This window comes from Bombina bombina, chromosome 5 (genome assembly GCF_027579735.1).
Source record: "Bombina bombina isolate aBomBom1 chromosome 5, aBomBom1.pri, whole genome shotgun sequence".
Taxonomy (NCBI): domain Eukaryota; kingdom Metazoa; phylum Chordata; class Amphibia; order Anura; family Bombinatoridae; genus Bombina; species Bombina bombina.
In genome coordinates, this window is record NC_069503.1 from 206,306,997 (window position 1) to 206,451,175 (window position 144,179).

The 144,179-nt window shown below is 37.6% G+C and overlaps 2 protein-coding genes across 2 annotated transcripts; one reads left to right on the forward strand and one right to left on the reverse strand.

The window, feature by feature from the left end:
* The first annotated feature begins 25,048 nt into the window (after window positions 1-25,048).
* GTPBP4 (GTP binding protein 4) lies at window positions 25,049-45,784 on the forward strand. The gene is made up of 17 exons (XM_053713840.1): window positions 25,049-25,199; window positions 31,874-32,044; window positions 34,157-34,260; window positions 34,339-34,475; window positions 35,917-36,017; window positions 37,082-37,174; window positions 37,981-38,172; window positions 38,265-38,330; window positions 38,630-38,719; window positions 39,070-39,180; window positions 39,999-40,076; window positions 41,263-41,314; window positions 41,876-41,976; window positions 43,297-43,494; window positions 44,003-44,068; window positions 44,259-44,399; window positions 45,214-45,784. The coding sequence occupies exons 1-17, from the start codon at window positions 25,152-25,154 to the stop codon at window positions 45,364-45,366; spliced, it is 1,902 nt and encodes a 633-aa protein (XP_053569815.1). The 5' UTR covers window positions 25,049-25,151; the 3' UTR covers window positions 45,367-45,784.
* Window positions 45,785-72,237: 26,453 nt separating this feature from the next.
* On the reverse strand, window positions 72,238-79,674 carry IDI1 (isopentenyl-diphosphate delta isomerase 1). Its single transcript, XM_053712955.1, has 5 exons — window positions 79,287-79,674; window positions 78,406-78,566; window positions 76,914-77,006; window positions 75,426-75,556; window positions 72,238-73,338 (listed from the first exon to the last, which is right to left on the reverse strand). Exons 1-5 carry the CDS (start codon window positions 79,445-79,447, stop codon window positions 73,021-73,023), a joined length of 864 nt encoding a protein of 287 aa, XP_053568930.1. The 5' UTR covers window positions 79,448-79,674; the 3' UTR covers window positions 72,238-73,020.
* Window positions 79,675-144,179: the final 64,505 nt, after the last annotated feature.

Consider the following 144,179-nt stretch of genomic DNA (forward strand, 5'->3'; position numbering starts at 1 on the left):
TCATTAATTATTTCTTTCCAGGTCCACAAATATTTATTTAAAAACACAGAGGCTAAGTAAGATCTTTTATGTTTTCAAAACATACATATATATATATATAGAATAAAGTAGAAAAAAAGTTGCTAGCAGCGGTCTTAAAAGCAATAAGTCTTTATTGAAACATCAAAGGTAAAAAACACTCCAGGAGAGCCACAAATGTGCACACAACATTAGTCCGCTAACATGTTTCGGCCAAGGGCCGTAATCATAGCTACTGGACCTTGCACCTGCGTACCTTAAAAAGGACCAGGATCACCCTGATAGGATAAAAACAAAGTTACACGTTGTGTTGCTGTTTTAACTCATTGAGTACTTTAACATAGAAATACTATATATCAATTAGAAATTATCCATTACACAGAACCAGTCACAGTTTCATATCAAATAGAAGTGGACACAAGCATATAAGACAGAAAATGATTTGATGGAAACTAATTATAAGGTCTTAAAACTTATTACAATATTACATAGAACATGCAAAGAGTCACATATATGCATACTACGTGGATTAACTGACATCCGGCCAACTTTTCTAAACCATTTAAATGCGATACAATACAAAATAATTTACTTATTTAAAGTCACTAAAACAGTTTACATGACACATTATTTCACTGTAAATAACAGTTGTACCGCATTGATACAAATAGTGGCAAAAAACGATACAGTTTAATATGTGAAAAATCTATGGAAAATATTACCTATTCTGCCTCATAAACAAAATCTATCAAATGCAAGATGGGGGATACGCTAATACATTGAAATGAAATACTAACCTAGAAAGAGAGGAAGCCTAATATTTATTTACATTACTTACTATAATAATTAAATGATCCAGTATGTATTATATGGGCAACACACAAATATTTATGGCATTTATATAAAGCATTAATGAGAATGGATTCAAAGGACATTTAACTTCCAATACTTTAGAATCTCTTATGGAGAACACATTATATTGCCAATTGATACCTTGCCCACCAAAGCAATATGGACTACGAAAAGGCTCTATATATTACAGTATATGGAAGGGAATGGCTTGAGAAACAAATACACAATATTATAGTGTTACAAAGATTGCAAAATTGTAGATTAACAAAAACCACAAAATTTCAGAATTACAAAATGACTGGGAGGGAGGTAATTGAGTCGGTCGCTGCAGGAAAGGGAATGAGGGCCCTGGTCAAAAAATCACTGCCAGTAGTTAATTAGGTCATACTCAGAGTTTAGGCCCGTAGGCACACGTGTCTGGAGTCTGAAGATCCAAAACATTTCCCTTTTCTGCAGCAACCTATCCCTATCTCCTCCCCTAGGAGGACAGGTAACTCTTTCAATAGCCTGCCACTTCAGTGTATTAACGCTACTACGATGATGTTTTGCAAAATGCTGCACCAAAGGTGTAGATGCAGTTCCTGCCTGTATGGTAGACAAATGATTACGTATGCGGACCTTCACCTCTGTTGTAGTGAGCCCCACATACTGTAAATGACAAGTGGTGCAGCTGAGGACATAGACCACATATGTGGAAGTACACTTTAAACATGTTTGTATGGGAAACCTTTCACCTGTCACTTCAGACTTGATGTGATCGGCAGGGAGAACAAATTCACATACCCTACATTTATTGTGGCATTTGAAGATACCCCTATGTGTAAGCCAGGAGCTCTGTCGTATATCAGTTTTGGGCAAGACTGATGGTGACAACACATTCCCCAAAGTGCTGGTTTTTCTATAGGAGCACCGCAGACCTTGGGAGACACAATTCTCTAATTTGTCATCTGCAGCAAGAAAGGAAAAATGTTTTTTCACTATTTTGCAAATGTCCTGATATTCCTGACTATATTCTGTGACAAAGGTTACTCCTTTGTGTTGTCCCTCAGATGTTCTATGAACATTACTAGGTGTATCCAAAGTTTGCATCCTATCCAGCGCATCAACCTGATTTCTTGCTTTTTTTATGACGTGGGAGGTGTATCCCCTACTCTTAAGTCTGTGTGTCAATTCCTTAGATTGTTCTGCATATTTAAAGGGCAATGTGCAATTGCGTTTAACCCTGGTAAACTGTCCCTTGGCTACCGCATACGGTACATGCCTCGGGTGACAACTACTCGCATGGAGAAGAGTGTTCCCAGCAATGGGTTTCCTAAAAATCTCAGTAAGCACTTTGCCATCATCTGTACCTTTAATAGTGATGTCTAAAAAGTTTATTTTACTTTCACTTAGTTCGTGGGTGAACTTGATACCAATATTATTGGAGTTCAAATACGCCACAAAGGATGTAAACTGCAGTGTACTTCCTTCCCATACTAGTAATAGATCGTCTATGAAACGAACATAAAAACAAATCAAATGTCTGTAGGGGTTTCCATCTCCAAAGACGTGGGACAGCTCCCACCAACCCATGAAAAGGTTGGCATAGGAGGGGGCAAACTTGGCCCCCATAGCTGTCCCACGCCTTTGGAGATAGAACCTATCCTCAAATGAAAAATAGTTATGAGTAAGCAAAAACTTGAGTACTCTGAGTACAAAGCACCGAAAATCCAAAGAGAAATCAGAATAGCGCTCCAGAAAAAAACCAACTGCAGTTAGACCCTCTTTGTGAGGGATCGAGGAATACAATGCTACTACATCAATAGTAGCCCATTTATGACAGGCACTATTCCACTTTAATTTGTCTAGAATCGTTATTACATCTTTTGTGTCCCTGATGTAACTATGTAAACTCTGTACGAGTGGTTGTAGGATACTATCAACCCATTGTGACACATGTTCCAACAGAGAGTTAATACCACTGACTATTGGACGACCCCTGACTTCTGTCAGGGATTTGTGGACTTTGGGCAAGTGATGGAAAATGGGCACAACTGGATGGTCAACTACCAAAAACTCAAAGGTTTTTAGGTCGTAGTGCCCATTCTCCAGCCCATCGTCCAAAATGTCCAATAGTTCTTTCTTAAATACCGTGGTAGGATCCCTATCTAGAGGGATATAGTCCTCAATGTTGGTAAGCTGGCGCAGTGCCTCATTTACATAGTCAGTCTTGTCCAAAACTACGACAGAGCCCCCCTTATCGGCTGTACGTATAACAATATCTTTGTTCTCTTGGAGCTCCTTAAGGGCCGCTCTCTCAGACCTAGACAGGTTAGGAGTCTGATAGACTGCTGAGTTTTTAAGTTTAACCAAGTCACGTTCCACCCGTTTAAAGAAGGTCTCTAGGGTGGAACCCCTGTTGTGAATGGGGTAAAACTCAGATTTATTTTGAAAACCACTTACTGCATTAATACTCTGTTTATTGGTCAGTGATAATGAATCATGCGACAAGCTCTCCAAATTAATTAAATCACACGTTTCGCCAAAATTAAGTCTACTTTGTTTAGGGGCATATGTGAGCTGTACTGCCTGTGGATTAGGGCTATCCCCTTGTGTAGAGTACTGGGATTCTGTGAAAAAATGTCTCTGAAGGGTCATATTGCGTATAAGTTTATTCACATCAAGGATAGTGTTAAATACATTGAAGTGATTAGTCGGAGCAAAATTTAGGCCATGACTAAGAAGAGAGATTTGTGGATCTGTTAAAGTAAATCCTGATAAATTGATCACATTATTTACATTAGTTATTTGTACTTCTTCCTTCCTCTCTGACCTCTCAACTGGTAGTGGTCTTGACCTGTTTGTCCTATCCCTGTACGCTGTGGGGGAAGACGAAAAACCTGCTCTATCTGGCGCTGATCATCATCAGATATACCTGTTTGTGAAACAGTTGTATTATTGTCAACATACTTAGTGGAAGAACCCTTAGGTTCAGCATGTTTATTCTTAGGTATCACTACTTGTAACTGATGCTGATCAGAGCCAGACGCCTCACCAGCCACTTGCAATGATGAATTCTGCTGGGCTTTTTTAAGTATGCTTCGTGGTGGTTCGTCACCACTTGAAGCCCCATTATCATCCCCTGATTCAAAATCAGTGTCTGAATATGTGACTCGCTTGACCTCTGTATTGTGTGTAGCCCCTTGATCATTGTTGGTGTTCCTATTCCTGCTACCATTACGTCTATTTCTAGATCTGCCTCTAGATTGCCTTCTTGGTTTATTATCTGCCCTTTTCCATATATATACAGAGTTACTATTGTAGTCTGTCTGGTCCCTTATAAACTTAGTTTGTTTTGTTTCAAGGACTGCTTTTTTCACCTGTGCAACTGTTATTTTAAGAATACCATCAAATTTGGCAAAGCTGGTTTCTAGCTGTCTTGAATTCATTTCTGTCTGTAAAAGCCCTATCTCTCCTCTAATGGCCTTCAAAAGATTAGACTTATATGAAATTAATAACAGCATTAGGCGTGCAGAACAATCAGACAAAATATCTGCATGTAACCGCTTGTTGTGCTCCTAAGCCTCCGGTTTTCTGAAGTACACTCTGTCTCTGATACATTCATTTACATCACAGGCGTATATAGGGGGTTTGTCAAGCTGTTTTCCAGTAGCTCTGAGCATGTTAAACATAATACATATTTCTTACGGCTCATTGCTCTGAACGGAGTATACACATTCACCGGACTTTGTTTATGTCGACAAGACAACTAATTACTTAAAGGGACGGCAACAGTGACTTTTACTTTTGATTTGTTTATTCAGGTGCTTTGCCTGGTTGCACCTTACTGTTTCAGTCCGACCAATAGAGCTGTCCTGTTTTCTCCATGGAGGTCACTAATTTTTATTCATTATTACCTGTCACTGAAAGAGACTATCCGACACTAGAAATTGAGAGGATTTTTTCAACTGATAAGTCTAATTATTCACTGTCCACTTTGTTTGAGGATATGGAAAAGCTCTTAATAAGGGAACACAAATTACAGTGGGACATTTGGACTTTGGAAACATACATCAAATTAAAGATTATACCACGTGGTTTGAGATTGAATAAATTTCCCACATTTGATGTTACTGATGTAGAATTTATTAGTACATGGAATGATATTTTGTCTGATTGTTCTGCACGCCTAATGCTGTTATTAATTTCATATAAGTCTAATCTTTTGAAGGCCATTAGAGGAGAGATAGGGCTTTTACAGACAGAAATGAATTCAAGACAGCTAGAAACCAGCTTTGCCAAATTTGATGGTATTCTTAAAATAACAGTTGCACAGGTGAAAAAAGCAGTCCTTGAAACAAAACAAACTAAGTTTATAAGGGACCAGACAGACTACAATAGTAACTCTGTATATATATGGAAAAGGGCAGATAATAAACCAAGAAGGCAATCTAGAGGCAGATCTAGAAATAGACGTAATGGTAGCAGGAATAGGAACACCAACAATGATCAAGGGGCTACACACAATACAGAGGTCAAGCGAGTCACATATTCAGACACTGATTTTGAATCAGGGGATGATAATGGGGCTTCAAGTGGTGACGAACCACCACGAAGCATACTTAAAAAAGCCCAGCAGAATTCATCATTGCAAGTGGCTGGTGAGGCGTCTGGCTCTGATCAGCATCAGTTACAAGTAGTGATACCTAAGAATAAACATGCTGAACCTAAGGGTTCTTCCACTAAGTATGTTGACAATAATACAACTGTTTCACAAACAGGTATATCTGATGATGATCAGCGCCAGATAGAGCAGGTTTTTCGTCTTCCCCCACAGCGTACAGGGATAGGACAAACAGGTCAAGACCACTACCAGTTGAGAGGTCAGAGAGGAAGGAAGAAGTACAAATAACTAATGTAAATAATGTGATCAATTTATCAGGATTTACTTTAACAGATCCACAAATCTCTCTTCTTAGTCATGGCCTAAATTTTGCTCCGACTAATCACTTCAATGTATTTAACACTATCCTTGATGTGAATAAACTTATACGCAATATGACCCTTCAGAGACATTTTTTCACAGAATCCCAGTACTCTACACAAGGGGATAGCCCTAATCCACAGGCAGTACAGCTCACATATGCCCCTAAACAAAGTAGACTTAATTTTGGCGAAACGTGTGATTTAATTAATTTGGAGAGCTTGTCGCATGATTCATTATCACTGACCAATAAACAGAGTATTAATGCAGTAAGTGGTTTTCAAAATAAATCTGAGTTTTACCCCATTCACAACAGGGGTTCCACCCTAGAGACCTTCTTTAAACGGGTGGAACGTGACTTGGTTAAACTTAAAAACTCAGCAGTCTATCAGACTCCTAACCTGTCTAGGTCTGAGAGAGCGGCCCTTAAGGAGCTCCAAGAGAACAAAGATATTGTTATACGTACAGCCGATAAGGGGGGCTCTGTCGTAGTTTTGGACAAGACTGACTATGTAAATGAGGCACTGCGCCAGCTTACCAACATTGAGGACTATATCCCTCTAGATAGGGATCCTACCACGGTATTTAAGAAAGAACTATTGGACATTTTGGACGATGGGCTGGAGAATGGGCACTACGACCTAAAAACCTTTGAGTTTTTGGTAGTTGACCATCCAGTTGTGCCCATTTTCCATCACTTGCCCAAAGTCCACAAATCCCTGACAGAAGTCAGGGGTCGTCCAATAGTCAGTGGTATTAACTCTCTGTTGGAACATGTGTCACAATGGGTTGATAGTATCCTACAACCACTCGTACAGAGTTTACATAGTTACATCAGGGACACAAAAGATGTAATAACGATTCTAGACAAATTAAAGTGGAATAGTGCCTGTCATAAATGGGCTACTATTGATGTAGTAGCATTGTATTCCTCGATCCCTCACAAAGAGGGTCTAACTACAGTTGGTTTTTTTCTGGAGCGCTATTCTGATTTCTCTTTGGATTTTCGGTGCTTTGTACTCAGAGTACTCAAGTTTTTGCTTACTCATAACTATTTTTCATTTGAGGATAGGTTCTATCTCCAAAGGCGTGGGACAGCTATGGGGGCCAAGTTTGCCCCCTCCTATGCCAACCTTTTCATGGGTTGGTGGGAGCTGTCCCACGTCTTTGGAGATGGAAACCCCTACAGACATTTGATTTGTTTTTATGTTCGTTTCATAGACGATCTATTACTAGTATGGGAAGGAAGTACACTGCAGTTTACATCCTTTGTGGCGTATTTGAACTCCAATAATATTGGTATCAAGTTCACCCACGAACTAAGTGAAAGTAAAATAAACTTTTTAGACATCACTATTAAAGGTACAGATGATGGCAAAGTGCTTACTGAGATTTTTAGGAAACCCATTGCTGGGAACACTCTTCTCCATGCGAGTAGTTGTCACCCGAGGCATGTACCGTATGCGGTAGCCAAGGGACAGTTTACCAGGGTTAAACGCAATTGCACATTGCCCTTTAAATATGCAGAACAATCTAAGGAATTGACACACAGACTTAAGAGTAGGGGATACACCTCCCACGTCATAAAAAAAGCAAGAAATCAGGTTGATGCGCTGGATAGGATGCAAACTTTGGATACACCTAGTAATGTTCATAGAACATCTGAGGGACAACACAAAGGAGTAACCTTTGTCACAGAATATAGTCAGGAATATCAGGACATTTGCAAAATAGTGAAAAAACATTTTTCCTTTCTTGCTGCAGATGACAAATTAGAGAATTGTGTCTCCCAAGGTCTGCGGTGCTCCTATAGAAAAACCAGCACTTTGGGGAATGTGTTGTCACCATCAGTCTTGCCCAAAACTGATATACGACAGAGCTCCTGGCTTACACATAGGGGTATCTTCAAATGCCACAATAAATGTAGGGTATGTGAATTTGTTCTCCCTGCCGATCACATCAAGTCTGAAGTGACAGGTGAAAGGTTTCCCATACAAACATGTTTAAAGTGTACTTCCACATATGTGGTCTATGTCCTCAGCTGCACCACTTGTCATTTACAGTATGTGGGGCTCACTACAACAGAGGTGAAGGTCCGCATACGTAATCATTTGTCTACCATACAGGCAGGAACTGCATCTACACCTTTGGTGCAGCATTTTGCAAAACATCATCGTAGTAGCGTTAATACACTGAAGTGGCAGGCTATTGAAAGAGTTACCTGTCCTCCTAGGGGAGGAGATAGGGATAGGTTGCTGCAGAAAAGGGAAATGTTTTGGATCTTCAGACTCCAGACACGTGTGCCTACGGGCCTAAACTCTGAGTATGACCTAATTAACTACTGGCAGTGATTTTTTGACCAGGGCCCTCATTCCCTTTCCTGCAGCGACCGACTCAATTACCTCCCTCCCAGTCATTTTGTAATTCTGAAATTTTGTGGTTTTTGTTAATCTACAATTTTGCAATCTTTGTAACACTATAATATTGTGTATTTGTTTCTCAAGCCATTCCCTTCCATATACTGTAATATATAGAGCCTTTTCGTAGTCCATATTGCTTTGGTGGGCAAGGTATCAATTGGCAATATAATGTGTTCTCCATAAGAGATTCTAAAGTATTGGAAGTTAAATGTCCTTTGAATCCATTCTCATTAATGCTTTATATAAATGCCATAAATATTTGTGTGTTGCCCATATAATACATACTGGATCATTTAATTATTATAGTAAGTAATGTAAATAAATATTAGGCTTCCTCTCTTTCTAGGTTAGTATTTCATTTCAATGTATTAGCGTATCCCCCATCTTGCATTTGATAGATTTTGTTTATGAGGCAGAATAGGTAATATTTTCCATAGATTTTTCACATATTAAACTGTATCGTTTTTTGCCACTATTTGTATCAATGCGGTACAACTGTTATTTACAGTGAAATAATGTGTCATGTAAACTGTTTTAGTGACTTTAAATAAGTAAATTATTTTGTATTGTATCGCATTTAAATGGTTTAGAAAAGTTGGCCGGATGTCAGTTAATCCACGTAGTATGCATATATGTGACTCTTTGCATGTTCTATGTAATATTGTAATAAGTTTTAAGACCTTATAATTAGTTTCCATCAAATCATTTTCTGTCTTATATGCTTGTGTCCACTTCTATTTGATATGAAACTGTGACTGGTTCTGTGTAATGGATAATTTCTAATTGATATATAGTATTTCTATGTTAAAGTACTCAATGAGTTAAAACAGCAACACAACGTGTAACTTTGTTTTTATCCTATCAGGGTGATCCTGGTCCTTTTTAAGGTACGCAGGTGCAAGGTCCAGTAGCTATGATTACGGCCCTTGGCCGAAACATGTTAGCGGACTAATGTTGTGTGCACATTTGTGGCTCTCCTGGAGTGTTTTTTACCTTTGATGTTTCAATAAAGACTTATTGCTTTTAAGACCGCTGCTAGCAACTTTTTTTCTACTTTATTCTAATTATTCCGGGCAGCAGCAGCTGGTCTGGGACTTACAGCTCCAAAGCCGGTCTATGGGAACTCTGTTTTCTACATTAAAAGGATCAGCGCATGGATTCACCGCGCTGCAGCACGTACGTCACGCCCCCTCCTGCACAGTAGGACGCCTTTTCGAAGAAACGCGGAGGAGACTATTGAGTGCAGATACAGTGAATTCCGGAGGTCTTTAATCAAAAACAGAGACTGAGTCATTTGGGGTCAGCGGTCTAGAGGAGTGGTGAGTAAAGGCGTTCTCGCCACCTGGATTATAAGTCCTGGTCTTCTCTCTTTATGTTAGAGATTTGAAGGTACCACTCACTCTGCATGTAACCGCTTGTTGTGCTCCTAAGCCTCCGGTTTTCTGAAGTACACTCTGTCTCTGATACATTCATTTACATCACAGGCGTATATAGGGGGTTTGTCAAGCTGTTTTCCAGTAGCTCTGAGCATGTTAAACATAATACATATTTCTTACGGCTCATTGCTCTGAACGGAGTATACACATTCACCGGACTTTGTTTATGTCGACAAGACAACTAATTACTTAAAGGGACGGCAACAGTGACTTTTACTTTTGATTTATATATATATATATATATATATATATATATATATACACACACATATATATGCACATTCATTTCTATGTAGATTTGAGATTATCTGTCTGAAAAATATAAACAAAACAGAGGTTATTACACATTTTTGACTGACTAAAACAGTTACCTCCCAAGCTTAGCAAATACCCATGTAATAATAATATAGAATTAGACAATTTCCCAAATTTCTATATTTAATACATTCTGGGGCATGTATTTAAACAGAGAGAGAAAAAAAAATGTTTATTTGCTGTCTGCTTACATGAACTTCCAGAGTCATACCTCAGCATCTGTCTTTGTTTTCTCTGTGTTATCTTAATCACCACATCTGGTATTTCCCAGGGTTAGTACTCACACAGTATGATCCACTCAAATAAATTTGTGCTAATTATCAGTTCTTTGAAGAATGTTTGTATCTCTCACATTTCTTCAGACGGATCAGCATTTCTCTTGGAGGAAATCCATATATTTGCCTGTATCCTGAAACTGTGTTATATTTTAGTTCCTTGCTAAATTATACAATTGCATAATTTAACATATTGAGTGTGTGAGATCTCCCAGAGATAATCCTTTTTTCTCCTTTCAGCCAAGAATGTCTCCTGTGCAATTGGAGTGGGGGAGATCTCTTAGAAATAATCCTTTGTCCTACAGACCATGTGCACATCCACAGATTTATTAAATAAAGATAAATATACTTCTATAAATTATTTAATAATATTTCAAATACCTTGACATAAATCCCCCTTTCTAATTCAAAAATATGTAGGACACATGTATTTGAATTGGATCAAAGTTAGTGGTATTTGGTGAGGATGTTGACCGTACACATCATGGACAGTTTTCTATGTAGATAGTCTGTCAATTTTGAGCCTTCATGTTCATCAGCTGGTCCTCTTTAAACTACAGTCGGTCTTTAGTTCATTGGGGGATATGACACTTCATTCTCCCTCTATGACTTGTAGTTGGGATCTGGGATGACATGCTCGCAGTTGATTTATATGGACCCATTTATCTATGAAACTTTCATTTTTGGGGATCCGTATTTTATAGGCCACTGGAGATATTTTTTCAGTAATGACAAAAGGACCTTTCCATGAGGGAAGAAATTTCTTCTCCCTAACCTGATCTCTTCCAAAGTTATAAAGATAAACTTTATCATTTATTTCATATTCCTTTTTGGATGTTTTGAGATCATAATAGGTTTTAGTGGCAGTTGCGGCTCTTTCTAAATTCCTTTGAGCAAATACAAAGGCATATTGCAGGTGTTTTCTTAAGTTCTCCACATATTGATGTGTATTGGCCGCGTTTATCAAGTTTTGGTCTGATGTACGGTATAGCAGATGCTGAGGTAGAACCATTCTTCTACCAGTCATCAGCTCAAAAGGTGACATCTTGGTAGCACTACTTGGAGTTGCTCTTAATGCCATTAAAACTAGAGGTAGTTTTACATCCCAGTCTTTACCCGTTTCACTCACAAACTTTTTGAGGATTTTAACAATAGACTGGTTGTAACGCTCTACACCCCCACTTGAGGCAGCTCTATAAGCAATATGGAGCTTTCTTTTAACCCCTAGTATTTTCCACATTTTTGTCATCACTTCGCTAGTGAAGTGGGTCCCCCGATCTGATTCGATTCTTTGGGGCAAACCAAATCTGGAAAATACATGGTTGATGAGCAATGCTGCACATGTTTCAGCACTATTGTTAGGTGCACTAATGCACTCTACCCATTTAGTGAACAGGCATGTCACTGTTAACATGTACTTGTTACCTCTTGATGACCTTGTTACCGGGCCAATGAAATCAATTTGTATATCTGACCATGGCATTACCATCCCCCTTTTCTGCAATGGTGCTCTATGCGTTGGTGCAGTGGGTTGGAACTGTGGACAGATTAAACAACCTTGACACTAGGTTTGAACATCTTTCAACATGTGTGGCCAAAAAGCATAATCACGTAATATTTCATACGTGAGTTTGGCACCACGATGACCAGATGTGGGAGCATCATGGGCATGTTGAAGCATTAGACCTCGGAACTTGGTGGGTACTACCCACTGCTGGATGCCAGTTTTGGAGGTTCTAATTAACAAACCATCCTGTAATTTGAATTGTGATCTAGATTTTATTAAGATTCTAAGATCTTCTTTGCCGATGCAATCATCTTTTGAGATGGGGTTGCTTTCAGGATCTTCTATGTGTTTATAGAAGATGCCTACAATGGGGTCTTCTTTTTGACTAGTGATCAGGTCCTCACTAGGAGAATCCTGACTCCATTGTACCAAGTTAGGCTCACTCTGTTGTTTTGCCTGGTTTCTGGTAAGGGCTTCTACCTGAATTGCACCCATTAAGTGGTCAATATTAAGGAGTTCTACAGTTATGGCTCCTTGTTTGGCTAATGAGTCCGCAAGGTCATTGCCTTCCTTATCAGGACCTAGAACTCTGGAATGACCCTTGGTCTTTTTCCAGTGTATGGTTAAATCATTTGATACTACCAGATTATCAATCTCGCAGAACAACTTGCCATGCTTGACTGGTTTGTTATTGCTTTTCTGCATGCCATTTCTTTTCCAAGTTGGCAGGTATTCAACAAAACTGTCACGCACATAATTTGAGTCAGTTATGATCACAAATTCCTGAATACCATGTTCAATAGCCATTTCAATGGTTTTGAAAACAGCAGTTAGTTCTGCAACCTGACTGGATCTTGGTCCAATGTTGAAACCTATAGATATATTTGGGAATCCATTTGTCCCCGTTATACCAATGCCAGCGACTAATCTGCGCTCATTATCAATAATGGCATGGTAAGAACAACCATCAACATACACCCAAGGTAATGTTTGGCAATGGTCCTCATTGTACATTTTATATGGAGAAAGCAATTGTTCTTCCAGAAAATCATCTTCTGATAATTCTTCCCCAGGATCTCTAGCAGTACAGTCGTGGAGCTCAGCAAGCCCTTGTGCGACTGGATTCTTTTTATTCTGCTTGTAGCGAATTTCTAATGGCCAGCCTTGCAAGGAAAGAGTCCACGCTGTTATGCGGCTATTAGACAAACTCCCATCTCTTATTCTCTCACTTTGCAAATATAGCAAAGGCTGGTGGTCCGTTTCTACAATAATTTTCTCGCCCTGTATATAGCTGCGGAAATTTTGTAGAGCCCATACGGTAGATAAGAGGGCTTTTTCGCAATCGTTAAACTTTATTTCTACTGGGGATAGATTTTTGCTCGCATAAGCAATGGCTTTGTTCAAATTATCATGCTTTTGGTATAAAACAGCGCTCATGCTTATATCTGTGTAACCTGTCTCTAAGAAGAAAGGTTTACCACCTTCAGGGTACACTAAACAAGGTGCTTGAGTGAGTTTTCTCTTCAGCTCTCTGATGGCTGTATCTTGAGACTCACTCCAGTGCCATTTCACATCCTTCCTTAGAAGAAGTAGTAGTGGTTTAGCTAATTCCGCATAATTATCAATGAATTTGCGAGAATAATTTGTCATACCCAGGAATGATCTCAATTCCTTTAAGTTAGTTGGGTTTTTAGAATTTACTATAGCTTCCACCTTTTTCTTTTGGGGATTTAATCCTTCAGAGGTAACTTCATGTCCCAAGAAGTTTACACGAGTGCGGCACCATTGAGCTTTTTGTAGGGATAATTTGACACCTGCCCTTTTAAGTTGGCTGAGGATGTGTTTAAGCTCTGCCATGTGTTTTTCAAAGTCTGTGCTTTTGATTAAAACATCATCAACATAAGATAAGGTCCCCCTTTCCAGTGCGTCAGGCATAGCCTTATGCATGAATACAGCAAATTCATGTCCAGAATTTATGTATCCAAATGGAAGTCTCTGGAATGCATACTGAACCTTTTGGAAGGAGAATGCTAGCTTATACTGGTCCTCTTCATGTACCTTTATGGTCCAATATCCCTGTGCACAATCAATGGCAGTGAATATTTTGGATCCCTGCATTTGTGCTAGGCACTGGTCAATGTATGGTACAGGCCAGCCAGACATGTATACTCGTTTGTTTAGCTGTCTTAAGTCAGCGCACAAACGCCATTGTCCATTGGGCTTAAGGACACCTAGAATAGGATTATTATAAGAGATGTGCACCTGTCTGATAATACCTCTTTCTTCCAAATTCCTTATGATCTCTGCAAGAGAATCATATGAGGCTAAGGGAAGTCTGTATTGTTTGACAAATACAGGTGGTGCATCGGGATCTGTTTGTATCCTTGCAATGTGCAAGTCTGTAGTACCACAGTCATAAGAATCCTTAGCAAAAATATCCTTGTACTCCATCAGGAGTTCTCGCAGCTGTTGGTGTTCATCATCACTGGAACAGCCATTAGCTAAGGATATTTGCTCTTCGACTATTTGCTGAAATCCTGGAAAGATTTCAGGCTGTCCTATTTCATAGGCTTCTTCCAACCTAGAGGTGAGATCCCCTTGATTATAATTTACATTGCTCCCATGACTCTGGGTATTGGGGTAATCTTGCTGTTTGATTGGCTGATCAAACACTAGAGAGGCTTCTTCAATTTTACAGATGCCTTCCTCTGAGCTGAAGGGATAAATAAACTGAATATTAAATAGACCCTCTGGCATAGATGCAACGGATTGTTCTATTAATTGTTCTTCAGTTAAGTATCCTTCAGGTATTAGCCCAATTACATTATTCTGGAATCCAAAAGTGTAATAACTTGATTCCAGTGCATATCCTATGGTAGTTCCCTTGGATAATGTTATATCCTGTGGGGTCATGTTATGCACAACAATATGTATTGGAACAGTTCCAATATTCACCATAGGAGTGTAGGTTACTGTGACACCCAGATTTTGTATTCTATGAGAGAGGCAAATCAGTGTTTCAGAAGTTTTTAATTTCTGACCTCTCTTTACCTGTAAGGGTAAAAGAAATTTATCAGCCCCAGCAGGAATTATAACATCGCTAGATACCTGCATATTCACAGCATATGGCAATTGCTGGTTTGATTTCAGGGCTGCATTTTCATCCTGAAATACTTCAGGGTCCCCCTTTAACCTGCTCCAAAGGCAAGAATTAATCAAATCTATTTGTATGGCATATCTATGTAAGATATCATTTCCAATGTATATTTGATTATGGGGAGTATTTAAAACTAAAAACAGGTGCTTCACTGACTTATTTCCTATAGAGATAGATAATAAGCATTTAGCTGTGATGTTATAGCTTTCAGACCTGTCATCCAGGCCGTTGACACAGTGGTCTTGGGGAGAAAGATATTTAATCACTTTAGGTTCAGCTATTTGCGCTAATAAACCTTCGCTTATATAGCTAGCTTCCTGTTTTAAGTTTATTTTAGCATACTTGGTTTTACCAAGGTCATGTACTTGTATAGGGATAAATAGATCCTCTTTAACTCTCTCAATCCCTGTGAGGTATTGAGCGTGGCCTCCCCCCTTAGGGATTTTATGATCCCCCTTGTGGAGTGATATGGTTAATACATCGCCATCTAGGGAAATATTCGCTATCTTTCCAGGTGATATTTTAAAAGTATTACCATCAGAGCCACTAAAAGGAGTCTGATCATCTATTTGTAGGATAGTGATTTCAGGTACAGAGTTATTCCTGAAATGAATCTCCACAGCATCTGGTTTCTCTTCCACCACATGACAGCTATGTCGGGCGTGAGATATACCAGATTTTTCATAATTGATAGGCCGTTTAACTTGTGACCAAATTACATTATTTATGCAATCAATTATGGTGCTTAATCGCTTCAGGAGATCACTACCAATAATTAAACGATCAGTTGGCAGATCCACTATAATGACAGGGTGTCTTATGACCCTGTTCCCCAATTTAAATTTTAACCAGGCAGTACCGTAGACTTTTAGGGAGTAACCCCCAACACCTATTAGAGAACCGTCAAATTCTTTTATTTTAGGTTTGTGGGGTGTTAGCTCATTTAGCTGTGTGTAGTACCTGTGGGATAAGATAGTTGCCTGTGACCCAGTGTCAATTAATCCCCTGATAGGGTTGGAGACTGAATCTTGCAGCTCAACTAATACATAATATCTTCCTGCAGTTTCTACCATTTCACACATAAAGTTGGCGTTAGCATACATTTGTGGGCTTCGCCACGTGTTACCTGAGTTTGCCATGCTTTCTGATGCAGAAGAATCTTCATACCTACCTGTTTCCTCTATGACAGGTTCGGCTGGATTCTTGTGTACTGCATCTGTGGAGATAAGGTAAAGAGAGTGCTGCAAAGGAAGAGATTTGTTAACTTTTCCCGGATGAGGTTGCTTGTCATCACGGCCAAATCGTCCGTTTCCGGTCTGTGGGGAGATAACATGATTAGTATCATTGATATTTATTATTACATTTTGTATATCTCTCCCCTCCCCTTCAGGTGATACTGCAGTATTTATGACTGTGCCTGTGGTCCACTGCTGACCACTGGCTGTACCCCTAAAAAAGTATTGTTCGGTTGCTGAGCCGTAGATTTTTGACTCATATTAGCGATTTGTTCGCTCAACCGATTTATCTGGGTAAACAGCATATCTACCTGATTGTACAAGTTACCTCTACCCCTGGGCCTATCTCCTGGTGCCCCATTGTACTGATTCCTGGACCATTGGGTTCCCTCAGAATCAGGGCCGTTATTTCTATTCTGGTGTGGTTGCCCCTGGGGTTCAGCTTGTTCAGCATTAGTACTTTGGGGAGCATTATATACCTGGGGTGTCTGGTTACCCTGAGAATATCTTCGCCGCCTATTGTATCTACCCTTGCGCGGATACCAATTATTTGGCGAGTATTCTCTTTGTGAGTAATTATTCACCTGATTATGTCCCCCACTTTGGTTATAGTCTCCCTGCGCCTCAACCTGTGTAGGGGGAGGGGCAGAATTAAACCTCTGTGGAGATGGCCTGTTTTGACTGGCCACCTCTGCATAAGTCCTCTTGTTAGACTCCAAATTGAGGGGGCTAGGTGACACCCTAGTTTCTGCCACAATTTTGGGTTTTGACTCCTTTTTAACCCCCTGCTCACTGGACTGCTGAATAGAGTATAACTTCGTACTCTCTTTGATCAGCCATTTCAATGAGCAGTCCTCATCAAAATCTCTAGCTTAGTTGATTTTGATGGGTGTAGGCAGTGCTTCAAAAAATAAATTTACAAATTCTGAGCCATCAAATTTGGGATTATCTTCAGCCATACTGTACGCATTTTTCAATACAGAAAGGAATTCGATTGGACTCTGATTCGCACGACACTTTAAACCATATACCGCTATTTTCGCAGCAGTTTTAGTGCGATATTGCCCGAATTCTTTTCTGCATTGTCGTTTTACCCCATTCCAGGAATGAATATTCATATCCTTTAGTGAAGCAAAGAATTTGTGATGCTTACTGTCAAATACCCAAGGCAGAAATTCAATTTTCAATTTCTCACTTGTAACATTCATTATAGCTAACGCATTTTCAAAAGCCTGTAAATGATCAATTACAGATGTTGTTCCCTTATTGGAGAATATGGGTACTGCGCGTTGTACGAAGGTGATTATTTTATGGGAATCATAGACTTTATCAGATTTATTTTGGGATTCTCTGTTAGAGTTTCCCTCCCCCGTGCCAGCTGCGCTACAGCAATCCTCTGGATTTACATCCTGAGGGGATTGTCTATTTGGGAAATCTACTTCTGACCCATTAGGGGTCGTTTGTCTATATTGTTCTATATATTTTTGTACCTTGTCCCTGACGCGTTCGCTAAAGGAGTTAGCATTATCTGCATTATTCTCACTGCTAATATAGGGGTTTTCATTATGGCGATATGACCTTTTTAAATCGCTTAATTCTCTCTGGCTTTGCGCAAGCTGTTTATTTAAATCTTGTATCTGCGCGATTAAGTCTGTATTATGCTTATCTAAGGCGGTTAGGTTTTGGGCAAATTCATCCATTTTATTTTTGGCTATTTTTAAACCCTCTTCGCGTCTGCGCGAGGAACGATTACTATTTTCTAGCTCCTGTATTTGCAATAGTTTGTCTGTGACACAAAACAACATTTCATCAATAATGCATAGTAAGAGGGGCCAGCATTTTAGTATTAGTTTGTCTCGCTTTTTGAGAGCCTTGCATTGATTAATCATTAATAATTCCTGGAAGAATTAATTCTCTTCATTCCACATATTATTATTAACGGTAATATTTTTAGCCCTAGTTTCAAGCATATCCACAAAATCATTTAATTCACCAGCAATATTTAACTTCCCTTTAAGGTAACTTAAGATATCTTTCTTAAGGACCTGACCTTTAGTAATAGGTATGGTTATGGGACCAATTTCATTGCTATGTATAGAATTAAATGAGTCACTTCTGGCTACAGACATTATTATATTGGTTTAGTACTTAGTTAAACTAAAACGCTAATACAATTTTTGCCAATAAAAAGAGAGAAGGAAAAATTTTATATTTAAAAAAAAATATATTATTAATTTTGAAATATGAAAAATTAATATTTCGAAATATGAAAAATTTATATTTTTGATTAACTTTGAAAATATGAAAAATTAATATTTTTGATTAATTTTTAAATATGAAAAATTTATATTTTTATTAATCTTTCAAAAATTAATCTTTAATAATATTTCAAGATATTAATATCAATCTCGAAATATGAAAATCAATATTTCAACCTTTCAAAAATTATATCTTCAAAATATTAATATCGAAATGATTTTTTTTTTCTCTTTTATAATAATTTCTGTCTACTACAAATATATAATATCAAATATGATGGATATTATTAAATCTCAGCGGTGCCTCCAATTATTATGTCAGTATATTTATGAGAATCTTAGTAGTGCTATCCAAATAATATATCAGTTTATGGCAGGGTTATAAACACAATACAAAAAAATAGGAACCCTAATTAACCATGCATCTACTAGACCATACAATTAATATAAATACCTGAATTATTTTATTTAGTTAATATCCATGAACATATTGAAATATATTCGCAATAAAAGGATTATGAAATAAATTTATATGCGTTTGAAAACCGACTATTAAGATATGCTATCCTTCTTACAAAACCCAGAAAAATATACCTTCACAATTCAGCCTTTTATTTATTTAACACAATGGGACTAAAAACCTTTAACATCCAAGCAATATAATTCTAAACAGTGTTTATAAAACAATAGGATAATATATATATTCTGCTATTTAACTGCAATTTATCCTAATACAAAATTAACTGACAATATCAGAACTTGCATAGATGAGTTACTTAGCCAATCAGACACAGATTTAAACAACAATACAATATATAGGCTGTGACTAGCAATTTGAAATACAATATACACTTCTGAATTATTAGTATATATTTGCATAGATAAACAATTTAGGATTGGGATTAGTATAACAATACATAGGCTATGAAATGCTAACTTGAAATATTTCCTTAACTCTGCTACATACAGCAATAATAAATGTTTACTTTAAATGCTTGCATACAAACAGGCAGGCTAAGAGCTATTTAAGGTTATATAATACAATCTAAAAGCCCAATTTGTTCTTTCCAATTCAAAAACTGTAATTTTACTGTAGTGGCTATGCTTATAACTTATCTTACAAAAAAAAAAACTTGTATACATCACCCAAATAAACAGCAATCCAGTTTCCAATATTTCTTAACAGGTCCAATTCACCTCAGAAATTCAAAATTGGGGTAAAGCATATGGAGTCCAATTGTAGGTGTGTGCTTTTGATTAATAACTGCAGCAGTTACTCCTTTCTGGATCAATCAACACAACCTCCTTTTTTAGTCTCTATGCTGGGGTTTAAATCATCTGACCTCACCCCTCCCCTTTTTGATTATTTATCAGTCATTGGTGAATATTGGAAACGCCCACGGCCTTGTCCCTTTTCATTGGATTATCTTATATTTAACAGCCAAAAGGCTTTCTGGCTGTAGTTCTCTCAACATAACACCGGGTGGCAGCATTACAATTAGACAGTACAAATAAATGCAGCATGACAAAGAAATACAGTTATATATTAAAACATCTTTCTTTAAAATGTATAATAGCTGCCATAATTTCTTGCACCAGTCTCTCCCAATATCAATTATAGGTGAAGCGGCATCAGATTAATTTCCTGATCGTTTTGATATGAAACATCAAATACATCTAGCATTATATTTTAAAAGATGTATTTGAAACGTTATAAACATTTATTGCACATTCATATGATATGATATTTCATTTCATGCCGGCATTCCATCTGAAATAAAGTAATAAGTGTCATTAATTATTTCTTTCCAGGTCCACAAATATTTATTTAAAAACACAGAGGCTAAGTAAGATCTTTTATGTTTTCAAAACATACATACATATATATATATATATATATATATATATATATATATATATACACATATATATGCACATTCATTTCTATGTAGATTTGAGATTATCTGTCTGAAAAATATAAACAAAACAGAGGTTATTACACATTTTTGACTGACTAAAACAGTTACCTCCCAAGCTTAGCAAATACCCATGTAATAATAATATAGAATTAGACAATTTCCCAAATTTCTATATTTAATACATTCTGGGGCATGTATTTAAACAGAGAGAGAAAAAAAAATGTTTATTTGCTGTCTGCTTACGTGAACTTCCAGAGTCATACCTCAGCATCTATCTTTGTTTTCTCTGTGTTATCTTAATCACCACATCTGGTATTTCCCAGGGTTAGTACTCACACAGTATGATCCACTCAAATAAATTTGTGCTAATTATCAGTTCTTTGAAGAATGTTTGTATCTCTGTATCCTGAAACTGTGTTATATTTTAGTTCCTTGCTAAATTATACAATTGCATAATTTAACATATTGAGTGTGTGAGATCTCCCAGAGATAATCCTTTGTTCTCCTTTCAGCCAAGAATGTCTCCGGTGCAATTGGAGTGGGGGAGATCTCTTAGAAATAATCCTTTGTCCTACAGACCATGTGCACATCCACAGATTTATTAAATAAAGATAAATATACTTCTATATATTATTTAATAATATTTCAAATACCTTGACAGGCCAACCTGGACTGTGATCACTACAGACGCAAGTCTTTCAGGTTGGGGAGCTGTTTGGGGATCTCTGACAGCACAAGGGGTTTGGAAATCTCAAGAGGCGAGATTACCAATCAATATTTTAGAACTCTGTGCAATTCTCAGAGCTCTTCAGTTTTGGCCTCTATTGAAGAGAGAACCATTCATTTGCTTTCAGACAGACAATATCACAACTGTGGCATATGTCAATCATCAGGGTGGGACTCACAGTCCCCAAGCTATGAAAGAAGTATCTCGGATACTTGCTTGGGCGGAATCCAGCTCCTGTCTATTGTCTGCGGTGCATATCCCAGGTGTAGACAATTGGGAGGCGGATTATCTCAGCCGTCAGACTTTACATCCAGGGGAGTGGTCTCTCCATCCAGATGTGTTTTCTCAGATTGTTCAGATGTGGAGTCTTCCAGAGATAGATCTCATGGCCTCTCATCTAAACAAGAAACTTCCCAGATACCTGTCCAGGTCCAGGGATGTTCAGGCGGAAGCAGTGGATGCGCTGACACTTCCTTGGTGTTATCATCCTGCTTACATTTTCCCACCTCTAGTTCTTCTTCCAAGAGTGATATCCAAAATCATCATGGAACAATCGTTTGTATTGCTGGTGGCTCCAGCATGGTCACACAGGTTTTGGTATGCGGATCTAGTTCGGATGTCCAGTTGCCAACCTTGGCCACTTCCGTTAAGGCCGGACCTACTGTCTCAAGGTTCGTTTTTCCATCAGGATCTCAAATCATTAAATTTGAAGGTATGGAAATTGAACGCTTAGTACTAAGTCATAGAGGTTTCTCTGACTCAGTGATTGATACTATGTTACAAGCTCGTAAATCTGTCTCTAGAAAGATTTATTATCGAGTTTGGAAGACCTACATTTCATGGTGTTCTTTTCATAAATTCTCTTGGCATTCTTTTAGAATTCCTAGAATTTTACAGTTTCTTCAGGATGTTTTGGATAAGGGTTTGCCTGCAAGTTCCTTGAATGGACAAATCTCTGCTCTTTCAGTTTTATTTCATAGAAAGATTGCTAAACTTCCTGATATTCACTGTTTTGTACAGGCTTTAGTTCGTATTAAGCCCGTCATTAAATCAATTTCTCCTCCTTGGAGTCTTAATTTGGTTTTGAAGGAGTTACAGGCTCCTCCGTTTGAGCCTATGCATTCTTTGGACATTCAACTACTTTCTTGGAAAGTGTTGTTCCTTTTGGTCATCTCTTCTGCTAGAAGATTTTCTAAGCTATCTGCTCTTTCTTGTGAATCTCCTTTTCTGATTTTTCATCAGAATAAGGGGGTTTTGCGGACTTCATTTAAATTTTTACCTAAAGTCGTGAATTCTAACTACATTAGTAGAGAAATTGTTGTCCCATTCCTTGTGTCCTAATCCTAAGAATTCTTTGGAAAGATCTTTACATTCTTTGGATGTGGTGAGAGCTTTGAAATATTATGCTGAAGCTACTAAAGATTTCAGGAAGACTTCTAGTCTATTTGTTATATTTTCTGGTCCTAGGAAAGGTCAGAAGGCCTCTGCTATTTCCTTGTTTTCTTGGTTAAAGCTTTTGATTCATCAAGCTTATTTGGAGTTGGGTCAGGCACCGCCTCAGAGAATTACAGCTCATTCTACTAGATCAGTCAACACTTTGTGGGCTTTTAAGAATGAAGCGTCAGTTGATCAGATTTGCAAAGCAGCAACTTGGTGCTCTTTGCATACATTTACTAAATTCTACCATTTTTATGTGTTTGCTACTTCTGAAGCAGTCTTTGGTAGAAAAGTTATTCAGGCAGCTGTTTCAGTTTGATTCTTCTGCTGATGTTTTAAGTTTTTCTTTTCATTATGAGAATAACTTTTATTTTGGGTTGTGGATTATTTTTTCAGCGGAAAATGGCTGTTATTTATTTTTATCCCTCCCTCTCTAGTGACTCTTGAGTGGAGTTCCACATCTTGGGTATTGATATCCCATACATCACTAGCTCATGGACTCTTGCCAATTACATGAAAGAAAACATAATTTATGTAAGAATTTACCTGATAAATTCATTTCTTTCCTATTGGCAAGAGTCCATGAGGCCCACCCTTTTTATGGGGGTTATGATTTTTTTGTATAAAGCACAATTATTTCCAAATTCCTTTATTGATGCTTTTTACTCCTTTCTTTATCACCCCACTTCTTGGCTATTCGTTAAACTGAATTGTGGGTGTGGTGAGGAGTGTATTTATAGGCATTTTGAGGTTTGGGAAACTTTGCCCCTCCTGGTAGGATTGTATATCCCATACGTCACTAGCTCATGGACTCTTGCCAATATGAAAGAAATTAATTTATCAGGTAAATTCTTACATAAATTATGTTTTTTTCTACTTACAATTCAACCCATTTTTTAAATTAACTTTTACTTCCTGATCACGTTATTTGATTTACTAATTGACTTTCTGGCCGTTAGGCGGCCGTGAAGCGACGTCATCCGCCTATTTATTGATTTATGCATGCAGCAAATATTTTTTCGGCACCATTATGTTGTTAGTGCGTTTCTGATGCGCGCATGCGCATACCTTTTTTTAGTAACTGCCGCCAGGAATGTCATCTGTTTTGGCTGCGGCTCCACAACATGGAAGCACACCGCATTACTAGCGATCACTAAGTATACGTTAGCTTATATACTTAGCGATCACTAAGTATACGTTATATATAAGATTGACGCTGAGTGATCACAGAATTGCATGCGCATTGAAGGAACGATCGACAATTTGCGCATGCGCTCTGTGCTTGTGAACGCGCATTTGTGATACGTATAGAGCGGGTGGGTCCGCTCTATACGTCAACACACACAAATATAGGAAGTGGAAGATGGGAGGAGCATGCATGATAACGGTATGAAAATTATATGTTAAAAAAAAAAGTAAAATTAAAAGAATTCTAAAAAAAAAAATAGCGATCTTAATATGTTAATGTTATACAATACATTGATGTGTTGTAAAGCTACACAATTTACTTTCACTTTAAAAGTGTCTTAAAATGGCATGCTCTATCTGAATCAGGCAGGATTAAAGGGATATTTCCAATCAAAATATAAATGCACGTAGATGTATTGCATTTTTTAATAGAAACATATTTGCAATATACATGTATTGGCAAAAATGCTTCTTTTAAGAGCTATAACTGTTTTAGTGTTAACATTTTTCTCTGCAAGTGCATGTGAAGCATAGCTATATATTCTCACTGCATCCACATTTTAAATACTGCAGCTGCTCAGAGCGCCAGTGGGGCTTGTATCATGTCAGCAATTAACAAATTGAGTCATTACCAGATTTGGTACAAGCACCTTAAACTCTCCTAACAAGTGTTGTGTTTAAAATGCTGGTGCACGGTGCATACTTAAATACACTTTTGAAAAAGCTATAGCTTTTATTAGAAGCATTTTGGCTAATGCATGTATATTACAAAATTGCTTCTGTTTAATACTGAAAATGCACTCATGTCATGTGGTTTCCAATTTTGGCTGGAATATCCCTATATTTTGATTTTCCAATCCCTTTAATAATTACCCAGGATCTAGGGAAAGACATTTAGAAGGGGTAGCTAAACAAAGAAATGGCTGCAGAGGTTTCATTATTTATTCTGTCCCCTTTTCCTGAAAACTGACGTTCTTTTGTTGGCGTTTCTGTAAAGCAATGGACTCTCACTATTCTGCTGCAAACAATTAGGGATAGACTATCTAAACAATGTTGTGAGATAATTATAAATGTAGCTCAACATGGCAGCACCCACATACCCCATTACTTTATAACCTAATTTCATATTTTACCCGATTTTAGAAATTAATCGTTTGCATTTTTTTTTTAGATTGTTACTGTATTACTTTGATAACGGTATTAAAAAGCCATAGAAAAATAAATCATGGGTAACTGTACAACAAGACCGATCCCAAAGTAAAAAATATTTTGGAAATCGGAATCACTGAAGTAAGGTTGCGTTGCCCAAATCAGTGATGGCCGCTCTGTAACACCAGCGCTTCATTTGGCTGCTTAGTTACTTCCTTTCAGCTGCTGACTCCTTCCTGTTCCCTCACGCTTCCTCTGAACTTCTACGGGGCCTGGGAGAATAGCGGCCGCAAACATGGCCCTCTATAACTTCAAGAAGATTATGGTGGTCCCGCCAGCCAAGGTCGGTTTATGCTCAAAATTATAACTAGTGTAATAGCGCACGGCGTGTTTATCAGGTAGCTGTGCGGCTTACTGCGCGAGCACGTGTTTAAAGAGCTATATAGGCAACACGTGGATGTAATAAGTGTGATCAGTACCTAGAACTAATAAGTATCGAAATCTAGAAAAAATAACTGGGATTCGATACTGATTATGTTCAACATATTGTTTTACATAGAATAATGTGATTGTCTATTTAAACAATTCCCTACAATTTACAGACGTTTTAATTATAGTTTATAGGGTCGTGGAGTACAAGAATACTCTTTAGTTTAGCTCTAACTAGTGGAGTACGAAATCTATAGCTTGTGCCAGCAACTGTCAAAAGCCACATAAAAGGCATAAGTATATTGGGAATATAAAGGTGCAGCAATACTATTGTAAAATACATACAATATGTAAATTAAATTAGAAATAAAAAAGACTGCACAGAGATTTACAGCAAGGTAAATCTCATATCATACCTAGTTCCTGATTGGCACATACACTAAGTCATACACAATGTTGATTCAGGGGTAAGCAAGTTTGCTGTCAGACCAATACTCCTCAATTAAAACCTCAGCTCAGAGTTTGGCTCCAAAGAGACTTTATTTAACAAAATCTGCTTTTAAAAATACTGTATTTGTAAATCTAAAGTTATATCTGTATGAAAAGCAGTAACTACATTTTTGAAATTTCTGAAAAAAATTAAAGCTGTTTAAAGGGAACTAAACACTAAAATGTACATAACTGTTTCATTTGTGTAAATTAGTATCTTTCCAATATACACTTCATAGGAGTATTTTTCTAATACAGCTGCATATTCCCAAAGCCAGAATTCTCAAATTTAAACTTTTTCACTATTTTTTTTTAAATAAAATTATCAAAATTGTCACTAAAGTATTAAAAATGATATAAACTAGCTTTGGTTACGTATAAGCTGTATTGTGAAATGTAAATATTGCTTAAATCAGTGTTTCTCAACTGTGGTCCTCAGATACCCCCAACAGGCCAGGTTTTCTTTATAGCTGAACCAGAGCACAGGTGAAATAATCAGCTGATGGATGAGAGTAGGTTAGTAACCATGGTTACTGATCAGCTGATTAATTTACCTGTGCACTGGTTCAGCTATAATGAAAACCTGGTCTGTTAGGGGTACTTGAGGGCCGCGGTTGAGAAACACTGGCCTAAATGACATATTATTGTTTACACTTGGTTCCATGCCCTCTCCCAACTGTCTCATTTTAAAGATGCATCTAAACATTTTCTGGCCCCAAAGCAGTTTGGATAAAGGGTTTTCTACCTGTATTATTGTTTCAGGTCAAAATGGTTTTTCGTGCTGTCTTTGTCTTAGCTTTGTTTTGTTTGTTTTTTTAATATGTTTAAAGGGACATAAAAGTGTAAATAGAAAATTGACTGTTAAATCATTGAATCATTTCACTATTAGTTGCATATAACTATGTTTAACCCCAGCAACTGGGTTAGATGCAGAGCAACAATGCGTTACAGTATTAAGATCCTAGTTGAACATATCTGGTGAGCCAGTGATAAGAGGCATATGTGAAAGAGTGCACCAAGCACCAGCCAAATCTCAGTTGTGCATTGCTACTTGCATGTAACAGAGTATGTTACAGATGTTGCTGAAAGTGTTGGTTCTCTTGCACTTTAAAGTATTGGTACATTAATAAGGCGATCACACCTTGCAGTCTGCATTGTATGTGTTTGCTAATTGCTCTGTTTCACTGCTAGGCCACTCACAAAGCTGACCTTAGAGGGAACACTGATTGTTACTATTGCATTTTAAGAGCGACTCAAAAAAGCCTGACTGGAGTCTGCCAAAATACGTGATGACAAGCCACAGTCTTGGAGAATGTTCTTTTGAACAGATGAAACAAAGGTGTTTTTTTTGTTTGTTTGTTTTTTTGCAAATCACAACTCCATATTTACAGAAGGAAAAAAGCTTTTAAAGTTATGGTAAATCTGAGTGTATAAAAAAAAAAAGCTAGGATTTACCATCAATAAAAATAGGTTTTAAGTCATTAGTTTTTAATAAAAGGTACTAAACTTACCTTTCTGTGTTAACTTTTTGACTGAAAGTTCTATTTATTTTTAGTGTTGGTAAATTCTAGCTTTTTTAAACTTTGATTTACCAACACTACCATGAAACATGCAGGAGGCTCAGTGATGTTTTGGGATTGCTTTGCCACTGGGTGCCTATAATCTGCACAGGGCACAATGAAATCAGAAGACTATCAAGACATTCTGAAGCGAAACATAGTGCCAGAAAGTGCGTCTCCGTTACATACCTCGAAAAGCACCCAAGAATGGATGAGAAGAAAACATTGGACTGTTTTGAAGTGATCTTCAGTCCAAATCTGAATCCCATCTAACACTGTGGAAAGAGCTGAAACTCACAGTTGGGAAAAGGCACCTATCAAACCTTAGAGAATTGGAGCAGTTTTCTCAAGAGTGGGACAAAATCTCAGTTGAAAAGTGTAGAAATCTTATTCAGAGCTGCAGAAAACGCTTTATTGTAGTCATTGTCTCCAAAGGCTTTGCTACAAAATATTAGGTTAAGAGTACCAATATACTGCTCACTTGTTTTACTGTTTTTAACCCCTTAATGACAAGTGACGTACCAGGTACGTCCTTCAAAAACTTGCAGTTAGTGACAATGGACGTACCTGGTACGTCACTTGTCTAAGAGAGTGCTGGAAGCGATCGCAATCGCTTCCAGCAGCTCTCAGGGTATTGCAGTGATGCCTCGATATTGAGGCATCCTGCAATACCCTTTAGAAAGCATCCGATGCAGAGAGAGCCACTCTGTGGCCCTCTCTGCACCGGTAGCGATGCGGCCGTTCGTTGGTGGGTGGGAGCTTACAGGGAGGAGGGTGGGCGGCCCATCGCTACCCGGCATCCGGTTCCTTCAAGTGTATTGAGCATGCCGGATGCCGGGAGCGTGCGGGGGCTGCGTGCACGCGCGCGCGTGTGCGCAGCAATCACTGGCACTGCCACCAATGAATTTAGGTAAGAGGGAGGGGGGCAGAATTTTGATCAGGATCTGGATCTGGGGTGGGGGGGGGGGTGGGGGGGGTGGTTGGGGCAGCTACACTACAGAAAAAATAAAACATGTAACAAAACAAAACACTTTTTTTGGGGGGGAAAACTGGGTACTGGCAGACAGCTGCCAGTACCCAAGATGGTGGCAATTAGGTAGGTGGGGAGGGTTAGAGAGGTGTTTGGGGGGGATCAGGGAGGTTGGGGGTTAAGGCAGGGGTCCATCACAGCTGAATAATTAAAAAAAAAAAAAAACAAAAAAAAAAACACCTTTTATTTTAGTACTGGCAGACTTTCTGCCAGTACTTAAGATGGCGGGGACAATTGTGGGGTGGGGGAGGGAAGAGAGCTGTCTGGGAGGGATCAGGGGGTGGGATGTGTCAGGTGGGAGGTTGATCTCTACACTAAAGCTAAAATTAACCCTGCAAGCTCTCTACAAGCTACCTAATTAACCCCTTCACTGCTGGGCTTAATACAAGTGTGGTGCGCAGCAGCATTTAGCGGCCTCCTAATTGCCAAAAAGCAACGCCAAAGCCATATATGTCTGCTATTTATGAACAAAGGAGATCCCAGAGAAGCATTTACAACCATTTGTGCCATAATTGCACAAGCTGTTTGTAAATAATTTAAGTGAGAAACCTAAAATTGTGAAAAATGTCACTTTTTTTTTTATTTGCTCGCATTTGGCGGTGAAATGGTGGCATGAAATATACCAAAATGGGCCTAGATCAATACTTTGGGTTGTCTACTACACTACACTAAAGCTAAAATTAACCCTTCAAGGTCCCTACAAGATCCCTAATTAACCCCTTCACTGCTGGGCATAATACACGTGTGGTGCGCAGCTGCATTTAGCGGCCTTCTAATTACCAAAAAGCAACGCCAAAGCCATATATGTCTGCTATTTCTGAACAAAGGGGATCCCAGAGAAGCATTTACAACCATTTGTGCCATAATTGCACAAACTGTTTGTAAATAATTTCAGTGAGAAACCTAAAGTTTGTGACAAAATTTGTGAAAAAGTGAACAATTTTTTTTATTTGCTCGCATTTGGCAGTGAAATGGTGGCATGAAATATACCAAAATGGGCATAAATCAATACTTTGGGTTGTCTTCTAAAAAAAAATATATACATGTCAAGGGATATTCAGGGATTCCGGACAGATATCAGTGTTCCAATGTAACTAGCGCTAATTTTGAAAAAAAGTGGTTTAGAAATAGCAAAGTTCTACTTGTACTTATTGCCCTATAACTTGCAAAAAAGCAAACATGTAACCATTGGGTATTTCTAAACTCAGGACAAAATTTAGAAACTATTTAGCATGGGTGTTTTTTGGTGGTTGTAGATGTGTAACATATTTTGGAGGTCAAAGTTAGAAAAAGTGTGTTTTTTTTCCATTTTTTCCTCATATTTTATATATTTTTTTATATTAAATTATAAGATGTGATGAAAAAAATGGTATCTTTAGAAAGTCCATTTAATGGCGAGAAAAACGGTATATAATATGTGTGGGTACAGTAAATGAGTAAGAGGAAAATTACAGCTAAACACAAACACTGCAGAAATGTAAAAATAGCCATTGTCATTAAGGGTAAGAAAACTGAAAAATGGTCCGGTCATTAAGGGGTTAAAGTAATATGTAAAATCATAAATCAAAAGTGAAGTTTCTGTTCTATTACATTTTAAATAAAGAAAGGTGGATACCATTTACTTTTTTTGAACTTTTACTTTGTTCAGAGAAAATTGTGTGTTCTCCTAAAAAGTGGAAGGGTACCAATACATTCAGCCACATCTTTACTCTTGCATTTTTGCCTGCATATAATACATGAAGAATTTTCCTTTTGCAATTCTATATTTAATTTACTTGTGGGTCCTCTTTCTGGTAATATGATGTATCAGCTATTCAAATGTTGAGTGTAGAGAGTTGTAATTATGACCAATTTAGCTGTACACAATTTAAAGATTGGTACAAATTGACTGATCCCAGGAGACAAGGGACTCATGGCTCCTAAAAATCTATTTCTGGCCCCTTTTTTTGAGTATTTTACATGTATCTATATTTGTATAATTTTTGATCAGATCCTTGAAACGTGGAAGCGTGCTTTGTATTTTTATCTATGTAAACCCCTACAGTAAAATGAGCATAAGTAGAGTTTTAATTCCTTGGTTTCCTGTAGCATACACATCAGTGATTTATAGGGGGCATAATGAAAGATTTCTTTTTAAAGATACATTGTACTGTAAAATAGCAATTTTTGCTCACTAGAAACACAGCTTATCAGTAACCATGGTTACTAACATGCTCTCATCCTTTAGATGATTATTTCACCTGTGCTCTAGTTAAGATATAATGAAAATCTTTCCTGTTAAGGGTCCTGAGGACTGGAGTTGAGAAACCCTGCTCTAAAGAAAAGCTATTCACATTTTCCATATTTCTGTATTGAACAGAAGAAATTTTGTAATATACATACATTAGCAAAAATGCTTCTAATAAAAGCTATATCTGTTTCAAAAGTGTATTTAAGTATGCACCGTGCACCAGCATTTTAAACACAGCACTTACCCAGAGAGCCTAAAGTGCTTGTACCATTTAGTAATGACTCAATTTGTTAATTGCTGACATGATACAAGCCCGACTGGTGATCTGAGCAGCTGCATTATTTTAAATGTGGATACAATGATAATATCTAGCTATGCTTCACATGCACAGATGTAATAAATCTATGTGCATTTACATTTTGACTGGAATGTCCCTTTAAAGGTAAAGGAGCTAATTGTAAACTATTTAAAGAGATTTTTTTTTCGTAAGGTTCAAACATGCAGTTTTAAATAACTTTCTATTTATATTATCTAGTTTTTCATTTTCTTTGAATCCTTTGTTGGTAAATATACCAAAGTAGGCTCAGAAGCTACTAATTGGTGGCTGCACTTATATGCCTTTTTTGTCATTGGCTTTCAGCCAGCTCCCAGGAGTGAAGTACGGCTCCTTAAACAAAGGATACCAAAGGAATGAAGCAAATTGGATAATAGAAGTTGTTCAAAATTCTATGTTCTATCTGAATCACAAAATTAAAAAATGAGGCTTCATGTCCCTTTTTATTACACTACTCAGGTAAAATGGATCAGTGGGACCCCCCCGCACACACATTATTACCCACAAAGCAACACACTCAACAACCACCAGTGTCAGGGCAATGTACTAAGTAACACTTGTGAGGAATCTCTTGCTGTAGATCAAATGCCACAAAACCTCTGTTATGTAATGGGGAAGGACTATGACAACTACACTACTACGCAGGCTGCTGAGGGGGAATAAAGACCACAAATGTAGTCTTAATAAAACATTATAAAAACATGACTGAATTCCAACATATTAATTTCTAAAAGGATGTCCACAATATTATCAGTAATTTACTAGGTACCAGATGCTATTTTCTATATGGCCTGACACTGCCAAGCTTGCATCAGAAGTGCCAGATTTGTTTTAATCAAATGTGAGCAAATTTAGTTTTTTCAAATGGATTTAAAATGTTTTAATGTATTTTTTTAACCTCTGTCTGTTTTGTGAGTATAACTTCCTTTTTTTTTTTTATTTGCAGGACTTCATAGACCTAACATTATCAAAGACCCAAAGAAAGACACCAACTGTTGTTCACAAACATTATCAAATCCATCGTATTCGCCATTTTTATATGAGGAAAGTCAAATACACGCAGCAAAATTACCATGACAGATTATCTCAAATTCTAACTGATTTCCCCAAACTGGATGTGAGTAGCATTTTCTGTTTTATGAAATGCAAGCTGCTGTCATTACCTGATCATTTTAATTTAAAGGAACATTCCTTACTTTAGTAAGTGAGAAGTAACCTATTTAAAATAACACATGACTATATTAAAACTAGTGATATTAATACAAATTGCCTTTATTTGTAGATTCAAGGAATGGCAAATATTGCACAGAATAATACATTGTAAATTATGGAAAAATGGTGATCATCATTATCTCCATGTCTGCTGCACTTATCTGACAAATCCATTTGTTATGAAAGCCCAAAATTCTCTTTACTGGCGATTTTAAAATATAATTTACCTGGCTTCTGAAGAGACATTTTAGTTCAAATGAAAGAGTTGTTAGGCAGAGATTTCACAAACTTATGAGTGCAAGTTTAAAATGTAACTTCTTAAGGACCCGTTGCTGGTCTTTCTATGGGGTTTGCATTACTAATGGGACTTTTTCCGGTGACCAGAAGGGAGGACAGAGGGTAATACAGGGTATAATAGCGTGGAGTTGCTGCTTAGAGCGGGACCTGCGCTATTATAAACAGGGAAACCTTTTATGACGTAGACGTGCATAGTACAGCTGGGCTTTAGTCTATGGACAATCAGGGTAGCCACTGTCTTAATGTTAGTATAAAGTACATTGTTTTGCAGTTGTTATCATTTAAAGCCAATAAGGAAAATATATGTAGCAGAGTTAGCCTTCAGTCAGCAGGGTGCAGTTCATGTTCTGAGAATTAAAACCTCTCAATTTTCAAAACTAAATTGCATGAAAACAAGGCCAAATAAATAATGAAAATGTTTTGCAAGTTTGTTTTATTACACATAACTAAACATTTTACCTAAAATCTCAAGGGGTTTGCTGTTCCTTTTAAGAATGTTAATGAAGCATATTAAATTGGAAATGTGGATGATCATAGTGCAGCTGTTTTATATCCTGCAGCCTGGAGAGGATATTGAGCTACACCTCCTTTTTTTTTTTTTTTTTTTTTTTTTTTTTTTTTATATAAATCTTTTGAATAAAAGATGGCTATGGTGGTCACCATCCTATAGGGCAACCTACTACAGCTCTGTCCATTCCCAGTTGAGCACTTTAGTTTTTCTGGTGTTGTGGAGACAAAACGATGTATACCACTTACCCATTGTGCCTTAAAGGGACATGAGTGCCTTCATTTTACTTTCATGATTTCAATAGAACATACAATTTTCAACAATGTTGTAATTTACTTCTATTATTATTAGTTTTGCTTTGTTCTCTTGGTTTCCTTTGTTGAAGGAGTAGCAGTGTATTTAAACCATTAGGTTAGTCAATAAGATGCATATGTGTGCATCCACCAATTAGCCACTTTCTCCCATCTCTCTCCAAACTGTCCCTTTTTAAAGATAGAAATATTCAGAAATCCAAACCTTTTCCGATCCCAAGCAGTTTGGATAAAGGGTTTTGTAGCTGTAGTACATATTCTGCATTTAGAGGAGAATTCCCTGTTACTTCTGGTCTATGCTGTCCTGGATAGGATCTTTCCTGAGTTACATGAAGCTGGACCCTGGAGCAAGCAGCTGTGGCTCAGTTTGTTCCCTTTTTTTTTGAGGCCATGTATTTATATAATTTCTACAACAATTTGAATCTGACATTAAAAGGACATAAACCCCCCCAAAAAAAATATTTCATGATTCAGACAGAGCATACAATTTTAAACAACTTTCCAATATACTTCTATCATCATTTGCTTCATTCTTTTGGTATCCTTTTATTGAAGGAACAGCAATGCACTACTGGGAGCTAACACACTGATAAGCCAATCACAAGAGGTATATATGTGCAAGCTCCCAGCTCCTTAGCCTACCCTAGGTGTGCTTTTCAACAATGGATACCAAGAGAACAAAGCTAATTATATAAGAGAAGGAAATTGGAAAGGTGTTTAAAATATCCATGCAGCAATATGGTGCTTCAAAACCATCAATTTTATATTTTTTCTTTTGTTATAAGGAACTCTAAATGTTAAAGCACAAACACTTCACAATAATCTTGTCGTTACATTTGAATGAAAATATAAGGTTTCGGTCCTTTGGAAATAAGTTATTTGTCTTTGAATTTGTTTGCAGGATGTTCATCCTTTTTATGCGGATTTAATGAATGTCCTTTATGACAAAGACCACTACAAACTGGCCCTGGGACAAATCAATATTGCTAAGAATCTCATTGACAAGTAAGAGACTGCTCTCTTTTTAGTTTTCATCCATCTGCTATGAATTTCTGCTTCACTTCCCTCCTCTTATTATTACAGCGTGGCCAAGGATTACGTGAGACTGATGAAATACGGGGATTCCTTGTATCGATGTAAGCAGTTAAAGCGAGCAGCTCTGGGGCGCATGTGCACCATCATCAAAAAACAGAAGCAGAGTCTGGAATATCTAGAACAAGGTGTGTAAGGCACGATTTAAAGGGATAGTTTCATTTTTTACTGTCTTTTGTCAAATTTAAAGGGACCTAATACCCCAAATTATTTTTTATGATTCAGATAGAGCATGCATTAACAAAACAACTTTCTGATTTACTTCTATTTGCAATTTGTCTTCGTTCTCTTGGTAACTCAGGAGCGTGCTTGTGTCTGGACTCCTACCTAGGTATCTTCAACAAAGAATATCATGGGGGGGGAAAGCAAATTTGATAATAGAAGCAAATTAGATTTTTTATTTTTATTGTATGTTCTGTCTGCATCACAAAAGAAATATTTGGGATTTCATATCCCTTTAAAGGGACATTAAACTTTCCATCTGTCCTTGGCTCACTTGTTGGGATTTTTTTCATACATGCTCTGCATTTGAGTCTTTAATTCAGGATCTATAGCCTGAAATGCAGAGCCGCCTGAGGACGCGGTTACTGAAGTTTTATAGAGCAGACAGAAAGGCTTTTAATGTATCTTTTACCAAAAGTCAGCAAGAAGAAAGTGTAAATGCTAACTTTATTTTTTTTATTTTTTTACTGGACAGATGTTTTTCAAACATGTTCTCTGGGGAAAGAAACTCTTTTTTTTTTTTTAATGCTCGCCTACAAATAAAGCTGTGTCCGTCAGTAAGCAGTCAGTGCTGCGATCCCAGTTGTACATAAAAATGCACTTCCTGGTAGCATAAAGATAAACAGCCTTAAAAGGAACCGTGCATTCAACATTCATGATTTAGATAGACAATGCCGTTTTTTAAACATCTTTCCAATTTACTTGTATTATCTAATTATTTTGTTATCTTGGTATCCTTTGTTGAGGAGTAAACCTATGTATGCCTCAAGGAACTCAGGAGTGTGCACGTGTCTAGCAGTCTATGCCAACATTGCTTGCAACTATGTTTAACATTGCTAGAAATATTGTTGCAAACAATGCTGCTAGATAGCTAAAGAAACGTGCACGCTCCTGAGCTCATCTAGGATTACTCTTTAACAAAGGATACCAACTTGGCAAAATTAATACGTCAATTTGAAAGTTGTTTAAAATGTCATGCTCTACCCAATTTATTTGTTTAATTTTAACTGTCTCTCTAACATACGCTTTTTTCATATTTATGAAATATTTTATATATTGCTCTTTCATATAGATGCTATACTTTTACTGCTATTTTGGTGGTTAATGTTATATAAGGTTGTTTCTAATGCATGTTTCATACATAACCTTTAGACATCTTTATTCATTGCCCTGTGAAGTGACCACAATGTATATTGTACAGCTTTTTACAATCTGTCTGCAGTTGCTAAGTATATTATCAATCTGTATTGCACTATATTAGTTTATACAATTGTTTAGAATGTTGGCTAATACACTTCTAGCCCTATATCTCATTTTTGTGAAATGGTTGCTTGCCTTCCTTCATAGTACGACAGCATCTGTCCCGTCTACCATCCATTGATCCCAATACAAGGACTTTACTTCTGTGTGGGTATCCTAATGTCGGCAAGTCAAGCTTTATAAACAAGGTGCGTTTTACTGTTTTATTTTTACTTGTCCTGCTGTCCAGTCTAACAAAGTTGGCAACAATTCTAGACTAGGATTTGGCAGGTCTTAGGTGAAAGGAAATCTAAAAACTTCTGTAACTGCGGACACTGACAATTGATTTTAGAAAGTGTTTACTCTGCTCTGTGGATTGTTCTCCTATCATGTGTTAAAGTGATGGTAAACCCAAGCGTATAACAAACGCTAAGATTTACCATCACTAAAAATAAACATTAGTTTCTGTTATCGTTTCCTAAAAAAACGCTGTTAAACTCACCCTATCTGTAAGGCAAGTCTATCTCTAACTCTGCACCTCCAGCCACCCCCGGCACATCGTTTTCTTCAATGAGGTGATGTTTCTACCTCTAAACCAATAGCCATGCGTGTCAGCTGACATCCTAGCACAGCTATAGGTCTAGAGCTGTAAACGTCACCTCATTGGAGAAGAGCGCTGAGTTAGTGATATACTTGCCTTACAGATAGGGTGAGTTTAGGAAACAATGACAGAAACTGTGTATTTTTAGTGGTGGTAAATACTAGCGTTTGTTTGATGCTTGGAGTATAAACTTGAAGGGATATGATTCAGAGCACACCATTTTTAAAAAGTTTCTAATTAACTTCTTTTATCAAATGTGCTTTGTTCCCATGATATTCTCTTTTGAAGAGATACCTAGGTAGGCATCTGGAGCACTACATGTCAGGAAATAGTGCTGCCCTCTAGTGCTCTTGCCAGCCTGCTGCCACATAGTGCTCCAGAAATGGGCAGGCTCCTTAGCATACATCCCTGCAAAACAATACTGCATATTTCAAAATATAATGGTCAATTTGGCCTCCCCATTAATATATGAAATAATATATTGGCTTTTGCCAATGTGAATAATTTCTGACTATTCATGTGATGTCCTTTTTTATGTATATGTTTGGCAATCAGAACATTAAGTACATTTTCATTCTATCTAAGGGCAGTAATGTATAGGGAATAGAACACAATGTGGTCTGACAATGATCCGTAGAGCAAGTGCTTCAGGAATGTTTTTATTTTATCTAGGTAACCCGTGCAGATGTAGAAGTTCAGCCTTATGCATTTACCACCAAATCCTTGTTCGTGGGACATATGGATTACAAATACCTACGATGGCAGGTTAGTTACTGCAAAAGGCCAGTAAACGCTTTGTGTTTAGTTATGCAGTAGTTTTTCTGGCTCTAATGGAAAACCTGTGTAGAAATGTACAGAGGAGCGGTACAATCATCTGTTGTATATAAGAAACTGACTATCACAGAACTACTCATACTAAGGTGTTTTCAGCAGGTTGGGTTAAAGGGATAGTCTACACCAGACGTTGTTGTTTTTTTAAAGATAGACAACGCCTTTACTACCTATTCCCCAGCTTTGCACAACCAACATTTGTTATATTAATGTCTGCTTGTTTCTAAGCCGCTACAGACAGCCTCTTATCACATGCATTTTTATTAGGTTTTCACAAGACGCTGCTAATGCATGTGTGCCATGTAGATAATATTGTGCTCACTAGCGTGGAGTTGTGCAGGACACATCACTAATTGGGTAAAATCAGTCAGTAGATAATAAATATCCCTGAGATAAGTGGGCTGTCTGCAGAGGCTTAGATACAAGGTAATCACAGAGGTAAAAAGTATATTAATATAACCATGTTGGCTGTGCCAAACTGGTGAATGGGTAATAAAGGGATTATCTATACATTTTTTTTTTTTTTTTTTTTTTTACAATTTTGGAGTAGACTGTTTAAGTCTAAAGCACCCGGTTCATATTATGGTTATGTAGTTTTGGTATTATTGGTTACTTTTTTGAGGAAGGTTGTGTTTTTGGAATCCATTCCTAAAATGGGTCTTTAATTTCAGTCTATATGTTATAGTCTATGTATTATAGTATGTTTTCAGCTGTGATCAGGTGGTTTTTGTGTGGTGCAGGTAGTGGACACACCTGGTATATTAGATCATCCCCTTGAAGAGAGGAACACCATAGAGATGCAGGCTATCACAGCCTTGGCTCACTTACGTTCTGCAGTCTTGTATGTGATGGATGTCTCTGAACAGTGCGGGCACTCCTTAGAGGAACAGCTGGAGCTCTTCAACAACATTCGTCCTCTGTTTGCTAACAAAGTAAGTGGTTGCTTAAATGTGAGATAAATTTGTATTACAACAAAGAAAAGTGCTTCTCAAATCTTATTTATTTTTTCCCCTCCTCAAAATAGCCTTTGATTTTGATCCTAAACAAATGTGATGTCAAGAGAGTTTCTGAACTTTCTGAAGAACAGCAGGTAGGTCTGTTATGTCTATAAATCATATAGAACCTCAGTCTTCCATAAGTTGTGAGATGTAGACTTTAGAACAGGAAATGAATGTATTCCATTACTATACACTCTTCTGATTTTACCTAACATAACAGTTAAAACACAATATTTGGAGAACTATTTGTATGTAAGAGTTTTGATGAATCTGCAGATGTTCTGTAATGTATTGCAGACTCCTGGGCCAGTGCTGTGTTGAGTGCGATGTTCACTATTCAGTGTGATACAAGGGTTTTTTTGTGGTGAAAAGAACTTATTTTGCATTTCAGAAAATATTCAAAGATTTTGAAGATGAAGGAATACCTGTAATTGAGACCAGCACACTCACAGAGGAAGGCGTGATTCAAGTCAAAACAGAGGTTTGTTGACTTGAGGACATTGTCTTTTATACACCAAAGCCCAACACAAGCTTCTAAAGATCTAGGCCTTGGCTTTGTCCTTGCATTGTAATTGTTTTTTAAAATGAACAAACCGCATTAACTCATCCAACACACAATATAGTCATTAACTGTAGGTTTTTAATCCGCAACCTTTTCTGTATGAGCATTTTAGATATAATTGATAAATATTTTGTCTCCACAAAAGCTAAAAAAAAATATCTGGCTTCTAAGTTGTTGTTTTGTTACTGTTTGTTTGTCTTTTTGAATTGACTGCATTTTATTGACTGAAATTTAATATTTAAATGAGCCCTTTATATTTTTGTTTGTAGGCCTGTGATCGACTTTTGGCTCATAGAGTGGAAACCAAAATGAAAGGCAACAAGGTTAATGATGTACTAAACAGGCTGCATTTAGCTGTGCCAAGCAAACGGGACAACAGGGTGAGCAACTATATGTATATTATATCATCTCATTTGCCCATTGTGTTATAGTATTGTGAATTTCTATGTTTTTACAGAGTTGTGTTTTTTTTTGTTCCATTTTCCAGCATGTAGTAAAGATGTATAGTGGAATATAAAATCTAGCTTTAATTAGGAACGTTTTTGTATCGATAATTACATGCAAATCATGCAGGACTTCAAGGGACAGAAATCAATCAAGTCTGAAATGTACAGTAGTGCACTACAAATATGACTAAGCATTTTTTGCAAGACTTTTCTTTCTTTTACAAAACGAATTCTGAGAAAAAGGATCATTATGAAGAAGCATTCCTAGAGCATACATTGGTATGTTCATGCGACTCACTTGCTTATTTTACGTGAGCCATGTGCGTGACTATTTAATGACAAATATCTCTCTTTAAATGGCTACTCTAGAAGTAAAGAGGTAGAACTTTTTTGTTCCTTCGCAAGTAAAAATAGTGAAGGTTATGAATATTTTTTGTTTTCTTTGATTAAAGTATTTAATTTTAATATTCCTGGGCACCAGCAATGGTGATGGATATTTTGTTTTTTACATCATTTCTGTTTCCAGACTAATTATTATTCCTATGGTGCGAATGGTTAATGTTACTTATATTTAAATATTCCTTTTGGATGGGACCAGACTTATAATTCAGAAAAGAAAGTAGTAAGCATAGTATTTCCAATTGAGCTCCTCATTTTTTTTAAAAGGCTTTAAATAAAAAACAGTTTGTTTTTTTGCATGGTGACATCTAGACAGCAGGTTAAAATGTATCATTGTGCTTTGTTTGTTTCAGGAGAGGCCACCATTTATTCCTGATGGAGCGCTGGTGCGAAGGAAACGCATGGAAACAGATGCACCTAAAAAGAGATTGGTGAGTAATCTCTTGTGAAGCTTTTTAAAGTGATGTGAACATTCAAATAAACCTTTTTCATTTAACACTTAAAAAGCATTCTGCAAAAATACTTCTAAGAAAAGTTACTTAAGTTTGAGGTGACTTTTCTTGTGTAGGTTGTCTTGTGAGTATACCCTAGCAGGCCCTGTGCAAGCATATCTGATATTGGTGTACCATGTGCTCCCGACACACCTTGAGTATCCTGAATATGAAAGTGTACTGAAAATGCTCCGTAGCAGCATTTTGTAAAATAATCTCCTCTTTAGTGCTAATTTACATTCAAACTTCATATTATGTCCTCTTTAAGAAAGGGGGAAAAATACAAGAATGTATTGCATAAGAATGTGGCTGTCCTAAAGGCTTCGTTAAAGGGACAGTATACAGCAATTTTCCCATATCTGCAAGTAAGACACTACTATAAAGAAGAATATGCACAGATACGGATATCAAAATCCAGTATAAAACTTTTTTAAAAACTCTTCAAAAGCTCCCAGTTTAGTACTGCTGATAAAGTTAGGCTGGGAAAACAGAAAAAGCAGATTAATCTCTATTCTGCACTCTGTTTAATTGTAAGTATTTATTTATATGTGCAGGCAATACCTCGCGATATTGCTCTTTATACACACTCCACCAGCAAGCATATTATGGCTCACTAAAGGCTCAGATGATGGTTAGGATTTTTTTAGCAATAAAGTATTTTTTGAATTAAGTTGTGTACATTGTTTTTTAGACATAATGTTATTGCACGCTTAATAGGCTACTTTATAGTTTAATATAACTAACTTATATGCACTGGGAAACAAAAAATGAGTGTGACTCACTTTATTGCTATATTCGCTTTATTGTGGTGGTCTGGAACCAAACTCGCAATATCTGAGGTATGCCTGTACTCCAGGTGCTTATATTTTATGTTGCATCCATATCTTTGTGGTTCACACACCATACGTGTTTATGAAAAGCAGCTTACTGCCTGTGAGTTATTGTGCAAGTACATATTATTGCCTTCTGACTACATTTAAATGCAGAAAATGTTTCTGTAGATATTTTATTTAAAATTTTAGATTTAGTGTTGTGTATCTGTTTGAGCATCCTCTTGGGTAAGGGTTAGATATAAATGGCATTTAATCCATTTGTATTCCGATTTGTAATGTATCTCCCTTCACAGGAGAAGGATATTGAGATGGAAATGGGAGATGATTATATCTTGGATCTGCAGAGTAAGTATGAAGTCTCACTGCAAGTTATTGTTTGATACTCTTTAAATTAATTCCTCATTAGATTTTTCAAGTGATATTCTTCAAATGTGAGTTCATAATGACAGGATTCAGTGTTATCCTAAAATGTGTTTTATTTAGATAAAACCAGCTGTATAAAAAATGTAAGCACACACACACACACACACACATAGAGAGAGATAAATATAAATATATATATATATATATATATATATATATATATATACATACACACACACACACACACACACACACACCTTCTAAAAGTATATTTAACTGCTCACCAAGGACAAAAACCATCTACATGACATGCATCTTCTTATAAGCATCAGACATTTAATACCTGTTCATGAATGTGTGTTTAACTAGTTGCTAACCTTTTTAGACACATTTTTATGTCACAATTTACTGGCCTTTAAAAGGACCCTGTTGGCGGGAATACACATCCAGATGGTTTAATACAGCACATCAAAATCCAAAGTAAAATTAAGATGCATAATTCTCCTTGCTGCTAAGGGGTTAAATACATATCCTCTTTCTTAGAATATTGGGATATAATGAATCCAACTGAGAAGTATGACAAGATACCAGAAGTCTGGGAGGGACACAATATTGCTGACTACATTGACCCTGAAATAATGAAGGTAAGTTTTGTTTTGTTTCTGGGCACTGCTCTTTGTGGGCACCGTAATAAACAATGTTGAGCAGTTTGGATAAAGCGTTTATGGAAGTCAGTATGATGATAGTGACATTGAACTTGAAACTGAATTGCCTATAAAATGTGTGTTTTTTTGTTGTTGTTTTTTTTAATAATTTTTATTGAGGTTAAAGTCACAACACAACTGTGATACATCAAAATATACATGAATACAGGAGAAAAGAATCACAATATGCACATTGTTGAGAGCATAGTCGTTTCTGTTGCATCACAGAAAAATCAAACCATGTAAAAAATAAACTTAGCCTCACTCTTTAAAGGGCCATAATACCCAAATGTTTAAACACTTGAAAGTGATGCAGCATAGTTGTAAAAAGCTGAGCTGATTAGAAAATATCACCTGAACATCTCTATGTAAAAAAGAAAGATATTTTACCTCAAAAGTTCCTCAGTAGCCACCTCCCATTTTAAAGGATTTCTAAGCAGCATTTTAGTGTGTCTGTCCTGGGACATCTTAGGGGATGAGCATCGTGAACTCTCATATTTCACCAATCAGGTAAAGGAAGCTTACTATGAAATCTCATGAGAGTTAAGTCAAATCTCATGAGATCACAGTAAGAGTTCATGACCTCAGCAATGCTGATGCTAATTGGCCGCTGTTCATTTCTTCATTTTTTTATTTTTTATTTTTACCTGCAGCTGAGAGCAGCTGAGTATAACTTTTTACACAGAACTTACTCTGCTGAGCTGAGGAGATTGTGAGGTAAAATATCTTCCTTTTTTACATAGAGATGCTCAGGTGATATTTTCCTGTCAGCTTTTTACAGTTATACTGCATCAGTTTCAAGTGATTTAGCATATGAGTATTATGTCCCTTTAAGAGAAAACAAATAGTTTACTTTCATTATTTGTGTATATGTCCTGTAATTGAAACTGTTTTTCCCATCGCTAAAGTGACTGACATGCATCCTGCAACTTTCTACACAGGGATTTCTTGATCAGTGTTTTAAAGGATTTTTTTTCTTTTGTGATTCAATTTTAAGCAACTTTCTAATTTACTCCTATTATCAAATTGTATCTTTATTTGAAAAAGAAATTTAAGCTCAGGAGCCAGCCCATTTTTGGTTCAGCACCCTGGGTAGTGCTTGCTGATTGGTGGCTAAATTTAGCCATCAATCAGCAAGCGCTACCCAGGTGCTGAACCAAAACCACTTTAATTTTGTAGACCTTTTTATAATGCTTATGTAGTGATTATAAAAAGTAATATAAATACTGCGAATAACTAGTTAATTTCATTTTGTCAAAGAAACTGGAAGAATTGGAAAAAGAGGAGGAATTAAAGCAGGCAGCAGGAGAATATGATAGTGACCCTGAGAGTGAGGATGAGGAAATGACAAATATTCGAGAACTTGCTCAGCAGATCCGTGAAAAGAAAAAGTTCAAGTTCCTTGAGTCCAAGGAGAAAGATAAACATGGGCCAAGGCTGCCCAGAACTGTCAAGAAGGTGAGTGATGTACAACACTTTTTATATGGCAATATAGATGCTAAGTAACAACCTTTATTAACCTTCAAATAAAAACCATGATCTCTTACTAGTGTTCTTTCTCTTTAAATCTTTGTTTTATACATTAACTCTCACAACATTTCCCGAAAAAGTTTGTATGTGCATGTTAAAGGGACATAAACACCTCTTGCGTTAGTGTAAATTGTGCTTGTCCTATACTCCCTAGAGGGGTCAAAAATAAAATTCTGTAACCTGCAAATCAAATAGCTAGTTGAGAGAGAGAGCTTTACAGTTCAGAAACTAAAAAGAAAGGGTTAATGGCGAGGTACTGCAGTATTAATTTGCGGGTAAAGTAATTAAAGTACATATTATATTTTGTGTCTATCCCAACTTGTTTTATGTCCCTTTAAGGCCATTTACACCATTATAAAAGCCTAGGTTACCGATTTTTGTTTCTTGGCTGCTCTAGCGTGGTACAAAACACCTATTATTTATGTTTGTTCTACAGGTTGAGCGTAAGACTCTAGAAAAAGAGATGAGTTCCCTTGGGCTGGATATGACTGAAAAGAATGAGGTAAGGAACTTGGCAGTAAAAACGCTTAAAGATTATTATTATTGTCTGAAAGTAAGTTCTTGTGCAGAGAAGTTTTTGATTTTTTTGCAAGATATATACAAATCTTTTGGAAAGATTAAACAAATGTTTTATGTTTGCAAGTTACTGGTTTGGCATATGTGTGATTTATAACCTGATTTGTGGTCACCAGGCTCATTATGCTGTACAAGCAAGATCACGTAGCTTGCAAAGAAAACGTAAGCGTGATGAATCTGAAACACCAACTTCAGTTACTCGCAGCAGAAGTAACTCAAGGACCCCACGAGACCAGTCTGGAATGCGGGATGTTAAGGTAAGGTTATACTGATTCATTAAAAGAGCTTTGTTTTTTCTTGAGTAATTTCTAATTATATTAAAGTATTTATTATTATAATGTTCGCTTTTATTTTTAGCCCTTATTTATTAAAGGGTTAAATTAAGTGTCAAAATGCTTCTAGGTAAATACCCTTGGGTATCTAGTTTTGACAAATACATACATTTGTATAGTGGTTTTGGATTGGGTGGCCATCATTAAGCTTCACAGTCCAAGTATAGCAAATTTTATTGTTATACCAATAAGTAAATGGCCTATATTTGCTATATAAATTACTAGGAAACCTAGACATACAGGGTAAAATGTGAAAGCAATAAAATGTTAATCCCTCCCCCCCCCCCCATATTTTCTACTATTACATTTTTATTTTCTATACCCATATTGGGCATCACAAGAAAGCCCTGTTTGTCTTTAAAAAAAATTATGGTGAAACCAATAAAGAGTAAATGCCAAAATTGCCTGTCATTTAAGCATGGAAACTGGTAAAAACCTTCATCCACAGCGGGTTAAAAATATGTTTAGCAAAAGCCAAGTTTGTACAGATGAGAACCACTTTGTGTAATGAGCTTTCACTTATAGGTAGAAAGCAAAAGGACCGTTTACGCATCTTTTTGAAATCTTATTAAAATGTTACAAAAAAAATTACATTTAGAACACCGGAGCATACAAGTTTGTGTAGCTACAATACTGGAATTATGTCGCTTAATCTTTAGTAATAGTCTTCCCTTTTATAGCAGAGCCCAGCCCTAAATGCGTAGGAATATATTCACTGAACTTTTTGTTTATTTAACAGATGGTAAAGAAGGCCAAAACAATCATGAAGAAATCTCAGGTGAAAATGAATCGTTTTGGCAGGAAAGGAGAATCTGACAGACATGTATTTGATTTGAAGCCTAAACATTTACTGGCTGGGAAAAGAAAATCTGGCAAGACTGACCGAAGATAACTTTTATACAAGCAAAACAAATCAGTGTGTTAAAATGAAACATCAAAAGGTGTTAACAAATACTTAAATTCATTACAATGGTGCCATGCACTGAACTGGACAGTCTTTCAGCTGAATAATATCTTGTTCATTTTCTCTTTGCATTGTTGATGCCAAAAAACAGTTACAAAATTGTGATTTGTCCAAATATTAGCTAATATTGCATTTGTCTCTTGTAACTGTATGTATTTAAAGGTGCATACAAAGTCCCTCTTGTAAGTGTCTGTATTTAAAGGTAAATACATAGAGCTTTTTAAGACATTTAATTGACCTTTTAAAGAACAGATGTTAATACTGCAATGTAAAACATGTTAAATGTAAAGATACATCAGTTATTTTTGTGATGGCCAAGAAAATAAATCTGTTCATATTTATTAAATGCCTATTTCCTCTTTACACTTTATTTTTTTTTTATTTAATCTTTTATTTATATCAAAGTTTTCATTACAACAAAAACTGATTTTCAACAAACACTTTGTATTTTTTATATATATAAAAAAAAATACAGCACACCGAAAACCTGGCACTCACTAGCAGCCACACAGTAATATTTAATAGCAAAATGGTAGAGTTGGTTGCATTTGGTGCCAGGTGTTTTAAGCCCAGAACCACGTCAAGATCTCTCCCCTCCTGGGACCCTAATCAAGCAGCCACACAATACAATGCATGCTTTCAAACAAACAAACTGGAAACCGCCCAGGGTGACACAGGCATTTGTAATTTCCCGAAGTACGTACAAAACACAGAAATGGACCGCACACTCTAACTGGAATAGATGATATAGATAGAGAACCTATTCTTTAGGTAATGCTTATAAATAAAACAGCAATGGCGGTGAGTTATGCACAAAATTAGTCACTGTTCATACTAGAACCATTTTCGAATTGTCCAGGACGATTAAGAAATTACAGCAGATGCATACAAAAATTTTACATTTTGTTATCATTAACATTGAGTGGACTAGTAACTTTTTTTCTCTATGGGCTAGTAGCTTTTTTTTTTTTTATTATTGTAGTTTTGAGGTCATACATACATGGTTACAAACATGAGATGCACATTGCAGACAAATAAGAAGAATTTATATATAATATATAAAGTGTGCTAAGGAGTAACAACATAGACCAGAATGGAAATCTAAATGAATAATTTATTAAGGACAATATAGTAGTATGCAGTATAATCCAGTCGTAGCAAATACAATCACACTAATCCATTAATACAGAAAAAAGATTAATAAAAATGTAGACCACCGGTGGTATAAAGATACTAAAAAATGTAAAATATGGACTCAGTCCAAAAAGGTAAAACGGCAATCTCCCAGGGAATATAACCTCTAAACAATAAGCAGCGTATATATTGCAGTCTTTAAGTGTATCTCTGTGGATCACAGTAAATATATATCTCGGCTTTAATGTCACTTGTTTCAAATGTCCAAAAAAGTAGAGTTGATATTTTCGACCGTGGATTTATTTGCGTAATAGTGCAACGCAGAAAGATCTGGATTTTCCCAGAGTATACAACTAGATCTATAAACTTTAAAAGATCGGAGGAACCACCTACAGTTATCTCTTCCTGAGTCAAAATAACATGAGACAGAATCCCATTTATTTTTGCATTCTAATTTGAGCTAAGTCCTGATGCTGTTAGGATCTTCTAAATTCTTGGCTTTTGTGAATATGTAGAACAGGGTTTAATCTATTAACAAATAATTTAGTGAAACGCTTATTTAGATAAATGTAAAATTACAGCAATATATATTATATATTATATATATATATATATTATATATATATACTGCTGCTATGCTTGCAGCTTCCATTACTGATGGAGTACTACAGCTATCCAAGATCGGAATCAATGCATTTTTAAACTATGTTGCTTATTTTTTAGATTATTTTTATTAGCACATCAATTGATACGACAGGATCCAGTTTTGTGACCATCCTGATTAGTGAGAACTTTAAAGGGGACAGTAAACGTAATGATACAAAGTGCAGAATTATGTAACAATTTCTGAGCATGTGCATTTGTGTAGAAACAAATGGCAAAGATGCGGCCGCCAGTGGCATTCGGCTTTTTTCAGATCAGGATTTAATCTTGTGAAAATGCAACAAACTGAGATCTGTGCAAATTCAGTTCTTTGTGTGTTGCACTTTCACAAGAAGAAAAGGTTTTCCAAGCTCCTGACAAAGTTCAATAAAAAAAATTGGCTAAGACATTCAGGCTTGCAGAATAAAAGCATATCCTTGCTTACAACTCACTACGGTTTCTCTTTGGTTCTATATTTAGGCTATCGTTAAAGGGACAGTCACAATTAAACTTTCAATATTATGTGTGCCCCCATGTTGAAAACCAGCTTTCACTGCATTGCGGACATGTTTGTGCATGTGCAGCAACTCTTCTTCAGACCATCTGATACCTGCAACATAACCTTGGTTCCAAAATGACAGCATTCATAATTACTGTTTAACATCCCTTTTCAAAGGCCCATCTTTTGTGGGATTCATCAATCTCCATTAACCCCTTGAGTGCTAACGACGGCTCTGAGCCATCGCAAAGTTTCCCTCTCAGGTGCTAAAGACGGCTCTGAGCCGTCACTAGCACTCCCCCACCTTCGTGAAGTTCTGGGGACCTCCATCCCCCTTCCACCCTGGTGATCTGGCCTGTATAGTGACAGGCATCGTCGGGGATTCACGTTTTGCGCAATGACATGACAGTGCAACTTTATTTAAAACTGACAATTGTCAGTTATAGGGAGATGCCTATATCTCTACCCTTTCCAATTGTATAAGTCTCGGGGGTGTAGAGTAAAAAAAAAAAGTAGTGGAAAAATAAAAGGATTTTGGGGTCTCTAAAGGCACATAAATAAAGATCAAAATTGTCTAGAGACCCCCAAAATACATGTTCTAAAAATAAACTTGTTTATTTTAGAAAAATAAATATCAGTTTAAGTATTATAGCTAAATGATCGCCGTGGTAACCAGCGTTACCGCAGTGATCACCTAGCTGAGAAATGTCGCATTCCCTTTTACCATACGGACCGATATTATATTTGTAATCCTGGATAATGTGGTTACAAATTAATAAATAGTAGAGGAATGCTATTTAAAAAAATATACATATATTTTTATAATCGGTCTTTTAGCGTGCATGGAAGATGAGTAAAACACCCTCTTTACGCAGCTCTCATCTTTCAAAACTTCAGTTTTTTTGTTTCTTTTCAAATAAGCTTATTTTTTGCAATAAAAATTATATATTTTCTAGCTACAATTCTATTTATTTTGTAAAGAGAATTAAAAAAAAATGAACCCGGTAAAGTTTAAAGACTTTTTTTTTGTGTGTGTCTGCAATCAGACAACTGTAGCCACCTGGGAAATTAAGATACATTAAATAAAGTCAGGTAGCCCTCAGTTTATGCCGGGGTTAGGTTCCAGAAGGAATGGTTGTAAATCGAAACCGTTGTAAATTGAAACCCAGTTTATAATGTAAGTCAATGGGAAGTGAGGGAGTTATGTTCCAGGCCCCCTCTCAAAATTGTCATAAGTAACACCTAATACATTATTTTTAAACTTTGAAATGAAGACTTTAAATGCTAAACAGCATTATAAACCTAATAAAATAATCACATAAAACAGAATATATAATTAAAACGAAGTTAAATGAACAAAAACATTTGATAAAAAGCATTATAAACCTAATAAAATCACACAACACAGACTTTACTTGCATATTTCTGCAAACAGTTCTTTCTATACATTCCAATCGGGACTGATTTATAGACAGGAAGATCTTGTTCCTTTGAAATCTGCTCGATAGCTCAGGTCTGGTTAAACTGATTAATTTCAGCTTGCATATCTTTGCTGCAACAGAAGCGGACAGCTCCACCTACTGGCTATTTTAATCAATGCACTGCTTCTCAATGCTTTTCAATAGCAGTCACATGACTGAAAAAAAGGTTGTTATTCTGAAACGGTGCAAATTGAACCATTGTAAACCGAGGGCCACCTGTACTCATTTTTGGAAAGTAAACCCTTTGGCGCATCAATGTAATAATAAGTAGAATATGGCTCTCTGCTAAAAATAAAATTTGTTATGCAAAACACCATATTCCATTAATTGTTGCGCACCTCAATTATGTGTTAGAGATACATGTAGCCCCTCACTTGATGCGCCAAAGGGTGTACTTTCTACAAATGTGTGCTTTGTGTACCATATTTTAATTTTCCAAGTGGCTAGAACTGTTTAATTGCAGGCATGGCAATCCTTGAAATCATCTAAACAAATAGCCTTTCAACTTTTCTGGTTTATGTCTGCAATCAGACAGCTGTAGAAACCTGGGAAACTAAGATACATTAAATAATGTACACATTTCTTAAAATTACACCTTTTAGCGCATCGAATGAGGTGCTACATGTATTGCTAGCACAAAAATAGACACTGTAATAATAAGTGGAATAAGGCTCTTTGCTTAGAATTTTTTTTTTTTTTAGCAATGCAACTTATTCCATGAATTGCTGCGCACCCCAAATTCATGCTAGAAATACTTGTAGCCCCTCATTTCATGCACCAGGAGGTGTGTTTTCTGCAAATGTGTGCTTTGTGTACCCCATTTTAATTTCTCAGGTGGCTAGAACTGTTTAATTGCTGAAAACAGTACAGCAAATTCTAAGATGCTGTTTTTGATAATTTATCAAATTGACATGCCTGCAATAAAACAGTGGGGAAAAAACTGTGAAATGTTCTTAATTTCTTCTTATTTCATACAGGTTACCTACTACAAATATTTATTCACACAGGTTTTGATGATAGAGCTTAGAACAATAAAATGACATACTATTATTTATTGACTCAGGAGTAAAAAAAAATAATACTTTCTTCTGTTAAGTGTGATCAGTCCACGGGTCATCATTACTTCTGGGATATTACTCCTCCCCAACAGGAAGTGCAAGAGGATTCACCCAGCAGAGCTGCATATAGCTCCTCCCCTCTACGTCACTCCCAGTCATTCTCTTGCACCCAACGACTAGATAGGATGTGTGAGAGGACTATGGTGATTATACTTAGTTTTATATCTTCAATCAAAAGTTTGTTATTTTAAAATAGCACCGGAGTGTGTTATTACCTCTCTGGCAGAGTTTGAAGAAGAATCTACCAGAGTTTTACTATGATTTTAGCCGGAGTAGTTAAGATCATATTGCTGTTTCTCGGCCATCTGAGGAGAGGTAAACTTCAGATCAGGGGACAGCGGGCAGATGAATCTGCATAGAGGTATGTAGCAGCTTTTATTTTCTGACAATGGAATTGATGAGAAAATCCTGCCATACCGATATAATGTCATGTATGTATACTTTACACTTCAGTATTCTGGGGAATGGTACTTCACTGGAATTACACTGTAAGAAATACATAAAACTTTTTAATAACTAAGAAATTATGTTTAACGTTTTTGCTGGAATGTAAAATCGTTTTCATTTGCTGAGGTACTGAGTGAATAAATGTTTGGGCACTATTTTTCCACTTGGCAGTTGCTTGATCTTTTTTCTGACAGTTTCTGTTCTCTCTCACTGCTGTGTGTGAGGGGGAGGGGCCGTTTTTTGGCGCTTTTGCTACGCATCAGAAATTTCAGTCAGCAGCTCATTGTATTTCCTGCATGATCCGGTTCATCTCTACAGAGCTCAGGGGTCTTCAAAACTTGTTTTGAGGGAGGTAATTTCTCTCAGCAGAGCTGTGAGATTATAGTTGACTGAGATAAAAAACGTTTATTCTGTAATTTTTTTCTGCTTTCAGAATTAGTTGTCTTTTGCTAATGGGATCAAACCTTTGCTAAAGTTGTGTTGTTTACAAGGATTGAGGCTATAACTGTTTCAATTTATTAATTTTCAACTGTCATAAATCTTCTGTGCTTCTTAAAGGCACAGTACGTTTTTAATAATATTCTAATAGAATTGTATTCCAAGTTGCAAGTTTATTTGCTAGTGTGTTAAACATGTCTGATTCAGAGGAAGATACCTGTGTCATTTGTTGCAATGCCAAAGTGGAGCCCAATAGAAATTTATGTACTAACTGTATTGATGCTACTTTAAATAAAAGTCAATCTGTACAAATTGAACAAATTTCACCAAACAACGAGGGGAGAGTTATGCCGACTAACTCGCCTCACGTGTCAGTACCTGCATCTCCCGCTCGGGAGGTGCGCGATATGGTGGCGCCCAGTACAGCTGGGCGGCCATTACAGATAACTTTACAAGATATGGCCACTGTTATGACTGAAGTTTTGGCTAAATTACCAGAATTAAGAGGCAAGCGTGATCACTCTGGGGTGAGAACAGAGTGCGCTGATAATATTAGGGCCATGTCAGACACTGCGTCACAGGTGGCAGAACATGAGGACGGAGAACTTCATTCTGTGGGTGATGGTTCTGATCCAAACAGACTGGATTCAGATATTTCAAATTTTAAATTTAAGCTGGAAAACCTCCGTGTATTACTAGGGGAGGTGTTAGCGGCTCTGAATGATTGTAACACAGTTGCAATACCAGAGAAAATGTGTAGGTTGGATAAATATTTTGCGGTACCTGCGAGTACTGATGTTTTTCCTATACCTAAGAGACTTACTGAAATTGTTACTAAGGAGTGGGATAGACCCGGTGTGCCGTTCTCACCCCCTCCGATATTTAGAAAAATGTTTCCAATAGACGCCACCACACGGGACTTGTGGCAAACGGTCCCTAAGGTGGAGGGAGCAGTTTCTACTTTAGCTAAGCGTACCACTATCCCGGTGGAGGATAGCTGTGCTTTTTCAGATCCAATGGATAAAAAATTAGAGGGTTACCTTAAGAAAATGTTTGTTCAACAAGGTTTTATATTGCAACCCCTTGCATGCATTGCGCCGGTCACGGCTGCAGCGGCATTCTGGATTGAGTCTCTGGAAGAGAACATTAGTTCAGCTACTCTGGACGACATTACGGACAGGCTTAGAGTCCTTAAACTAGCTAATTCATTCATTTCGGAGGCCGTAGTACATTTAACTAAACTTACGGCTAAGAATTCAGGATTCGCCATTCAGGCACGCAGGGCGCTGTGGCTAAAATCCTGGTCAGCTGATGTTACTTCTAAGTCTAAATTGCTTAATATAGCTTTTAAAGGGCAGTCCTTATTTGGGCCTGGTTTGAAAGAAATTATCGCTGACATTACAGGAGGTAAAGGCCACGCCCTGCCTCAAGACAGGGCCAAACCTAAGGCCAAACAGTCTAATTTTCGTTCCTTTCGGAATTTCAAAGCAGGAGCAGCATCAACTTCCTCTGCCCCAAAGCAAGAAGGATCTGTTGCTCGCTACAGACAAAACTGGAGACCTAACCAGTCTTGGAACAAGGGCAAGCAGGCCAGAAAACCTGCTGCTGCCCCTAAAACAGCATGAATTGAGGGCCCCCGATCCGGGATCGGATCTAGTGGGGGGCAGACTTTCTCTCTTCGCCCAGGCTTGGGCAAGAGATGTCCAGGATCCCTGGGCGCTAGAGATAATATCTCAGGGATACCTTCTGGACTTCAAATACTCTCCTCCAAGAGAGAGATTTCATCTGTCAAGGTTGTCAACAATCCAGACAAAGAAAGAGGCGTTTCTACGCTGCGTACAAGAGCTCTTGTTAATGGGAGTAATCCATCCAGTTCCACGGTCGGAACAGGGACAAGGGTTTTACTCAAATCTGTTTGTGGTTCCCAAAAAAGAGGGAACTTTCAGACCAATCCTGGACTTAAAGATCCTAAACAAATTCCTAAGAGTTCCATCGTTCAAGATGGAGACTATTCGGACAATTTTACCTATGATCCAAGAGGGTCAGTACATGACCACTGTAGATTTAAAAGATGCTTACCTTCACATACCGATTCACAAAGATCATTACCGGTACCTAAGGTTTGCCTTCCTAGACAGGCATTTCCAGTTTGTGGCTCTTCCATTCGGATTGGCTACAGCTCCAAGAATCTTCACAAAGGTTCTGGGTGCTCTTCTGGCGGTACTAAGACCGCGGGGAATCTCGGTAGCTCCATACCTAGACGACATTCTGATACAAGCTTCAAGCTTTCAAACTGCCAAGTTTCATACAGAGTTAGTACTGGCATTTCTAAGGTCACATGGATGGAAGGTGAACGAAAAGAAAAGTTCACTCGTTCGACTCACAAGAGTTCCCTTCCTGGGGACTCTTATAGATTCTGTAGAAATGAAGATTTACCTGACAGAGGACAGGCTAACAAGACTTCAAAGTGCTTGCCGCACCCTTCATTCCATTCAACACCCGTCAGTGGCTCAATGCATGGAGGTAATCGGCTTAATGGTAGCGGCAATGGACATAGTACCCTTTGCACGCTTACACCTCAGACCACTGCAACTGTGCATGCTAAGTCAGTGGAATGGGGATTACTCAGACTTGTCCCCTTCTCTGAATCTGGATCAAGAGACCAGAAATTCTCTTCTATGGTGGCTTTCTCGGCCACATCTGTCCAGGGGGATGCCATTCAGCAGACCAGACTGGACAATTGTAACAACAGACGCCAGCCTTCTAGGTTGGGGTGCCGTCTGGAATTCTCTGAAGGCTCAGGGACAATGGAGTCAGGAGGAGAGTCTCCTGCCAATAAACATTCTGGAATTGAGAGCAGTTCTCAATGCACTCCTGGCTTGGCCCCAGTTGACAACTCGGGGGTTCATCAGGTTTCAGTCGGACAACATCACGACTGTAGCTTACATCAACCATCAGGGAGGGACAAGAAGCTCCCTAGCAATGATGGAAGTATCAAAGATAATTCGCTGGGCAGAGTCTCACTCTTGCCACCTGTCAGCAATCCACATCCCGGGAGTGGAGAACTGGGAGGCGGATTTCTTAAGTCGTCAGACTTTTCATCCGGGGGAGTGGGAACTTCATCCGGAGGTCTTTGCCCAAATACTTCGACGTTGGGGCAAACCAGAGATAGATCTCATGGCGTCTCGACAGAACGCCAAGCTTCCTCGTTACGGGTCCAGATCCAGGGATCCAGGAGCAGTCCTGATAGATGCCCTGACAGCACCTTGGGATTTCAGGATGGCTTACGTGTTTCCACCCTTCCCGATGCTTCCTCGATTGATTGCCAGAATCAAACAGGAGAGAGCATCAGTGATTCTAATAGCACCTGCATGGCCACGCAGGACTTGGTATGCAGACCTAGTGGACATGTCATCCTGTCCACCTTGGTCTCTACCTCTGAAACAGGACCTTCTGATACAGGGTCCTTTCAAACATAAAAATCTAACTTCTCTGAAGCTGACTGCTTGGAAATTGAACGCTTGATTTTATCAAGACGTGGGTTTTCTGAGTCAGTTATTGATACCTTAATACAGGCTAGGAAGCCTGTTACCAGAAGGATTTACCATAAGATATGGCGTAAATACCTATATTGGTGTGAATCCAAAGGTTACTCTTGGAGTAAGGTTAGGATTCCTAGGATATTGTCTTTTCTACAAGAAGGTTTAGAAAAGGGTTTATCTGCTAGTTCTTTAAAGGGACAGATCTCAGCTCTGTCCATTCTGTTACACAAACGTCTGTCAGAAGTTCCTGACGTCCAGGCTTTTTGTCAGGCTTTGGCCAGGATTAAGCCTGTGTTTAAAACTGTTGCTCCACCATGGAGTTTAAACCTTGTTCTTAATGTTTTACAGGGCGTTCCGTTTGAACCCCTTCATTCCATTGATATAAAGTTGTTATCTTGGAAAGTTCTATTTTTAATGGCTATTTCCTCGGCTCGAAGAGTCTCTGAATTATCAGCCTTACATTGTGATTCTCCTTATTTGATTTTTCATTCGGATAAGGTAGTTCTGCGTACTAAACCTGGGTTCTTACCTAAGGTAGTCACTAACAGGAATATCAATCAAGAGATTGTTGTTCCTTCTTTGTGCCCAAATCCTTCTTCGAAGAAGGAACGTCTACTGCACAACCTGGACGTAGTCCGTGCTCTAAAATTTTACTTACAGGCAACTAAGGAATTTCGACAAACGTTTTCTCTGTTTGTCGTTTACTCTGGTCAGAGGAGAGGTCAAAAGGCTTCTGCTACCTCTCTTTCTTTTTGGCTTCATAGCATAATTCGTTTAGCTTATGAGACTGCTGGACAGCAGCCTCCTGGAAGAATTACAGCTCATTCTACTAGAGCTGTGGCTTCCACTTGGGCCTTCAAGAATGAGGCCTCTGTTGAGCAGATTTGCAAGGCTGCAACTTGGTCTTCGCTTCATACTTTTTCCAAATTTTACAAATTTGACACTTTTGCTTCCTCTGAGGCTATTTTTGGGAGAAAGGTTCTTCAGGCAGTGGTTCCTTCTGTATAAAGAGCCTGCCTATCCCTCCCGTCATCCGTGTACTTTTGCTTTGGTATTGGTATCCCAGAAGTAATGATGACCCGTGGACTGATCACACTTAACAGAAGAAAACATAATTTATGCTTACCTGATAAATTCCTTTCTTCTGTAGTGTGATCAGTCCACGGCCCGCCCTGTTTTTAAGGCAGGTAAATATTTTTTAAGTTATACTCCAGTCACCACTACACCCTTGGCTTCTCCTTTCTCGTTGGTCCTTGGTCGAATGACTGGGAGTGACGTAGAGGGGAGGAGCTATATGCAGCTCTGCTGGGTGAATCCTCTTGCACTTCCTGTTGGGGAGGAGTAATATCCCAGAAGTAATGATGACCCGTGGACTGATCACACTACAGAAGAAAGGAATTTATCAGGTAAGCATAAATTATGTTTTTTTCACATTCTACATGCTATTTTTTTTAAACCTGATGATACAAACACATATAATAATGGTATATTTTGAATTTGCTGAAAAAAAACTATATAGTTTGTATAGTTTATTCGCACAAACTTCTAAAAGTGTTAAAATGTGAACTGCAACAAAAAGCTCAAAACCAGTTTAGCACACAGGGTTAAGGCTAACTAGATCTACAACTTCAAAAAGTTCTCAAAGCAAATGTAAAAAGGTCTTTATTTTTTTCATTTTATAGAACCACGTGTCGAATGTACAGATACATATTAGTGACACATATTTACCCAACTAAGGGATGGTAAAGTTACATATTTATTCTTACCTAATAAATTATTTTCTTTCTTAGTTAAAGTCCACAAATTCCTATTCTTACAAATGGGAAAATACATCAACTGGCCACCAGGAGGAGGCAAAGACCACCCCAAACAGAGCATTGAAATATCCCTTCCACTTCTCAGAGCAATCAGAAGGAAAATGTTCTTGAGCTGGCCATAGGAGTTGAAGAAGGGCATTGGACAATGCACAGATGATGCAACCTTTCCGGAATAATAAAAGAAGGCTGTTCAGGAGTAATCTCCTCAAGATCATGTTGGCCTGCCTGGAGTTTAGTCGTCTAGCAGATTGCAAGTACAAAAAATTCTTATGATCTGAAAGGGTCCTAAAATGTTCCTGGGTACCCTCCAATAGGTGGCGCCACTCTGAAAATGCCATCTTGATTGCAACCAGTTCTTTGTTAGTGACATCATAGTTGAACTCTGCAGTAGAGACATTTCTTTCATGTAATTAGCAAGAGTCCATGAGCTAGTGACGTATGGGATATACATTCCTACCAGGAGGGGCAAAGTTTCCCAAACCTCAAAATGCCTATAAATACACCCCTCACCACACCCACAAATCAGTTTTACAAACTTTGCCTCCTATGGAGGTGGTGAAGTAAGTTTGTGCTAGATTCTACGTTGATATGCGCTCCGCAGCAGGTTGGAGCCCGGTTTTCCTCTCAGCGTGCAGTGAATGTCAGAGGGATGTGAGGAGAGTATTGCCTATTTGAATGCAGTGATCTCCTTCTACGGGGTCTATTTCATAGGTTCTCTGTTATCGGTCGTAGAGATTCATCTCTTACCTCCCTTTTCAGATCAACGATATACTCTTATATATACCATTTCCTCTACTGATTCTCGTTTCAGTACTGGTTTGGCTTTCTACTACATGTAGATGAGTGTCCTGGGGTAAGTAAGTCTTATTTTCTGTGACACTCTAAGCTATGGTTGGGCACTTTTATATAAAGTTCTAAATATATGTATTCAAACATTTATTTGCCTTGACTCTTGGATGTTCAACGTTCCTTATTTCAGACAGTCATTTTCATATTTGGGATAATGCATATGAATAATTCATTTTTTTCTTACCTTAAAAATTTGACTTTTCCCTGTGGGCTGTTAGGCTCGCGGGGGCTGAAAATGCTTCATTTTATTGCGTCATTCTTGGCGCGGACTTTTTTGCCGCAAAAATTATTTTCTGTTTCTGGCGTCATACGTGTCGCCGTAAGTTGCGTCATTTTTTACGCTCTTTTGCGCCAAAAGTGTCGGCGTTCCGGATGTGGCGTCATTTTTGCCGCCAAAAGCATTTAGGCGCCAAATAATGTGGGCGTCTTTTTTGGCGCTAAAAAATAGTCAGTCTCAGAGGCCAAGGTTGAAAGTCAATAGCATATTAAGACACAGAAGAGGATCCTTGTTGGAGGTCAAGCAGAGAAACCTTGGCTACAGCAGCTCAACCTGGCTTATCAAAAATGGTTTGAAGAGTAGAGAGAATCTTGTAGGATAGCATCTTCCTTTACTTACAAAGGAGAAACCCAGTCGAGAGATTTGGCCTTGAGAAGTGGCTGTAGCAAAAGTGACGGGCTCATTGCGAAAGTGTAAACTACACTGGTTCAAAAAGCCCCCGCATTCAGAAGAATCTGCTCCAAACTTTTCATGTAAGGGCCATCTGGGAGTTGATGAGGCACCAACAGGAGTCATCGTCATCACCACAGAAAGTGGAGCACCTTGTTCAGGAACTGGAGCAACAGCCATAGGAGCAGGGACAGGTTCAGGCATGACAGAATTTAACATCTCTTAAAGCATGTCCAATTTTGCATCCATGTTTTGTAGATGAGCTGTATGCATGCCAAGGAACTGACCCTGCTGGGAGACAGCTTTTACCACTTCTGTGGGATCCATAATATTATGGCCCATATATTATGTCACGGTTGATAAATGTCCATCCAGGTATGGACTCAGAGGTGGAGAAGTGGTGAATCCAGTCTCAACACAATGGATAAGACCCAGGATGAGACCACTAGGTGATATGAAGGTCTTGTCACAGTTCAGGAAATTACAGATGAATATTCAGAAATAGCCTGAGGTAAAACCTACTTGCAGATTAAATCCAAATCAGGATTCAGGGAGAGAAGTCAGGCAGGCCAGAGGTCAGCAGAAAACAGGCAGACAAAAAAAAATCAGAAACATTAGGCAAAAGCCTAGTCTCAGGAATTGGCAAAGGTCAGTAACAGCAAAAATCAGAGCAAAGGGATAATACAAGGAAAGGTCAAGTAACAAACCCAAGGTCAAAGTTCAGCAGAAAATATAGCCACAGTTTGCACACTCAAGAACACAGTTCAATTTACAGGCACTGGAAGGAAGCAGGAAGGAGCCTTTTAAAGGCAGTTGATTAGGCAATTGCCTGCAGCTGACAGACAGGTGGAACCAAAGAGCCAGCCAGCCAGTGCAGACAGCAAACAAAGCATTCAGCAACAGACAGATATTGAATCCTCCAGTGACTCAGGAGGTAAAGAGAGAAAAGCAGCAACCAGAGGCTTCAAGTTCAAATCCAGACACAGGCATGAAAACTGGTTTGGCTGTCTGCTACTTGATGATAGTGGACAAGTGTCTATGGTTAAGTATAAATATAGACACTCACAACTATGTTTATGGGCACTAAAAAGTAAATTCAAACTCTTCCAAAACAAGAGAAGAAAATACAATACTGCAGCGCCTTGTATATACTGTCTTTTTCTAGAAATCAAAGATATGCAGAAAATCTGATGGCAGTGTAAATACTCAGAAAAGTATTGCACTATTTGTGAGTGCTAATAAAGCAAGCTGGGCCTCTGTCTCCAGCTGTGCAAGGAAAAATCTTCCAAGGGTTTAAACACAAGAGTATTGATAGGTTATTTACATTTTTTTAAATTAAATAAAAAAAAAAAAAGAGTGCCCAGTGGTGCAGATAAACTTCTTAATACCAAAAGGATATAAAGTATAAATGTGGTACGCACATGTGAGAAAGCACTGTCAGGTAGTGCTGTAAAGGCAAGCTGGATATTGTAGTCACCAGCTGACTAGACTTGTTTGGTCTCCCAGGATGGTATGTTGTGATTCCTAGGTTCAAATGTTTCCAATAGCAATGTAGAAACCAAAATAGTACAAGGCAGATACTACTAGAATAAATTTAATAAAATACAAAGTATAACAATAAAAACTGTTTAAAATATGCAACGCGTTTCTCAGCTTCAAACTGTTTTCCTGATGCTGTCTCTGATATGATTGCTAAGGAATTGTCTAAGCCATGTGTGCTTTAGTCCTTCTACAAGGTTTAAAACATTGTACCCTTCACCTGCTGCTAATTTAGAGTCATGGGAAACGGTTCCCAAAGTGGTTAGGGCCATTTCTACTCTAGCTAAACGTACTGCTATTCCTTTAGAAGACAGTAATTCTTTAAAAAACCCTTTAGACAGGAAACTGGAATCGTTCCTAAGAAGGGCACTTCTACACACTGGATATGTAAATAATTTTATTTGTGATGCAGTATTTGGTATTATGAAAATCAATATCAAAAGCATGTCTTTAGCTATTCTCACCAGAGGAGCCCTGTGAATTGAATCCTGAAAAGCTGATATGGTGTCTAAATCTTGATTATTTTCTCTTTCTTTTCAAGGAAAGTAATTATATGGGTTGAGTTGGATTCTATTATTTCAACTGTTACTGGAAGTAAAGGTGTTGTTTTTCCTCAAGACAAGAAATCAAATGGAAAATGTAAAGCTCCTAATAGTTTTCGTTCCTTTCATCAGAATAGGATCTCAAAAATGCTTCTCAAAGATCTTTGCATCTTTTGGATGTTGTTAGAGCATTGAAATATTATGTTGATGCTACTAGGTCCCAATAAAGGCCACTGCTATTTCTTTAGCCTCTTGGTTCAAACGTTTGATTCACAGCGCTTATTTGGAGGCGGGTCAGCCTCCGCCACAGAGAATTACAGTTTGAATTAAGAATTTGCAAGTTGATCAAATTTGCAAGGTGGCCATTTGATCTTTTTTGCATACCTCTACTAAATTTTAACCGTAATATAAGAGGAAACAAAAGGAACAGAGGGGGCACTCAAGGAAATACAGTAAAAATGCAGGTACTAATATGAATATGCACATTTACAAAACATAGTACAATGATCCTGAACTGGGACAGGTGCTTTGCACCAGCAGGAAAGTCATATAAATCTTCCTCAGGGGTTAAGATGATGGTGGCCGCTCTCCTCCTCACAGGAATGTCCAGATGATAATAGAACGCAGAAAACAGAGGGGAGCCTCATGTGTAGATCAACCAAAACAGATCCAAGCAGTAATAATGATACAGCCAAATGGGTACTCCCATTTAAAGATAGCACCTTGATGTGAGTGATAACTCTGGGTGTATCAGCTCACCCTCTCCTGGTTTCCCGGGTCAAAAGCAGGATCCACAGGAATCGATGTATTGCTCCTCATTGAGCAAAAAAAAGGTCCAATTACTTTGCTTTGGTTAAAAACCAGTTTATAAAAATCATATTAAAAACAATAAGCAATCAGTAATTAGGGGCATGTAAGCAGGCATGTAAGAATTGCTGATTCCCCTCTCCTGTTTGAGACATGCAATTACATGTGGAAGGACTACAATTGTGGAAAATAGATAAACCAGCTGATAACTCGTAGGAACTGCCAAGGCGTCCACAAACTCCGCCTGAGAGTCCCTCAATCTGTATATCAGAAGCTTAAAATTGAGATGAGATGCCATGTGATCTAATTCTGGAGACCCCCAATATGTCATGATCTCATAGAACACCTCCTGGTTCAGAGACCACTTACGGGAGTGAAGAGTCTGTTTTCTCAAAAAAAAATCTGCCTCCCCGTTTTCCACACCTGGAATGTGAATAGCTAAGATCAGACACTGATAACGTTCCACCCACTGAAGTATGCATGTTACCTCCTGCATCATTAGAGAACTGCACGTTCCCCCCTGATGATTGACATACGCTACCGTAGTGATGTCTGATTGAAATCGAATAGCATGGACGGAACACAACTGGGGCCATGTAACTAGGGCATTGAAGATGGCCCTCAGTTCTAGGACATTTATATGGCGAGAGGTCTTCTTTACTGACCATACTCCGAGCTCTTCGAGGTCCCCATACAGCTCCCCAACCTGACAGACTTGTGTCTGTAGTTATAATCTCCCAGGCTGGTTGTAAAAATCATTCTATCAGGAAAGAGAACTCCTAGTACTCAGGTCCAGAGCGATTACTTGCGATAGATCCGAGTGATCCCCATTCTATTGTCTGAGCATGCACAAATGTTGAGGTCGCAGATGAAAATTTGCAAAGGGTATAGCGTCCAAGGCCACTACCATAAGACCCACTACTTCCATGCATTGTGCTACAGAAGGGCGAATAGTAGACTGGAGTATGGAACAGGCTAACTGAAGCTTCCCCCTGCGTTGATCTGATCTCACTATCGCACGAGGAACAAGAGAACTCTTTTCTAGATTTACCTTCCAACCAAGAGTCTGAAGATACCAAAGTAACTTCTCCATCACCAACTGTAAATATGGAGCTTGAACCAATATGTCGTCCAAGAAAGGAGGCACCGCAATGCCCTGTAATCTGACCACAGCAAGAAGAGGCCCCAGTACATTTGTAAATATTCTGGGTGCTGTGGCCAAACCAAAGGAGAATGCTATGAACTGGTAATCTCTGTCCAGGAAGGCAAATCTGAGATACTAATAGTGATCTTGATGAATCTAAATGTGAAGGTACGCATCCTTCAGGTCTATGGTAGTCATGAATTGTCCTTGGAGAACAAGAGGAAGAAAATATCTGATGGTTTCCATCTTGAATGATGGAACCCTTACAAAGTTGTTGAGACATTACAGATATAAATAGGATAAAAAGTTTTCAATTTTTGGAACAATGAAGACGTTTGATTAAAACCCTCTTCCTCTCTCCCTGAGAGGAACGAGAACAATAACCCCCATGGATTCTAGATCCTCTACACAATGTTGGAAGGCCAATTTCTTGGCAGAAGAAACCAGCCCCTTCGGGGGATGAGATGGAAACCGATCCTGTACTTATGAGGCACCATGTGCAAAACCCAAGGATCCTGAACAGACCATGTCCAAGCCTCTTGAAACATGCATAATCTGCACTCTACCTGATATAATTTGCACTCTACCCTTCATGCTGTCTTGGTGTCGGAGACTGACTTCTTGGCTTGTTTGTTCTTTTTCCAGATTGGTTTAGGCTTCCAGGTACCTCTGGTCATCTCTGGCTTATTCTGGGGAGAACCTCTCTGTGACTTGTTCTGACGAAAGGAGTGAAACCGCCCTGTTACTTGTTCTTTTTGTTTTGGGTTTCTTGTCCTGGGGAAGGAAAGCTCCCTTCCCACCTGTGATAGTGGAAATAATAGAATCCAGACCAGGCCCAAATAGGATCTTTCCCTTGAAAGCCAGAAAAAGAAGTCTACATTTAGAAACCGTATCCTCAGACAATGATTTCAACCAAAGAGCCCGTTTGGCTAATACAGCAAAACTAGTATTCTTCGCATTAATGCAAACTATCTGAATAATTGCATCACAAATGAATGAATTTGCCGTTTTAAGAGCTTGAATACAGTCCCAAATCTCCTATAATGGAGATTCAACCGTAATTGGCTCAGATAATGAGACGCACCAGAAAGCCACGGCTCCTGCCACAGCAGCAATACTTACTGCCAGTTGGAAAAGTAAATCTTCTTGTAAGAAAATCTTCCTAAGGTATCCCTCCAATTTCCTGTCCATTGGATCTTTAAAATGATGTACTGTCCTTCCCCAGGAATGGTAGTACGTTTAGCCAGTGTGGAAATAGCAACGTCCACCATAGGAACGGTGTTCCACATTTCCAAATGAGATTAAGAAACGGGTAATAGTTTTTTCAAATTTGGTGAAGGAAAAATGGAATCCAAGGCTTATCCAATTCCTTTGAAATTAAATCAGCAAACAATGAAGGAACCAGGAAGACTTCAGGAGTCTTTACTTTGGGCTTAAAAATATCTAATTTCTGTACCTGTTTCTCTTCCACAGGATTTGTCTGGGCCACCCCTAAGGTATTGAGCCCTCCCTGAGTAAATATCTTAGGTGATCTACCTTAAATCTGAAGGCAAGATCCTCTGTGTTCTTAAATGAATCAGAGGATGAAAGCTCACCACCTTATGCAAAATGTGATAAAGTAATGATATCCTATTATACCTACAAGCTCAACCCATTTTATTAGGTTGTGGCTTCAAAACACAAAATCAGCCAATTCATATACACAAATAAACCTTAAAAAGCAAATCTCATACATTTTATACTCAGCAGCTGGTATAAAAAGTAATTGGAAACACATTAAGGGAAAAACTATTTTATAGTATACTGTCCCTTTAAGTTTCTCTACATTTTTGGGAAATCTTCACTTCGTTTATCTACTGCTTTAGCTTTTACTTCCTTGCCTGGTGTTTATATGTGCCATATTCTCAGGCAGTAGATAATTTTGAAGAACTTTGTTCACAAGTAATACAGACGGTAAAGTAGTACGTTGTATTTTTGGTTTTCCAACCCGAGAACAATAATAAAAGACAATGATCATGGAGTTGAAAAATGATTTGCGAGAGTGAAGCGCGATTATCAAAGCCCAGAATCCTGTTTAACCAAAGCAAACTGATAGGTATTTGCCACATTAAACCCAAATCTTTTATTTCATGATTCAGATAGAGCATGTGATTTTAATCAAATTTCTAATTTACTTCTATTACCTCATTTGTTTAGTTGTCTTGGTATCCCTTATTGAAAATTGGTGGAGTATACCTCATGTTATTGGCTGACCCAGTGCGTTAACTATTTTCCAGTAGTGCATTGCTGCTTTTTCAACAAAAAATACTAAGAAAAAAATAGATATTAGAAGTACATTGGAAAGATGTTTAAAAGCGCATGCTATCTGAATCAAGAAAGAAATGTTAGGTTTCATGTCCTTTTAAGACAATTCCTGAGCAAGTTTCTCCCATGGATGAGGGGTAAATCCAGATTATTATTTTTTTTTTATTCTAGTCTAAGAATGCCACCCTAATGTATTTTTGTTTAGTTTGGTATATTTATTCGTTTATAAAACACAACAAAGATTAGGAGTGCTCGGTCTTAACCCACTATCTCTTATAAGTATACAATAGAGATGAATGCAAGGGTTAATAAAAGTCCCAATTATTATAGTAATCTTGGTTGAACAGTCAATCTGTATGATAAGAATGTCTTATGCTCTCCCCCTTCGAGGTCTCCGATTCTGCCTCAGTCACCCCAAATAAATGAACGTTCTGTCCGATGCCTAACGGACCTTCAATGTCAGTAGCTCTTACCACTTCCACTGTGTCAGATGGGGTGCCTAGACTCACTCCGGACTTCCTCCGAAACAGGCAATGAGACCCCTCTGGAACGGGTCCAGTCTGTGTGTCCTCCTCTGCGTGCTTGTGAGCTGCAGGCGTATGGCGTGTGACGTTACAGCAGTAGATGCTTCCTAGAATGTCACCAGTAACAAAGCGAGGCTATTGGTAGGAGAAAGCGGGGGGAGGAGGCTCCTTAACAGGAACAAATTCAACTTGCGTTCAGCGAGTCCAATAGCGGTATTCTCAACCGCAAAGTTACAAACTTGAAAAGAAAGAGGTCACGCTGGAACATGAAGTAAAAAAACAACAACTTGGTTTATTGGGTTAATCCAACAGTATACATGCACAGGTCACAGTGTATGCCTGACGCATTTCGCGCATGCATACATGCTCTTCTTCGGAGGCTGATGAGACTGACATTGCTGACTAAGGAGCTTCCTCCCCCCACTTTCTCCTACCAATAGCCTCGCTTTGTTACCGGTGACTACTAGGAAGCATCTACTGCTGTAACATCACACGCCATACGCCTGCAGCTCACAAGCACGCCAAGGACACACAGACTGGACCCGTTCCAGAGAGGTCTCATCGCCCGTTTGGGAGGAAGTCCGGAGTGAGTCCAGGCACCCCAACTGGTACAGTGGAAGTGGTAAGAGCTGCTGAGACTTAGGGTCCGTTAGGCATCGGACAGAACTTTCATTTATTTGAGGTGACTGAGGCAGAAGCGGAGATCTCGAGGGGGGAGAGCATAAGACATTCTTATCATACAGATTGACTGTTCAACCAAGATTACTATAATAATTGGGACTTTTATTAACCCTCGCATTCATCTCTATTGTATACTTATAAGAGATAGTGGGTTAAGACCGAACAAATATTCTTTGTTGTGTTTAATAACACTTTTTATTCCCAGTGACTTGGTTATTATATCAGCTTGAAGTATTTTGATTGTTATACATTTTGACATTGATATTGTTCATTTCTACTAATAGGGCATACTCCTATAGTTTCCAATATGGCCACTAGTATTTGTAAACAGTTACAAGGGAAACTACACAAAAGGCATACGGTATATTTTTGTGAAATTTTGTTCAATCCTGCAATCTAGCAATCAAACAGTCCCAGTTCTCAGGGCAGTACACATAAATGAACAACAACAGATGACGTGGTTGGAGTCTGTCTTACCGCGTCCGGTCCACGGGTGTGACTGTGGTTCCCCGTCGTCAGGCTTGTATCTGAATTCCTTTACGCCTGAGACCTCCTCCGGTCAGACGGTATCTAGGGTCTCTGGGCTTCCGCGTAACAAACACACCCTCCTCAGACGCGTGCAGTTGCTCACGCCCTGCTCAACGTAGGACCTATCCGGATTGAAGAAGGGAGGAGACACACAACTCAATTGGTGTCTGCGTCCGTGCTCACTGTGGGGAATCCTGTAATAGCTGCACAAATGAAGAGTCAGGAGCACCAGTAGATGAAAAAAGTAGCTTTTATTCACTCATAAATAGCTACAAAATAAAAGTTCCAATGCTTGCTTGCTTACTTATTTTGATATATTCTTTGATATATTCTGTATATTCAGAATATTTGGGCTTGACAGCAGCTGGTTGGTAAGATGGAGAAAGAAAAAACAGCTGACATGTTTCGGCTTTGCAGCCGTACTCTTAGCTGATAAAAGTTTTAAAACCAAGCGCCCTTTTTCTAGGGCGTACCTTTCTCCAATTGGCCAAACAGTACACCTATCAAATAACATTTTAGCTCATGAACGAATCTATGCATAAATGTGTCAAATAACAAATTTACAAATTAAAAATTTACAGGCACTGATCTTTTGACATTTGATTTCACTGTTGCTTGCTGCTAATCTTATACATAAACAATAGTAAATGAAATTTAGAATTATACTCTGTCGCTTGATTAGGAAAAACATAACCCTTATCCTTTTGAACTGAGTCTAAATTTTATTAGCTAAGAGTGTTTTTACTATATCTGCCTCTGACTTATTGCAACTAAATATTTACTTATAAAAAGGCACAAAACAGTTTGATGTAAACAAATATGCACCCTTACACGTAGGCAAATAGACAATGTTTAAGGGTTAATGTTAGCACATGTATCTCTCATTGCCACCAAAGAATCCTGTATAGTTAATTTAATTTCATTTAAGGATCTAAACAGTAAGTGTATTTTTTATAAGTAAATATTTAGTTGCAATAAGTCAGAGGCAGATATAGCAAAAACACTGTTAGCTAATAAAATTTAGACTCAGTTCAAAAGGATAAGGGTTATGTTTTTCCTAATCAAGCGACAGAGTATAATTCTAAATTTCATTTACTATTGTTTATGTATAAGATTAGCAGCAAGCAACAGTGAAATCAAATGTCAAAAGATCAGTGCCTGTAAATTTGTAATTTGTAAATTTGTTATTTGACACATTTATGCATAGATTCGTTCATGAGCTAAAATGTTATTTGATAGGTGTACTGTTTGGCCAATTGGAGAAAGGTACGCCCTAGAAAAAGGGCGCTTGGTTTTAAAACTTTTATCAGCTAAGAGTACGGCTGCAAAGCCGAAACATGTCAGCTGTTTTTTCTTTCTCCATCTTACCAACCAGCTGCTGTCAAGCCCAAATATTCTGAATATACAGAATATATCAAAGAATATATCAAAATAAGTAAGCAAGCAAGCATTGGAACTTTTATTTTGTAGCTATTTATGAGTGAATAAAAGCTACTTTTTTCATCTACTGGTGCTCCTGACTCTTCATTTGTGCACTAGTATTTGTCCCACAGGGGTAATAGATGAAGGCAAAAGGAAACAAATTATGGAGATAGCCCTTAAAGGTCATAGCCATGTTCCAGAATCTGTAATGGGAAGAGAATTTAGACACAGTCTTTACTAATTTAGAAAAACTCAGATATAAGGAGACAAATCTATGGTGGGATATTGAATTTCTGGAACTTTACATTACTGAGAATAGGGTCCCTTGAGGACTGCACATGAAAAAAATATCCCTCCTTTGCTTTGGATAACCCAGTGTTTATGGAAGCATGGAATGTTAACCTCACCAACTGCTCCATCATATGCATGAAGCAGCTCCTAAAACACAAAAAGCAAGAAAGGGATATGATTATGCTGGATATTGACAATACTTTTGAAACCCTTTGCAACTACACAAAAATATACAGATTATAAACAACAACTAGATAACACCATTGAAAAATTGTATTTAACACTATCAGATAGAAAGGTCCAAAAATATCATAGAGACAAAAAAAAAAACAAAAAAAAAAAAGGATTATGATCTTGATATTGTATACTCCTGGCAAAAATCTAGACCTTTAGGGAAGAAAGGACCAAATAAGAAAAATTACAATAAAAGGTGGTAAAGGCAAACATAAAAAAAATCACACTCCCAGGAAAGTAACCTTTTCTAGTATAGACACAGATTATCAAGAAGGAGAAACAGCAGAGACAACTAATGAGGAGGTTGGAGGTTATTACAACAGGATCAGGTGACAACACTAGATATAACCAACCAGACGCACACAATCCCCAACCTACACTTTTCACTCCACATACAAATTCAGACACAATAGGTCTTTTATATACTAATCTTCAAGACCTTACCACTTTGACATATTTGCAACAATACACTACCAGATCTTCTAACTGGTAGTGTATTGTTGCAAAGATGTTAAAGTGGTTAGGTCTTTAAGATCAGTATATAAAAGACCTATTGTGTCTGAATTTGTATGTGGAGTGAAAAGTGTAGGTTGTACAAGTTTCTTTAAGTGTGTTAGACTTAAAGACACTTGCACAACATTTAAATCAATGCTCGTGATCACCTGATTGATTTGTTCCAGAGAACTGTTGGAAAAGAATTAACTGAGCTCAACAAAACCTTGGAAACCCCAACTAAAAGAATAGTCAGAGATAATTAACCTTCCAGGAAAGAAAGGCGCTTAAAGACTATAATCATAAACCAGATATAATCATTACCAAGGCAGACAAAGGCGGAGCTATAGTTCTGCTAAACACCAAAGATTATTTGGATGAAATAAAAACCCAGCTTATTGATATTGATCAATATACCAAATTAACATTCAATCCCACAATATCTTTTAAAACTAGACTGAGCAGTCTCTTAGACAGCGAAAGAAAAAAGGATATATGTCCATAGAACTTACAATTTTTCTCTTGATAGAAGCACCTACAATACCCAGCTTCAGAGTAGTACCTAAAATACATAAAAGTTTAACTAGACCCCCGGGAAGACCCATAGTGGCCAGCCAAGGCTCACTATGTGAAAGACTAGGTGGTTGGCTTGATCACATTTTACAACCCATAGTACAAGCCCTACCTGGATACATTAAAGACAGTGTACACTTGATCCAACAATTAAAGAACGTAAAATGGGAAACAGGATATATATGGCTTACTATTGATGTAGCTGCCTTATATTCAAACATACCCCATACCTCAGGACTCAAAGCATTATTTTAAATGCTACTGAGACACACAGATTATGACAAGGATTTTGTCACTTTTATTGTTGAAACTGCTGAGTTTTTGCTCAATCGTAATTATTTTGTACACGAAGGTGAGTACTACCTGCAGAGACGTGGCACAGCCATGAGCGCTAAGTTCGCCTCGGCCTATGCCAGCATCTACATGGGCTGAATGGAGCTGTGCCATGTCTTTTACGATAGTTTCCCCTTCAAAAACAATATAATATTATACGGTCGTTTAATCGACGATCTGATTATCATTTGGGATAAATCAGAAAATAATACAATTGAAAAATTCATGACATACATCAATGACAAGGAGTTACATTTAACTTTCACTAGTAACAACAATAAACATACTATTGATTATTTAGATTTAAAATTAACTGTGGACCAATCAAATAACGATATTACTACATCAACATTTAGAAAACAAACTTCTAAAAATACCATTTTAAGAGCAGATTCATGTCATGTGTCACACCTTAAAAAAGGCATACCCAAGGGCCAATACTTGAGGCTCCGTAGAAATTATACCAACTTAGAGACATATAAATTAGAAGCAAATAACTTAACAGAGAGACCTACCTAAAGGGGTTATAATAAATATCAACTTACAGAAATCAGTAAAGTAGAAGAAAGCATCCATAGAAATACATTGTTTCTAAAAAAACAAAAACCACTGATGGATAACATTGTTTTCCCCACAAAATTCAGCAGACAGTATTACAAAATTTGTAATGTCATCAAGAATAACCTTGTCATATTGAAAAATGATTTGCTTAAAAAAATTGTCTCTAAAGGGGTCAAATATGTAGCTAAAAAAGCTCCCTCACTAGGTGACTTAAATAAGAACTTAAATAAGCCTCAATCCAGGTTCTTATAGATGTGGTCACAGACCATGTAAAAGCTGTTAATTCACAGAAAAAAAAACTTTTACCTTTACCTCAACCACTACTAAGGAGAGCTTTAATATTAAACAAAGAATTGATTGTTCTTCTCAGTACGTGATTTATCTTATCACGTGTAAATGTTGTTACCGCTCACTCAAAGATAGAATAAAAGAGCATCTCCTATCATTGACAGACACTGAACCCAAGACACCTGTTGCAAAACACTTCTGCCAACATGGAATAGGTACACAATATTTTTCCTTTGTAGGCATTGAGAGAATACAGGACTACGGCATAACTGTCGAAACGCGTCAGCTGATCTCACAGTCACAGCCTACACATATGTGTTCTGCTATCCTGTATATGTGTATCGTGACTTTTAGCTGTCTCATCAAATAAAGGACTACCTTTTTAAACTGAACGCTCCCGGACCGGATCTTCTCTTTTTTTCTTGTTTAATACATAAAAATGCCAGAGGGGGTGATAAGAGTAGCACGGCTCCTCAAAAGGGAAGTGTTTTGGATATTAAAGCTTAACACTAGGTACCCCGATGTGTATCAATAGACATTTAGACGTAGAAATCTGTTTTTAACATACTTATCAGCCAGCTATACATTTCCTATTCTCACCTATATATAATGGTCTTTGTACCTCATCTTTTAGTAATGACACCTTTCCTTAGACATCCCTTCCCTCGTACAATTACTGACAACAAAATTCTCATATGTTCCCTTTCTTCACCACTATAGTAAATAATCTTATGACATTCTTTTGTTGATATTTTTATTCAAAATGATTATATTTATTTATAGATTTTCTTATATAGTGGTCCAGAAAGTTTAATATGATTATAACATATCGAGCCAATTTTATAAATGTATCATTCATATATATTTATTATTTTTCCTTATTAGTTATTGTATGAAGCCATTGATTTATTTAGCAAGTTAACATATATGGCATTATTTAATTTACTTCTATTTTTTTAACGTTTCTCCTATTTTCCTCATTTGTGCTTAATGCCTATACTATAGATCAAAAGTTGAAGTCAACTTATATCTTATTCTTTACTTGCTAATAATATGTTCATTATTATTTATTATTGTTTGCATGTATACCTGTTAATATTTAATGTATTAATAAGTGCTAGATAACCCCCTTATATGAAGCACATTGTAGTCTCAATATTGATCGATATATTTAATGGAGAAAAGTTTTCGCTTTCTATTTGTGCCCCATAGCCAAGAAGGTTACCTAGATTGGATGATTGTAACATTGTTACTGATTGCCGACTTATATACTTCTGTCAAACCAATGTCAGATTCTCATCAGCCTCCAAAGACTGACCTGTGCATGTATACTGTTGGATTAACCCAATAAACCAAGTGGAGGTTTTTTTTTACTTCAAGTTCCAGCGTGACCTCTTTCTTTTTAAGTTTCTTTGTTTAACCTATAGATCAGTGTTAGTGTTCTCCTACTTGTTACCGAGCATGTGGAATTTGGAGGTTATTTGCAATTAAATAATAAATAGAAAAGCAGCCTTTTACACAAATAAGCTTTCTAAGAAAATTAAATAAAAATCAGTAGAGGTGGAAAAGTCTTGTTCAAAGAGCGATTTTTTTTCCAATCCAATAACAAAGCTTCTTGTGCAATCAGGAAAGAGTAATGTTTAGCTGGACAAGCTCGGTTCTGGCTTGCCAAAGTGCCTAGTAGCATGGAGACAAAATATAAGAGGCTATGTTTGATATAAACACAAAGCACTAAAAACTTCAATGCTCGCTTTTGTATATTGGATTTTGTTTAGACATTAAGGGATGTAATTCAATGATTGATATGTTTAGCTGAATATTACATATTTGCTAACCATTTGGTAAAACTAGGGGATGGAGGTTTTCTACACAAAAAGGTAAAAACACATGCACCAACAAATAATCAGTATAATTACTATATTTATTTTAGCAAATAGAAAACCAAATTGCAGTAGTAAAGTACACAATGCATACATATATTCAAACATTTTTATAAATTATTAGTTCCAAGTACGGACCATACAGTAATCAGGTGTTATTAGAAACCCCCCCCCCACAAACAAATTTTAATATATATATATATATTAATGAGAAGATTATTTCTCTGCAGGCTAGAGGTTTCCATTACTGTATTTCACAGTTCTAAATAACGGCAATACAAATTAAGAATGTATAAAATTGTCAAACCAGGTATGTCATAGCACCCAATTATCAACAGCACTGTCTCACTATAAAGTTTGAAATCACCAACTTATTGTTAAAATTACATACTAAAATTGGATACTTAGTTTTCCTAATGAAATTTATAAAACAAAATAATGTTATGGATCTATCCTTAGTATTAACTTGCTTTTCCTTTTTGTAGAAATATAATTTAAGAATCCGAAAGGTCCATTTTTTGCAGACTGGAAGTTTTTGATCACCACAAAGCAGATGAAAGAAAAAAAATCAAGCATGTAGTTTACAGGCTCAGGATAAACAAATGTTTAAACATAATAGGGGAAAAAGTAATCAGGTTTTTAAAAAATCCTTTAGTGCAAAGGAATCTATACCTAACTATATTGTAATTGTCCCATTGGATCTGCAACATTTTGTTGAATATTTTAATTTTAATTATCTAATTTCATGCATTGTTCTGAATGCCACTTATTTTTCACACAGGTTGCTTTAGTTCCTACACGAATCTTACATCCTATGAATTGTATCATGATCCTGAAATTCCTTCAGATTCTGAAGATTATCCCACCACTTATAAAGGAAAGTGTCTGCAATTAGCTGGAACCATGGTGTGATTTTAATTTCTCCGTGCTTAGCTTTTTCCAACAACTGCTTAAGTTCTTCCTTAGAAACATAACAGTGGCTTTTGATCTCATTGGGGTCAGGATCAAGTGTAATATTCTTCTGCACAAACAGGATGTAATCAATTTCATGTTCTCCCCATATTCCATCAGACTGTGCTTTGTAGTGAATCCGGGTGAGATAAGTAAGTTCATCTGGGGTAACCTAAAAGGGTAAAAGATGCTTTATAGACCATAATTAAAATTAAAAAAAAAAAAGCACACCCTTGTAACAAAATATTATATATTAAGCTTGACAGTAACTAACCTAAGGTGGTAAATTTCCACAAGACAGTTGGTTCCCTATGGCGGCGCCCATTGTTTTATGGGCAACTAAACCTTTAAAACTTTATTTCTTGTCAATATTTAAAATAATGAATTTACATAATATTATCAGACTAATCTTTGCTTTGAATATATTTGCTTTGAATTACATACATCTAGCTTGTATTACATGTTTTATGTCCCTTTAAGATTTCTTCCAACAGGGTCTATATACATAAGGAAAGTTTCTGTCTTCAATAACTTTTATTATAATTAGAAAGTTGTTGTTTAAAATTTGTTTTCTATCTGAATTATGAAAGAAAAATATTGGGTTTCATGTCCCTTTAAATATAGTTTTAAACACCTTTGTAAAGAATTATATTGATGGACATATATAATTCTAATGGATTTTGAAGTCAGGTATTATGTGCATTGGTAATTAACGACATCACATCCTGCTTGAAAGGCCCAGTAAAAAAGGTTCTATACTGCAACAAAATGGGACACAAAACATCTGAGGGGATAAAACGCAGAGGTGCATGGTCGCTAGATGACGCGCTCCTAGAATTAAAGCATGTCATTTTCAGAAAGATAAAAAAAAATGAAAGTGCATTTACATTTTTAATAAATCATTTTTTAATGGCAATGGTAATGGCAAAACTGCTTCTAGTAAACGTTAACCCTTTGCTCTGGACAGTAAGAACTACGTGCCAGCTCAGAGAACATATGTTGATGATGACTGTTTGCACTACCACTGATGAATACAGGCAACCAAAAGCTCTCTAAAGGAGGCACAGCGTTTGAAAAGTTGTACATAGGGCAGATCTACATAGTAAAAGTGCTTACAGAACCAGTGGTAACTCACTAGAAACAGTTTTGTGTATGCATGTGTACAGCAAAAGTGCTTCTATTCACAATTGTAAATGATTCATGTGCATTTTAATTTTGAGTGTTCTGTCCCTTTAGCAACATTGATGTGAAAGTGATATTTAAAAAAGGGACAGTCTAGTCAAAATTAAACTTTCATGATTTAGATAGGGCATGCAATTTTAAACCACTTTCCAATTTACTTTTATCATCAAATTTGCTTTGTTTTATTGATATTCTTTGATGAAAGTTAAAACTTAGGAAGGCTCATATGCTAATTGCTAAGCCCTTGAAGATTGCCTTTTATCTCAGTGCATTTTAAAAGTTTTCCACAGCTAGACAGTGCTAGTTTGTGTGTGCCACATAGATAACATTGTGCTCACTCCCGTGGAGTTATTTATTTATTAATCAGCACTGATTGGCTAAAATGCAAGTCTGTCAAGAGAACTGAGATAAGGGGGCAGACGGCAGAGGCTTAGATACAAGGCAATTACAGAGGTAAAAAGTATATTAATATAACCGTGTTAGACTTAGTTCCACTCTGGTGGGAAATAAAAATTAGGAGAGGAATCACATTGATCTGTACACAAGAATTTTAAAGTGAAGGTCCATTTTGATGAATTAGTGCCCGGTTTTTAATAAACCTATTAAAAAACGAGGGCACTTTAATTCATCAAAATTGACATTTCACTGTTTTCTTCAAAAACTTACTTTTTAATCCTGAATGCCGCTCCAGCGGTTCCCCCGGCCGTCGGAAGCCTCTGCAAACGTCAGAAATGACGAATCACAGCTTCCCCCGGGGGAATCTTGGCCTGATGCAACGCTGTGATTGGAGGAAGCCGGATTCATCATTTTGGACCCGAGAAGACGGCTTGCGACAGGTGGAGGAAGTGCTGGAGCGGCTGCCAGGATTAAAAGATACGTTTTTGAAGAAAAAAACTGTGAAATGTCAATTGTGATGAATTAAAGTGCCCTTGTTTTTAATAGGTTTATTAAAAAACAGACACTAATTCCTCAAAATGGACCTTCACTTTAAGCAGTACCAAAAAAGACATTCATTTCAATTTAGATCTGATCAAGCCTTATACATTTTTGAAGGTTAAAAATGGTTTAAACGTTTACCTGCTCCATTGGAATCCCCAGCTCTGCTTTCAAACGCCTCTGAGCTGCTCGCCTTACTCCTATGGCATCTAGTTCTTCTGTTTCTACAGGCGTGTTTAGCGGATGACTACAACAGGTGTTTGTATAGCAACCTTAATAATAAAATAAACATATAAGAACCCAAGTGCATTTTTTGCATATTTAATCAAATATTTGCTGTAGATTTTTCTCCCCACCCCCCCTCTTTCCTTCCCCTTATTGTTTATGTAAGTAAGCTTTGTCATACACTGCAGGAAAATATTTGTTTCAAATCACCAACACCTAAAACAGATAACTACGAGGGACTAAATACATACAGAGAGAGAAGCACACTCACAGGAACGAACAACCAGCTCAATACCATTCTTAGCCTGGGTGCAGCTTCTTTTTAGCCCAGTAATGCTTTTCACAGAGTAGAACTTTCCTGTAGTATATCAGTCTGATCCTGCCTATTACGGTCAGTCCAGCGCCAAAATACCAGGAAATTCCTGTCTGAACAAGGAACACAGCAACCCCAGATGATCGTTTTGGCCTTTATTGGGCCTCGTCAGTGAGGTGTAGCTATATTCTTCTAAGCACACTGAGCAAGGAGTCCAAGTCTGGTTGCCCCTTTTTCCCTTAGGGAGACTAAATACATAAAGAGCACACTCACAGGAACGAACAACCAGCTCAATACCATTCTTAGCCTGTTCTATGCCGATTTACCACCTGGGTGCAGCTTCTTTTTAGCCCAGTAATGCTTTTCATCAGACTGATATGCTACAGGAAAGTTCTTCTCTGTGAAAAGCACATGTTAAGCAAAAAGAGGTTGCTTCTTGGGTGGTAACTAGCCATAGAACAAGCTATTAAGCCATTGTTCGTTCCCAGGTTGAGCACTTCTCTCTTTTTATTTATACCGATAAGGGTGAATTAACCTTTTACCGCCGTTATATTCCGTCCAAAAGGCGCTGGGCTTTAGAGCCGTTAGGACAAAATACAACGTCATAGCCGTTGGATGTCCTGAAGTCAACTGCGCTTCCTGGATTTGATTGCGGTCTAGAGGGTGTTCCTAGCGTCTAAGGGGCGCCCCCCAGACCCGATCCCATAATTGAAATCTCGTGATCGCGGGATTTCAATTTGTCTACATCGGAACGTTGTTCAGATGTAGACATTATGACCCTGTCATGAAAGGGTTAAAAAAAAAAACCAACAACAATGTATCATCTTGTAACGTTTCCAAGGATGCAAGAAAAACACAGGATATGTAATCTTGTTAAAACAGTAACAAACTTTTTTTTCTTAAGTGTGACAAAAATATCGTCAAATGACAATGCTGTTTTTAGTATATTTTGAAAACTAAAATTGTTGTTATTCTCCTTGGTCTTCAAAAAGGAAGAACTTTTTTTTTTTTTTTTGCAATTCAATATGTATTTTACGGTTTACATCATACACTTTATAGCACCATTATAAAATGCAGTATCTAACACAAACCTGGAAAAGTGATTTTTGCATCGGATCTTTGTTGTAATAGCAGTTTGTTTTCCGTATTAAACAAGAAGACACTGAAAGCTCTATGTAATAAACCTGTTAAAAAAAAAAATTATAATCAAAAGACAGTGTGTACTTGGTGTATTATGTCAATGAACATAGATTTTGCTTTAAGAGAGGACTTTAAACTATGCAAAAGCCATTCAATTAACACAACTTAAAAAAAAATCTAACCTGCCTTAAAGTAAACTGATAAGATATACAAATTAATGGTAAATATGCAGTATTTACTGTATTTTACTTCTAAGTGCCCCCATGGCCAACTCTCCACACAGTGTATGGGGCAGCCAATAGGAGAGGCACCACCGTATGTATTTCTACAGCAGCGCCCGCCCTCGCTGCGGTTAGCAGATAGGATTGAACATCACTAACAACTTGCATTTGCAAGTGTCTTCCGATAGCAATCTAATGTAAACAGTTAAATTGACAGGCTACTTGGCTAGCTTTACTACTCAATCTCCAGCTGTGCACAACCAACATTGTTATATTGATATAAAGCCCTAGCAGGTCACCCCTTATCTCAGTGCTTTTTAAATCTTGCACAACAGCTAGACAGTGCTAGTTCATGTGTGCCACACAGATAACATTGTTCTCACTCCTGTGGAGAATGATAATGATTATGCAAGAACCAGCACTGATTGGCTAAAATGCAAGATTGTAAGAAGCACTGAGAAAAGGGGCAGTCTGCACTGGCTTAGATACCGTTAATCATAGATTTATAAAAGTATATTAAAATAAAAGTGCTGGTTATGAAAAACTGGGGAATGAGTAATAAAAGCATTATCTGTCTTTTTAGACAAAACTTTTTTTTTCAAGTAGACTGTCCCTTTAATATGCTTATAGGGATTCACTATTTGTATAAGACTGTCACTGTAACACAAGAAATATGTTTGATATAAATAGGCCAGATTATTTATGATAGTATGCTAAATATAACATCTTACTATTTATGTTTATGATGCTCTAAAAGTAAATTTACTGCGTTTACCATCACTTTAACCTGTACTATATTTATGCATTGCATATAATTGCTAAGACATGGAGAGCAATAAATTAAAACAAACATTGGAGTAACCGTAAAATCACAGCAAGGTCCAGGGCATGTGTTATATCCTGGTTATTTCTACATTTATGTTTAATGATCTCAACCAAATTCAACTTTTATATAATGCAATTAATTCCAAATCATTCCATTCTGCTTTTTTTATTTTGTGCTACTGAAGTCTTCTAATGAGTTCAAAAATAATCTCCCCCTTGATATACATTCTCTTGCATTGATTCTCACATAAACATTGCAACAGACAATTAGGTGAACAAAGTGTCAACAATTAATGATCTGCTTACATTTCTACGTGCACAAACTTAGGGGGACAGTATTTTGTTTAGAACATTACTTTAATGGTTTGTGTTTTTATAATTGCTCTGTAAATCCTACCTTTATCAATGTTTTCATTCAGATGGCAGTTTTTCTTTGTATCTGCTCCAATCTTTTTGTCATCTTCATTGATAAGAATGCACATTTCTGCCAGCAGCTGCACTTGCTGCTGGTCTAAAGAATCTGTATTTATCTCAGGCATTGTTGTAAGATTTCTCCAGCTAAAAGAAAACAGATTCATTTCCATCATGCAGGTAGACAGTATATATATATATATATATATATATATATATATATATATCAAATAATTTTTGTGTTTAAAAGTCACACATTTATATGTGGTCGTTAAGGATTCTAATAAATGAAATTAAACATACCCATAATTCTAATAGCCCTGGGCTACTGAGATGTGTAAGCAATAAGGCTTATGCCTATTTTAAAGCAATGAAGAACGATAACGTGCTTCTCCCAGCTAGTATATTGTAGTAATATGAATGAATAAGACATTATATACAAACACACCATTAGCTTTATATATTTTGGTCTACTATTGACCTTCAGGTTGCTAATATTTTGTTGCAATGGTGTATAAGGATTCCCCTTTAACACGAATCCCACAAAGGTGTGGACATTATTCTGCTGTCACCCATAAAACACAGCTTCAGTTTAGGAATAAAGCAAAAAATAAAAAAAAGTTTGATTGTTTTAGGAGAGGTTAGAATCCATCCACCCTTTAGAATGCTGCATCTCTTGCATACACTATATTGTATTTGGCACCAGCACCAAACTATAAATAACTTTGTGTGGCACCTGCATGTACACGATACAAGTGCTGTCACTAGTGTACAGAAAGTGTCTGGCACACGTTTATAAACAATAAAATGCATAAACAGCTCCTCCGTGACAAGCAGAACACGGGGAAGTAACTAAAATACACGCACCTCTGCGTGTCACGTTGAGGGTCCCGCTTACTCCACCCGTCCAGCCGATTCCCAGTGCTGCAACACAATGTGTGACACTGCCTCCTCGCACCGCTCGCCAAGTGGCCAGTCCAGCGCGTGCCACCTCCCATCAGTAACGCACTCGTCACCAACCGCAACATTTCTAAACCAATCAGAGGACGTTTCGAAGGCTTCTGACTATCTGCCGATCCTGAACATGCCACTACTAGTATCTCCCCTGTGCTCAGTCAGACAGGGGTAGCGAAGGTGACAAGATTATGGTAGCAGCTATTTTTATCTGGATGACATTTAGAATAACAAGGAACCGAAGAGAGGAAGAAGAAATAAACACTTCTTGTGTCCGAATACAGTGTCTCCTATAATCTACGTAATTACACGCGTCCTCAAACCCCGCCCACACATCTGTAAATCAAGCAGTACTAGGAACGCCTTAGCACGTGGCCTGTCAAAAACAGTAAACCCCGCCTCCTAAGAGTATGTACCTATCATAGTCTGACTTCCTCTTGTGAACCACACCTACATTTTATTATAGTCAAGGAAGCCAATCTATGTAATTTTATGTTCTAGACACGCTCTCTGTTTTTCCTTGGTGCTTTCCTTCCTTATTTCATAGTAGCCAACATTTGAAAAAAAATAATCCAGGGACTATTTGCAGCAGGGCCACTCCCATTTACAGTTTGCATAGCCCCGCCTATTTAGATCAACCCCCAAAACAGTAGTAATTTAGCCAATAGCCATACTGATTGCTTAAAAGGACATAATACCTATTTGTTAATTCACTTGAAAGTGATACAGCATATCTGTAAAAAGCTGACAAGAAAATATCACCTGAATATCTCTATGTAAAAACAAGATATTTTACCTCACAATTTCTTCAGCTCACAAGAGTAAGTGCTCTATGAAAGTAATCCTTTTCCTTCAGATACAGTCCAGCTGCAGGTTGGAAAAAAAACCCAATAACCAATCAGCTTCAGCAGTGCAGAGGTCATGCTTTTCTTTACTGTGTGTCATGAGATGCAGGACACAGCATAGAAGGTACAACACTATTTTATTGCAGAGCATAGAAGTATACAGCTTGTACATAGGGTTGCCAGTTGTCCTTCAAAAAAATACTGGACAGTCAGCAGAAAATGGGGGGGGGGTGCATTGGAAAGAAGCGTGGTAGACGGTCTTGTGGCCGAACCCATGATTTCACACACCATTGTTTTTATATATATATAATGTAATATATGCACACACCTATATATTGCATTATGTGCGAGTGTGTGTATATATATATATATATATATATATATATATATATATATATATATTATTATACATACACATAATGCAATATATAGGTGTGTACATATATTATGTATGTGTGTATATATATATATATATATATATATATATATATACTCAGACAATATATAAGCATTATTTAATAATATAAGTATAATATAATAATTTTGAGACTTGAGAGATTTAAATAAAGATATACAAAGTGTATATATATATATATATATATAGTATATACACAGTATACACATATATATTAAAATACACTAATTATTTAAACAAAATGAGAGACATACCTTATTGTTTGTATTGTAAGGTAATTGTACTAGGTAGTAGCTAGTGATCATCTCACACACTGACTGACTGACAGCAAGAGACAAAGTGAATGGCTGGCGCTGCAAAGTAATCTCTTACTTGCTGGCGCTGCTGACTGAGTGAATTCACACTCAAATTGACACAGCAGCATATGTAGTACAGTGCAGCCGCCGGATGGTCTTGCTGTTGTGACGTCACGCGCGTTATCACGTGACGTCCGACAGTCTCACAAGGCCACACACTGCAGCGCACATTAGGAAGCAAGCTGTGCCCACGCTAGTAGTCCTGCTCCAGCCTCCAGCTGAGCGAGTAGCAGGCTACTCTAGAAGGGGTGCCTGTGTACTGGAACTTCACATGGGCTGGGGCTGGGTATTAGTAGGTTGAGTACAGCGGACTCCAGCCACAGATGTAAAAAACATTAAAAACACAGCTTAGCTATGTCCGGTTTTTTGAAAGTAATATTACCGGGCAGTGGCCTAATTTACCGGACTGTCCGGTCAAATAACGGACACCTGGCAACCCTACTTGTACAACACAACTAACTTGGTAACTGCGACATAGTCAATAATAACCCTAAACCACGCCCCCATCCAGTGACGTCACTTCCCACTCTCATCACATCTTCCCCTTTTTCAAAGGACAAAGCATACTTTTTTTTTTCTTTGAATACATCAAATGACAAGGTATACAAAAAGCATACAGAAATAGTTTTGTTTAGTATACAACGAATAACAAATTAAAGAGAATATATATATATATATATACAACATGAAATACAATCCTGACTTGAACACAGTGACCATGGGATTATTCTGCCCATACTTCCGGTCACTGCTCTAACTAGTGCTAATCCTGATATCGGACTGGAAGTTTCACCACTCTTCCACTTTATGTCATTTTACATGAACTGTCCTCTGATACAGAAGAAGGTGACTGAGAGTCTGCTGGAAGCAAAGAAGTATCCCCACTGTGATCTTGCTGAGGGGAAGGCACCCCTCTTAAAACAGGGGATCCCACTCGCAGTGGTCCTGAGGCATCCAGTCCCAAACTCTCAGGTACTGACTGAAGAAGTTTTCGATTTCGACGTGTGATTCTCCCTCCATCAGTAAGGACTACATAAGATCTTGGTTCTGGAGAGCGTCCAATTACCGTAGCAGGCGTATTCCATTTCTTCTCATCATCCAGTTTATCTCTGACACTTTGCCCCATATTTAGCTCCTGCAAGGGCCTCACAGAGTGTTTCCTGTCGTAGAAGAATCGATAGCCCCTTTTAGCCTCTTCATCCCTTCTAAGGACCTCGTCCCGAGGAACAGAGCTAGTTGGCTGGAAGACACCCACAGAGGGTAAAGTGGTGCGAATCTGACGACCTAGGATCAGCTGTGCCGGGCTAAAACCCGTGGCTTGAATGGGAGTTGCCCTATAGGACAAGAGAGCTAGGTACGGCTCCTATTGCTTCAAAATGAACTTTGTTGTTTGAACTGCCCTTTCAGCCATTCCATTGGCCTGCGGGTAATGTGGACTCGACGTAGAATGGACAAAATCATACTCACTGCTGAAAGAACTGAACTCCGTGGAAGCAAACTGCATTCCATTATCACTCACTAACTCCATTGGTATGCCCCACCGGGTGAACAAGCTCTTGAGACGAGTGATAACGGCTTGACTTGTGATCTCGCTCAAGGGTGCAATATCCAAATACCTGGAATAATAGTCAATCACTACTAGGTACTTTTTCTGGGGCATTTCAAACAAATCAGCAGCTATTTTCTGCCACGGGCCTACAGGCAGCAGAGTAGAAATCAAGGGCTCCCTTCTCTGAAATCTCGCAATATTTCGTAGTAAATGTCCATTAACTGAGGACGGAAATAGCATGACTGTGCCCACATGCCAGATGCACGTTCCCTTGCAAGCCCTAGGACTAGCATCCCGATTGGCTGCTTATAGCCTTTACAAAGGGAAGAGGCTACTGTGGAAGTTTTTAGGTAAAAAAATGTTTCACAGAGATTTTTAGATGATATTTTACATGCTGCATTACTTTCAAGTACTTTAACATTTCAGTATCATATCCCTTTAAAGGGACAGGAAATATTAAATTAAACTTATGATTTAGAAAGAGCATGTGATTTTTAAATTCATTCTTCTCTTGGGTAACTTTGTTAAAAAGGATATGTACCAATCCTTAGCAGCAGTAATGCACTACTGGGAGCTAGCTGTTGATTGGTTAGCTAGCGCTAACTAGAGTGCATATTATAAGTTAAAAGTAAACATAGATATATACACATATAAACACATATATACACTTGTATATATACAGAAGAATGAAGTGATGCACTCACTGGTCATTTCAAGTAGTGATATTTAATGTTACATTAAATAGCACATTAAATATCACTGTTTGAAATGACCAGCGAGTGCATCACCTCATTCTTGTGAATATTAACCTTTTGGCACCCTGTCTGGCAGACGACTTATAGATGAGAGTGCACTCTATTGGACTTTTCTATACATGTGTATATATATATATATATATATATATACACACACATACACACTTTGCAGCCCTTTCTATTCATACATAGACACATATTTAAAACAAAAATCATTATATATATATATATATATATATATTTAAAAATAAGAAACATTTTCTTCTTTGTGAAGAACATTGAAATGTAAAAGATGCATAACTACCTTCGGGTTTAGGGCAGTTGGTCAAAAGCAGTGTCGGGTTAGCACACTAGCGATAAGTGTCTTTTTCTTTCCTAAGATATGGAAAGTCCACAACGTCATTCAATTACTAGTGGGAATTTCACTCCTGGTCAGTAGGAGGAGGCAAAGAGCAACACAACAAAGCTGTTAAGTGTCACTCCCCTACCCATAATCCCCAGTCATTCTCAGCCTCTGTCAATGGAGGAGGTGAAGTTTGGTGTCTGAAGAAATTAATTCCTTTTTCTGGTACTTTTCTCTACAAGCAAAGATTTGGGTTTAGCTGAGTCCACGTCAATCTCTTCAGTAGAGTAGTGGTGGCTTTTAAGCAGTTAGGAAGTTGTGAGGTAGTCTTTGTTTTGTTTCCTAACACATTGCTGCCCATGGTACAGAAAGCCAGAGTTGGTTACTCTGTTCTTTCTTTTTCTATAGGTCTCTGTAAGGAGTATGTGTCCTTTCACGCCTTGTGATCTGCCGTCCTGCCGGACAGCTAGACTGCAAGTAAGTGCTTTTGTCTTCTAGGTCTTGGAGACTTGCACTTCAGAAGAATATTTCATATGCAGTAGATGGGCACATTTTTAAAATCCTTTATACAGGATTCTCTTTGGCAGTGGGCAGGCACATTATGTATGTTGAGACTAGGGGACCAATTTATCAAGCTCCGTATGGAGCTTGATGCCCCTTGTTTCCGGCGAGCCTGCCGGAAACAGAAGTTATGAAGTAGCGGTCTAAAGACCGCTGCTCCATAACTTGTCTGCCTGCTCTGAGGCCGCAGACAGAAATCAACCTGATCGAATACGATTGGGTTGATTGATACCCCTGCTAGCGCCCGATTGGTCGCAAATCTGCAGGGGGTGGCATTGCACCAGCAGTTCACAAGAACTGCTGGTGCAATGATAAATGGTGTCAGCTTATGCTGTCGGCATTTATCAATGTGCAGCGGACATGATACGCTACATCGTATCATGTCCGCTCGCACATTAATAATTATACCCCTAGGAGTTAATCTGCCCTTTATTGGGACGTTTTTCCTCTTTGGGCTAATTTTGTTAAAATACTTTATTAGTATGTGTGTGGGACTTATGTTTTATACAGGGATTTATGTATCAGCTTAAAATTTGGCAGTTGATTTTCTTTGCTTGCTTAGCTAGAAAGGCTAACTGACAGACTGCTTGAGCATTTGTGTAAATTTAGCTCCGGTGTTGTAAGCAGAGGGAAACTTCAAAGGTCAAAAGTCTTCCTCTCCCTCTTCCAAGCAGGAGCAGTTAAAGTCTTCTTGGAAACCCAATCAGTCTTGGAATAAGGGGAAGCAATCAAAGAAACCCTCAGCTGAGTCTGTCAGCATGAAGGGTCAGCCCCTGGCCGGTATCGTATCAAGTTGGGGGCAGACTTTCCCTGTTTTGTCAAGCATGGAGACGAGATGTCCCAGATCCTTGGGCTGGGGACATAGTACCTCAGGGTTACAAAATAGAATTCAAAACTTTCCCTCCCAGGGGCAGATTCCACCTCTCAAGATTATCTGCAGACCAAGTAAAAAGAGAGGCATTCTTGAACTGAGTTCAGGACCTTTCCTCCCTGGAAGTGATTGTTCCAGTTCCAGTAAAGGAATAGGGTCTAGGATTCTATTCAAATCTGTTTGTGGTGCCCAAAAAAGAGGAAACTTTTCGACCCATTTTAGACCTAAAGTGCCTCAACAAGTTTCTCAGGGTACTGTCCTTCAAAATGGAAACCAGTTCTTCCTTTGGTCCAAGAGGGTCAGTTCATGACGATCATAGACCTTAAGGACCCGCATCTTCATGTTCCCATCCACAGGGATCATCACAATTTCCTGAGATTCACCTTTCTAGACAAACACTTTCAGTTTGTGACTCTTCCGTTTGGCCTTGCCAAAGCTCCCAGAATTTTCTCAAAGGTTCTGGGGCTCTCTTGGCAGTGATCAGCTCCCGGGGAATTGCTGTGGCGCCATTCCTGGACGACATATTGGTTCAGGTGCCATCTTTTCAACATGCAAACTCTCATACAGAGATCTTGTTGTCTTTTCTACATTCCCACGGTTGGAAAGTGAATCTGGAAAAGAGTTCCCTTGTGCCAGCTACAAGGGTGGATTTCTTAGGGACCATAATAGATTCCCTATCTATGAAAACATTTCCTGACAGAGGTCAGAAAATCCAGAATTCTCTCTTCTTGCCTCTCTCTACAGTCTACTGTTTGGCCATCAGTGGCTCAATGTATGGCGGTAATTGGTCTGATGGTCACTTCCATGGACATCATTCCCTTTGCTCGATTCCATTTGATAGCTCTTCAATTATGCATGCTCAGACAATGGAACGGAGACCATTCGGATCTAGACCAGTTGACAAAAGACTCTCTTCCGTGGTGGCTTTTTTAGGACCATCTGTCTCAGGGAACATTCTTCCAGAGACCTTCCTGGGTGATTGTGACCACGGCGCCAGCCTGCTAGGCTGGGGAGCAGTCTGGGACTCGTTAAAGACGCAGGGACTATGGACTTGAGGAGTCTGCTCTCACCATAAACATTTTGGAATTGAGAGCAATGATCTGATGACTTGGCCTCAATTGTCCTTAGCCCGGTTTATCAGGTTTCAGTCGGACAATATCACCTCAGTGCTTACATCAACCACCAGGGAGAAAGTTGGAATTCCTTAGCCATGAAGGAGATGGCGCAGATTATCCAGTGGGCGGAAGCTCACAATTGTTGTCTATCTGCCATCCACATTCCTGGAGTGGACAACTGGGAAGCGGATTTCCTGAGCAGACAGACATTTCATCCCAGGGAGTGGGCTCTCCATCTGGAGGTGTTCTCCAGGTTAACCCTCAAATGGGGGGGTGCCGGAGTTGGATCTGATGGCGTCTCAGCAGAATTCCAATCTTCCAAGGTACAGTTCAAGGTCAAGAGATCCTCAGGCTGCTCTGATAGTTGCTCTGGCGGTTGCTTCGGATTTCGGTCTAGCATTCCTGTTTCCTCCATTTGCGCTCCTTCCACAAGTTATTGCTCGTATCAAACAGGAGAGAGCATCGGTAATTCTAATAGGACCTTCTAACTCAGGGTCCATTCCTCCATCCAAATCTCGTTTCACTGAAGCTGACTGCTTGGAGATTGAATGCTTATTTCTGTCTAAGCGTGGATATTCTGAGTCGGTCATTAAGACTATGATCCAGGATTGCAAGCCTGTTACTCAAAAAATTTACCATAAGGTATGGCGTAAATACCTTTATTGGTGTGAATCTAAGGGCTACTCTTGGAGTAGTCCTGTTGTAACACTGTGTTTTATTCACTGTTTGCTTAGTTTGTAATAATGCTCACTATATTCACATTCCTTTTTGCTACCTTTTGTCTCTATAACAAACTAATTTATTCTATTACTCCTTCCCCCTCACCACCTGCACTGGTCATCAGCCCATCTCTCTTAACCTCACCTTACTTTTGTATTCATGAACTTTACACATTCCTAAAGACTCTCTCTTCCCCTTGCACTTCAGCCCGAAAACAGTCTCATTACTGCAAATCTGCATCTCACCTCACGTCACTCTCCCTCTTGCTCATACTAGCTGCTGACGACATCTCCCCTAATCCTGGTTCGATACAACTTCCTAGTCTTGCACATCCACGCGTGCCTTTCAATAGACTCCAAAAACAAAACTCTGGTAACATTAATCTCATTCCTCTTGCATCTAAAACCATCACTCCCTTCACTTGTGCACTCTGGAACTCTCGCTCTGTTTGCAACAAGCTCACTTCTATCCATGATCTCTTTATCTCCCACTCTCTTAACCTTCTGGCTCTTACAGAAACCTGGCTCTCTGCTTCAGACACAGCATCCACTGCTGCACTGTCACATGGGGGTCTCCATTTCAGCCACACTCCTAGGTCTGGCAATAGACAAGGAGGTGGTGTAGGTAGTTTACTTTCCTCTCATTGCACCTTTCAACAAATATAGCCCTTCTCTTCCCTCACATTTTTCTTCATTTGAAGCACACATGATTCGTTTATTTTCTCCCCTCTCTATACGTGTTGCAGTCATATACCGCCCCCTGGCTCCCCAACTCAATTTTTAGATCACTTTGCTTCCTGGCTTCCTTATTTCCTTTCCTCAGACACCCCTACCCTCATTCTTGGTGACTTCAACATCCCTCTTGACAATCCCACTGCCTCTGCAAAACAACTTCTGCAACTCACTTCCTATTTCGGCCTGTCACAATGGACTGACTCTCCCACTCACAAAGTTGGTCACTCCCTTGATCTGATTTTCAGCTATCAATGCAAATTTCATAAACTCTCCTTTTCCTCTTTCTGACCATCATCTCCTAACTTGCAACATCACTTCCCTCCCTACAACCCCCCTTTCTTCTACCCCTTACACCAAACTTCACAGAAGCACTAAGTCATTAGATCATCAACAGCTCGCTAGCTCTCTCGAACCTCTCCTCTCTTCCATCACTTCCTTTTCCTGCCCTGACCAATCTATCTGCCACTATAACTCCACCCTTACATTGGTCATTGACACCCTGGCCCCTCCTACCATAGCTTAGAAACCACACTCTCATCCTTAGGCTTGGCATACTCCTCTGACATGGTACCTACGCAGATGTTCCCGTACTGCTGAGCGACACTGGAGGAAATCTCAGAGTTTAGCTGACTTTCTTCACTACAAGTTCATGCTACTATTCTGCCCTTGAACTTTATAAGCAACAATACTTCTCTAATCTCATCTCTACTCTTTCCTCTAACCCAAAACATCTTTGTTCAACGTTCAACTCTCTTCTCCGCCCACCTCCACCTCATAATACAACTTCTTTCTCAGCTTAAGATTTTGCCAGCGACTTCAATAACAAAATTGACTCCATCAGAAATTAAATCACCTCTCAACTTACTACCAATCTCCCACCCCTCAAAAGCTCACAATAATTCAAAACCCAAATATCCTTAAATTTAGCTCTCTTGCCCCTGTTACCGAGGAAGAAGTTTCTTCCCTTATACTGTCCTCCCACCTCACTACCTGTCCCCTCGACCCTATCCCCTCACAGCTACTCCCCTCTCTCTTCTACCCTCACCCCCATACTCACACACATTTTTAACCTCTCCCTCAGCACTGGTATATTTCCCTTATCTCTAAAACATGCACTGGTCACATCTATCCTTAAAAAACCTTCCCTTGATCCAACCTCTCCATCCAACTACCGTCCTCTTGCCTCAAAGCTCTTTGAAAAGCTAGTATTTGCACATCTATCCCATTTCCTTACACTATACTCTTTTCTTGACCCACTGCAATCTGGATTTCGTCCCCATCACTTCACAGAGACAGCAATTGTCAAGGTAACCAATAACCTACTTACAGCAAAATCCAAAGGCCACTTCTCTCTGCTTATCCTCCTAGATCTGTCTGCAGCCTTTGACACACTGTTGACCACCCTCTTTTGCTCCAAACCCTCCAATCCTTCGGCATCTGCGACACAGCTCTCTTGTGGTTCTCTTCCTATCTATCTAACCATACCTTTAGTGTAGCCTTCTCTAGAGCATCCTCTGCCCCATTACCACTTTCTGTTGGGGTACCTCAAGGCTCTGTCCTCAGTCCACTTCTTGGGTGCCTTTTTATGAAAGGCCTGTCGGACATGATCCGACATTGCGGATCATGTCCGACAGACCTCGATGAATGCAGAGAGCAATACGCTCTCTGCATTCAGCATTACACCAGTATCTCTTGTGAACTGCTTGTGCAACACCGCCCACTGCAGATTCGCGGCCAATCAGCCACTAGCAGGGGGTGTCAATCAACCCGATTGTATTCGATCGGGTTGAATTGCAGCAATCCCTTCTCAAAGCAGGCGGACAGGTTATGGAGCAGCAGTCTTTAGACCGCTGCTTCATAACTGGTGTTTCTGGTGAGCCTGAAGGCTCGCCAGAAACACGGGGCTTCAAGCTCCATACGGAGCTTGATAGATAGGCCCCCTCTTCTCAATCTATACATCATTTCATCATTAGGTTCCTTAATAAAGTCCCACGGGTTTCAATATCATTTGTATGCCGGTGACACCCAAATCTACCTCTCTGCACCAGACCTACCTCCTTACTTACTTACCCGTGTCACTAACTGTCTTTCTCATATCTCATTTCGGATGTCCTCTCACTACCTTAAGCTAAATCTCTCCAAAACTGAACTCCTTATTTTTCCCCCTTCTTCCAAAATCTCCACCCCCCAGTTTTCTATAACTGTTGATAATTCCATCATTACCCCTACCCAGCATGCCCGATGTCTTGGGGTCACACTTGACTCACACCTTTCCTTCACTCCTCACATTCAGTCCTTGGCTAAAGCCTGTCGCTTCCACCTTAAAAACATCTCTAAAATTAGACATTTCCTTACACAAGACACAACTAAGATTTTAATCCACTCTCTCATCCTTTCCCGTTTCGACTACTGCAACTCCGTCCTCTCTGTTCTACCTAGCTGCCACCTAACTCCTTTACAATCCATAATGAATGCCTCTGCCAGGCTCATCTACCTTACACGTCGCTCTTCATCTGCTGCACCTCTCTGCCAATTCCTTCACTGGCTTCTTCTTGCCTCCAGGATTAAACACAAAATCCTCAGGCTGACATACAGTATAAAGCCCTCAACTGCACTGCTCCCCACTACATTTCAGGTTTTGTCTCCAGATACTCTCTGCTCACAATCTCCTACTCTCCTCCTCTCTTGTTACTTCCTCATATTCCTGTTTACAGAACTTCTCCAGACTGGTCCCCATCCTGTGGAACTCCCTGCCTCGCTCCACAAGACTCTCCCCTAGTTTTAACAGCTTCAAGCGCTCCCTAAAGACTCTACTATTCAGGGATGCATACAACCAACACTAACCCTTCCTAACTCCATCGCTTTCCCCTTGAACCCCTTAGAATGTAAGCCTATGAGCCCAGCTGTTTGTAGATCGCCTTCATAAGAGCCGACTACAAAAGTGCTACTCTCGGCAGGGCCCTCTACCCATTTGATCCCTATAAATGTTATCCTGTATACCAAATATATTTATAGCGCTGCGAAATCTGTTGGCGCTTTACAAATACCTGTTAATAATAATAATAATAAAAGTAGGGTCAGGATTTCTAGAATCGTGTTTTTTCTCCAGGAAGGTCTGGAGAAAGGGTTGTCAGTCAGTTCTCTGAAAGGTCAGATTTCTGCATTATCTATTTTGTTACAAAAGCGTCTGGCAGATGTGCCAGATGTTCAATCTTTTTGTCAGACCCTGGTCAGAATCACGCCTGTGTTTAAACCTGTTGCTCTTCCTTGGAGCCTTAATCCTGTTTTTAAAGTTTTGCAGCAGGCTCCGTTTGAGCCAATGCATTCTATAGATATTAAGTGGCTATCTTGGAAGGTTTTGTTTCTTATTGCTATCTCTTCTGCTCGGAGAGTTTAGGAACTCTCGGCTTTGCAGTTTGATTCACCTTACTTTATCCTTCATGCGGATAGGGTGGTTCTTCGTACTAAATTGTGGTTTCTTTCTAAAGTGGTTTCAGATAGAAATATTAATCAGGAAATTGTTGTTCCTTCTCTCTATCCCAATCCTTCTTCTCATAAAGAACATCTGTTGCACAACTTGGATGTTGTGCATGCTCTAAAATTCTACCTACAGGCGACTAAGGATTTTCGCCAGTCTTCTGCCCTGTTTGTTTGTTTCTCAGGAAAGCGTAAGGGTCAAAAGGCTACTGCTACTTCCCTCTTGTTGAGACGTATAATTCATTTTGCTTATGAGACTGCTGAACAGCAGCCTCCTAAGATAATTACAGCTCATTCCACTAGGGCTGTCTCCTCTTCTTGGGCTTTCAAAAATGAAGCTTCTATGGAACAGATTTGCAAGGCTGCAACTTGGTCCTCTCTGCATACTTTTTCCAAATTTGATACTTTTGCCTCAGCTGAGTTTTTGGGAGAAAGGTTCTTCAAGCGGTGGTGCCTTCTGTTTAGGTGTGCCTGTCTTGTTCTCCCTCCCTGTTCATTCTGTGTCCTCTAGCTTGGGTATTGGATCCCGCTAGTAATTGAATGACGTTGTGGACTCTCCATATCTTAGGAAAGAAAACAAAATGTATGCTTACCTGATAAATTTCTTTCTTTCCGGACATGGAGAGTCCACGACCCCACCCTTTATTAAGACAGTTATTTTTTTACTAAACCTCAGGTACCTCTACACCTTTGTGTTATTCCTTTTCCATTTCCCTTTGGTAGAATGACTGGGGATTATGGGTAGGGGGTGGCACTTAACAGCTTTGCTGTGGTGCTCTTTGCCTCCTCCTGCTGGCCAGGAGTTATATTCCCACTAGTAATTGAATGATGTTGTGGACTCTCCATATCCGGAAAGAAAGAAATTTAGCAGGTAAGCATAAATTTAGTTTTTTTAGAACAGCGCACCCCATTGAGGTCTATGGGAGAAGAAATTAGTGTGGTTGCAATATCTGAAGTCCTGAAGTTAAGGGGCAGTCAACAAAAAAATTGTTATTGTTTAAAAAGATAGATAATGCCTTTACTACCCATTCCCCAGCTTTACACAACCAACATGGTTCTATTAACATACTTTATAACCTTTAAACCTCTAAATTTCTGTCTGTTTCTAAGTCCCTAAAGACATCCCCATGATCTAGGGTTGCCACCTGCCCCGGTATCACCGGGACAACCCCGGCATTAGGAGAAATGTCCTGTATCCCGGGTCATCCTCTAAATGTCCCGGACTCCTCCTACATGTAGTGTATTTTAAATACCAATATTATAATAATACGCAGCAATTGGAATTAAACCCAAACAAAAAGCCAATCAGAGATTCGTAACCCATTAGAATTAGTTCTTGCTCAGGAAGCTATGACGTTCTGTTAATACTGGTTGACTAGTGGGATTTGTGTCACTGCATTCACTGACCAATAGACAGATTTCACCTTGTTTTCTACCCGAAAATGCTTTTCGACCTTTACCGGCTGCAGCATGGGGGAGAATGCATGAGAGCCGTGGTAAGGAAGGATTAATGTTGGTTTAAATCGTCGCCTCTTGTGCCGCTCAGAAAACACGCTTCAGTGTGTCTGAAAGGAGGTCGGCATTTCAGTGTGTGTGAAAACAACAGTGTAAAATTATGTTGTTATTTGGTATCCTCGACAGATGTCTCATTGAATAAAGGGTCAAGTTTTACTGAACCACTTTGTCAGTCACATACTATTGGGAATGGATATATATATATATATATATATATATATATATATATATATATATATATACACACAGTATATATATATGAAGACCTTAATCATGTATATTATTCTTGAGTGGTTACATAGTTTTCCATTTCAGGCCCTGTGATCAGAACTGTTCTGTTAGGACACCAAGAGGTAATTTTACTGTATTTTTTATTGTGTCCTTAAAAGTACATAAACGTGCTTTAACACATAACACTGTGTAAAATATCCTTTAATGGCAGAACAAAAATGGTAAAATATATTTTATAAGGCTATGGGAATCCACACCCCCAGTCACGCCTCAACCACGCCCCCAGTTACACCCCAACCACGCCAAAATGCAAAGTGCCAAGGAATTGACTGGGCAAAAGGTGGCAACCCTACCATGATCACATGCTTTTGTATTTGCTTTTCACAACAGAGGAAGCTAGTTCATGTGAGCCATATAGATAACATTGTGCTGACACCCGTGGATTCCAACAATACAGCACTGTCACGCAGCCTGCTCCGTTGTGGCCATTGCCATGGGCGCTCCTTCCGCTTCCCATTGCCGTTGCCATGAACGCAGGCGGCTCCTTCCTGTTGAAAAATGAGTTACAAAGTCTGTAACAAAAAAGAGTGCTTTACCCCTACAATTGTATAAGAGAAATTCTCCCTGAATAATACAGGAACGATTGTATAACCAGTCATACTTTATCTTGGTTTAACTATTCAATCATACACGTTTAAAAACACTTTAACTCTCTAGATACCAATATATCGCTATAGGTGTGTGAATAATTCCTCTGATAATCATGTATCTAGATGTGATACATTGTAATTGGTTTGTATAATATCAAGCAGTCAGATACAAACAATCGGCTAGATTACGAGTTTTGCCTTAGGGTAAAAAAGCAGCGTTGGCCGGTCCTAACGCTGCTTTTTAACGCCCGCTGGTATTACGAGTTTCCCTAACGCAACAAAAATATCCGTCTCTGCTGAAATCATTAACGTCAACCCAAACCCAGTAGTTAACATATACCGTGAACAAAAACATCCACGAATCACAAAAAAAACATTACACAAACTACACTTACACTCATACAAACACTACACTATATTTATTTTTAAGATTTTATATTTTCAGGTCAAAATAGAACGGATCAAAGTTACGAGATCTCGGGTGTTTGAAAAAAAAGGCACACAAAACCATTTTCCATTGACTTACATAGACAGACGGGAACAGACACTCATATAGCTACATCTAACTACAAATATTATCACATACATACACTAATCGATACATACAAACAATATACAGCACATTACATACACAAATAAGATTTTGATTAGGAATTTAACACAATGTAGCTACTTTTTCACTCACTTTATGCTCAAAACAAGTCTTGGATTTTATTTCTACACACATTTTTCTCCTCCATTGACTTCTATGGGGAAGACGTGCTCGTGCACGCGACAGGCAGATTTACCTAACGCACGGAAAAAGCGTAGACAAGAAAACTCGTAATACCAGCATTAAAATTGTGAAACTAACTCATTCTTTCTTGCGTTAGTACCGCTATGACAAATAGATCAATAAATGACTATTTCTCTATGGAGTTATGGCTTTTACTTGTGTGAAATTCACTAAAACATCAAATTGTTATAGAAATTTGCATTACATCAACTACAATAATACGAAATATATTTAATAAATTACATCATATTTAAACGGACATAAAAATAATTTGAACATTTCATTATTCACAAACAGTAGACAATTGGAAACACGTCTCATTTACCTCTATTATAGCATTTCATTTATTCAACTCATATGCTTGCATGAACAGCATATCTACATAGGCTTAACACATGATCATTAATGGATGCACATACATTACTTTTCTCATTCACTCATACATGTGCATTGATATTATGCCCAAAAAACACATTAGATTCTCTCTATGAATCATGAAACATAAAATATGGATTTACTGTCCCTTTAACATCACGATTCACTCAGAATATACTATTAGGAATTACGTACAATAAGAACATCATTAGAACAGATTACAGCTATCACTTTTTGGGAAGGAATAACAATGCTATACTGCTTTAAAATAGTCAGCATATGTGGGAGAGAATAACAATATATACGTATATGTACATAACACGCTTCACGCAACCACAAAGCACACATTTATATTTTTAATCAGCACACAATAACAATGTAGTAAAATACAACAACAGAATGAGGATTTGATAACTAGACAGGCAGGTTGATAATATGATGACGTCATTAGAAGCTTCAACCATACACATTACAGCTTTAGGACTGTACCGCCCCTTTCAGAAGTTTAGCACTCAATACTACAATACTACATATACGTAAATGAGAGTTTGGAACATCATTATTATAGCGATTTTAAAGGGACGCGTACAATATTGACATCTCGCAAATCACTTATATATACAATACTAGAGATGTCAGCCGGAAGATCTTCATTATTATTGCGATTTTCATGGGGTGCGTACAATATTGACATCTCGCAAATCACTTATATATACAATACTAGAGATGTCAGCCGGAAGATCTTCATTATTATTGCGATTTTAATGGGACGCGTACAATATTGACATCTCGCAAATCACTTATATATACAATACTAGAGATGTCAGCCGGAAGATCTTCATTATTATTGCGATTTTAAAGGGACGCGTACAATATTGACATCTCACCAATCACTTATATATACAATACTAGAGATGTCAGCCGGAAGATCTTCATTATTATTGCGATTTTAATGGGACGCGTACAATATTGACATCTCGCAAATCACTTATATATACAATATTAGAGATGTCAGCTGTTACTTATCGTTTACAAACAATATTGCAGCAACATTGATCGATCAGATTCATTCATGTTAGTGTGGACGTGTGCTTTTTACTATAACATCGTGTTTATTAAGTATTAATTACGCATATGAACAAACATTACGAAGATGCACTGTATATGTTATATTTTACACTTTCACATTGCGATTCATTGGGGGAAAACAAAATTTCAGCAAACACCTAAAAAAATGCCCACTTTGAAAGCATTTGCACCGCTCACATACAAACAAGTGTATACAATCAGCAATTATTACAAACACGCTACCATTGGACTAATTGCACTATAAATCCCCCAAACAACATGGCCAAAGCGTCCCTTGTGATCGACATTGTATCAAATCGCTTTTGTGTTTTTGCATACCTTGTTACTCCTTGTGCGTTTGCTCTGCTGTTTGGCTTTGTGCTGCTTAGCTTGGCAAATATGGATGATGCTCAGTTAGAAGCTGCTGGTGCTGCTGCACAAGTAGCATTGAATAGAATCAGGTGGGCTCGGCGGCTCCAAGAGAGACAAAGGGCTCGTTTGGTTCGAGGTCCTCCTGTTCACAGGGTGAGGCCCACCTTGGACAACATGAGTGACTTTGAGGTTTATGACAAGTATAGGCACAATCGCGAACAGCTCATTGGCCTTTACGATGTTCTTAGAACTCAAATGGAGCCACGTAGACGTATGGCAACGGCAATCCCTGGTATGACCAAGATGCTTAGTTGCATACACGTCCTGGCCTCCGGGAGTTTTCAATCTGGAGAGGGGTACATGCATGGGCTTGCTCAGGGTACTTTCTCTGTGGTTTTTGACAACTTTCTGGACGCCATGGTACGAGTCAGTAAGCGTTACATAGGATTCCCTCAAAATGATGGTGATTGGAGGCGCCTGAAGAGGGAATTCTTTGCTATCGCTCGAATGCCCAATGTCTTGGGAGCAATAGATTGCACCCACATTGCGCTGCGTGCTCCTGAACATGACCATCCCTTCCGAAATCGCAAACACTTCCATAGTCTCAACGTGCAGTTTGTTTCTTACGCACGAATGCTGATTATGCAGGTGTGTGCGAATTTCGGCGGGGCTTGTCATGATACCCGCATCCTCAGACAGTCGTCCCTGTGGCGGCAGTTTGAGGGCAGGGAGATTCCACCTGGGTGGCTCGTTGGTGAGTACTTGTGCACAACATGGTTAATTAGTTAGACAATTGCCACTGTAGTCTTAAAAAACAGTTGTTTGTGTAATGTGCAAAATGTGCAGCTATAGGATGCAATTTAACCATTTAATTGTCTTTCTGCAAATGTCTAGTTTTAGCTCCAAACAGATATGTAGCATGTCTTAGCTTAAATGGGCAGATAGAGAATGCAATTTAACCATTTTGTTTTTATTTTAGCAAATGTCTGGTTTATGCGAAATATGCATAGGTAGCATGTCTTGGCTTAAATGGGCAGATAGAGAGTGCGCTTTAACCATGTCATTGTCTCTTTCCGCAAATGTCTAGTTTTAGCTCCAAACAGATATGTAGCATGTCTTAGCTTAAATGGGCAGATAGAGAATGCAATTTATCCATGTCATTGTCTCTTTCCGCAAATGTCTAGTTTTAGATCCAAACAGATATGAAGCATGTCTTAGCTTAAATGGCCATCTCCAGGATGCAATTTAACCATTTTGTTTTTATTTTAGCAAATGTCTGGTTTATGCGAAATACGCATATGTAGCATGTCTTAGCTTAAATGGGCATTTATAGAATGCGCTTTAACCATGTCATTGTTTCTTTCCGCAAATGTCTAGTTTTAGCTCCAAACAGATATGTAGCATGTCTTAGCTTAAATGGCCAGCTCTAGGATGCAATTTAACCATTTCTTTCTCTTTTAGCAAATGTTTGGTTTATGCAAAATACGCATAGGTAGCATGGCTTGGCTTAAATGGGCAGATAGAGAATGCAATTTAACCATGTCATTGTCTCCGCAAATGTCTAGTTTTAGCTCCAAACAAATATGTAGCATGTCTTAGCTTAAATGGGCAGCTCTAGGATGCAATTTAACCATTTTTTTTTTATTTTAGCAAATGTCTGGTTTATGCGAAATATGCATATGTAGCATGTCTTAGCTTAAATGGGCAGATAAAGAATGCAATTTAACCATGTCATTGTCTCTTTCCGCAAATGTCTAGTTTAAGCTCCAAAAAAATATGTAGCATGTCTTAGCTTAAATGTGCAGATAAAGAATGTGATTTAAACATTTACGGCTAGATTACGAGTTTGGCGTTAGGGTAAAAAAGCAGCGTTGGCCAGTCCTAACTGTCAGTATATTTATGAAAATCTTAGTAGTGCTATCCAAATAATATATCAGTTTATGGCAGGGTTATAAACACAATCTTATATTAATTTTCCTTAAAAATTGAAACCCTAATCAACCATGCATCTACTAGACCATACAATTAATATAAATATCTGAATTCTTTTATTTAGTTAATATCCATAAACATATTGAAGTATATTCGCAATAAAAGGAAATGAAACAAAATTTATATGCGTTAAAACCAACTCTTAAGATATGCTATCCTTCTTACAAAACCCAGAAAAATATACCTTCACAATTCAGCCTTTTATTTATTTAACACAATGGGACTAAAAACCTTTAACATCCAAGCAATATAATTCTAAACAGTGTTTATAAAACAATAGGATAATATATATATTCTGCTATTTAACTGCAATTTATCCTAATACAAAATTAACTGACAATATCAGAACTTGCATAGATGAGTTACTTGGTCAATCAGACACAGATTTAAACAATATACATATATAGGCTGTGAAATGCTAACTTAAAAAAAAACAAAAAAAAACACACTGCTTCTTTAAATCAATTAAATACAAATTGACTATGCATATAACTTATCTTACAAAACCTTGAATACGTTACCAAAGTAAAAAGCAGTCGATATCCAATATTCCTTGGTAGGAATTATTTTACCTCAGATCACCAATAAGTGTATATCGCAATCAATGAGAAAGGTAGATTAGCTTTGCTCAAGTAAAGTGGTATCTCACGCCCAGCAGGAACCAGTTACAAGTTTTAGCTTCAGCAGAAAATCTGTCCCCTTTCTCTCTATTGCATTCACTTTTTATTTGGTTTTCCATCATTGGTAAATTGTGGGTGGCCCTGCGGGAGCTGACCTTCCCATTGGTTATCTGGGAAGTCTAAATCGGATTGGCCCTTGGAAATTTCATTTTTAACAGCCAGAAAGAACCTTCTGGCTGTAGTTCTCGCAACATAACATCGGGTGGCAGCATTACAATTAGACAGTACAAATAAATGCAGCATGACAAAGAAATACAGTTATATATTAAAACATATTTCTTTAAAATGTATAATAACTGCCATAATTTCTTGCACCAGTCTCTCCCAATATCAATTATAGGTGAAGCGGCATCAGATTAATTTCCTGATCGTTTTGATATGAAACATCAAATACATCTAGCATTATATTTTAAAAGATGTATTTGAAACGTTATAAACATTTATTGCACATTCATATGATATGATATTTCATTTCATGCCGGCATTCCATCTGAAATAAAGTAATAAGTGTCATTAATGATTTCTTTCCAGGTCCACAAATATTTATTTAAAAACACAGAGGCTAAGTAAGATCTTTAATGTTTTCAAAACATATATATCATTTCTATGTATATCTGAATTTATTTCCTATATAAATATCCCCTGCAGCAATTATCTATTTAATACAATGTGCTTAATTTCAATATACAGGTATACCTCACTTTACAGCGCTTCACTTTACAGCGTTTCGCTAATACAGCGCTTTGTGGAGCTGAAGTTCAACCTCCAAGGATTATGAAATAGTGCTGTAATCATTGTGAGTTTGCGAGAAAAGTGACTGGCATCATTTTGTTATGCGCAGTTCACTCTGTTTACAGCTTTACGGTGCAATCTGTGTCTCAGTGCTATAGTTTGGCAAATTTTACTACAGTAATTGTCACTATTTTACAAGTACAGTATTTATTGAATACTGTTCTGTGCGAGTGTTAAACTAAACTTAGCACTACTGCACCCCTAATATATGCTAGTTCAAACATGTTTTCAAGTTTTTAAACACACTGGCAAGTGGAAAGAAAGCTAAAACTGCCTTGTTTCACTTTAAGGCGGTTTTCACTTTACAGCGGGGCTCCGGTCCCTAACCCGCTGTATGAGCGGGGTATACCTGTATATATCATGAATCATTCTAAACATACATGGAAAACTGGCATTGTTCTCCTTGCAAAATGTATTTAATTTTATTTGTGTCACCTTCCCCCAAGATGGGGGTTTGCAGTACGTCTTCAAATAGAGATTCAGTGAGATAGAACTGTTGTATCACACGTGTCAAATTCCAAAGGGGTCCTTGAACACATTATTTTCTCACCTCACCAAATGTTCTAAAGTTATAAAAATCTGCATATATAGTCAAATGAATAGGGTTACTGAGCTATTTCCTTTAGAAAAGAAATGTTTGTGTGTTTTACACTACAGGGGTCGTGCTTCAAAAGGCTGTGCTGATCGTCAATCCTGATAGACGTGTATTAGAAGCTGTGTTCAACAAACTCATGTTCAATTAATCCTGAGGTCTTATCTAACATATACAGTGTATAAAATATACATATATATATATACATATATATGTACACATATGTAATATTCATCACAATATTCATATACTCTGACATAAATCCCCCTTCCAACTTCAAATAGATGTAGGACACATGTATTTGAATTGGCTTAAAGTCAGTGGTATTTGATGAAGATCAACCGTATACCTCATAGACAGTCTTCTATGTAGATAGTCTGTCGATTTTGAGTCTTCATGTTTATCAGCTAGGCATCTTTGAACTACAGTATGTCTTTAGTTCATTTGGGGATATGACACTTCATTTTTCCTCTATGACTTGTAGTTGGGATCTTGGATGACACGCTCGCAATTGATTGATATGGACCCATTTATCTATGAAACTTTCATTTTTGGGGATCCGTATTTTATAGGCCACTGGAGATCTTTTGTCAGTAATGACGAAAGGACCTTTCCATGAGGGAAGAAATTTCTTCTCCCTAACCTGATCTCTTCCAAAGTTATAAAGATAAACTTTATCATTTATTTCATATTCCTTTTTGGATGTTTTGAGATCATAATAGGTTTTAGTGGCAGTTGCGGCTCTTTCTAAATTCCTTTGAGCAAATGCAAAGGCATATTGCAGGTGCTTTCTTAGGTTTTCCACATATTGATGTGTATTGGCAGCATTTATCAAGTTTTGGTCTGATGTACGGTACAGCAGATGCTGAGGTAGAACCATTCTTCTACCAGTCATCAGTTCAAAAGGTGACATCTTGGTAGCACTACTTGGAGTTGCTCTCAATGCCATTAAGACTAGAGGTAGTTTTACATCCCTGTCTTTACCTGTTTCACTCACAAACTTTTTGAGGATTTTAACAATGGACTGGTTGTAACGCTCTACACCACCACTTGAGGCAGCTCTATAAGCAATATGGAGCTTTCTTTTAACCCCTAGTATTTTCCACATTTTGGTCATCACTTCGCTAGTGAAGTGGGTCCCCCGATCTGATTCGATTCTTTGGGGCAAACCAAATCTGGAAAATACATGGTTGATGAGCAATGCTGCACATTTTTCAGCACTATTGTTAGGTGCACTAATGCACTCTACCCATTTAGTGAACAGGCATGTCACTGTTAACATGTACTTGTTACCTCTTGATGACCTTGTTACCGGGCCAATGAAATCAATTTGTATATCTGACCATGGCATTACCATCCCCCTTTTCTGCAATGGTGCTCTATGCGTTGGTGCAGTGGGTTGGAACTGTGGACAGATTAAACAACCTTGACAGTAGGTTTGAACATCTTTCAACATGTGTGGCCAAAAAGCGTAATCACGTAATATTTCATACGTGAGTTTGGCACCGCGATGACCAGATGTGGGAGCATCATGGGCATGTTGAAGCATTAGACCTCTGAACTTGGTGGGTAATACCCACTGCTGGATGCCAGTTTTGGAGGTTCTAATTAACAAACCATCCTGTAATTTGAATTGTGATTTAGATTTTATTAAGATTCTCAGATCTTCTTTGCCAATACAATCATCTTTTGAGATGGGGTTGCTTTCAGGATCTTCTATGTGTTTATAGAAGATGCCTACAATGGGGTCTTCTTTTTGACTAGTGATCAGATCCTCACTAGGAGAATCCTGACTCCATTGTACCAAGTTAGGCTCACTCTGTTGTTTTGCCTGGTTTCTGGTAATGGCTTCTACCTGAATTGCACCCATTAAATGGTCAATATTAAGGAGTTCTCCAGTTATGGCTCCTTGTTTGGCTAATGAGTCCGCAAGGTCATTGCCTTCCTTATCAGGACCTAGAACTCTGGAATGACCCTTGGTCTTTTTCCAGTGTATGGTTAAATCGTTGGATACCACCAGATTATCAATCTCGCTGAACAACTTGCCATGCTTGACTGGTTTGTTATTGCTTTTCTGCATGCCATTTCTTTTCCAAGTTGGCAGGTATTCAACAAAACTGTCACGCACATAATTTGAGTCAGTTATGATCACAAATTCATGAATACCATGTTCAATAGCCATTTCAATGGTTTTGAAAACAGCAGTTAGTTCTGCAACCTGACTGGATCTTGGTCCAATGTTGAAACCTACAGATATATTTGAGAATCCGTTTGCCCCAGTTATACCAATGCCAGCGACTAATCTGCGCTCATTATCAATAGTGGCATGGTAAGAACAACCATCAACATATACCCAAGGTAATGTTTGACAATGGTCCTCATTGTACATTTTATATGGGGAAAGCAATTGTTCCTCCAGAAAATCATCTTCTGATAATTCTTCCCCAGGATCTCTAGCAGTACAGTCGTGGAGCTCAGCAAGCCCTTGTGCGACTGGATTCTTTTTATTCTGCTTGTAGCGAATTTCTAATGGCCAGCCTTGCAAGGAAAGAGTCCACGCTGTTATGCGGCTATTAGACAAATTCCCATCTCTTATTCTCTCACTTTGCAAATATAGCAAAGGTTGGTGGGCCGTTTCTACAATAATTTTCTCGCCCTGTATATAGCTGCGGAAATTTTGTAGAGCCCATACAGTAGATAAGAGGGCTTTTTCGCAATCGTTAAACTTTATTTCTACTGGGGATAGATTTTTGCTCGCATAAGCAATGGCTTTGTTCAAATTATCATGCTTTTGGTATAAAACAGCACTCATGCTTACATCTGTGTACCCTGTTTCTAAGTAGAAAGGTTTGCGACCTTCAGGGTACGCTAAGCAAGGTGCTTGAGTGAGTTTTCTCTTCAGCTCTCTGATGGCTGTCTCTTGAGACTCACTCCAGTGCCATTTCACCTCTTTCTTTAGGAGAAGTAGTAGTGGTTTAGCTAATTCTGCATAATTATCAATGAATTTGCGAGAATAATTTGTCATACCCAGGAATGATCTCAATTCCTTTAAGTTAGTGGGGTTTTTAGAATTCACTATCGCTTCCACCTTTTTCTTCTGGGGATTTAATCCGTCAGAGGTAACTTCATGTCCCAAGAAGTTTACACGAGTGCGGCACCATTGAGCTTTTTGCAGGGATAATTTGACACCTGCCCTTTTAAGTTGGCTGAGGACGTGTTTAAGCTCTGCGATGTGTTTTTCAAAGTCTGTGCTTTTGATTAAAACATCATCAACATAAGATAAGGTCCCCCTTTCCAGTGCGTCAGGCATAGCCTTATGCATGAATACAGCAAATTCATGTCCAGAATTTATGTATCCAAATGTAAGTCTCTGGAATGCATATTGGACCTTTTGGAAGGAGAATGCTAGCTTATATTGGTCCTCTTCATGTACCTTTATGGTCCAATATCCCTGCGCACAATCAATGGCAGTGAATATTTTGGATCCCTGCATTTGTGCTAGGCATTGGTCAATATATGGCACAGGCCAGCCAGACATGTATACTCGTTTGTTTAGCTGTCTTAAGTCAGCACACAAACGCCATTGTCCATTGGGCTTAAGGACACCTAGAATAGGATTATTATAAGAGCTGTGCACCTGTCTGATAATACCTCTTTCTTCCAAATTCCTTATGATCTCTGCAAGAGAATCATATGAGGCTAAGGGAAGTCTGTATTGTTTGACAAATACAGGTGGTGCATCGGGATCTGTTTGTATTCTTGCAATGTGCAAGTCTGTAGTACCACAGTCATAAGAATCCTTAGCAAAAATATCCTTGCACTCCATCAGGAGTTCTCGCAGCTGTTGGCGTTCATCATCGCTAGAACAGACATTGGCTAAGGATATTTGCTCTTCGACTATTTGCTGAAATCCTGGAAAGATTTCAGGCTGTCCTATTTCATAGGCTTCTTCCAGTCTAGAGGTGAGATCCCCTTGATTATAATTTACATTGCTCCCATGACTCTGGGTATTGGGGTAATCTTGCTGTTTGATTGGCTGATCAAACACTAGAGAGGCTTCTTCAATTTTACAGATGCCTTCCTCTGAGCTGAAGGGATAAATGGACTGAATATTAAATAGACCCTCTGGTATGGATGCAAAGGATTGTTCTATTAATTGTTCTTCAGTTAAATATCCTTCAGGTATTAGCCCAATTACATTATTCTGGAATCCAAAAGTGTAATAACTTGATTTCAGTGCATATCCTATGGTAGTTCCCTTGGATAATGTTATATCCTGTGGGGTCATGTTATGCACAACAATATGTATTGGAACAGTTCCAATATTCACCATAGGAGTGTAGGTTACTGTGACACCCAGATTTTGTATTCTATGGGAGAGGCAAATTAGTGTTTCAGAAGTTTTTAATTTCTGACCTCTCTTTACCTGTAAGGGTAAAAGAAATTTATCAGCCCCAGCAGGAATTATAACATCGCTAGATACCTGCATATTCACGGCATATGGCAATTGCTGGTTTGATTTCAGGGCTGCATTTTCATCCTGAAATACTTCAGGATCCCCCTTTAACCTGCTCCAAAGGCAAGAGTTAATCAAATCTATTTGTATGGCATATCTATGTAAGATATCATTGCCAATGTATATCTGATTATGGGGAGTATTTAAAACTAAAAACAGGTGCTTCACTGACTTATTACCAATAGAGATAGATAATAAGAACTTAGCTGTGATGTTATAGCTTTCAGACCTGTCATCCAGGCCGTTGACACAGTGGTCTTGGGGAGAAAGATATTTAATCACTTTAGGTTCAGCTATCTGCGCTAATAAACCTTCGCTTATATAGCTAGCTTCCTGTTTTAAGTTTATTTTAGCATACTTGGTTTTACCAAGGTCATGCACTTGTATAGGGATAAATAGATCCTCTTTAACTCTCTCAATCCCTGTGAGGTATTGAGTGTGGCCTCCCCCCTTAGGGATTTTATGATCCCCCTTGTGGAGTGATATGGTTAATACATCGCCATCTAGGGAAATATTCGCTATCTTTCCAGGCGAAATTTTAAAAGTATTACCATCAGAGCCACTAAAAGGAGTCTGATCATCTATTTGTAGAATAGTGATTTCAGGTACAGAGTTATTCCTGAAATGAATCTCCACAGCATCTGGTTTCTCTTCCACCACGTGACAGCTATGTTGGGTGCGAGATATACCAGATTTTTCATAATTGATAGGCCGTTTAACTTGTGACCAAATTACATTATTTATGCAATCAATTATGGTGCTTAATCGTTTCAGGAGATCACTACCAATAATTAAACGATCAGTTGGCAGATCCACTATAATGACAGGGTGTCTTATGACCCTGTTCCCCAATTTAAATTTTAACCATGCAGTACCGTAAACTTTTAGGGAGTCACCCCCAACACCTATTAGAGAACCGTCAAATTCTCTTATTTTAGGTTTGTGGGGTGTTAGCTCATTTAGCTGTGTGTAGTACCTGTGGGATAAGATAGTTGCCTGTGACCCAGTGTCAATTAATCCCCTGATAGGGTTGGAGACTGAATCTTGCAGCTCAACTAATACATAATATCTTCCTGCAGTTTCTACTATTTCACACATAAAATTGGCATTCTCACACATCTGTGGGCTTCGCCACGTGTTACCTGAATTCGCCGTGTCATTCGATGCAGAGGAACCTTCATACCTACCTGTTTCCTCTATGACAGGGTCGGTTGGATTCTTTTGTACTGCATCTGTGGAGATAAGGTTAGGAGAGAGCTGCAAGGGAAGAGATTTGTTAACTTTTCCCGGATGAGGTTGCTTGTCATCACGGCTAAATCGTCCGTTTCCGGTCTGTGGGGAGATAACATGATTAGTATCATTGATATTTATTATTACATTTTGTATATCTCTCCCCTCCCCTTCAGGTGATACTGCAGTATTTATGACTGTGCCTGTGGTCCACTGCTGACCACTGGCTGTACCCCTAAAAAAGTATTGTTCGGTTGCTGAGCCGTAGATTTTTGACGCATATTAGCGATTTGTTCGCTCAACCGATTTAACTGGGTAAACAGCATATCTACCTGATTGTACAAGTTACCTCTACCCCTGGGCCTATCTCCTGGTGCCCCATTGTACTGATTCCTGGACCATTGGGTTCCCTCAGAATCAGGGCCGTTATTTCTATTCTGGCGTGGTTGCCCCTGGGGTTCAGCTTGTTCAGCATTAGTATTTTGGGGAGCATTATATACCTGGGGTGTCTGGTTACCCTGAGAATATCTTCGCCGTCTATTGTATCTACCCTTGCGCGGATACCAATTATTTGGTGGGTATTCTCTTTGTGAGTAATTATTCACCTGTTTATGTCCCCCACTTTGGTTATAGTCTCCCTGCGCCTCAACCTGTGTAGGGGGAGGGGCGGAATTAAACCTCTGTGGAGATGGCCTGTTTTGACTGGCCACCTCTGCATAAGTTCTGTTTTTAGACTCCAAATTGAGGGGTTTAGGTGACACCCTAGTTTCTGCTACAATTTTGGGTTTTGATTCCTTTTTAACCCCCTGCTCACTGGACTGCTGAATAGAGTATAATTTTGTACTCTCTTTGATCAGCCATTCCAATGAGCAGTCCTCATCAAAATCTCTAGCTAAGTTAATTTTGATGGGTGTAGGCAGGGCTTCAAAAAATAAATTTACAAATTCTGAGCCATCAAATCTGGGATTATCTTCAGCCATACTGTACGCATTTTTCAATACAGAAAGGAATTCGATTGGACTCTGATTCGCACGACACTTTAAACCATATACCGCTATTTTCGCGGCAGTTTTAGTGCGATATTGCCCGAATTCTTTTCTGCATTGTTGTTTTACCCCATTCCAGGAATGAATATTCATATCCTTTAGTGAAGCAAAGAATTTGTGATGCTTACTGTCAAATACCCAAGGCAGAAATTCAATTTTCAATTTCTCACTTGTAACATTCATTATAGCTAACGCATTTTCAAAAGCCTGTAAATGATCAATTACAGATGTTGTTCCCTTATTGGAGAATATAGGTACTGCGCGTTGTACGAAGGTGATTATTTTATGGGAATCATAGACTTTATCAGACTTATTTTGGGATTCTCTGTTAGAGTTTCCCTCCCCCGCATCAGCTGCACTACAGCTGTCCTCTGGATTTACATCCTGAGGGGATTGTCTATTTGGGAAATCTATTTCTGACCCGTTAGGGGTCATTTGTCTATGTTGTTCTATATATTTTCGTACCTCGTCCCTGACTCGCTCGCTAAAGGAGTTAGCATTATCTGTATTATTCTCATTGCTAATATAGGGGTTTTCATTATGGCGATATGACCTTTTTAAATCGCTTAATTCTCTCTGGCTTTGCGCAAGCTGTTTATTTAAATCTTGTATCTGTGCGATTAAGTCTGTATTATGCTTATCTAAGGCTGTTAGGTTTTGGGCAAATTCATCCATTTTATTTTTGGCTATTTTTAAACCCTCTTCGCGTCTGTGCGAGGAACGAATACTATTTTCTAGCTCCTGTATTTGCAATCGTTTGTCTGTGACACAAAACGACATTTCGTCAATTATGCATATTAAAAGGGGCCAGGATTTTAGTATTAGTTCGTCTCGCTTTATGGGAGCTTTGCATTGATTAATCATTAATAATTCCTGGAAGAATTAATTCTCTTCATTCCACATATTATTATTAACGGTAATATTTTTAGCCCTAGTTTCAAGCGTATGCATAAAATCATTTAATTCACCCGCAATATTAAACTTCCCTTTAAGGTAACTTAAGATATCTTTCTTAAGGACCTGACCTTTAGTAATAGGTATGGTTATGGGACCAATTTCATTGCTATGTATAGAATTAAATGAGTCACTTCTGGCTACAGACATTATTATATTGGTTTAGTACTTAGTTAAACTAAAACGCTAATACAATTTTTGCCAATAAAAAGAGAGAAGGAAAAATTTTATATTTAAAAAAAAAAAAATATTATTAATTTTGAAATATGAAAAATTAATATTCCGAAATATGAAAAATTAATATTTTTGATTAACTTTGAAAATATGAAAAATCAATATTTTTGATTAATTTTGAAGATATGAAAAATCAATATTTTTGATTAATTTTGAAATATGAAAAATTTATATTTTTATTAATTTTTCAAAATTAATCTTTAATAATACTTCAAGATATTAATGTCAATCTCGAAATATGAAAATTAATATTTCAACCTTTCAAAAAAAATTATATCTTCAAAATATTAATATCGAAATATGATTTTTTTTTTTTTTTCTCTTTTATAATAATTTCTATTTACTTACAAATATATTATATCAATTATGATGGATATTATTAAATTTCAGAACAGTGCCTCCAATTATTATGTCAGTATATTTATGAAAATCTTAGTAGTGCTATCCAAATAATATATCAGTTTATGGCAGGGTTATAAACACAATCTTATATTAATTTTCCTTAAAAATTGAAACCCTAATCAACCATGCATCTACTAGACCATACAATTAATATAAATATCTGAATTCTTTTATTTAGTTAATATCCATAAACATATTGAAGTATATTCTCAATAAAAGGAAATGAAACAAAATTTATATGCGTTAAAACCAACTCTTAAGATATGCTATCCTTCTTACAAAACCCAGAAAAATATACCTTCACAATTCAGCCTTTTATTTATTTAACACAATGGGACTAAAAACCTTTAACATCCAAGCAATATAATTCTAAACAGTGTTTATAAAACAATAGGATAATATATATATTCTGCTATTTAACTGCAATTTATCCTAATACAAAATTAACTGACAATATCAGAACTTGCATAGATGAGTTACTTGGTCAATCAGACACAGATTTAAATAATATACATATATAGGCTGTGAAATGCTAACTTAAAAAAAAAAACCACACTGCTTCTTTAAATCAATTAAATACAAATTGACTATGCATATAACTTATCTTACAAAACCTTGAATACGTTACCAAAGTAAAAAGCAGTCGATATCCAATATTCCTTGGTAGGAATTATTTTACCTCAGATCACCAATAAGTGTATATCGCAATCAATGAGAAAGGTAGATTAGCTTTGCTCAAGTAAAGTGGTATCTCACGCCCAGCAGGAACCAGTTACAAGTTTTAGCTTCAGCAGAAAATCTGTCCCCTTTCTCTCTATTGCATTCACTTTTTATTTGGTTTTCCATCATTGGTAAATTGTGGGTGGCCCTGCGGGAGCTGACCTTCCCATTGGTTATCTGGGAAGTCTAAATCGGATTGGCCCTTGGAAATTTCATTTTTAACAGCCAGAAAGAACCTTCTGGCTGTAGTTCTCGCAACATAACACCGGGTGGCAGCATTACAATTAGACAGTACAAATAAATGCAGCATGACAAAGAAATACAGTTATATATTAAAACATCTTTCTTTAAAATGTATAATAACTGCCATAATTTCTTGCACCAGTCTCTCCCAATATCAATTATAGGTGAAGTGGCATCAGATTAATTTCCTGATCGTTTTGATATGAAACATCAAATACATCTAGCATTATCCAAATAATATATCAGTTTATGGCAGGGTTATAAACACAATCTTATATTAATTTTCCTTAAAAATTGAAACCCTAATCAACCATGCATCTACTAGACCATACAATTAATATAAATATCTGAATTCTTTTATTTAGTTAATATCCATAAACATATTGAAGTATATTCGCAATAAAAGGAAATGAAACAAAATTTATATGCGTTAAAACCAACTCTTAAGATATGCTATCCTTCTTACAAAACCCAGAAAAATATACCTTCACAATTCAGCCTTTTATTTATTTAACACAATGGGACTAAAAACCTTTAACATCCAAGCAATATAATTCTAAACAGTGTTTATAAAACAATAGGATAATATATATATTCTGCTATTTAACTGCAATTTATCCTAATACAAAATTAACTGACAATATCAGAACTTGCATAGATGAGTTACTTGGTCAATCAGACACAGATTTAAACAATATACATATATAGGCTGTGAAATGCTAACTTAAAAAAAAAAACACACTGCTTCTTTAAATCAATTAAATACAAATTGACTATGCATATAACTTATCTTACAAAACCTTGAATACGTTACCAAAGTAAAAAGCAGTCGATATCCAATATTCCTTGGTAGGAATTATTTTACCTCAGATCACCAATAAGTGTATATCGCAATCAATGAGAAAGGTAGATTAGCTTTGCTCAAGTAAAGTGGTATCTCACGCCCAGCAGGAACCAGTTACAAGTTTTAGCTTCAGCAGAAAATCTGTCCCCTTTCTCTCTATTGCATTCACTTTTTATTTGGTTTTCCATCATTGGTAAATTGTGGGTGGCCCTGCGGGAGCTGACCTTCCCATTGGTTATCTGGGAAGTCTAAATCGGATTGGCCCTTGGAAATTTCATTTTTAACAGCCAGAAAGAACCTTCTGGCTGTAGTTCTCGCAACATAACACCGGGTGGCAGCATTACAATTAGACAGTACAAATAAATGCAGCATGACAAAGAAATACAGTTATATATTAAAACATCTTTCTTTAAAATGTATAATAACTGCCATATATTTCTTGCACCAGTCTCTCCCAATATCAATTATAGGTGAAGCGGCATCAGATTAATTTCCTGATCGTTTTGATATGAAACATCAAATACATCTAGCATTATCCAAATAATATATCAGTTTATGGCAGGGTTATAAACACAATCTTATATTAATTTTCCTTAAAAATTGAAACCCTAATCAACCATGCATCTACTAGACCATACAATTAATATAAATATCTGAATTCTTTTATTTAGTTAATATCCATAAACATATTGAAGTATATTCTCAATAAAAGGAAATGAAACAAAATTTATATGCGTTAAAACCAACTCTTAAGATATGCTATCCTTCTTACAAAACCCAGAAAAATATACCTTCACAATTCAGCCTTTTATTTATTTAACACAATGGGACTAAAAACCTTTAACATCCAAGCAATATAATTCTAAACAGTGTTTATAAAACAATAGGATAATATATATATTCTGCTATTTAACTGCAATTTATCCTAATACAAAATTAACTGACAATATCAGAACTTGCATAGATGAGTTACTTGGTCAATCAGACACAGATTTAAATAATATACATATATAGGCTGTGAAATGCTAACTTAAAAAAAAAAAAAACACACTGCTTCTTTAAATCAATTAAATACAAATTGACTATGCATATAACTTATCTTACAAAACCTTGAATACGTTACCAAAGTAAAAAGCAGTCGATATCCAATATTCCTTGGTAGGAATTATTTTACCTCAGATCACCAATAAGTGTATATCGCAATCAATGAGAAAGGTAGATTAGCTTTGCTCAAGTAAAGTGGTATCTCACGCCCAGCAGGAACCAGTTACAAGTTTTAGCTTCAGCAGAAAATCTGTCCCCTTTCTCTCTATTGCATTCACTTTTTATTTGGTTTTCCATCATTGGTAAATTGTGGGTGGCCCTGCGGGAGCTGACCTTCCCATTGGTTATCTGGGAAGTCTAAATCGGATTGGCCCTTGGAAATTTCATTTTTAACAGCCAGAAAGAACCTTCTGGCTGTAGTTCTCGCAACATAACACCGGGTGGCAGCATTACAATTAGACAGTACAAATAAATGCAGCATGACAAAGAAATACAGTTATATATTAAAACATCTTTCTTTAAAATGTATAATAACTGCCATAATTTCTTGCACCAGTCTCTCCCAATATCAATTATAGGTGAAGTGGCATCAGATTAATTTCCTGATCGTTTTGATATGAAACATCAAATACATCTAGCATTATCCAAATAATATATCAGTTTATGGCAGGGTTATAAACACAATCTTATATTAATTTTCCTTAAAAATTGAAACCCTAATCAACCATGCATCTACTAGACCATACAATTAATATAAATATCTGAATTCTTTTATTTAGTTAATATCCATAAACATATTGAAGTATATTCGCAATAAAAGGACATGAAACAAAATTTATATGCGTTAAAACCAACTCTTAAGATATGCTATCCTTCTTACAAAACCCAGAAAAATATACCTTCACAATTCAGCCTTTTATTTATTTAACACAATGGGACTAAAAACCTTTAACATCCAAGCAATATAATTCTAAACAGTGTTTATAAAACAATAGGATAATATATATATTCTGCTATTTAACTGCAATTTATCCTAATACAAAATTAACTGACAATATCAGAACTTGCATAGATGAGTTACTTGGTCAATCAGACACAGATTTAAACAATATACATATATAGGCTGTGAAATGCTAACTTAAAAAAAAAAACACACTGCTTCTTTAAATCAATTAAATACAAATTGACTATGCATATAACTTATCTTACAAAACCTTGAATACGTTACCAAAGTAAAAAGCAGTCGATATCCAATATTCCTTGGTAGGAATTATTTTACCTCAGATCACCAATAAGTGTATATCGCAATCAATGAGAAAGGTAGATTAGCTTTGCTCAAGTAAAGTGGTATCTCACGCCCAGCAGGAACCAGTTACAAGTTTTAGCTTCAGCAGAAAATCTGTCCCCTTTCTCTCTATTGCATTCACTTTTTATTTGGTTTTCCATCATTGGTAAATTGTGGGTGGCCCTGCGGGAGCTGACCTTCCCATTGGTTATCTGGGAAGTCTAAATCGGATTGGCCCTTGGAAATGTCATTTTTAACAGCCAGAAAGAACCTTCTGGCTGTAGTTCTCGCAACATAACACCGGGTGGCAGCATTACAATTAGTCAGTACAAATAAATGCAGCATGACAAAGAAATACAGTTATATATTAAAACATCTTTCTTTGAAATGTATAATAACTGCCATAATTTCTTGCACCAGTCTCTCCCAATATCAATTATAGGTGAAGCGGCATCAGATTAATTTCCTGATCGTTTTGATATGAAACATCAAATACATCTAGCATTATCCAAATAATATATCAGTTTATGGCAGGGTTATAAACACAATCTTATATTAATTTTCCTTAAAAATTGAAACCCTAATCAACCATGCATCTACTAGACCATACAATTAATATAAATATCTGAATTCTTTTATTTAGTTAATATCCATAAACATATTGAAGTATATTCGCAATAAAAGGAAATGAAACAAAATTTATATGCGTTAAAACCAACTCTTAAGATATGCTATCCTTCTTACAAAACCCAGAAAAATATACCTTCACAATTCAGCCTTTTATTTATTTAACACAATGGGACTAAAAACCTTTAACATCCAAGCAATATAATTCTAAACAGTGTTTATAAAACAATAGGATAATATATATATTCTGCTATTTAACTGCAATTTATCCTAATACAAAATTAACTGACAATATCAGAACTTGCATAGATGAGTTACTTGGTCAATCAGACACAGATTTAAACAATATACATATATAGGCTGTGAAATGCTAACTTAAAAAAAAAAAACACACTGCTTCTTTAAATCAATTAAATACAAATTGACTATGCATATAACTTATCTTACAAAACCTTGAATACGTTACCAAAGTAAAAAGCAGTCGATATCCAATATTCCTTGGTAGGAATTATTTTACCTCAGATCACCAATAAGTGTATATCGCAATCAATGAGAAAGGTAGATTAGCTTTGCTCAAGTAAAGTGGTATCTCACGCCCAGCAGGAACCAGTTACAAGTTTTAGCTTCAGCAGAAAATCTGTCCCCTTTCTCTCTATTGCATTCACTTTTTATTTGGTTTTCCATCATTGGTAAATTGTGGGTGGCCCTGCGGGAGCTGACCTTCCCATTGGTTATCTGGGAAGTCTAAATCGGATTGGCCCTTGGAAATTTCATTTTTAACAGCCAGAAAGAACCTTCTGGCTGTAGTTCTCGCAACATAACACCGGGTGGCAGCATTACAATTAGACAGTACAAATAAATGCAGCATGACAAAGAAATACAGTTATATATTAAAACATCTTTCTTTAAAATGTATAATAACTGCCATAATTTCTTGCACCAGTCTCTCCCAATATCAATTATAGGTGAAGCGGCATCAGATTAATTTCCTGATCGTTTTGATATGAAACATCAAATACATCTAGCATTATCCAAATAATATATCAGTTTATGGCAGGGTTATAAACACAATCTTATATTAATTTTCCTTAAAAATTGAAACCCTAATCAACCATGCATCTACTAGACCATACAATTAATATAAATATCTGAATTCTTTTATTTAGTTAATATCCATACACATATTGAAGTATATTCGCAATAAAAGGAAATGAAACAAAATTTATATGCGTTAAAACCAACTCTTAAGATATGCTATCCTTCTTACAAAACCCAGAAAAATATACCTTCACAATTCAGCCTTTTATTTATTTAACACAATGGGACTAAAAACCTTTAACATCCAAGCAATATAATTCTAAACAGTGTTTATAAAACAATAGGATAATATATATATTCTGCTATTTAACTGCAATTTATCCTAATACAAAATTAACTGACAATATCAGAACTTGCATAGATGAGTTACTTGGTCAATCAGACACAGATTTAAACAATATACATATATAGGCTGTGAAATGCTAACTTAAAAAAAAACCACACTGCTTCTTTAAATCAATTAAATACAAATTGACTATGCATATAACTTATCTTACAAAACCTTGAATACGTTACCAAAGTAAAAAGCAGTCGATATCCAATATTCCTTGGTAGGAATTATTTTACCTCAGATCACCAATAAGTGTATATCGCAATCAATGAGAAAGGTAGATTAGCTTTGCTCAAGTAAAGTGGTATCTCACGCCCAGCAGGAACCAGTTACAAGTTTTAGCTTCAGCAGAAAATCTGTCCCCTTTCTCTCTATTGCATTCACTTTTTATTTGGTTTTCCATCATTGGTAAATTGTGGGTGGCCCTGCGGGAGCTGACCTTCCCATTGGTTATCTGGGAAGTCTAAATCGGATTGGCCCTTGGAAATGTCATTTTTAACAGCCAGAAAGAACCTTCTGGCTGTAGTTCTCGCAACATAACACCGGGTGGCAGCATTACAATTAGTCAGTACAAATAAATGCAGCATGACAAAGAAATACAGTTATATATTAAAACATCTTTCTTTAAAATGTATAATAACTGCCATAATTTCTTGCACCAGTCTCTCCCAATATCAATTATAGGTGAAGCGGCATCAGATTAATTTCCTGATCGTTTTGATATGAAACATCAAATACATCTAGCATTATATTTTAAAAGATGTATTTGAAACGTTATAAACATTTATTGTACATTCATATGATATGATATTTCATTTCATGCCGGCATTCCATCTGAAATAAAGTAATAAGTGTACTTATTTCTTTCCAGGTCCACAAATATTTATTTAAAAACACAGAGGCTAAGTAAGATCTTTTATGTTTTCAAAACATATATATCATTTCTATGTATATCTGAATTTATTTCCTATATAAATATCCCCTGCAGCAATTATCTATTTAATACAATGTGCTTAATTTCAATATATATATCATGAATCATTCTAAACATACATGGAAAACTGGCATTGTTCTCCTTGCAAAATGTATTTAATTTTATTTGTGTCACCTTCCCCCAAGATGGGGGTTTGCAGTACGTCTTCAAATAGAGATTCAGTGAGATAGAACTGTTGTATCACACGTGTCAAATTCCAAAGGGGTCCTTGAACACATTCTTTTCTCACCTCACCAAATGTTCTGAAGTTATAAAAATCTGCATATATAGTCAAATGAATAGGGTTACTGAGCTATTTCCTTTAGAAAATAAATGTTTGTGTGTTTTACACTACAGGGGTCGTGCTTCAAAAGGCTCTGCTGATCGTCAATCCTGATAGACGTGTATTAGAAGCTGTGTTCAACAAACTCATGTTCAATTAATCCTGAGGTCTTATCTAACATATACAGTGTATAAAATATACATATATATATATACATATATATGTACACATATGTAATATTCATCACAATATTCATATACTCTGACATTATATCTGCTTTTTACTGCCCGCTGGTATTACGAGTTTCCTTAACGCCACAAAAATATCCGTTTCCGCAGAAATCATTGACGTCAACCCAGACCCAGTAGTTAACATATACCGCGAAAAAAACATCCACGTATCACAAAAAAAATATTACACAAACTATGCTTACACTCATACAAAACACTACACTATATTTATTTTTAAGATTTTATATTTTCACGTCAAAATAGAACGGATCAAAGTTATGAGATTTCGGGTGTTTAAAAAAAAACCCACACACAAATCCATTCTCCATTGACTTACATAGACAGACGGGAACAGACACTCATATAGCTACATCTAACTACAAATATTATCACATACATACACTAATCGATACATACAAACAATATACAGCACATTACATACACAAATAAGATTTTTATTATGAAATAAACACGATTTAGCTACTTTTTCACTCAAGAACATGACGTCACTCACTTTACGCTCAAAACAAGTCTTGGATTTTATTTCTACACACATATTTATCCTCCATTGACTTCTATGTGGAAGACGTGCTCGTGCACGCGACAGACAGATTTATCTAACGCACGGAAAAAGCGTAGACAAGAAAACTCGTAATACCAGCGTTAAAATTGTGAAACTAGGGGGCGTGTCTCTGGGCAGCACCTTGAATGGTAGCAATATAGGTTGCTCCAAGGGAATCACAGATAATCTGCCTTTTATCAGTGGCCAGGAAGATCATCCAACTCCCACACCTTGATATTAAAAATCCACAGACCAAACTAAGTTAGGTGATAGTAAATTCTTGGCATTATAACCTTTGGAAATCGATCTGGAGCGTTGAGGCCTAAGGCAGTTACTTCAGTAAAGGCTCTCAACAACCCCCCCCCGGTATCTTGTACGACGGGTATGCAGTGCAAAGACACTGACACTTTTTGCAGAAAAAGGGAGAATAGCCTGGGATATAACTCCGGACAGCAGAACTACTCCTGGCTTCAGAGCCAAGGGACATAACGTTTATACATACTAGTAGCACACTATCTCCTCAATATGGCGCGGGACTCTAAATGGATCATTCGGGAAGTTGCAGCCATGCTCAATTCTCACTACAATGAGCTATGCACAATTATAGATGAGGAGTATGACTCTCTAAAAGATATTTGTGCAAGGGCTAGGGGAGATTCGCAAGCGTCACAGGAACTACATGCTGAAGGAGAGGTGCCGCATAGGGCCTCCTGTCCTGACTCCTGCAGCTACAAGAAATCGGTGGAGCAGCAACAAGTAACAAACCCACCTACCTTTCCCCAGGAGCCTTGCAATAGAAGGGAGAGGCGCACTGTGATTCTTGATTGTGACTAAGGTGATAACCCCAGTTTCAAGATAAACAGTATGTTGCAGTTGTCAGAAGCCCATCTTACCGCACCTCACTTAAATATGACGATCACAATTAGTCCCAAAGATTGCAAACCTCAGAGCACAGAGATGCGGGATGACCCTGATCTGCTAATGGCCCTTAATGACGGCACATCTACCTTCACTAAGACCTACTCTACCCTAGACCTTCTTGAGCCTAATGCGGTGCAACGATATGCCTACCTTAGTGAGCAGAAGTCACCAACACTATTTCCTGATACTGCGAGCCATTCAAGCTATGTGCCGACGCAGAAAGTCAAGATCAACAATCCTACTGAAACTCCAGCTGATATGCCGGTTAAAAGCCCGGGACATGTATTACTGCAAATAGTATCCCCACAGAGATCAGTCGTTATGCAGCATTGCCCTGCGCTAATAATAATTTCAAGACCAGCTCTGAGACGCACCATTGTAAGTTTCTATCCCAGTGTTGTGCAACAGAACTGGGACCCGGGTGGCTTACCATTGCTGAGCACAGAGGGGAGCTTTCGAAAATAGGGGCGGTAAGTTCCCACTGCATAAGTCCGGTGTCGGATGGGCTGTGTTTTCCCCTTCATTCACCCGGCCCTAATTCAGTATCAAACTTTCACCTTTTGGTAGCTGTCCCCTGGGTCTGGCTCACGGATCTATCATGGAGACTCTTACAGTGACATTATTTGTGGGGTTAGTCGTGAGGTACTTGTTACGCTATCATTTTGTGTCTTACACTGACTGACTGGCAATGAGTCAGGAACTATGTCTCATGAGCATAACCGTTCTGGTGTGTGCTAGGGCTAAAGAGAGATTCTAGGCCCAGGACTGAGTTACTATGTCACACATAATACAATTTTCCGAGTTCATAGAGTAATGGTTCGTTTCATAGCGATAAATCGCAGCAAAATGTTTTCTCCCATCCAGCGATAATAAATGCCAAATAACTGTTGTCTTCATTAGGATAGTGAAGTCTGATACTCTGTCGATGGCTAAAAAGTTTATTTACACTTATGTTAATAATTTGTGCATTCGTTGTTAAATTAAGTGTGCCTAGGGCTGTTGATGCATCTCTGTTTGACCTTTTATTGTTAGTCATTGTTGCCTCTGAGCCTTAAATGCAGTCTAGATAGATGGAGTTGTGTGAATTAATCATTAACTGTTATGATATAATTATTTTAACATCCACATATTCTCTTTTTTTTTTTCAGAGGTTTTACCTAGTACATGTAAATAGAGCTCCTAGTCTGATCCCATAAGAGGTGTATATAGTTAATTACTATAATAGTACCGTGCAAGTTTTGTAGTATAGCTTCAACCCTAACTATATAGGGCAGAGCTTTCCAAACTTTTCATGTTGGTGACACACTTTTTAGACCTACATCATTTCACGACACACTAATTCAGTTGTACTAGCAAACAGGAGGTTAAACTAACTTGTTTTAAGAGATACGGACACATACATAAATTATATAATAACGAAATGTATTTACAAGTAACAGTATGTATGTGCAAGAATAAAAAAAAAGTTTAATACCACCAATAGCTACTTATTATTTTAATGGGATGTTAAGGAGGTACCCTGAGCGCCTACTATATAAGACCCTTGGCTCCAATGTGATGACCCCTAGTGGTCAAATACGGAATGTCTAAAAATCAAAAATACATCAGAGCGCCAACTGTTGAAGGCTGGGTCTTGTTACACTTATGTATAAAACTCCACAAATTTAAAAATGTTAAATTTGTGGAGTTTTATACATAAGTGTAACAAGACCCAGCCTTCAACAGTTGGCGCTCTGATGTATTTTTTATTTTTATACATTCCATATTTTAATGGGATGTATGAGGTTGATGGGATGAACACAGTTTCTGAATATTTAGAGGAATATTAGATAAAGACGCTCGCATTTCATCATCAAGCATTTTTAAGCTTCCACTTCCTATCCATATATCAAGAGCAGGAGCAGCAATGCACTATTGGGAGCTAGCTGGAAAAAAAAAAAAAACACTTTGACTTCTGAATTCAGCTCATCGTTTAAGCTGCCGCCCTCAGGGCTCGGCGTGTCCGACTAGGGTTGCCACCACAGCCATGTTTTCCTGGACACTTATAAGTTACACATGCTGCAGGGTGTGCAGGGAGGAATATGAATTGTGCATATAAATAGAGCTGTCCAGAAACACAATACATGTTCCTCCCTGCCCACCCTGCAGCATGTGTAACTCATAAGTGCCCAGGAAAACATGGCTGAGGTGGCAACCCTATGTCTGACTGACTACTGCCCGTGCTTCAAACACACTGCTGTGCCACTCACTGAATACATGTGCAGTCACAAGCTGATTGAGGAGACTACACGTGCGGTCAGGAGCCAATTTTCCCACCAAAGCCGCCAATGGGAATAGTTTTAGTTCCCGCTGAGCTGCGCCAATTGGTTAAGATGATCTGTGACCCACTAGGTATCAATCACATGTCAACCACATGATATGCGTAGCAGGCAGGCGGAAAGTCAGAAACAAAAAAAAAAACAAAAAAATGTTAAATTCTAAAAAATGTGTGCTGAAGCAGGGACACACCTACACACTGCTGCCGACACACTAATGTGTCACGACACACAGTTTGGAAAGCACTGATATAGGGTGACAGAGGATAGACCATGAGATTTATAGCTCTATGTATAATTGCTATGAGTTTTGTATATGCGAATAATGACTGACAGTGTTTGCTCTACCTATATTTCTCTTTGCTTTAGTGTAGAATATCGTCCTTAACTACTCACTGTTATTGGGAGAGCTATACAGTTATTTATGGATATGATTATATATATTACACTGAGCTCCCTATAACTTTCACTTCCTAGAAAATAACTGCATAACTCTAGAAATCTAGCAGTCATATACCCAGACAGATTAATTAGCACTACTGTTTGTTGAGATTTCATCACATACCCATCATTGTATAGTTTTGCATCTTACTGAACTACTATAATATAGCACCCACAATAACTTGTCAGTTTATCAAGCTTAGAAATTATGGCTTTCCCTAAAAGAATAAAGTTCATCCCCATTTTATTTCCTATATCACTAAGCTTTTAAATATTTGCTTAACCATAGTGAATTTTGTTAATCCCCTCCCTTATAAACATAAAAAAATAAGATTCACCCATTGAGACCCAAGAGTGGTCTCTAAAAGTTTCTAATTGCCCTCTTTAGCTAAATAACTTCTCCTAAGACTCTGAGAGGTCCAAGAGAGGCCTCATTGATCATGTAGAGGGTGTATAGTTGACGAGGCATAATCTTCATATCTTGATTATACTAATGTCTTGTAACTTTCCGTGTTCAAATATGCTTATGGATTGACTGTTTTGAAATCATTCCTTTGTCTACTTTGCACTGACATTTCAGCATTGTATGCCTTACGAATCTTAATAAAAAAAAAAAAAAAAATAGTGAAACTAACTCATGCTTTCTTGCATTAGTTCCGCTATGACAAATAGATCAAGAAATGGCTAGTTCCCTATGGAGTTATGGCTTTTACTTCTGTGAAATGGTACGCGTACAATATATATATATATATATATATATATATATATATATATATTATAGATGTCAGCTGTTACTTTATCGTTTACAAACAATATTGCAGCAACATTGATCGTTCAGATTCTATGCACATTATACACAAGTATGCACTTTCATTCATGTTAGCGTGGATGTGTGCTTTTTACTATAAGATCACGTTTAATAAGTATTTATTACGCATATGAACAAACATTACGAAGATGCACTGTATATGTTATATTTTACACTTTCACATTGCGATTCATTGGGGGAAAACAAAATTTCAGCAAACACCTAAAAAAAACGCCCACTTTGAAAGCATTCGCGCTGCTCACATACAAACAAGTGTATACAATCAGCAATCATTACGAACTCGCTACCATTGGACTAATTGCACTATAAATCCCCCAAGCAACATGGCCAAAGCGTCCCTTGTGATCGACATTGTATCAAATCGCTTTTGTGTTTTTGCATACCTTGTTACTCCTTGTGCGTTTGCTCTGCTGTTTGGCTTTGTGCTGCTTAGCTTGGCAAATATGGATGATGCTCAGTTAGATGCTGCTGGTGCTGCTGCACAAGTAGCGTTCAATAGAATCAGGCGGGCCCGGTGGCTCCAAGAGAGACAAAGGGCTTGTTTGGTTCAAGGTCCTCGTGTTCACAGGGTGATGCCCATCTTGGACAACATGAGTGATTTGAGGTTTATGACAAGTATAGGCTCAATCGCGTATCTAAGTGGGAGATATATGTCTGTAAATAGGTATGTATTTATATAGATATAAGGGTAACTTAGATATAATAGCCACTAAAATGGTTATCTATTATTTTTATATGAGAATAATCTCTAAAATATTTATAAACAACAGCCAGATTAAATATTTATAAAAAAACAGCCGGAATAAATGATACCATCAATCCACTGTTAGAGTAGTAGCGGATACAGTATCACTGTGAATATAATAACCACTAAAATGGTTATCTATTATTTTTATATGAGAGTAATCTCTAAAGTATTTATACAAAACAACCGGAATAAATTATACCGTTAATCCACTGTTAGAATAGTAGTGGATACAGTATCACAAAAAGAACAATAAGAAATACTGATAAAAATCGTATTTAATTCAAATTCAATCTATAAAAACAATATCTAAAAGCTGTATGTTGTATGGAGCTCCATAGCCCCAGTAAGCATTATCTCTACGCCCTGTAGTACGTGAGTGTAACTATGTTACAGTTGAATAGTTGTAACAGGTGCAAAGGTACAGAAGTGTATAACCGAAAACAAGACACAGACCAAGCTGACACTACTGAATCCATGTGAACCCGTTTGGCCGCAGAAAGATCTGACAGCCTGGAGACACGCCAGAATCATCAAGCGTGTTATCGGAAGGCAAGGTAAAAAAGATCTTTTTTGGCCATATAGGGGCGTGAATAAGCAGTGGATGAAACATTAAAGCACTGTCTGAGGAATTAAAGCCTGCAATAACACTTGGTTGTGAGAAAAAATAAGAATCTTTGTTACCGGTATTTTATTTGGAGTAACAAGTTATACACGAAGTATCATTGTTTTTGAAACAATTAACTGACAGACTATCTCTGCTACAATTTGTTACACATAGTGGATATAAAAAGTTTGACATAAGAAGAGTTCAATTGGTATGATAGATAACCGTTGCAAGGTTTGAATTGTGTGCAACGAAAATCTAAGGATCCTACTGTCCAGTAGAGAACACGTGACTACAAGGGATACACGTAGATGGTCATTCACCAAAATAGATAAGGAAAATTGTGTTGTTTTATTTTAATTTTGTATTTGTAGAGTGCGCACTCTTTACTTTTAATTATATGTAATTTGTTGAGAAAAACGACATACAGCTTTTAGATATTGTTTTTATAGATTGAATTTGAATTAAATACGATTTTTATCAGTATTCCTTATTGTTCTTTTTGTGATACTGTATCCGCTACTATTCTAACAGTGGATTAACGGTATAATTTATTCAGTTTTTTTTTTATAAATACTTTAGAGATTACTCTCATATAAAAATAATAGATAACCATTTTAGTGGTTATTATATTCACAGTGATACTGTATCCGCTACTATTCTAACAGTGGATTGATGGTATAATTTATTCCGGCTGTTTTTTATAAATATTTAATCGGGCTGTTATTTATAAATATTTTAGAGATTATTCTCATATAAAAATAATAGATAACCATTTTAGTGGCTATTATATCTAAGTTACCCTTATATCTATATAAATACCTACCTATTTACAGACATATATCTCCCACTTAGATATACAATTAAATATTAAGCTACCACAGTGTCTTCAGCCTATGGTTAGAGCGCTTCTCATATCTTTTATTTACTAATCTGTTTAACCAATTACTACACAGGTACAGTTTTGAGAAGTTTGACACGAATTTCCGATTGTGTGTATATATTTTTGGTGTATTATAGGCTCAATCGCGAACAGCTCATTGGCCTTTACGATGTTCTTAGACCTCATATGGAGCCACGTAGACGTAGGGCAACGCAATCCCTGGTATGACCAAGATGCTTAGTTGTATACACGTCCTGGCCTCCGGGAGTTTTCAATCTAGAGAGGGGTACATGCATGGGCTTGCTCAGGGTACTTTCTCTGTGGTTTTTGAAAACTTTCTGGACGCCATGGTACGAGTCAGTAAGCGTTACATAGGATTCCCTCAGAATAATGGTGATTGGAGACATCTGAAGAGGGAATTCTTTGCTATCGCTCGAATGCCCAATGTCTTGGGAGCAATAGATTGCACCCACATTGCGCTGCGTGCTCCACAACATGACTTGCCCTTCCGAAATCGCAAACACTTCCATAGTCTCAACGTACAGTTTGTTTCTTACGCACGTATGCAGATTATGCAGGTGTGTGCGAATTTCGGCGGGGCTTTTCATGATGCCCGCATCCTCAGACAGTCGTCCCTGTGGCGGCAGTTTGAGGACAGATAGTTTCCACCTGGGTGGCTCGTTGGTGAGTACTTGTGCACAACATGGTTAATTAGTTAGACAATTGCCACTGTAGTCTTCAAAAACAGTTGTGTTTGTGTAATGTGCAAAATGTGCAGCTATGCGCTTTAACCATTTAATTGTCTTTCCGCAAATGTCTAGTTTTAGTTCAAAACAGATATGTAGCATGTCTTAGCTTAAATGGGCAGATAGAGAATGCTATTTAACCATTTTGTTTTTATTTTAGCAAATGTCTGGTTTATGCGAAATACGCATATGTAGCATGTCTTAGCTTAAATGGGCAGATAGAGAATGCAATTTAACCATGTCATTGTCTCTTTCCGCAAATGTCTAGTTTTGGTTCAAAACAGATATGTAGCATGTCTTAGCTTAAATGGGCAGATAGAGAATGCTATTTAACCATTTTGTTTTTAGTTTAGCAAATGTCTGGTTTATGTGAAATACGCATATGTAGCATGTCTTAGCTTAAATGGGCAAATAGAGAATGTAATTTAACCATTTTGTTTTTAGTTTAGCAAATGTCTGGTTTATGTGAAATACGCATATGTAGCATGTCTTATCTTAAATGGGCAGATAGAGAATGCAATTTAACCATGTCATTGTCTCTTTCCGCAAATGTCTAGTTTTAGTTCAAAACAGATATGTAGCATGTCTTAGCTTAAATGGGCAGATAGAGAATGCTATTTAACCATTTTGTTTTTAGTTTAGCAAATGTCTGGTTTATGCGAAATACGCATATGTAGCATGTCTTAGCTTAAATGGGCAGATAGAGAATGCAATTTAACCATGTCATTGTCTCTTTCCGCAAATGTCTAGTTTTAGTTCAAAACAGATATGTAGCATGTCTTAGCTTAAATGGGCAGATAGAGAATGCTATTTAACCATTTTGTTTTTAGTTTAGCAAATGTCTGGTTTATGTGAAATACGCATATGTAGCATGTCTTAGCTTAAATGGGCAGATAGAGAATGCAATTTAACCATTTTGTTTTTATTTTAGCAAATGTCTGGTTTATGCGAAATACGCATATGTAGCATGTCTTAGCTTAAATGGGCAGATAGAGAATGCTATTTAACCATGTCATTGTCTCTTTCCGCAAATGTCTAGTTTTAGTTCAAAACAGATATGTAGCATGTCTTAGCTTAAATGGGCAGATAGAGAATGCTATTTAACCATTTTGTTTTTAGTTTAGCAAATGTCTGGTTTATGTGAAATACGCATATGTAGCATGTCTTAGCTTAAATGGGCAGATAGAGAATGCTATTTAACCATTTGGTTTTTAGTTTAGCAAATGTCTGGTTTATGCGAAATACGCATATGTAGCATGTCTTAGCTTAAATGGGCAGATAGAGAATGCAATTTAACCATGTCATTGTCTCTTTCCGCAAATGTCTAGTTTTAGTTCAAAACAGATATGTAGCATGTCTTAGCTTAAATGGGCAGATAGAGAATGCTATTTAACCATTTTGTTTTTAGTTTAGCAAATGTCTGGTTTATGCGAAATACGCATATGTAGCATGTCTTAGCTTAAATGGGCAGATAGAGAATGCAATTTAACCATGTCATTGTCTCTTTCCGCAAATGTCTAGTTTTAGTTCAAAACAGATATGTAGCATGTCTTAGCTTAAATGGGCAGATAGAGAATGCTATTTAACCATTTTGTTTTTAGTTTAGCAAATGTCTGGTTTATGCGAAATACGCATATGTAGCATGTCTTAGCTTAAATGGGCAGATAGAGAATGCAATTTAACCATTTTGTTTTTATTTTAGCAAATGTCTGGTTTATGCGAAATACGCATATGTAGCATGTCTTAGCTTAAATGGGCAGATAGAGAATGCAATTTAACCATGTCATTGTCTCTTTCCGCAAATGTCTAGTTTTGGTTCAAAACAGATATGTAGCATGTCTTAGCTTAAATGGGCAGATAGAGAATGCTATTTAACCATTTTGTTTTTAGTTTAGCAAATGTCTGGTTTATGCGAAATATGCATAGGTAGCATGTCTTAGCTTAGCTGGTAAGTATAAATAATGTATGGACTGTGGCTGGCGGGAATTTGGCACAATCACCCATCATATGGCATACATTTTACAAAGTAGTATTTAGTTTACACATTACTAGAAATTTGGATACTCAGAAAGGGATCCTCTAGCAAGACTATATGCTTCAAAGTCATATTCAAAGTCACACATCAGAGGTTAGGTCTGCACAATGTATGACTCATCTTCACACTTGATTGATAGAACATAACACAAGATGCTACACACACTTAGGCCTAGATTTAGAGTTCGGCGGTAGCCGTCAAAACCAGCGTTAGAGGCTCCTAACGCTGGTTTTGGCCGCCCGCTGGTATTTGGAGTCAGTGATTAAAGGGTCTAACGCTCACTTTACAGCCGCGACTTTTCCATACCGCAGATCCCCCTACGCCATTTGCGTAGCCTATCTTTTCAATGGGATCTTCCTAACGCCGGTATTTAGAGTCGTTTCTGCAGTGAGCGTTAGAGCTCTAACGACAAGATTCCAGCCGCCTGAAAATAGCAGGAGTTAAGAGCTTTCTGGCTAACGCCGGTTTATAAAGCTCTTAACTACTGTACCCTAAAGTACACTAACACCCATAAACTACCTATGTACCCCTAAACCGAGGTCCCCCCACATCGCCGCCACTCGATTAAAATTTTTAACCCCTAATCTGCCGACCGCCACCTACGTTATACTTATGTACCCCTAATCTGCTGCCCCTAACACCGCCGACCCCTGTATTATATCTATTAACCCCTAACTTGCCCCCCACAACGTCGCCGCAAGCTACTTAAAATAATTAACCCCTAATCTTCCGACCGCAAATCGCCGCCACCTACGTTATCCCTATGTACCCCTAATCTGCTACCCCTAACATCGCCGACCCCTATGTTATATTTATTAACCCCTAATCTGCCCCCCTCAACGTCGCCGACACCTACCTACACTTATTAACCCCTAATCTGCCGAGCGGACCTGAGCGCTACTATAATAAAGTTATTAACCCCTAATCCGCCTCACTAACCCTATCATAAATAGTATTAACCCCTAATCTGCCCTCCCTAACATCGCCGACACCTACCTTCAATTATTAACCCCTAATCTGCCGACCGGAGCTCACCGCTATTCTAATAAATGTATTAACCCCTAAAGCTAAGTCTAACCCTAACACTAACACCCCCCTAAGTTAAATATAATTTTTATCTAACGAAATAAATTAACTCTTATTAAATAAATGATTCCTATTTAAAGCTAAATACTTACCTGTAAAATAAATCCTAATATAGCTACAATATAAATTATAATTATATTATAGCTATTTTAGGATTAATATTTATTTTACAGGCAACTTTGTAATTATTTTAACCAGGTACAATAGCTATTAAATAGTTAAGAACTATTTAATAGTTACCTAGTTAAAATAATAACAAATTTACCTGTAAAATAAATCCTAACCTAAGATATAATTAAACCTAACACTACCCTATCAATAAAATAATTAAATAAACTACCTACAATTACCTACAATTAACCTAACACTACACTATCAATAAATTAATTAAACACAATTGCTACAAATAAATACAATTAAATAAACTATCTAAAGTACAAAAAATAAAAAAGAACTAAGTTACAGAAAATAATAAAATATTTACAAACATAAGAAAAATATTACAACAATTTTAAACTAATTACACCTACTCTAAGCCCCCTAATAAAATAACAAAGCCCCCCAAAATAAAAAATTCCCTACCCTATTCTAAAATACAAATATTACAAGCTCTTTTACCTTACCAGCCCTGAACAGGGCCCTTTGCGGGGCATGCCCCAAGAATTTCAGCTCTTTTGCCTGTAAAAAAAAACATACAATACCCCCCCCCCAACATTACAACCCACCACCCACATACCCCTAATCTAACCCAAACCCCCCTTAAATAAACCTAACACTACCCCCCTGATGATCTTCCGACCTTGTCTTCACCATGCCAGGTTCACCGATCCGTCCTGGCTCCAAGATCTTCATCCAACCCAAGCGGGGGCTAGACATCCACTGAAGAAGTCCAGAAGAGGGTCCAAAGTCTTCCTCCTATCCGGCAAGAAGAGGACATCCGGACCGGCAAACATCTTCTCCAAGCGGCATCTTCTATCTTCTTCCATCCGATGACGACCGGCTCCATCTTGAAGACCTCCAGCGCGGATCCATCCTCTTCTTCCGACGACTAGACGACGAATGACGGTTCCTTTAAGGGACGTCATCCAAGATGGCGTCCCTCGAATTCCGATTGGCTGATAGGATTCTATCAGCCAATCGGAATTAAGGTAGGAATTTTCTGATTGGCTGATGGAATCAGCCAATCAGAATATAGTTCAATCCGATTGGCTGATCCAATCAGCCAATCAGATTGAGCTCGCATTCTATTGGCTGATCGGAACAGCCAATAGAATGCGAGCTCAATCTGATTGGCTGATTGGATCAGCCAATCGGATTGAACTATATTCTGATTGGCTGATTCCATCAGCCAATCAGAAAATTCCTACCTTAATTCCGATTGGCTGATAGAATCCTATCAGCCAATCGGAATTCGAGGGACGCCATCTTGGATGACGTCCCTTAAAGGAACCGTCATTCGTCGTCTAGTCGTCGGAAGAAGAGGATGGATCCGCGCTGGAGGTCTTCAAGATGGAGCCGGTCGTCATCGGATGGAAGAAGATAGAAGATGCCGCTTGGAGAAGATGTTTGCCGGTCCGGATGTCCTCTTCTTGCCGGATAGGAGGAAGACTTTGGACCCTCTTCTGGACTTCTTCAGTGGATGTCTAGCCCCCGCTTGGGTTGGATGAAGATCTTGGAGCCAGGACGGATCGGTGAACCTGGCATGGTGAAGACAAGGTAGGAAGATCATCAGGGGGGTAGTGTTAGGTTTATTTAAGGGGGGTTTGGGTTAGATTAGGGGTATGTGGGTGGTGGGTTGTAATGTTGGGGGGGGGTATTGTATGTTTTTTTTTACAGGCAAAAGAGCTGAAATTCTTGGGGCATGCCCCGCAAAGGGCCCTGTTCAGGGCTGGTAAGGTAAAAGAGCTTGTAATATTTGTATTTTAGAATAGGGTAGGGAATTTTTTATTTTGGGGGGCTTTGTTATTTTATTAGGGGGCTTAGAGTAGGTGTAATTAGTTTAAAATTGTTGTAATATTTTTCTTATGTTTGTAAATATTTTATTATTTTCTGTAACTTAGTTCTTTTTTATTTTTTGTACTTTAGATAGTTTATTTAATTGTATTTATTTGTAGCAATTGTGTTTAATTAATTTATTGATAGTGTAGTGTTAGGTTAATTGTAGGTAATTGTAGGTAGTTTATTTAATTATTTTATTGATAGGGTAGTGTTAGGTTTAATTATATCTTAGGTTAGGATTTATTTTACAGGTAAATTTGTTATTATTTTAACTAGGTAACTATTAAATAGTTCTTAACTATTTAATAGCTATTGTACCTGGTTAAAATAATTACAAAGTTGCCTGTAAAATAAATATTAATCCTAAAATAGCTATAATATAATTATAATTTATATTGTAGCTATATTAGGATTTATTTTACAGGTAAGTATTTAGCTTTAAATAGGAATCATTTATTTAATAAGAGTTAATTTATTTCGTTAGATAAAAATTATATTTAACTTAGGGGGGTGTTAGTGTTAGGGTTAGACTTAGCTTTAGGGGTTAATACATTTATTAGAATAGCGGTGAGCTCCGGTCGGCAGATTAGGGGTTAATAATTGAAGGTAGGTGTCGGCGATGTTAGGGAGGGCAGATTAGGGGTTAATACTATTTATGATAGGGTTAGTGAGGCGGATTAGGGGTTAATAACTTTATTATAGTAGCGCTCAGGTCCGCTCGGCAGATTAGGGGTTAATAAGTGTAGGCAGGTGTTGGCGACGTTGTGGGGGGCAGATTAGGGGTTAATAAATATAACATAGGGGTCGGCGATGTTAGGGCAGCAGATTAGGGGTACATAGGGATAACGTAGGTGGCGGCGGTTTACGGAGCGGCAGATTAGGGGTTAAAAGTGTAATGCAGGGGTCAGCGATAGCGGGGGCGGCAGATTAGGGGTTAATAAGTGTAAGGTTAGGGGTGTTTAGACTCGGGGTACATGTTAGGGTGTTAGGTGCAGACGTAGGAAGTGTTTCCCCATAGGAAACAATGGGGCTGCGTTAAGAGCTGAACGCTGCTTTTTTGCAGGTGTTAGGTTTTTTTTCAGCTCAAACTGCCCCATTGTTTCCTATGGGAGAATCGTGCACGAGCACGTTTTTGATGCCGGCCGCGTCCGTAAGCAACTCTGGTATCGAGAGTTGCATTTGCGGTAAATATGCTCTACGCTCCTTTTTTGGAGCATAACGCAGCATTTGTTTGAACTCTCGATACCAGAGTTAAATTTATGGTGCAGCCAGAAAAAAACCCGCAGAGCGTTAACAGCCCTTTTACCGCCGAACTCCAAATCTAGGCCTTAGTAAGCTAGTTATAGAAATAGTTTCAGAAATGGGGGGGTGCAGAACTAATTCACACACTTCTATTATTTTTTTTATTTTCACTTTTTCGGCCATTAGGGAGATTACTTCATCTAAAGACTGAAAGTGAAGAATTCAAGACTGAAAGTGAAGAATTCAAGACTGAAAGTGAAGTATCCCGAGACTGAAAGTGAAGTATCCCAGACTGAAAGTGAAGGATCCCAGATTGAAAGTGATGAATACCAATGTGATCATGTCTGGCATTGTCTTTCAAATGTGCTGACCTTGAAAACCATACAAAGACACGTTCACATGGTAAGTGGCAACAATTGTATGGACTAAGGCTGTGGATGCAGCCTATTGGAGACACTTAGATTATTTTTCTTTTAGATGGTATTTCACAATCCTCTATTTTGAAAATGATGAATAAGACACCTAATGAAGATAAACTGATATTTTGAAGATAATTGCCTTTCAAAGACCACAGGAGGAAGAATGTTAAAAGAATTAGAAATAGATACATGTCCTATATTAGAATATGTTTATTTTACATACATTGCCCCTACTTTGTGCTAGAGAGGACTCACATTCTGACCAATCAGACAAAGGAATACATTTTATAGTTGATATAGAGGTATATTATTTGAAGGGACATGAAATATTACATTCAATTATGTTCAGCATACAATATAAATAGATTTTTATAATCTGATATTCATTATTTTGTCTAATTTAATGCTAATGTTTAATTCTAAGATTGATTAAACAATATAATGGTATTTCTAATTATGGATAGATATAGATTTCATGTATGAACCTTTTTTTTAATATCAAGACCAAAAAAATACATGTTAGAGCATAGACACAAGATGATTTAACAATTATTCGATTTAATTAATATTTTAAGATGTGTTCATGAAATAACTAATGATTATAATATTTTTCTTTCTTTTTCAGATTTTCATCTGTGATTAATTTTTTTTTTAAGAAATGTTATTTATTTTCTTGTCAATAAATTTATTTTCATACTATATCTTCTATTTTTTGTATTAAAATACATATTCTAAGAGACATATCTCTATCACAGTAAGATAAGAAGAAATATATCCATCTAATCTGACAAGTAAACAAAATATTACTCCCATGACTGTTAGTCATCTATTTGACAAGCACATGCCTGTTATAAAATAGAATAATTTTGGTTAATTTTTTGAATGTAAAATATCAACACAGCTTATTCAGATAATGTTAAAGTCAAGTATCTTTTAACAATTTAATTTGGACTTAAATATATCTATGCTTTTATTGTGTGATTTATAGATATTAAAATCATAAAATGTTTATGACGAGGATATGTAGTCTAAATTATACAAAACAACTTTGTTCATTTCATTTTAAGAAAGGAAAGTGTTTAACTTACATTAAAGTGACAGTGTAGTTGAATGTTAGATTTACATAATAATATCTGGGATTTTACTTAGGTATCCAAAAACATTATTACAATAAATATAGGTTATCCATCTTTAATTATTTTTTAGGTAATATGTTAGAAATTATCTGTAAATGAAAAGTAAGTTAATTTATATTTAGACCAAGCTAGTTATTGTATGCCATATTGATTACTTTTCAGTTCTAGTGGAGTCATTTGAAGGGTCATTTAATTATAAATAGATCAAAATATAATTTCTAGCAATTATTCTCCTGACCTCTTGGATAGATATCACATATCTAGATGTATTTTCAGTCCCCTTTAGTTTCTTTATACAATGTTAAATCCACATATTTCTAATGGTTTGGTCCTTAAAGGGACATTCCAAAAATATTTCATTTAGTGAATCATAGACAATACAAATTTTATTTAAACACCATTTAAATGTACTATTATTATCTAATTATATTCAGTCTTTAGATATCCTTTGTTAAAGAAATAGCAATGCACATGGGTTAGACAATGACATAAGGCATCTATGTGCAACCAACAATCAGCAGCAAAAGAGCCTATCTAGATATGGTTTTCAGTCAAGAATATCAAGAAAAAAAAGCTGAGAGAATAAAACTAAATATGACGTTGCTTTAAAATTGTATTATCCATCTAAATCAGTAAAGAACATATAGCTTAATGTCACTTTAAGGTAAAGCTGTATAAATACAGCCATTAGAAGATATTTCATTCACAGTGGGGCAAGCAATACAGTAGGTAATACAAATATACTTGATTCTCATGTTCTACTAATTTTTAGAAAGAGAGGTGCATAGGTTTATGATCATCAAAGCATTACTGGGAAATATCTACTTAATTGTGGCTGGCCAACAATGCATATTTACAATGTTTAGACATATGTATTTAGATCAAGTTCAAGATTGCATATTAGCTCATGAAAGGGACAGTAATTATAAAGCGTTTCTTTCTGGAATCATAAATAAAATTTAATTTTAAACATTAACATTTAATTCTATCACCAATTTTAAATCATTATTTTTTGATTATTTCCATTACAAACATATCTAGATATGCTCAGTAGCTGAAGATTGGTGGATGCACAGAGATGCCTTGTGTGATTGGCTCAACCATGTGCATTGCAATTTCTTCTGTTAAGGATATCTAAAGATTAATCTAAATTGATAGTTACATTTTAAAGTATAAAAATGTATTCTCTCTCCGGGTCATTTAAAAAAAATATTTTGTTGTAATGTCCCTTTAAAAATAAAGACACCATTGCCCAATAACAGATGTGAGCAGTTCAGACAAATACAAGCTCGAGGTTTATTTACTAATAATAAACAAACGTGTTGTTTAACATTTATAAACAGATTATACAAGTTCCGGCCATTATAACCATAAATTACGCATTTCAGAAATCTCGCGTGGGAAACATATCTTGCAACACGAGATTCGCATCTTTAAAAATTCAATTCTAATGTCACGCAATAGCACACACTCGATGTGCATTATAAATACATTTAATAGAGCAATGTCAATACTTCACAATAAGTCACGAAATGTATTTAATAAACAATAAATGCATGCAATGTTAAATTTGTATTAATAAAGCTTATTTGTATTAAAGAACATGATCGATATTAAACATCGAAATGTGTAAAACATTTAATAATGTGACAGGATTATATATATTTTTAATAAATTGTAAAATTAATATTTAATGGATCACGGATATTACATCTGCGTCACACATATCCGCATAACAGTCCCATGAGTTACAAATAAGTCTACATGAAAAATGTAGTAACAGCACCCCCAGGAGGTATGTGTATGGAAGTTACTAAGATATGAAACATTAAGGAACAACCAATCAGAGTTCATCACACAAAACACCATATAAAAGTCCATTACACGTTGCCATTTTTGTCAGTTCTCTAATGCCTGCTGGCAGTTTATATATAGATTATATATATATATATATATATATATATATATATTTGTTAGGACTAGCAGGCATGACGCCTCCCAGGTTCACCAAGCCGGAGAGTGCAGCACTGGTCAATGCTGTCCAGGACTTCTATCCGCAGCTGTTTGGGAACAAGAAGAGGTCGACAAAGCAGAGTATTAAGAAGGCCCTCTGGGCGTCTATCACCAATGATGTTAATTTGGTGTTGGGCGGCCAGAGGAGCCAGGATCAAATCATGCGGAGGTTCGGAGATATGAGGTTGCGTCTGCACAAAAAAGTCGACCTCATAAGGGAGTGGGTAAAAGCCCGTAAGAGGGATGGGAAAAAACTAAGCCCCAACGGAAACTAAACCTACTCCCTTATGAGGTGACTTTATGCGATCTCCTCAATCTCAGGGTCCCCCGCAGATTTAGATCCTCTCGCTCCTCGGCCTCTTCTTCTTCTATCCCAGCTGCTGGATCAGAAAGTCCTGACCCGGAGGCCAGTGCAGCTGCTTCTCCGTCCGGTGGCCTGGGAGAAGAGGACAGAGAATCTGAATCAGGTAAATATCCAACTTCATATAATATATTAATATTTGAGTAGACTTTTTAAGAAATGTGTATATAGTCATATATTCAACCTATATAGATCTCACAACATATGCTACATATGATGTTCAGATATCTGATTTTAGATTCGTCACACATAAAATAGGAGTGATGTTTCTTGTGCTCTACAGAATATGCGTCACAGAGCGAAAAAGGAATTGCGCATCTGTGAAATCCCTATCATCCGCCATTTCATACATTGACTATCAAATCATAACCCAGTTAGAAATATTATTTGTTATTGTTCAATATTAACAAATATACGATTTGAATCTCGTAATACGCTCAATTGCCAATATATTTGAAGTGTTTATAAATGATACTCATCACACTACTATATCCAAAACAATTCTGAATCACGGATGCACAATTCCGCTTGGAATCATTGCGCAATGATCACGAAAGATAGAATTGCGCACACACATGAATATGTGTTTGCTGTAACTGGCATTGCTTTAGACATGTTGGTCAAATCACGGATGCGCAATTCCGCTTGGAATCATTGCGCAATTATCACAAAAGATAGAATTGCGCACACACGGGAACATGTGTTTGCTGTACTGGCATCGCTTTAGACATGTTGGTCAAATGTATACGTTAATTAGTATATATGGGAAGAATACAGTATCCTTATTTACAATCTTCTACATTATAAAAGCTATACTAGCAAGATCAAAATAAACAATGAACTATCTCTATTAATTGTTGAGAATGCAAGAAGACACAAAATGAATTAAAGCTACAGTCAACAACATAAAAGATTGAAAATAAGAATACAGGATCTCTTTATTTAGACATTAATTGAGGAAACAATGAACTCATGTGAATACAAATAGATTTGTACTTTGTCAATTAGAATTGTTAAATCAGATTGTTTGTCTCCATGACCTGATTTGTATTAATGATATCCAATCCTCATTGAATATTTTACAGATCCTGACGTTGGTGCTGGAACCTAAAGCCAGGGTTTTGTCACAGCATGGTATGTCTCATATTAATTTACATTTGCCTTACAAACCTGGACATAACATTACATAATACATTCACATTGATCGATATTTATATGGATACTCTTATTATCTTTTCTGGTTATTTTAAAATAAGAATCATGAATCAAAGTTGGGATTACATTGTAATACGAATCTAAAATGATGAGTATTTGAAGATATCCCTTCTATTCTTGATATCTTCATTTTAATGTAAGCTTAGGTTCCTGCCCATTTTATATTCTGCCCCTGTGTAGTTCTTGCGATTTTTTGGATACATTTAGACAACACTAACACATTTTTGAAAAAGTGCCGATTCTAAAAATATAAATTTCATACGTTTTTTTGTTTATTCTTATCATTAAAGGGACAAGAAAACAAACATTTCACTTTTAGGATTTAGACATGTGATTTCAAAATAATTTCAAATTGTATTTGATTATCTAAATTGCTTCAGTCTATTGTTATACTTATTAGAAAAGCACATCACATGATGTCATGATGACATATTTTTCATAATAACTTCAGTTTTGCATTGTGATCAATATGTGTTGTGTCCTAAAAAAGATTAATGTACATTGCACAAATGGATCTATGTGCCACATGGCTTTGGTTTGATTTTTCACCAGTTGTTATTCAAAGGGTTGTTTGTGTGTATTATTTCAAAAACAACGATCAATAGGTATATTTAGATATGCAATAGAATCATATGAGATTAATAGTCTGTCTAATTTAGTAACAAATTAAACATATGTTACAGACATCATTTTCTTTATAATCACCTTGATTAACTCATGCATTTATTGTTCATATTAGTGGTCTATTCTTCACATTTCTAAGTATATTATTTTGAAAATTCGATACTGATGGGATTTAGTGATGTCCAAACTGTGTTCACTAATATATATCTATATGATTAATAGATGTAGTTGTTGTGGGGAGCCCAGAGGGATCCAGCACCAATGATGAGCTGCCTTTGCAGGCTTTGGGTAAGTCCATTAACTCATGCATATGTCATTAAAGGTGTATTTGTAATAAATATTATGATCATGATTCTGATGAAGCATTACATTTGAATAAAACAGATAATTTACTCCTCTGATTATATATCTATTTATTTTTAATCTGGAAAGATTAAGATCTCAGAGCTTCTTAGTCTACCCCTTTGTTCTTCAGAACATGGATAGCATATGTTTATCTTTAGTATACATTTAGACAACAATCATCAAGTGATACACACATGAGAACTCTTAAATGTTCCATGTACTCTGCTTTTGAGATAATTGTAAAAATACAGACACTAAAATGTAATTATTACTCATCGAGAATAACAAATCTAATGTCATTTGTATGCTCCATCAAAATGATGTAATTCATAACTTTGACTCAGTATATCTTTAATGCAACATTGATGTGTGTCCTTGAGCAACAGTAACATATGTTAAAATATCTGATTTTAATGTGTACACAACATGTTATGTTTTACAGAGATTGATGTAACATGTGAGACGGAGGAGGAAGTGACTCCCTTGGAGTCTGATGGTATGTCAAATATATATAACATGTATCGAACATATATTATTGTTTTAAAACATTCTCTGGAAGAAAATCAAAGTCTACAGCTTTGGCACTTTAAAAATTATTGTTCCATTATTTTTAGAACAGTAGTGTTTTCTAAAAATAATGGAACAATAATTTTTAAAGTGCCAAAGCTGTAGACTTTGACCCCCCCTTTCTATATCATGCAGCATGAACATATGTTTGTATTTTTCTTTCATTTATGTATGATTTGTCATTAATGACATCATGATGTTACATGCATATTCCATGCCAAACCACAATAATCATCTTCTGATTGTACAGACAGTAATTGCTATTCATCTGAGTGCCTATATGCAGACCATATCCTTATGTCATCATTGTTTATAAATTCAAAAGCACTTCTAAGTATACATAAAACATAATCATGTTTAAATGCCTTGATTTGATTTCATGATGTATGAGATGTTAATATATTTTTATTATATATTTCAGATAGACCTTCCTCTTCTGGCCATCAGCTTTCCGACCCTCCCCAGGCCCCTCCCCAGGTAGAAGCCCCTCCCCAGGTAGAAGCCGTTCCCGGACCTTCCCATTCCTCCTGTCCCTCCCAAAAAATGCCCCTTTGCCCCCCCTCGCTGCTCTACCCGTATTTTGGCCCATACAGCTCCCCCACCTGACCAGCCCCCAACTCACCAGGCCCCTGACTCCCCAGCTGTACGGGCTAACCCAGAGCAGCAGCCCATCCCTCCCCCCTTCCGTCCCCAGCCCAATCCCATCCCTCTCCCCTTCCCTCCCCAGCCTAATCCCAGCCCTCCCTACTTCCCTCCCCAGCCCAATCCCATCCCTCTCCCCAGTCCCCACCTTTATTGTCCTGGGTGTTGGATTGTCCTTCCCAGTCACAGATGTAAGTATCATTCTAAATCCACATTCTAACGTATTTGATCTCATATAACAATCACCTCTACTTGGATAGAACAATAGAAAAATAACTTTTTCTCACCTTATCTCTTCTATAACCTACTGGGAGTGTAATTTCTTCCGCTTGCTGTGTTTATACAGCTTGGCCTCAAGGCCAAAAGGTTTAAGGATAGGTGTGGATACCACAGGCTAAATAAACTATTTCAAATGCCAATGTAAGGACAATGGAAATACTTTTAAACAATTTAATACACTCAAGCTGGTAAAGTGGATCATTGTGAACCAATTAAAGGGGAGAACATGTTTGAGTAAACTGTCCCTTTAATGGTTTATGTCTGAAGAACATATTTAATGTGTACATCTTCGAGATAGAATATTTAATTATAATAATGATTTGTCTTTATTATTACAATGTATCTTTGCTCTCTTTTTATTATGTTCTGTAATTATCATTAATATTCTTTATTTGCTTTATTTTAGGTTGTGACTCAGCATAGCTGACGCTAGAGGCTCTAGCGCGTATAGAGCAGGCCGTGCTGAGGAACAGTCTGTTTCTGGGGAGGATTTTTTACACCATGCATGCCCAGCTACAGGTTGAGCGTTTGACTCTACGACGTATGATGCGCGTAGAGTCACTGCTTGAATCTGGAGCTGCACATGCACAGGACGATGAGGGTGATGCTGATGACCCATAAGTGGAGGATCCGGAGATGCTCCGAGGGCGCAGATACAAATCTTCCGTCCACATGTTACCTTTGTTAAAGTTGTTGTTGCCATTTGGCCTTTCTCGTTTTTTTGTTGTGCCTGTTGCACTCTTTTATCTTGTCAAATGGCTCCAATGGGGCTGTGTTGGCCCTTGTCAACTCCCTCCAAGGACTGTGATACACTATGGCACCTTGTCAGATGGCTCCAATGGGGCTATGTTGGCCCTTGTCAACTCCCTCCAAGGACTGTGATACACTATGGCACCTTGTCAAATGGCTCCAATGGGGCTATGTTGGCCCTTGTCAACTCCCTCCAAGGACTGTGATACACTATGGCACCTTGTCAGATGGCTCCAATGGGGCTGTGTTGGCCCTTTTCAACTCCCTCCAAGGACTGTGATGCACTCTTTTACCTTGTCAGATGGCTCCAATGGGGCTATGTTGGCCCTTGTCAACTCCCTCCAAGGACTGTGATACACTATGGCACCTTGTCAGATGGCTCCAATGGGGCTGTGTTGGCCCTTTTCAACTCCCTCCAAGGACTGTGATGCACTCTTTTACCTTGTCAGATGGCTCCAATGGGGCTGTGTTGGCCCTTGTCAAGTCCCTCCAAGGACTGTGATACACTATGGCACCTTGTCAGATGGCTCCAATGGGGCTGTGTTGGCCCTTGCCAACTCCCTCCAAGGACTGTGATGCACTCTTTTACCTTGTCAGATGGCTCCAATGGGGCTGTGTTGGCCCTTGTCAACCCCCTCCAAGGACTGTGATGCACTCTTTTACCTTGTCAGATGGCTCCAATGGGGCTGTGTTGACCCTTGTCAACTCCCTCCAAGGACTGTGATGCACTATTTTACCTTGTCAGATGGCTCCAATGGGGCTGTATTGGCCCTTATCAACTCCCTTCAAGGACTGTGATGCACTCTTTTACCTTGTCAGATGGCTCCAATGGGGCTGTGTTGACCCTTGTCAACTCCCTCCAAGGACTGTGATGCACTCTTTTACCTTGTCAGATGGCTCCAATGGGGCTGTGTTGGCCATTGTCAACTCCCTCCAAGGACTGTGATGCACTCTTTTACCTTGTCAGATGGCCCCAATGGGGCTGTGTTGGCCCTTGTCAACTCTCTCCAAGGACTGTGATACACTATGGCACCTTATCAGATGGCTCCAATGGGGCTGTGTTGGCCCTTGTCAACTCCCTCCAAGGACTGTTATGCACTCTTTTACCTTGTCAGATGGATCCAATAGGGCTGTGTTGGCCCTTGTCAACTCCCTCCAAGGACTGTGATGCACTCTTTTACCTTGTCAAATGGCTCCAATGGGGCAGATTTTTCCATATGTTTTTTTGTAACGTTATATTATTTCTTTATGTTTTATGACATAATAATAAAATACATGTCATTCCAATATTATTTGTCCTCTTTATTCATGTCATTGATTGAAATCTATAGTTTATGTGGTTAATCCTTAAAGGGACATGAAACAAAATAATGGTCTTTCATGATTCATAAATATGATACAATTGTCAATACATTTAATATTTACATCTCCAATTGAATTTGAGTCATTTTCTTGATATACTTTTCATAAAAGTTTATCTTTGCAAGATTATGATTAGCATAGGACTGAAGTTCTCTATATACAGGGAGTGCAGAATTATTAGGCAAGTTGTATTTTTGAGGATTAATTTTATTATTGAACAACAACCATGTTCTCAATGAACCCAAAAAACTAATTAATATCAAAGCTGAATAGTTTTGGAAGTAGTTTTTAGTTTGTTTTTAGTTATAGCTATTTTAGGGGGATATCTGTGTGTGCAGGTGACTATTACTGTGCATAATTATTAGGCAACTTAACAAAAAACAAATATATACCCATTTCAATTATTTATTTTTACCAGTGAAACCAATATAACATCTCAACATTCACAAATATACATTTCTGACATTCAAAAACAAAACAAAAACAAATCAGCGACCAATATAGCCACCTTTCTTTGCAAGGACACTCAAAAGCCTGCCATCCATGGATTCTGTCAGTGTTTTGATCTATTCACCATCAACATTGCGTGCAGCAGCAACCACAGCCTCCCAGACACTGTTCAGAGAGGTGTACTGTTTTCCCTCCTTGTAAATCTCACATTTGATGATGGACCACAGGTTCTCAATGGGGTTCAGATCAGGTGAACAAGGAGGCCATGTCATTAGATTTTCTTCTTTTATACCCTTTCTTGCCAGCCACGCTGTGGAGTACTTGGACGCGTGTGATGGAGCATTGTCCTGCATGAAAATCATGTTTTTCTTGAAGGATGCAGACTTCTTCCTGTACCACTGCTTGAAGAAGGTGTCTTCCAGAAACTGGCAGTAGGACTGGGAGTTGAGCTTGACTCCATCCTCAACCCGAAAAGGCCCCACAAGCTCATCTTTGATGATACCAGCCCAAACCAGTACTCCACCTCCACCTTGCTGGTGTCTGAGTCGGACTGGAGCTCTCTGCCCTTTACCAATCCAGCCACGGGCCCATCCATCTGGCCCATCAAGACTCACTCTCATTTCATCAGTCCATAAAACCTTAGAAAAATCAGTCTTGAGATATTTCTTGGCCCAGTCTTGACGTTTCAGCTTGTGTGTCTTGTTCAGTGGTGGTCGTCTTTCAGCCTTTCTTACCTTGGCCAAGTCTCTGAGTATTGCACAACTTATGCTTTTGGGCACTCCAGTGATGTTGCAACTCTGAAATATGGCCAAACTGGTGGCAAGTGGCATCTTGGCAGCTGCACGCTTGACTTTTCTCAGTTCATGGGCAGTTATTTTGCGCCTTGGTTTTTCCACACGCTTCTTGCGACCCTGTTGACTATTTTGAATGAAACGCTTGATTGTTCGATGATCACGCTTCAGAAGCTTTGCAATTTTAAGAGTGCTGCATCCCTCTGCAAGATATCTCACTATTTTTGACTTTTCTGAGCCTGTCAAGTCCTTCTTTTGACCCATTTTGCCAAAGGAAAGGAAGTTGCCTAATAATTATGCACACCTGATATAGGGTGTTGATGTCATTAGACCACACCCCTTCTCATTACAGAGATGCACATCACCTAATATGCTTAATTGGTAGTAGGCTTTCGAGCCTATACAGCTTGGAGTAAGACAACATGCATAAAGAGGATGATGTGGTCAAAATACTCATTTGCCTAATAATTCTGCACTCCCTGTATATTGCTGGTGGTATATATATATATATATATATATATATATATATATATATATATGTTTACAAAAGGAATGTAGAGATGGCACTATTAGAAATAGGTGAAAAAATGAGAGGTAGTGAGTCTCAGTATATGACAATTAATCTAATGATATAATGACATAAACACTTCAGTGTTAAGGCAAAGTGTAGTGCTGCAACAAATATCAATTACAACCTTAAAATGAATAAAATATAAGTTTAAACAGTAAAACCTAGTATAGAGACCTGTGTAAGGTCTATAAAGGTACAGTCACTTATAACTTTCACAGTGAAATGGTTGGTTTTCTTCTTAAAATCCAGTAAGATCCCCCTAAAGGTATGCACTTACTTCAAAAGCCCTCAATCAAATGAGGTAAGGATGATTCAGAAATGCTGTGCAGAAGTATTGCCTCTTAGATATGCAGTCTCTGGCAAAAGGAACTTTCTTTCTGGGTAGGAGCTTGTGCCTGTCTTGGTGTCCTGGTAGAAGTGAACTTCCAATGGGTCTCCCCTTTACAGTATCTTTTCCCCAATCAATATCTTCAAATGAAGCAATTATATCTAGGAAATCCAGATGTCCCGGAATTATCTGTGACGTATCTCTGGCAGTTTGGCACCTTCAATCAAATTTGATTTGCAGGTATTGGACTACAGTAGGTTGGACTAATTGCTTCATTTGAAGATATTGATTGGGGAAAAGATACTGTAAAGGGGAGACCCATTGGAAGTTCACTTCTACCAGGACACCAAGACAGGCACAAGCTCCTACCCAGAAAGAAAGTTCCTTTTGCCAGAGACTGCATATCTAAGAGGCAATACTTCTGCACAGCATTTCTGAATCATCCTTACCTCATTTGATTGAGGGCTTTTGAAGTAAGTGCATACCTTTAGGGGGATCTTACTGGATTTTAAGAAGAAAACCAACCATTTCACTGTGAAAGTTATAAGTGACTGTACCTTTATAGACCTTACACAGGTCTCTATACTAGGTTTTACTGTTTAAACTTATATTTTATTCATTTTAAGGTTGTAATTGATATTTGTTGCAGCACTACACTTTGCCTTAACACTGAAGTGTTTATGTCATTATATCATTAGATTAATGGTCATATACTGAGACTCACTACCTCTCATTTTTTCACCTATTTCTAATAGCGCCATCTCTACATTCCTTTTGTAAACCTATTTCTTTGGGAGGTATTGGAAAATCCTCCGACTCTTTGGAGATTGGCAGCTCATATGAAATAATAGGTGTTGATTACGTATATAGGGGTATTTATAACTACAATACATGTATCTTTAACCTATAGGAGCGCTGTTGGGTTAACTAAGAGGTTTACCCCTTTTAGTTTTCTGTCTTCCACTACATATATATATATATATATATATATATATATATTCTTTTTTTTTGCATATCCATGTGTTCATTTATAAACTATTCGTGAATTGATGCACCTTTAACAAATGATCCCAGGATTGATATAATGAGCTAATCTATGTAAATTTTAAATTTGATGTAAATAGTATCCTCTCTGTGAATCCTGAAACTTAATTGTTTGTATTTCATGTCCCTTTAAGTGATGCTGACCACAATTCTTAAGGAATGGATATGCATTTCTAATGTATTTGTGTCCTTTTTACATCAACATGGACATATAATATTTATAAAAACAGACTCTTATTTGAATGTTGACAGCACATGTATTCCAATTTCACTTATATCTTATTGTAGTAGTGTACCAAAATCAATCACTGTGTGTAATGCGCATATTTTAGATGATTAATATCTTTCTCTTATTATTTTTTCTCTTTAATTATCCTACGATATATTGCTATAGGTAGGCTGAACATATTTCAACTTAAATAAGTGACACGTTTGATCAATACATGTGTCATTATTGTTATTCCAAATAAATCTTAACATATCTGAAAATATCACTGACATATGTATTTCTTATGTGTCCCTTTTTAAATGGTAAATATGGACACCATAGCTATAGGTACCATATAATGTATAAACAATTCCTATTTTCATAATGTATCTCCTAGCATTATTTATCATTTAAAGGGACATGAAACACAATAATCAAAAGATTAAAA

Bases quoted from the DNA above. Each gene is read 5' to 3' on its own strand.
- GTPBP4 (XM_053713840.1), top strand. From the start codon at position 25,152: ATGGCCCTCTATAACTTCAAGAAGATTATGGTGGTCCCGCCAGCCAAG. The intron at 39,181-39,998 runs GTGAGCAACTAT...TGTTTGTTTCAG, and splicing joins CAAGCAAACGGGACAACAGG to GAGAGGCCACCATTTATTCC. The intron at 44,069-44,258 runs GTAAGGAACTTG...TGTGGTCACCAG, and splicing joins ATATGACTGAAAAGAATGAG to GCTCATTATGCTGTACAAGC.
- IDI1 (XM_053712955.1), bottom strand. From the start codon at position 79,447: ATGTTGCGGTTGGTGACGAGTGCGTTACTGATGGGAGGTGGCACGCGC. The intron at 78,567-79,286 runs GTGCGTGTATTT...GTTTTCTTTTAG, and splicing joins CCTCAACGTGACACGCAGAG to CTGGAGAAATCTTACAACAA. The intron at 73,339-75,425 runs GTAAACGTTTAA...TTACCCTTTTAG, and splicing joins TGGGGATTCCAATGGAGCAG to GTTACCCCAGATGAACTTAC.